Below are 118,772 nucleotides of genomic sequence, written 5' to 3'. Positions count from 1 at the left end.
CACCCCTACCGCTTGGATATTGGCGGAGGGGCACGCCCTTTCTTGCTCCCATTGGTCCAGTAAGCTGTCTCTTTTACATGCCTCGCTCCGCCCCCTGCGCAGTCCTCGGGGCGGAGGCTGCTGCGCTCGGGCAGGCCCCGCCCTCTCCCGTTCTGAAGGGGCGGGGCTATGCGCCAAGCCGCGGGAAGGGGGCGTGTTCCCAGCTGAGCGACGGAGCCGCCTGGTTGGCTAGGCCGCCCGTCGCTCTTGTCTAAAGCTCTCCGCCGATTGGACGCGCCGCTGTGGGGGGGCGGGCACGGCGGCGGGCCGGTGAGGGGGACCGGGCGGCGGGCGCCAGCGGCCGGAGGACGCCCGGCTGCGGGAGGCGGCTCCGCAGCGCCCAGGTAATCGCCCCGCCCGGCCGCGGGCTCCCCTCCCCGCCTCCGCCAGCTCGCCGGCAGGCCCCGCCGCCTCCTTTCCCCCCACCCCGCTCCCTCAGCCGCCCCTCAGCGCGGCCCTAAGGCGGGGCGCGGGGCCGCGTCCCTCAGCCCCGTTCCCCCCCCACCCCCCCGCCCCGGGACCCCCCCACGCTTCCTCTCCCCGCCGCCCTCATTGTTCTTCCCGGGCGGGATGCGGATCCGGCGGGTGCCGTGTTTACTTATTTCTTCCTCCCGGCCGCGCATCTTCCGCGGGGGCTGCAGCCTCGCCCCCTCCCTGCCCCGCCGAGGGGAAGAAGGGGGGGGAATAGGGGGGAAGGGACCGTGACTTGGGAAGGGGCGAGGCGGGAGGAAAGTTGCGTCCCCTGCGGGCAGGTTCCCGGCCGCCTCGCCACACGCCGGGCTGCTCCGGCGGGGCTCTGCCCCCGTACTCCGAGGGGCGGAGGGGGGGAAACCCCAAATACCCCCTTTCCCCGCCCCCCTCCGCCACCCTTCCCAAAAATCCTCCAACCCCGAACCCTTCTCCCCCCAAAACCCGCCGGAGGAGAAGCTGCGGCTGGAGCCGCCCCGGCGGGGACGGGCTGTGCTGCGGCTGCACCGGGGAGCTGCCGGGCTCGTCCTCCGGCTCCCGCCGCTGCGGGGCTGGGGCGGTTTTCCAGCGGGAGATGCTGCAGCTCGGCCGGGCTCTGGCTGCTCGTCCCCCGCATCGCTGCTCGTTTGAAGAAGCGCTTTCTCTCCGCGGGGGCTGGTTCCCCTCCCTTCTCTCCCCCGGGGGACCCCTCTTCCCAAACGAGCCCCTTCTCCCCCCGCTTCTCCCCCGGGGGCTGGCTGCTGTGCAGGCGTTTTCCCGCGGCTACCTGGCCGCGCTGCCTTCCCAGCCTCACGCTGCTGCTGCTGCTGCCAAAGGGGCGATTGGCAATGTCAGGGCAGCTGTGCTTTGAACCGGGGGTTTTGGCTGCTCGTCTTGTGACCGCTGGCTGCGGGCTGCGATTTTAAAAATACGCTTATTTATTTATTATCGTCGTTATCGCTATATTTTTTTGTCTCTTTTTCTCATCCGCAGGCAAGAGAGAACCAAGGAAAATCCGCCTCTTGTCCCCCCCCGCCCCCCCGGCTCTGCTATCGTTGGGGATTTGAGCTGCATCGCCTCTGAGCCCTTTTTTTTCCCCCCCTTAAATAATAAAAAGGCGAACCAAACCCACACAGAACCATGTTGTGCGGAAGGACTTCCACTCCCTGGCTGTGCTGTTAAACGTTAGCAATCAGGAAGAGCCTTTTGGGGGCTGCAGGATCTGGCTTAGTCTGATGCTGCTGCGAAAGGGTTTTGGTGCAGGGAGACAAAACTGCTGCCTCTTCCCTCCGCTCATCGCTCAACATCTGCATTTCCCTGCTGCTGCGCTCCCTATCACACCCTCTCTCCATGGACTGAGTTAATTTTTTTGGGTTTTTTTTTTTTTTGGGGGGGGGGGTTATTTTTCTGGGGAGGGTGGGGGGGGGGAAAAAGGACAAGAGGAAAATCAAGGCATTGCACTGAGAGGAGAGACACTGCGTTTCCAGCTCGCCTTCTGGTGGATCTGGTTTGGAGGTTTAAATCTGGGGGTCTTTTTTTTGGGGGGGGAAAGAAAACATGACGTCGCCAGCAAAATTCAAAAAGGATAAGGAGATCATCGCCGAATATGACACTCAAGTTAAAGGTAGGGCTGGTTTTATTTTCATCTCCCTTTGCTGCTGCAGCCCCGGCTTGGCGATGGCAGGAGTTTGCAGTGGATGTTTGGGTGGGGAAGGGGGAAATCATTTGCAGATTGCCTGGAATTTGCAGGGCTTTTTCATGATGCAGTGCTGGATCGGGCTTGCAGTGCTTTTTTTCTCATCCCCCTGGGGTAGGTTCCTACTACAGTGTTGCCATTTTAAGGTAGGGTGGTAAAGGCTTTTTATTTTTTTTTAATGGAATGTAACAAATCTTTTGAGTTCTGAGAGGTCTGTATTCTTCTGCCTGCTGCTCGAAAATATGGCTTTGCATTTGAAATATGAGAGCCAGATAATTGCTTTTTAATCCTTCTCCTGTCAAGGGAATCTGCTAAAAATCTGTGTAGTGTCAGAAGAGCATATTTCCACTGGCAGTAACAGGGACTGTGCCGAGGGTCCCTGTTAAGCTGTTTGTGCTAGAAAGTTCCATTATTCAGGATTTTTGCTCGTGGTGAGTCCATAATATTCCAGCCTGCTTTTCCTGAACCATGCTCTTGAGTGTTGGACCCTAAGCTTGCAGGCTGTGTATGCACACACATATATATGCATACGTAGAGAAATGAATAAAACCAAGGCATCGATGGTATTCCCATCATCCTAAGGAAGGCAATAAAGACTCACAGGCATATTTGCAATGGTTGTGTGAGTCTTCTGCAGAATTCAGTTGGCTGGGTTTCAGGCTATCATGTGCCTTAGGTAAAAAAAAAAAACACAAACCCAGAAAGATGATGAAATGTCTGCTTAGCTGCTTATTTTTGCAAAGTTTTCGAGATAATGCTGCTTTAAAAAATAGCTCTGGCTTGCTGCATCGCTGGTAGGAAGTTGGGAGATTCAGTGATTTATCTAATTGGTTGAAACTTGCTTGGTATGCTCATGGCGTGCTGGAAAGATGGCCTTGGGGCAGGGTTGATTGAGTTAAATCAATGCCATTTAAAAAAAAATAGTAGTGATTTAAATCTGAGTAGGAAACCTAGATTAAACCTGACAATTAAAATATTGTTTGGCAATTATGTGCTTAGTTATTTTTCCTACGGGGGGGGGGATGGGGGCTGCTCCCTGGTTTCAAATCATTAAAACTTGTTGTCCTGCAAGACTCATGCCCTATGCTGACCCTAGTGCTCTGTACCTAGAAGGTGGTGCTGACATTGATGTTCCAAATGCTTATCTGCACAACTACAAAGTTGGGTAGGAGTTTTTTCTGATTAATTTTTAAAAATTATTACAATTTTCTGTTTCTTTAAAGTTAGAAATGGAGAAGAGCGTGTTTCTTTTTGATTGGGTTAGTTTCTATTCCTGTTTTCTAGCTGTCTGATGGAAGTGGGAATTGAAGTCAGTGTAAAATTAGAGGCTGGCATGTTCTCTCATTACTTACCCCATCAGAACGGGATGGATACAAGCTGGTAGCCACAACGTATACGAATTGGATGAAATACTAAGGATCAAGTCTTTGGAGTGGGTGAAGTGTATCTCCTCACCTCTCAGGTGTTTTTCATGCATTAGAGAAGGAATCATTCTCTTTGAAAAAGACACCAACAAGATGGATAAGGCTGCAGTGAGCCTTCCCTGGGCGCAGAGAGTGGTGCTGCCAAAACTCTGTTCATCTCTGGAGGTGCTTATGCACCGACCTGTCAGTTCAGCTGGTAAATGTGGTACCAGAAGTGAACTGTGGTCTTAGCATAAAGGTTTCTTTGCTTTGTAAACTGTTCCCGTCTTACATATGTGAGGTTACAGCTGTGTACATGGATTGTGAGGAGTGGGAGAGGGGGGTTTGTCTATGAGTTTGTCTCGGGGTATTAATCCTTCTGGGAATTAAGCTTTCCCTGTGCAGAGGACAAGGAGTGGGTGAGGAAGGTGCTAAGCCATCTCCCTTGAGAGGGAGGTGCAGGTGAGCCAACCAGCTCTAAACCACACAGGGTGGTACAGTGACAGTCTGCGTCCCCATCACCTCCTTTGTTCCAGAGGACAGCCAGGACCTTCCCTTCTCTGCTGTCCACAGCCCTTCACAAGCTGCTTGATAATTGAGGATTGTCATCCCTCTGCTTTTTGGTACCTAGTGTGGGGGGACACTTTGGAGTTAAATTCCCCTCCTAAAAATTCAGGAAACGTGCTGTTCATCTCCTAGATACCTGAGTTGGACAGTGATTTCACTCCATGGGGAAGCTCTCAGGAGCAGCAAGACCTCTTGCCTCTCTAATTCCAGAGATGTGTTGGTCTCTTTAACCCAGCAGAAGATGAGATGGTCCTTATGACACACTTAAAGTGTGGTGCTGCCTGGTCATTAAACATACCGTGGTCCTTACATAAAAGTTCTGGTGTCCTGACCCAATCCTGACTTTCATTGTGGGAATGGGGTAGAAGCAGCGTTAACTCTGGTTGTGGGTCGTTTGGTATCTTTTGAGTTGTGAGATGCTGCCATGAAGCAGTTGCTGTGGGAGGGAGATGAATCAGGTGCTGGCATGCCACACGAGCTGTAAGGTGTCATCTGCTTCTCGGATGAGAAAACTCTGGTATTTTTTTTACTGACATTTAGAAACCTAATGCTTCTCTTTTTCCCTCCTGTGTGTTGGAAACCCTGTTTAGAGGCTTCATTTAAAACCCTTAATCCACAAACACCTACTTAAGCACTTTAAATTATTACTAATGGAATGATTGAGCTTTGTTTAAAAACTTAATCATCTTAATAAAAAACTACTTAAAGACTACTTTGGTGATGGTTAATAGATCATAATAGTTTTTCTTTTCTGTTGCTGGCTGAGTTTTTTCCTTGTAAAAGGTGTTTAGGGGTGATGATGAGTTAGTGTTCTCCCATGGCCATGAGCTATAGGTACAGCCAGCTCTTTGCTGCTTTTGGGTTGGAGTTTGCTCTTCCTGTGGTCTGTGTGTGCAGCTCAAGGGAGGGGAGATGAGCTGTAGGATGGAGTGAATTTCTGAAGGTGAAGATTATTTACCTCTTGCACATCAAACTTGTGATCGGGAGACGTGGAGGCTCTGATGTTTTTCTTAATTACTGGTGCAGTGTGGTTGAGGACAAGCTTTGCAGTCTGTGCAGGGTGTCCAGGCTTGGAGGTTGTGGGAACCAGACTGGAATTACTGGGTCTGCCCTTACAGCTGACCACCGGAGCCTGGGCTGGATAACCTCCTGAGCTCCCTCCCAACCTGACCTACCCAGTGTTCCCATGGTCTCCCGTACCTGGAGGTTCGATTACAAACTCTGTCTTCTGCAGAAGAGCCTGCTGAGGTGTCCAGCCAGGGTGGCTTTTCCTCCCCAACTGCATTGACCTTGAGTCCTGTGCCTCTAGGTGCTGCGAGCCAAGCCTGCATTGCGTTTGGCTGCATGGCTGCGCTCTCTGCACTTGAATGCTGCAGGCTGTTGGAGAGGAGAGCTTGCAGTGTTAGCAGGCTCTCCTTCCAAGCCCTGGAGAGTGCTTCTCCCTCAGAGGAAAGGCTGAAATGGCTGCGTGTCATGCGGTGGGAATTCTCCCAACAAGATGACATGGGGTCTGCAGGGGAGGGAAGTGCCGCTTTGATACGTCCCTGTACCATGTGCTCGCAAAGATTGCGAGTTCTGTGAAGCTGGAAAGTGAGATTCTGTGGTCTCCATATGGAGCCTTTGATATCTCAAGCTCATCCCCTTGTCTGGATTGTCTCTCCCAATTCCTTTGTGCAAGTTGCGGTAAAGCAGAGCTAATTAATTTATGCTGTGCAGCGTGTTCCATGTGGGATTAGGATGCTGCCTATCGAGGCCCAACCAAGGACTGTCAGACTGTTTTTTTGGTTTAATGTTTTAAATTGGAGTGTACATTTGCTGAGGAAAGTGATTTATCTCTTAATTCTTCTTTTCTTTCTCCTCGTGTCCCACGAGAGCCTTATATTTAATTAGTTTGTAGAAAGCTTGGGTAAATAGCTTCATGGTTTGGGCGACGGAAATTTAATACCGAAATCTCTTACGCAGCAAAGGGTTCAGAAGCCTCTCCTGTCCTTGAGTACTCCCTAGCAGAGGTTAAAGCACATCCCTTGCAGATCTTGTGGCGCAGCCCGGGAAGCAATAGGCGTATGAAAAATAGATGAGGCTGGTTCTGACTGGAGTGGGCACGGCACAGAGGCGGCTGCATCGTTATTTCACTCAGCATCCTGAAGTAAGCAAAGGTGCCCTGCAGAAGAAATTCAGGCAAGCCTCCCAGCTGCCACTGGATTCAGGCCACTGTAGTGTCTAAATCTTTTTAGTTGCCCAAAAATTGCTGATAAACTTCAGCTAAAGTCCCTTTTGTCTTCCCTTGGTTGAACAGCTGATGGTTTATTTCCCCTGTGATCTTTTTACCTTTAAGTGCTGCTTAAAAACACCTTAAATGCCCCGTGCACATCTTGGTTTTATGCTCTATCTTCTAAGCACCTTGAGTGGGTTTTAATACTGGCAAACTCTGAAGAGCAGTACAGACCTTCCCTGCGTGAAAGATCACCAACCACAGCGGCCGTGACTCGGGTCAGCAGCTGTGATTTTGGGTAGAGGGAGTGTGAGGCTTTTGGTGGCGACTGGAAACAAAATTGGGATTTCTCCCAACTGTGGAAAGTTTTCTTGGTACTGCTGTACCTGCAGCACTTGTCTAGAAAGCAGCTGTTTGTAAACTGTCTTTTAGATCAATAAACACAAATCACTGTCATTTACTTCCTTCCTAAACCCGTGCTCCTGGGGGTTTTCAGGTCTGCTGATGTTAGGCCTGGATGCTGATTTCCCTTCTGTGTATGTCTTCTGCTGGGGTCACCTCTGTGTGTTGGCGATATGAGCACCACGTGTGTGTGTGCGTTGCTTTGGCAGTGCCTATTTAATACCCCCCTGTAAACAGCCTTTTCAGCTGTGCACCCCAGTGGGGTGCAATAGTTGTGAATTTTGACATTTTGAGTTCATCTATATTGGATTACCATCTAGGTTTAAAATGTGAAACTACCTTTTAAGGGGGTTTTACAGTTCATCGTTACTCTGTGCGTGTAAGTGATTCCCTTTGTTTGCAACAATGACTTGCTCCAAACTCCAGCTATGGAATTGCTGGAGGATCATCTGGTTTTCTGCAGTTCTTGATAGTGCTAATCCCTTGAGTTTTGGAGCGGGATTGGGCCAACCAAGCAGCCTGCTGCCAGAAAGGGGGGGAAGGGGCTGTTGGCTGGCTGGTTTGATGTTACAGCAATTGTTTTGTATTTCTTTGTGTCCTGTGTACGGTCCCTACTAATGGATTATTAACGGGGATGGGAGGAGGTGGAAGAATGCAGAACCTTCCTTCTTTCCATCTCCAAAATCCCTCTGTCGCAGATCCATCACGTATTGCAAGGCTGGAGACCAAGGCTGACCGAAAGACCTCTGTCTGCTTAGGTGTTGCTTTTCCTTCCCAAAGCAGAAGGAACTGCCAGCATGACTCCAGTTGGGTTTCTATTAAAGCTTTACTGGTGACAGCCAGCTTTCCCTAACTCCCAGCTACAGGAGCCCCGCTGCGTTTCTCCTTGGCTCTAGAGGATTTCCTTTGGTGGTAAGGGTACGCATTAATATCTCTTCCTTTTGCTGTTATTTAAAAGGCTTGACTTCTTTTAATGTCTTACTGATTTTTGCCTATTTAGGGAATTTACTTGGAAGGTCCTATCTGGTCAGCTTTTTCAGCTGTCTCTGTGAAGAGTGAAAACTCCAGACCTTTGTTGAGCTGGAAAGTATGTTGAAACACATGTTCTTTTGAATAGCTTTCGCTCTGCCACGCACAGTTGACATTCATTACTTAGGACTTTATTTAGTTCATTTTTTGTATGACTTTTGCAGATTTCATGCTTGCTTGTTGAGAATTTCTACAACATCATGGGAGTCCTGCTCGCTGGATGTTGGCAGTGTTTTGTAGGCAACGGAAGCAAGTAGAGTTACGATTTGATATGCTGAGGGATAAGAAGTATGGGAGAAAACAGGAGAAAGGATCTTGGCTTCACTGTAATTCCGTCTTCAGAGACCATTCTTTATTCTCACTTATTTTAAACCAGGACCTTCTTTTTGTGGAGCATCCTGATGAAACTCTTGGTGTGAGTGTGTAAAGTCAGGAAACACAAGTGGATGTGGAGTAGCTGTGTCAAGGAAGCTCCGCTGGTATTTTTCCAAGTCAGTGCTGCAAATGGGTTTGAACCATTTAAAAAACTATTTTCACTATCAAAGTCACTGTTTACTGTTAAACTCTAAAGCTTCTGACCCAGGCATTCTCCTTTCGCTCCATATGGTGAGAGTTCATCATTGCTTGGGAAAAAAGTATGGGGATGGGAATTAAAGACAAGTTACATCCTTAGCAGTTATTACTGTAAAAGGATCGTGTGTTTACTAGAGCTGGAGTTATTTGGGAGTGCTGCTGGCAGTCCAGAGAGGTGTGAGCATGGTGTTGGGATGGCAGCGTGCAGCCAGTGGTGGGTCTGGAAGTGACAGGCAGTGTTGCGAGGATGTGCGTCTTGGGAGAGGCTGTGTTTGCTGTTCCGAAGCGAAGCAGCAGAAATGGAAGCAACTGGAAATGCAGATGTGAGCTGTGCCTGGGTGTCAATCTCAGCTGATAGGCCTGGCACAGCCGTGGGCTGTACTCGGTGTGCACGCTGGGGTATGCTGCAGCATGCTGCATGGAGTAGTGTGGTAAATCCTTGGCGTAAACCACGAGCAGCAAATTCTCAAGGTGGTTCACGAGGTTCCTCCCTCTCCTTTAACGCCTGCTTGCTCTCCAGCTTTTTCTCTCAAGGTGTGGTGCCTGCATGTGGTGTGCAAATTCTTAGCTCTTCAAGTGTTTCCGGGGTGCCACAGGAGCAACTTCTGCTTCACGTTTACTTCTGTGAAACGAGCTGAGTTGGGCCGGGAGCTGCCTCATCCTGTGGCACATAAGCAGCTTTTTGACTCTTGAGAAGGAGCCAAATAAACAGATTAACTCTAAACCAAGAGTGGATTTTAATCTGCAGTCACTAAGTGCTGCAAGCAGGGTGATTTGGTCAGCCCTTCTAATTTTGAAGTTTGTTTTTTTGTCGTAGGACTTTCCAGGAAGAGCCTTTTGGCTTCCCTTCCCTTCCCTTAAGTAGGGACGGGATTTCTGGTTTGTTTATGTACCGCTGCCATTGGACAATGCCTTTCACGCAGAGAGTGAGCCATGGAGCTGGGCACTTTGTAGATGGGCAGTGTGTGCAAATTGAATCAAGCTAAAATAATGACAGTTATTGCCTGGGAATTAGTCCCTGGCGCTTTGGATGGACAGCAGTCCGGTCCCGCTGCTCTGGTGGCCCTGTGAGGAAGTGGGGTTTTGTTCCTTTACAGGCTTGTAGCTGCCAGAATTGCTGAACTGCTTGCTCTGAACAAGTGGATCGATTGTTTTCTAACCAAAGATCCTACAGCTCAGTCAATCAAAACAGTTCTGTCATCGGTGGCTTTCATAAGGCAGGCTGGCAGGGTGCTGAATGTGGTTTTCTTGCTGGAGCTTTTCTGTGCTACCAGGAAAGGGAGAGGATGATTAGCAGCACAAACTAGCCCTTATTCTAGGAATGAGATTGTCTAGAAAGGTATTTTTCCTTTTGCCTTTGGTGTTCAGCCTCAGTGCTGCATGCCCACGGGGCGAGGGAAGGCTGGGGAGAGGCGTTTGTTGGGTGCTGCTCACACCATCCTTGATCCCTGCGGTGGGGTGCAGGGCTTTAAGCTATTGAAACACGGAGGGGCTTTTTCTCCCTGTTGCATTCGCAGCTGGAGACTCAGTAATGATGGATGGGGTGCAGTTCTGTTTCTCATTTCTCACCCTCCCAATTTCCCATCCATCCCCATCCACCACATCCAGACGTAGTGAGGATGGTGCTGCAGATAACGTGGTGGATGCTGATGTTTTAATCACCAGCCTGTTCAATTTTGTTCCGAGCGTGTCTGGATATTGCAGTAATAAAACACAGTGCTGTGGGCTGCTGCTGGAGGCTTAGTGGTGAGGAGTCTTAAAGGGGAACCCCAGCTTGTGCTCGTCCTCTGCAGGAGTTGCTCTTGGTTGCTTTAGTGGTCTGAACAAAATGAGGTGGGGATTGTCGTTTCCCTGCATCAACCATTATATTCAGGACTTAATTGATCCCCTCCTTCCCCTTCTCAGCTGGGAGTGATCCGTGCAGGGCAGGAGGAAACCAAATTGAGATGGTTTGAAGGAACTTTCTGGGCCACGGCACGTTACGTATGATTATGCCTTTATTTGGGGAATATTTAAGATGCCTGTTAGATGAGGTTTAAATATAGTGGGATAAATTACTCTTGTGTCTTTGAGGATGCTCCTGCTCATTAGCACTTAATTTGCAAAGTGAGGTGTTAGGGGAAATTCCACAAAATCCTTGATGGGGGTTAATGCTGGGGCAGTGCTCGTGCTGTTCTGCTGCTAAGGCTGCCTGCTATCCAAAACTAGAAAGACTAACTGCCATCCAAAACACATTTGATGTGATGTTCTTGAAAAGGAAGAGAAAAAAGAATTATTCACGTGTTTCATTAGCACTATTTGTTATTAAAATGTGAAGAATTCTACATAGGGACAGTATTACAGCTCCAATAAGCTTCTGCTCGGCTCCCAGATGTAGTTACCCAGCTCAGGCAGTACTCTGGCAGCCACAGACAGATGGTAGCTGCTGTGTGCTCACCAGCATACGGCATTTCTCCTTCCTCCATCCAATTCATCTGGGGAGGGCTGTCTGTAGTGTTTTACTCAGAAATCACAGCTATGACGAGTTAACTTCTCCTAAGGCTGTTGATGGCACAACGAATAACCATCCAGGCAGTTGTGAGGAGTGATCAGTAAGGAAGCTTTCTACAACACTGATGCTCTTCCACCTTCCTGAAAGCCTGCAGCTGCTTCACGTGCCTGGACAGCAGAATTTGGGCACGGAGCACAACGGTGAGGTGGAGGGAATGGATGCTGCCATGCCTGCCCCCTGGAAGGGTTGCTTCCCTGAGTGCAGCACTTGGTTCTTTCATTTACTTATTTCAGTCTGTTTTGTCATCAGTAGGTGTGAAGTCAGCTGTTTGGATCACAAAGTGGGTATATTGCAGGTGTGTTTTGAGGCATGTTGGGTGAACTCAAAGTGCTCTGAAAGCTCAGGACAGAAAATGTACATAAGAAGCAGCTGATATTACTGTGGAAAAAACTGGTCCCCATTTTTGTTATGATGTGCAGTGGGAGTATTAGTGAATGGTAATGGCAAACCACAGCCTGTGAAGTGTTTTACAGACTCTAGAAGAACAGCTCTGAGCAGGCCTGAGGAGGTTTTTCTGCTCTGTTTGATAACCAGTTATTAAGAAATCTAATAAATTAATATCTCTGTGAAGTGGCTTCGGAAAGGAGCCTGGTTTTGCTTTGGTCTCTTTAATGAGAGTTACTCTTCATAAGTTTCTATGTTCTCTCCATCCATTGCTGAAGGAAGCCTGCTTCATCCCATTTACCCTTTAAAACAGCAAAAAAAAAGGTTACCCACTAAGATTTCTGCTGTGTAGTGGGCTGCTTGTACCCCCCTGCATCCCAGTTCAACAGGGTGGACTCCAGTACTGCAGGAAGATGCTGAGATATGAACAGAAGCCTTTGCCAGTAAAGGACTGCAAAGTGTGCAGCTGGAAAAGGGAGGGGGAAAGGGTTTCTGGGCTCTGTGGAGGGAGGAACAACTGCAACACTACAAAGGTCACAGGATACAGCAATGATGTTTGGATGGAAACTTAACTTGCTATGAATGAAATTGTGCTTTGTGTTTTCCCCCTGGAGCTGAATGTCTAAAAACTCTGGATACTTCTTGTTCTGTTTTGGTTTTGATTTGTTTTTTTTTTCCCTTTTCTTTTTTTGGCTCTGGTGTGCTTCCATGGGTTGTGCTATAGAAATGAAACAAAATGGAAAGACAGCAGACAGGCAGCACCCACACACGTGTTGGGAGAGGCTTAAATACCCCAATCTCTGGGTTAACCAGAGCTGTGACATGAATAGTTTCTGGTTAATTGAGTACAGTGTTCTCAAGTCAAAGTTTGGTCTGTGCTGAACAAGCAGGGAAGGTTTCTTAGCCTGGAATTTACCTTACCAAAGGTGTGGGTGCTGCTGAGTAGGGTTGGATGAACTCAGAACTTATTTCCCCCATCCCCATCGGGTCAGGAGGCAGATATAAAGGGCTCCTTGCATCCATTATTTCCCACCTCTCACTCTTTCTCTCCAGAAATCTTGGCTAAAAATGCCCCCTGCTTCCCCCAGCATGTCCTTGGGGTTCAGGTTGTAGGTGTGCTTCAGAGTTAAAGCAAGGGAGCAAATTCTGGTGTTGGCCTCTCTGGAAAATCCCTGTAGGTAGAGTCATCTTTCATGTCTTGAAAGCAGCGACAGCTGTTGCCAGCAGGTGAGAGAGTTTTGCTTTGGGTTTTGTTTTATTTTGGTCTGAAGCTTCAAGCTATCTTCTGGTTCGCTGCTCTAACAGTTGGTCATCCTTGCTGTGTTTTGTAAATTTGCTTGACTGCTCCTGATTAATTTCTAGCCTGAGCTCTGTGGTAGGAGTAGGACGGTACTACAGAAGGCTCCACCAGTGTTTTGGGCAGGAGTTTGCAGTTGCTGGACCAAAGCAGATGAGTCCATCATTCCTCTACCGCTTCCCCCAGCGAGCAGCATCTGCAGCTTCTGAAGTTCCATAATAAATACTTGCTGTAGGCTGAAAGATCAGCTGTAATTTTCTCCCTACTCTGTTGCCTTTTCCAGCTCCCTCGTGTTGTTTCAGTGGTTTTTATGATGAGGCTTCATGCGAATAGTTCCCATTCATGCCCCACCCTTGGCCAAGCCCTGAGCCCCACGGCCAGCTGCTCTGGTTGGGATGGAAGCACTCCCCACTTACTGCTACCTGGAGCTTGGGGACCTTGTGAAAGGTTTGCTGTGGCCCTTACTGTAAGAAGTTATTTGTGTTGGCTATCTAAACAGATTTCTCAGCTCTAAAAGAGCCTTGCCTCTCCTTTCAAGGCGGAGGTTGCTCCGGAGGGAAGGCGTGTGCAGGGGATGTTCCCTTAGGGAAGAGTGAGTTGGGTTTGTTGTTTGGGAAGCGATCAGTATTGAGCCAGCCTTGCTTGGGTTGTGTGTTGTGGAAAGGCTTACGCTGTGCTTACAGAGCTACGTTCAGTCTTTGACAGCAATAGCAAGGTTAAATTAGACTCCCTGCACCAAGGGCTCTCTGATGTACAGGGAAACCAGGTTCCTTTGCTTTCCCCACCACCTCTTCTCAGCCAGGATCCCCTGATGCCTCACTGTGTGTGCTTTTAGCTCATTCAAATCTGTTGTCCAGAGCCCAGGTGTTCTCATTTAACATTTCTTTTACATTCAGTGGTTTTATCAACTATTTGGAAAGCTATTTTTAGGTTTTTTATCGTTCAATCTTTCTTTACTTGGGAGAGGTGAGTTTGGGTTCAAATAAGAAAATGCCTGTCCTGTTCAGCGTGCCAGCACTGGTCAGCTGTGAGAGTCCCTTACAGTCCACGCTCTGTTACTACATCACTTTCTAAACTCCTGTTTCACTTAACATCTTAAATCTGGTTTCAGTCTGTGTGGTGACCCCCTCTCCTGTCAGCAAAAGTGAGGATGTTAATGCATCATACGTAATATTTATAATTGAGAACTCTTTTAATATCAGAGAAGCAAGCAAAACCTGCCCAAAAGCCAGTTATCTTTTGTTAAATCCTCTGATTCTGAAACTCCCTGTAGCGTATTTTAGGCAATATAGATGTTATTCCTTGTCTACTTTGAAAATCAGATGATTCCTGGGTATAACTATGGGCATATTGTATGAGTTTATAACATGCACATAGCACCAGTTTACTTCCCTCTTCAAAATTCTACCTGTTTTCCTTTCCAATAGCTTGATGTGTTTAATGATCATCGAAAGAACAGCCCATCTAAATTAACATCTCTGCTGGTCTGATGGTGTCAGAGCTTTGCTGGTGCTGTTTTCCCCCCGGGTGAGGACAGCATCCTCCTGCTGCTGATTCCCATCTGTTTGGAGGAGCCTGTGCTCCTTGGGTTGCTGAATGAGGTCTTTCAACCGGTCTCACCCAGTTGAATGGCATTGTGTTCCAAGCAGACCAAAAGTAGGTAAAAAGATTAAAGGGTAGCAAGTTACTCAAAATGACCTAAATCGAGGTCTCCAGTGAGATTTATGGGATTCGGTTACAGATCTTTAAGCATGTTGAGAGAACACTGAATTATTTTCTCTTTGGCATCGCAGCCTGTGTGGCTGGAGAGGATGTGCTGCCTCTTCTTCAGAGAAGGTCCTCTGACAGAGCAGATAATTGCACCTGGGGGCTGCGTGTGCATTGCATTTATTACTTTTTTGGTGGTTTTTTGGAGGTGATGGAGTGACAAACCCCCCAGCAATATTTAGAATGAGACTGCTGGCACGAGGTGCTCGCTGGTTCAGGTTGGGAACTGGGAGCAGGGTACTGCAGCTCATCACTCAAATAAAACTCCGTGGCATTTACTGCATGGCACAGTCAAACCCGATTCCATGAATGAGTCTGGGTTTGTACAACCTTGAGTTGGACTATCAGGCAGCCAAACTGTGTCTGCAGGTATCCCCTCTGTTGAGTCCCATCTCCCTTCCCTTCTGCCATTGGGGAACAGTTTGGGCAATAAGTAGGAAATAAACACCCCCCCTGAAATTCCTTAACACAAATAAACAGGTTTGCTATTTTTAAGGGCTGGGGTTTTTATGATTCTCCCAAAGTTCTCTTTTGCTCCGCTGGGATTGGGTCTTGAATGAATGTTTTCTCTAAGATTTATTTTTAGGAGTTAAAGCTTATGTGAACTTTAGCGCTGGCAAAGATACTCCATTGCCAGGCACAGCATCTAATTTATATCTTAGTGTCTTTAAACCCTTGAGCTGCCAAGAAGAGAGGCCAGTTAAGAGCTCTGAAGGGGGGATGCTCATTTTGCTGCCTCCTGTGCTGTGGGTTTGTTGGTTCTTTCCTAAGGCTGTGAGAAACCTTCGCTGTCCCGACTGGACACCTCTGTGAAGAGGTTCGGCTTAAATAGGATCATAGGATGGTCTGGGTTGGAAGGGACCCCAAGGATCACAGAGCTCCAACCCCCCTGCCACAGGCAGGGACACCAACCTCCAGGCCTGGAGCTACACAAGGTTGCCCAGGGCCCCATCCAACCTGGCCTTGAACACCCCCAGGGATGGGGCACCCACCTCTTCTCTGGGCAGCCTGTTCCAGCCCCTCACTACTCTCTCTGTAAAAAGCTTCCCCCTAAATTGAAGGAAGTTTGTGACTATTAAATATTTCTCTTGGTGGTAGAACACACAGGAAACTCTTGTTATGATGCCCTGGCCTCTTCCTGTGCATAAAATACTCTGATTCCTCGGGGTGGGCTCGTTTGGTCCTAGGGGATTTGGCAAAGAGGGGTTGTGCCAGAGCAAACACAAGAGTTCCAGAGACCTTCTCCTTGGTCACAAGGCACAGTGCTGGGAATTGCCTCTTGCTTTCTGACCAGTTTATTTTGTCCAGTGAGAGATGGGTGAGCAGAGCTGCTTTTTTAGGATGCTTTCTCCATGCTCCCAAATGCTGTGATACGCTGATGATGATGATGCTGCTCATGCTTTGCTTCTTGTCAGGTGGGACTAGACTAGACAAGGAGACACAAAGCAATCAGGCAGGTTTGAGGAAGGGAAAGAGTTGGCAAGAGCAAAGAAAAATCCACTTTGCCTTGTCAGTGATCAGCGTGGACTTAAAATTTCAGCAAGTGCCTGGCTCCCTGGTGATCTCATTTCGTACATGCCTGCGCGTGGTTTGAGGTTGGGCTCTTCATAGCAGCATCCGGAGCGGCTGCTCTCTGCGTGGTGGTGACAGTGGGTATGTCTGTTATTGCTGATGGCAAATTGGTTAATAGTGTGGTTAAGTCTAAATAAACCAACAGTGCAGACCGTGTTTCTTTCATTGCCTGAGTTAATATTTTTATACACCTACTATTAGCTCTCTGGTGTGCGTGTGTGGGGGGGTGTTTTTTTGGTTTAGTTTTAGTTCTTTTGCTCAGCTGGATGAAGCTTTTCTGTGCTGCATCCAGCTGAGCAACCAGTAACCATCCACTCAGGCTGGTTTTCACAGCCAGTGGTGATTCCTCTCTAGAAAGGCTAAAAAATGCCATTGAATGCTCCAAGCTCAGGACTTGAACTCATTTTTATCAAGCCAAGCAACTTATTAATGGCTTAATTGACGTCATTCTGTTCTGGGTAGAGGTTAGAGTCTATTTTCTCCTCTTGGCACGGTTGTAGATGAAGTGAGAAGTCCAGTGAGCACACCAGTGAGATGAGCTGGGTATCAGTGAGTTGATTTTGGAAGCTGTTTTTTTTCTTTGCTTCCTAAAGGGATCCCCAGTTATCTGCTCTTTAATAGAGTGTTCTCATGCAGCGATCTGCAAATTAGAAATAAGTAAAATCTATTTTAATGAGTGAGAAGTCAGTGTGGATGACTCAAGCTCCATCCTTTTTAGATCCTAATTCAAATTAATTCCCTGTTTGGAGCAGTCGAAATGTCACCAAATGTTCACACTGTCGGAAGGGTTGGGAGTGGCTCCTCTCTTGGATGGATTGCACCGTGCTGCCAAAGGTGGTGGGCTCCGACTCCTGGCAGCTCCGGCAGAGAAGCAGGAGCCTGGATGGAGAGTGGGAGGATGAATCACTTACTTCTCCACTCCTCTGGACCCAGATTGGAGCTGGGAGGAGCTTTTGGCTCTGATTGGCAGCAGAAGAGACTCTGCCTTGGGTTTCTGCGGATGTATGATGAGCCCTGAGGAGGTGATGGGGCTCCTGGGGCTTAAGTAACATGGTTTTTTTACAGGCTGATATTTCTGTGGCGATTACAAATCAAAAAACTATTAATGTTTATAGAAATAACCCCAGTACATTGCTTTATTTTGTGAATGGAGTGTCACTTCATAAATAATTACGGAGTCGTGCTGAGATGTGTGCAGTATCCCTAGGCAATGGTATTCATTCCCAGTATGTGCCTACTGGTTTTGATATATTTTGACTTCCTTAGAAATAAATGATGGAGGTGAGCTAGTGTTCTTGGAAAGCAGAGGCACAGCCGTGGCTTCTGATTTCAGCTGCCATGCTGGATGTGCAGTATGATTTCTGCCTGATTTACTTAGTACCCATCGTCTTCATCAGCACAGTGGTGATGCTGAATGAGAAGGCAGGGAGGGAATTTAAGACCTGTAGAAGAAAAAGTTGTAATTGGGATATATTGAGCACACAGACAGGAGGGGAATCAGCTTGTTGAAAGGATAGACAATGGCAGGACAAGGGGGATGGAATGAAGCTGAAGGAGGGAAGGTTTAAATTAGATATCAGGGGGAAGTTTTTTCCAGAGAGAGTGGTGAGGGGCTGGGACAGGCTGCCCAGAGAGGGGGTGGGTGCCCCATCCCTGGGGATGTTCAAGGCCAGGTTGGATGGGGCCCTGGGCAACCTTGTGTAGCTCCAGGCCTGGAGGTTGGTGTCCCTGCCTGTGGCAGGGGGTTGGAGCTCTGTGACCCTTGGGGTCCCTTCCAACCCAGCCCAGTCTGTGATTCTATGATTCTATATTTGCTGTATGAGGGCAATTCTCCATGTGGCCTCCTTTCCCAAGTTCTCTGCCTTTATTTATCACGGATGCTCCTTAAAACCTTTTAGCAGGTTGTGAGCAGCCGTGGCCTGGACGCAGCAGCAACTGGTTCCCCTTGGGAATGCCCTGGCGTACGGGCAGCGTGCTGCCCCGTGCAGCTTTCCAGGCCTGTGCTGCTGCCTCTTAGCACGGTTTTCCTCTGCTCCTATTTCTAAATACAAGATCCACTCTGCACAGCTTAATTCTAATTCATGGGTGGAGTTTTTCTACTGCAGCGATCTCAAAGGCTGCCTGAGCTCAGACTTCCCATACCGGGCTGACGTTCAAAGAGAAACTTGCTTGTTTTACACTTTAAATAGCTCTGGGATGGGGAGGTGGATAGTGAGAGCACACAATGCGGCCGGCGCTGGGCTGGGGGGGCTCTGCAGGGCTATTATTAGAGGACAATAGCCGGAATGAAAAGCCATAGAGGCTGTTGGGTTTGAGCCATTGTATGCGAGCGATATTTTTAATTTGGAGAGCCAGAGGTCTTACAGGATCTCCTTCTCTTACGCTCCTCCTCGTTGGAGACCTCTTGCTGTTGTTCTTTGCTGCTGACAGTGGAGGTTATGAAGGCCAGTGGCTGCTTTTAAAGCGAGCTTGCCAGTGCTGCTTGCACAGGGTCATGTTAAGGTACCCAACCGGCTGGCTGCATTGTGGAAGGTGGCAGTTTTTGCAAAGATGAGTCAACTGAGAGTTCAGCCTATGGCTGTCATGCTCCCTTTGTGTTAATGCTCTCCAAAGGAGGCTCACAGATGCACAAGAAAGGTGATGATCTGATTGCATCACTCCCAGGGCTCTGGAGGAAGCTGATGTAGCTGAACAGAGTTCATCTTGACCTTGGCTGATGTCAGAAATGAAGAGGATTTCGTGGTGCTTTGCTGACTCAGTCCATCACTCTGTTTAGGAGTCATAAAGCCTTAATCTTTAAGAAACGGGGATTTTTTTGTCTGAGCAGGAGTAATTGCTTTGCAAGACATTAGGCGGTTGGTTCATAATCTCTCTGGCACCATTTACCTGAGTTAGGCATCTCTATGGATGTGTCCGTGCAAGACAGAGCCTCAGCTTCAAGGGCATGAAATTTGACAGCTCTATGGGTTGTGGAGAGAGACAGCACTTAAATGTTGGAAATAAAATTTTATTTGAAGTTGTAGATAGGCAACTGCATCATATTTCTCACAATGTGCTGGATGAAATGCCTTCCTCAAGTCTGGTTTCCCTGATGGACCTTTTCCCTTCTTACCTTCTCAAGCATTAGTGGAAAAAAGCTGCACTTTAGATAAAATGAGCAGAGCTTTCTGGCGTTAGGAGGAGAGGAGGTCCTGGAGGACACGTTTTCTGGTTTCACAGTTGATAAAGGCATTTTTCATGTAGGAAGCTGTAGAGCAGAACATGTCCTGAGCACCTGGGAGACAATCTCAACCATCCCACAGCTCCAGACTGAATTCTGTGTCTGAATATAACTTTAATAGCTTTTTACCTGAATTGATGAGAGTGGAATCTTGGTCTGATCTCCATCAGCACTGTGTATCCTCTGCAGTTTTGGCCTGCAGTTTTGTATGGTTAATTGATCTTTGACCTTCAGTAAGTAAGTTGAGCCTCAAAGAGTCATTGTTGAGTGTCTGCCTTTGGAGATGTGAATTGTCAGGCAGGGAACAGCCTTGTCATAAGTTGTTGACACAGTTTTTGGAAGGGGGGAACTGAAACCTCTTGAGGGAAGAATTTTCTGTTCGTTCTATTTTGAGTATATTGTGAAATCAAGGAAAGTACAAGCCGATATTAAAGCGGACATTTCGATAAGTGTGTATGCTGCAGTAAGAATCAGCTTAGGGTGAAGCGTGTGGTGATGAGGGGGATGTATCCATGGGGCAGCCTGGCACTGACAGCCCGTCAGTCGTGCTGCAGGGAAGGTTTTGAACTGAGCCACCAAGCAGAGAAGCGATGGGTTAAACCATAACGGTGTTCAGAGCGATCTGTGGTGGTGGGGATTTGCTCAGAATCTCTCCTCTTGGAGCATCGTCACCTAAAACCCTCCCCACAGGGTATGGGAGGGAGAAGTAGTTTCTCTTACAACTTCATGTTGAAGTGTGGGGGTTTTTCTGAGAGAGCTGCTGCTTCCAGTAGCTGCTGTGGGGGAAGCAGCTGCTGTCACCAGGCGCCTTGACTTCTTCCTCAGCTGGCTCTTGAATTTGAGGAAGATGATTTGCATTGCTGAGGGTGTTGCTGATGCAAGCTGCAAATGTGGAGCTGTTCGTTTCAGTCCAGTCCTTCTGGACATGGTCTGTGAGGATGCAGGGGAGTGCTGCTGTGTGTCACCGTGGCTAACAATGAAGTCTGTTGGGTGAGGTGGAAAGCCAGAACGTGTCAGGCAGTCTTCAGATTGATTGGCTTGACTTCCTTCCCATGCGGTGGTTTCTTAGCTATACTTTAGGAGATTAAAAGCTGGACATCCTGTTCTTGAGGAGGTTTTGCACTTCTGGCTTGCAGCATAGGTTACTTGGAAGTGGAAAGGCGGCAGCGATTGATGCCTGCCGTATGCTTATCTCATTAGTGGGATGGTATTCCCAGTCCAGCGCAGAGTGAACTTCCAGCCGTGCGATGGGACAGCCAAACGCAACGTCAGCAGCCATGCTAACACAGGGCTGCTAAATACAGGGGCTTTCTTACCTTTCTTCTTAATCTGCCCTGTCTGCAGACCTGGGGGGAAGCTCAAGGGAGACTGCAGGGTTAGGGACGGGCACCTTTGCTGCCATACTCCCTAAATAAAGGACCAAAGGGCAGGTGTTTGTCCTGCTGTGACAGGCTCAAGCCATGCTGGTGCTCACAGAGCTTCACGCTTGTGTTCTTCCTTTGCAGTGACTTTGTGGTATCGCTGCTTGTCCTTCACTGCTTTTTTTTAGTGTCTGGTTTTCCTTTTGAAATGATGCTGGAGGTTTAATAGTAAAAATAGGCTTTGATGTAGCCTTTGTGTCTTTTTGGTTTGCTTTCAGATGTCATCCTTCTGCCTCCCCCTGAGCTTAGCCTCAACTTCCCCCTAGAAGTAATTTACCGGCAAACTGCTGAAAGTTAGCAAACAAAAAGCCTGGGGTTCTTAAAAACCAATGGAAAACTTTAAAAAAAACCCCAAAACCCCAAACCTACCCACTTTTTCTCATAAGCTTCATTTTTTTGGAAAGAAGGTAGTGTGTGTAATTTAAAGTTTGCTGACTGACTACTCGCTTCTGCCGAAGAGCATCCGTGCTTGCTACGTAATCAGTGTTCTTCAGGGGAATAAGCTGATGGGGACCAGGCTTTGTTTGTTGGTTTGTTTTTTAACAGAATTTTAGTCCTTTTTAATTGCAGCATCCTCTGCAGATGTTGGAGTGTCATAGAAATGAAATGTGGAAACAAAGGCGAAGTTGTCGTGGCTTGCTCCCAATCTGAGCCAGTAATTAAGCTGTCAGTAGTGGAGAGTTCGGCTGACTTGGTCTTTTGGCAAATGATGTATGGATTCATTAATGGGAAAGGCAAACGTAAAATGAGCGATATTCAGTGGTTTATATGTATCAGTGCATCTGCTTTGGCAGATAAAGGATGAAAACTTAATATCTGGGGGTTATTTAGTAGCTGGAGCCGTTGCTGATCGCTGTCAGGGTAGAAACGAGCAGGAATACCAGGACTCTGTGGATTTCTGCTCTTCTGCTTGCATAGAAGAAACAGTGGCACAGCATTCGTGGTGGGAGGTTGCCAGTATCGCTTAGGGAAGCAGGTGATGGAGATGGGCTAGCAGGTCCAGGATTGCTTCTTCATGGCAGTGACTTACGGGGTTGGGGACTGGTCTTTATGATAAACAGCGATCTGATCCTTGAATGTCTCTTACACTGTAGGACATGGCTCCCTACAGACCCCAGTGTGTTACCTGCTCTTGGGTTTTACATCTGAAACTGCTGAAATGCAAAAAAAGCTACCTTGTAAGTGGCTCCTGAAAGGATTCGTGTTTCCTACCCTCTGCCTACACTCACAGACTTTTCTGGATGTCTCTAACACGTCCGACAGATCATTTGGTGTAATCCTGTCTGGCAGTTTGCTTCAAGATGTTGGGCTTGGGTTGGTTTTTCTTTTAAAGCTCTCATCTAAATGTTTTGTCCAGATGGTCTCGGTGTGAGTCAGACTGTAAGGTAGAGCATCTTGCTTTGATAAGGTTACTCGCTGTGTTCGGAGAGCTGATGGCTCTGTAGCAGTGAAAGAACAGACCTCTCATGTTAATGGGAAATTACCCTTCATTCTCTTGAAGACAGAAATAGGACTAGAGTGTCTGAAGCTTTCACTGCTCACTTCCCACTGCAAGTTATTCTCATGTTCCTGTGAAAGTGTTGGATTTTAAATGGTGATAACAAACCCATCTGTCCTGGCTCTTCGCAGGAATGTCTCTTGATAGTAATGGTCTGCCACTATGAGGATGTACAAACGGCAGCCACGGCTCCGTGGCATTAATGACTTATACCTGTAATGAGCAGTGAAAGAAAATGAAATGTTTTGTATTGATAACTCATAATTCAGAGTTGTCAATCACGGGATTTTAGAAGTGATCTGAGGTGGTGTCAGCATGTACATCACGTGTCTGGAAGTATGAAAGTTACAGCTGTAATGTTATCTATGGAGATTTTACTACAGCATTTGTTTTCTTACTCCTTATCAAGAAGACAGTATTGTTCATAGCCCTTCCTGGCCTCTGCTTTTCAGTATGTCTCTTTCCAAAAGAACCCAAAACCACACACACAGCCCCCAACCCAAACAACATGCTCCACCATCGTCAGCGTTTTAATGAGGCTGAGACACTCGGGTATTCCTGGGCTGCTTAAATCTCTGGATAAACTAGAATGCCACAGAGCCAGGTTTCCTTTTGCTAATTCAAAGGGCTTCTTTCCCAAAGGGGGATGGAGAGATGTCTTGAGGAACCCTGAACCCGGACTCACCCTGAAACTGCCAGTGACTGGCCCATAAAACAGTTGGTGCTCAAAAGCCTCCCAGCTATTTCTAATATTTCTGGGCTGCTTGGTTGGTTTATTTGGGTGTGTTTAAGTCACTGGTAAATGAACCAACATCAACACTGCTGGGTTGAGGCTGGCGGAAGAGCTGCAGCTGAAGGCTTCGCTCCCGGCTCCCGTGTTGACTTTGGCCGGTGCTGCACCGTGCTGGCTCAGGGGCTCCTCCTGGCACGTTGCTGAGCTTCAAATGCTGAGGGCAAATAAGTCACACCCGGCATCTGAATTGCGATGCTGAATGGGTTACGTGTGCTCTGGTTTCCTTCTGCCCCAGTGGCTTTAATAAATCTTTGTGAGAAATGAAGTGAGGTGCTGATCAGGGCTCAGGTGGAGCTTGAGCTGTATGGAGGAGGAGGAGGAGGAGGAGGAAGAGGAAGAAGAGGAGGAGGGAGAAGGAAGAGGAGGAAGCACCTGCCCTGTGTGGAAAATAAAAACGTCTGAGCTCTGTGTTGTCTCTTAGGGGTCTGGGGGGAAAAAAAAAGTCATAGTGCAGATCTTTAGGAGTTTTAAACCACTGAAGATAAACTGGTAGGGTCAAATATTGAGGGACTGGAAGCAGAAGCACCTGGCCAGGCATGGAAACTACTGAGATGTAGTGTGGAGATCAGGAGAGGTTTCTGTGCTCACAGATGTGAGGGTAAGGAGGCTGTTATGTAGCCGAGTGGTTTCTTCCTGTGAAATACTCCAGCCGAGCTGCAACTCATGGTCATGCCCTTCTGCTTCCCAGGGTGATACCCAGAGGTCCTTTCCATCCCCTACCACTCTGTGTGCATCGCCAGCAGGAGCTAAACTGCACCTGGCAGGGTGCGGAAGGTACAGTGCCAGGCTGCAGGCTCCTCTCACACTGAGGATGCCGAAGCAGAGCTCCCTCCCCTCCTCATCCATGGGGACAGAGGGGACACCTGCACTTCTCACCCATTTCTATGCAAAAGGGTGTTTGGTTCCTGCCTCTTGCTCTGGTTCTTGCTGAGAGGGAAGAGCTTTCTGGTGTTGCTGGGCACTGAAGGACTTGTGGTTTCCTAATGCTTTGGGGGTTTCTTTAAATAGTGGCAGTTTTTGACATCCAGGGCTGAACTTTTCCAGAAACATCAAGCCCTACACGGCTTTACTGAGGTTTTCCCCCTGATTTTACCCCATTTTTTTGAATGCTCTGGAAGAGCAGGATGATCTCCTTCCCTCTCTCCCTGCTCCCACCTGTTTGAAGTTGGCTTCTTTTGACCCCTCAGAAGCAGAGGGGACCGGTGCTGGATGTGCTCTGCTTTTCAGTGAGCACGTGCTGTCTGCTGTGTGGGATGCTCGAGTTCAGGGAATACTTCATTGGTTCTATTACCTAATCAGGACTGGGAACCCTGATTAGTTCCTGGTTTTGTGTCTCATACTCTGGCTTCTAAGTATGTTTAAACGTTTTTCTTTTGGAGTATTAGTCATCTTTCTCCATGATAATCTTAATGAAGGGCTGTGGTTTGTGTGGTGCCTTACCTCTGTGTTTCTTGGGAAAAAGCTTTTTCTGGGTGGCTCTTCCTGGAGGAAACCTGGTGGGAGGGGGAGCAGAAGGGAAGGAAACTTCCAGATGAAGTTTGAATTTTCATTTTATGGCAGAAGCTGCCTCCTGTGCAAACCTAGACAGAACCTGAGACGTTTCCAAACGGTGTACATGGTATGGTTTGCTTTTATTGAACTTTGAGTAATTTAAACTTGAGCCACACAAATCACTTTTGCATGCAAAGGAGGACCTGAGTTTTAATGTCAGTTTTCTGACAAAGGCACAGAAAAAAATCAGCGTCTCCTTCTTCCTGGTCTGGCCTAAGCTGTGCTGATTAATGGGCGTTGCTGGAGCTGACAAAGAACTGATAGAAAAATGATGATTCACATCATTTGAGCTTTGCAGGCTCTGTCAAATATTCATTCCCCTTTTTACAAGAGGTACTGTAGGGTAAAATGTACATTTGTTTCCAGACAGCAGTCCTGAATCTTCATTCATTCACAGCTGAATATTCATAAGGAAAGGAATGACTTCTGTGTTTCCTACGATTGATGGGAGAAGCCTGCTTGGGCTACCTTGGCTTTCATTGAGTATTCCCAGAGTAAACTCCTTAGGAATGTGAACAAAGACCGAGACACAAAGCACCAGGGAGCCTGGGATGAGATTTATTTCAGGTTTTTACATAAACTATTTTTGTGGTTTTGAATGAGGCTGGTTTCTAGGTGTGCTGTGTAGGAACTAACAACAATGCTGCAATCTGATTTCATACAGTAAACAGTTCAGACTGATCTATGGTAAGCTCCTGTGCCAGTTTAGAGGCATTACTTTGATTTTATGTGATGGGTTTTGCCTAATGGGAGGTGTTAGTTATTACAGAGGGGAAAATGAGAGGCTGCTCTAAGGAAACCAGCTCTGTCATCAGCATCCGCTGGTACCGCGGGCAAATAACTTGGACCTTTTTTGATCTTGCTGAAGTCATCTGTGAAATGTCTGTAATGATGCTTATTATTCAGCTCTCCTGGAATGTTTATGGTTAATTAATAGTTGTCAAAGCCTCCCAGAAACACTCACGGCAGTGTCCCTGCCGGGACTGACAGGGAGGCAGTGACGACTTGATCAGGCTGCTGAAATATATGTGACTCGCCTTGTTGGCTTCTTGGGACAGTCATCTTCCTTCTTGATGGACTGAGAGCCTTGCCTGGAGTTCAGCAGGGAGGGAACCATCACCATCGGGAGGAAGGCTGCAGAGATCCTCCATGGTTCACCTGTACAAGTCTCCGGGCTGCTGGCCTGCAGCGGGCTTGGGCGCTCGCTGGGTTATTCGTGACCGACCAGGTGGGTCCATCCCTGCTGTGATGTGATGTGATGGTCAGGAGGGACCTGAGCACCCTTTGCTGCAGGAGCAACCCAAGGAGGGAAATGAGGAAGGAGAGTTAAATGGGTGTAGACAAAACCTGCAGCAGTAATTCTCATTAATGGGATGATTCTTGTGATTTCTGTAGTATGAGAATGGGACAGAAAGAGAAAGTATAAAGATGGTCCAGATTAGCAGTACATTAACTCCAACATCTGCTGACATAAGAAGTCCTTCAGCTGACTTCTTGGGCTGTTCAAAGGAAGGATGGATGAGGTACTTGGGGACTTGGGTTAGTAAGTAGTAGAGGTGGTAGCGGGGCGGTTGGGCTAGAGGATCTTGGAGATCTTTTCCAACCTTAATGGTTCTGTGATTCGGGAGGTGTGCAGCTTCAGGGCTGATGTCTGCTTTCAGCACCTCCCAAGTGCAGTTTATCTAAATGATGCTGAGGACGGGGAGAGGAAGGTGTTAGTGGTACCAGGGAAAGGTGCTCGTTTCCATGGCAACTGCGGGATGCCTCTGGAAGGGTGGGACTAACCCGAGATTGTCTTTCCCTGTTACATCCTTAGGGATTTTAAAATGAAGCCTCACCCTGTTTGCCTTCTTTTTGGTATCTTTAGGAAATACTCCAGGTAAACTGATGCTGGTTCTTTAAAATGTCAGCTTAAGCACAAAGCAAGGATGGAAATCATTGATGCAATTAAAAAAGCCAACCCTGCATTTCTCTGTCTTTCAGCTAGCTGCTGAAGACAGCCCTGGATGCTGGCAGTCTGCTGGAAGGGATTTTTGAAATGTAGTTTACTGTGCTGTGCTTGAGAAGTGTTTACATGGCCCTTTCTGTTCCTCTTCATTTATTTCTCGATCATTTATGCATGTTAACGTGTTGGTTACCAAAGAGGAGAGGGAGGAGGAGGAATCCTGAGGTGAAATTAAATTAGAAACCAGCATTAATCATTCTGTTTGTATCTCTAAATACACGACACGCTTCACCAAAGGATTTTCCTTTCGTTGCAGAGATTAAAACACACAAGTTGGAAATTGCCACTTTTGTTCTAGCAGTTTCACTGATTTGAAGAATACACTTGATGTTGATTTGCATTAAATACTTGTGTCTAAGAGTGTAACTCTTGGGTCTTATGAGTTGGGAAGTAATAACCTTCCATATTAATACTGCTTCTGGGTTCGGGAGTCCCAGTATCTTCCAGCGCTTCCAAACCTGACTTAACCTGTGGAGCATCCTTGGCAGATAGAGAAAGGGAAAATTATAATGTCAAATGAACTGAGCTTTTGCAGTAGGACCAAAGATGGGTGGGGCAGTTGGGTCTGAGGAAGTTGGCCCATCCCTGGGCTGTTTCCCAATGAAACAGTGCTGTGGAGGATTTTACATCTCTGTGTGTAGGGATGCTGCTTTCTGACCTCGAGATGTGTCTGTCTGCACGTTGGACATCAAGTGATATACAGCATATAGTGCTTTAATTTGGGATTCCCAAAATGAGTGGAGGCAGTAAGAACATATGGTAAATGCCAGAAATAACCTTTGTATTACATGTTTCTGATGAATAGTTCAGTTCAGCTTAGCACTGGCCCACTATTCGAAGGAACCCCTTATGGTACCTGACAGGATGCAGATGAAACACTTGAAGAACAAGTCGGGGAAGGTGAAAGAAGCAGTTGTTTTGCTTCTGTTTGATTGCCTGTCCCACAGCCCTCATCTTGCTGGGACGTTTCCAGAGCACAGGGTGAGAGCCGGTGTGTCCCATGGTAGTGGAGCTCAGCAGCATCTTAACTCTGCCTCTGTCCTTCAGACCTGTTCTCTTGCCTCTTCCTGATGGATTTCCATCCGAGAATAAACAGACGTTTCTGTTGAAAGCAAGTGCCAGCCTCTCCCTTTGCAGAGGCATTTAACTTCCTCTGTGCAGTGAAACTCTGCAGTACAGCATTCTTCATTCAAATCGCCTCCTGTTTTGAAATGAAGAGCCCTCAGTGCCTGCTCCTCTCCCTCCCTCTCTCTCTCACACCCAGGCTCATTGCACCTGAATTACCATGGTTTCTGATGGGTGTTTCGGTCTGTTTCCCACACTGTTTTGGTCAGTCCCATGGATTCTCATGCTGTGATGCTCCTTGGGGAAGCCCAGCACCATCACTGCTCATGAGCCTTCTCCAGACTTGGTCTTCCTTAGCATTTCATGTGGTAGTTAAAACATTAAATAATGATGTCTGGTGTGCTGGACAGGACAGCCGTGTTGGGGGTGGAGGGTGGTCAGGCAGGATGGGTGATCCTGGGGCTGGTGGGGGGGAGCAGGAGTTAAACTTCTCCCCCTCTTCCAGACCGTGAGCACCTTGTGCAATACCCTGGGAAATCTCCTCTCCTGTCTTCTCACCCAGAAAGGATCCAGAAACTTCTATTTTAGTGGTAGAGTGGTTTGGGGAGAAATTTGGAGAAATAAAGCATGTCCTGAGCTTTATTCCTTACTGCATTTATTCCCTGCTGTTTGGAGAGCATATTATTCAGGTTGCTTAATGGGCCCAAAGCGATCTCTGCCTCCCAGAGCCTGCTTGGGATGCTCGTTACTGGAGGCGATGCAGAGTTCGTCAGCACGAGCTGTTTCATGAGCACCAAAAGCACAATCCAGGGGGGGTGTGTTCCTTTTGGTTGTGCTAACAGTCTGCGTGTCAAATTAATTACCTCAATCCATGCTCCAAAGTAGAGTGATAAAAGGCAGCTCTGCTACTAGCCCGTAGTACCTTACCCAGCATTCAGAAAGTGAGGAAGCACAAGGGAAGGTTTGTCTGAGGGTTTTTTTGGCTGGCTGTCATCTGGGGGAAACCTGTAACTGAGCACAGACAAGCCTAAAATAGCCGTGGAACTTCCTGAAGGCAGAAGCAGCTGTAACGCTCCTGCTAGCTCGCTTGTAGGCTTTGGGTTTTCACTCCTTCAGAATGTATTGACAAACTCCTACCTGTTTTGAATAAACAGTTGTAGAGCCTGAAAGAAAATAGAATACTGCCTGACGTGCTCGGACGTGTTGCCTTTATCAGGGCTGCTATGCACAGGACGGATTAGTTACAGAGAGGAGGACTTTGCTATTGCAGGAGGAGTTACCCACGCTCTGCTGTTGGAATTAGGGCAGTGCATCCCTGCACAGGGTAATTTAATCTGGGTTCTGTTGTTAAACATCCTCCCTGAAAAGTCAACAGCGTGGACTGTGTTTTGATAATAGCAGAGGAGACTTTCATGGCTATTTCATTAGATTTAAAAAAAAAAAAAACCCAACCAAACCCACCCCAATCTAAATATTGAATCTGAATTCTGTGGGGATTAAATGCCTTGGCAACTTTGTCAACACGTTTAATTGCATAATTTTGAGCATTTGCTTAAAAGCTTTGCAGATCTGAAGCCTCACATCAGTTTGCAGCCTGTGAATTGCAGATGAGTGTTTGGGGTTTTTTTGTGTGGGTATGGAAAGCCAGTGCCTAGGCTTGCTGCCTTCAATGCCATCCTACTTGAAGGATGCTTAAAGGTAGGAAACTTCCGAGGTACCAGTTGGGATGGAGGCGTTCTGCAGCCGTGAGGAGGGCAGGGACCATCGGCTGTCTGGCTGCTTGAAGTGATGCTTTTGTTGTGCCTAGAAAAGCCGGTAGACCCAAGTAGTTAGGGATGCAAATACATTACAATGTAGGTATGAAAATAAAAGGTGAGTGTCCTCAGTACTTCACCAAGACCAGCCTTAATCTTTGCTTTCAACCATGTCTCGCATCCTCTGGCTCATCTGCACCTTGAAACTGTTTCAGTGAACTGTGTTAGAAAGAACTTCAGATGTCAACTCCTACAATTCCATTTATAACTGTGAAGGGGTTCCTGGCCATGTGCATTACCCAATGCCAGGATTTCTCAAAGGGGTAAGGAGTATTCTGGTTTTTAAAGGAAAATTTACCTTTTTCAGGGCATGTTGCTTCTGACAGGATTATGAACTTGAACCTGAATCTCTGGTCTTAAACAAAAGACTCTGTTTCCTCTTATATCATTTTCACTTCAAAGCCTGGTTTTTAAATTACCAATGAGACTTTTTAAAGCTGTGATGATCAACGACTTTGATCTAGCAACATGTGTTCCCTGAGATTCTCACTGTTAGTGTAGAAAGGTGTTTTGACATCGCTAACCTCCCAGCCCTGGTCAGGGTTGTTGAGCTGTTGCCTGTCGGTTGTCACAGCCCAATTTGCAGCCCTGTACAAAGCATTGAGGCTGTTTTCACACACCTGTGAAGTGTTTCACTGTTGGAGTGCAGCCTTTCTTAGGCTTTCTTAGGCACTTTGGTTGGGGAAATGGGGAGAATTTGGAGCCATTTGTCACTTCTTCCAACTTATTTAGCTGTTTAAACGGGTTTAACTTCTACTTGAAACTCTAGTGTTGGATATTTCCAACTTTCTGAAACTGGATGGAGTGATGACTTTAATCTAAACTGTGATCTTAACTGAAACCCCAGCCTGGCCAAGGGGGGCAGATGGATGCTGCGAGTGGGTGCTGGCAGCTTCCAGGAGACTGGGGCCGAAGAAACTCATCATAGAGGAGATCCAAAGCCACCACTCCAGTCTCCTGTGTGGAGCAGAGGTTTTGTTTGCTTTGGGCTGCATTGTCTCTTGCATGCTGCCGGGTAGCCCGAGTGATAAGATGGTGTTAGCAATTAAATAAGATGGTGTGTGCAATTAAATGCTTGGTGGCTTCCAGTCTTGCGGTGTCATTGCTTCTGAGGTGCTGGGTAGGGGCCCTCCAAGGTCAGGGGTAACTGAGCAGCACTTGAAGGTGATTTCCACCTTCCCATCCATGGTTTGATTCTGCTTTGCTTTGATTTCCATGTGCCTCCTGCTTGTATCGAGCTGCCCTGGCACTAAGATGGGAGGAGGGCTGCTCTTCACACAGCAGCCACATGGGACCACTGAGGCCGGGCGGGAGCACGGAAGGTTTTGGAGTTGAGCTCTGGCAGTTGGTGTGGGTCTGTGTGGGAGAGAGGATTGCTCTTTAATCCGGGCGGGAGCTGGGGGTTGGTGGTTCTGTTTTGGTTGCCGTCCCACTCCTTTCCCAAGCTTGTCATCTTTTATACAGCGTGGCATTGGGGATAGGGGTGGGAACATCTTGAGAAAGCTACAATGCAGATACACAGAGGTGCAGCTAGATAGTGAAAAGCAGCTCAGGCTGCTCGTGCCTTCCCCTGGTACTCTCTGCTGTGCAAGCTGTGATTCACCGTGCTGCTATTCAGTTATAGCAGTTAAAGCTGATCGCAGGGAAGAGTTTAAACCCTGCCTAGAGAGATGATGCTGCTTGGAGCAAGGATGTTCTTCAGTCTCAGAGTGCATGAGATGACTGGGCAAAGAGGTCTCCAGGGTTTGAGTTCATCCTTCTAGCTCTGTACTGGAGAATGAACCAGTTGGTACAGAAATGTCTTTGCTTCTGTGCTTCCAGCTGCAGTTTATCAAGATGCTGTAACAAATAATAATAATAATTTTGGTAAGTTCCTTTTTTAGGAGCTGAGCATTTGCACTCTGTAGAAGAGCAAAGTGTAGTTCCAGGCAGAAGTGTGTATATCCAACTGCTCTGGGTGTGATTGTTTTATGAAAGCTCAAGTTCTTGCCAGGAGCTCTGTGGAAAACCTTTCCTGTGTGGTGTAGTTTCAGAATCCCAAACTATTCTGTAGATGTCCATAATTGCATCACAATTCCTATATTCTGATTAAGTGTTAAAACCCCCACCCAAATCTATAATTTCTTTAAAATTAAGGCTAATCTACTGTTTATTTTGCTTACTGGATCCTTCCCAAGATGGTAAGGTGGGAGTCTGGGGATTTGTCATGTAACAAGCCCCAGAGATGCTCATCTGCTTCAAACCGGTGTGGCTCTTTCAAGCAGGACCAATCAATCCATTATGATCATCTGGACTTTTTAAAGATGTGGCTGGCCCTGGTGGCATCTTAAAATGTAGTGTGTCTCTTAACGTACCTATGATGGAGACAACTGCTGGTGACCTTTCCATGGGAGTATTAGAGGCACTTAAATGCCAGCACTTTATTTAGGGACAATGACCTTTGTGATAGTGCAGCATCATTTGTGCCTATCAATACTTCATATGCTTAAAAGTTTAAAAGGGATAAAAAATTAGACTGTAAATGTTGAGAATGATAAATGTGACTAAAATACAGAAGGTAGAAGATCCTTCCTTACCCTTGGAGTTCATTAATAGCCAGACATGCCTGCTGTGTGCTTCAGGGAATGTTGAAAAGGTAGTTGTAGAAAGGATAGAAGTAAAATTATGCAGCTCTCTCGCATTCTACAGTGCTCTGTCCCTCTGTGCCCTAGGTGACTTTACAATCTGGTGATGGCAGTGAATGAATGGCTTGTTTTAAACGGATGGAAAACTTTCTGCTTGCTCCTAGGGACGTTGTAATTATGTAGTTGTCAGCCACGTGAGCTTGAAGTGCAGCAGAAAGGGTTCTGCAACACAGGGCAAGGCTTAGTGGGAGAATTAGTACCTGGTGTTTAGTCCTAATTCGACTACTGGCATCTTGACCTTGATTAAACATGCTTATTCACCTTCAGGCACTTGAAGCACTGTCAGCAGGAGGAGAGTCCTCAGGATGCTGTTCCTTGGCATCGGTGATCACAGTGGGTGGGATCTGAGGTCTACAAGTTGTAGAAAAGGCGAGGAGGTGGAAGGCTTTTCTTTGTGTTTAAAGTGGCTGTTAACCTAATAACCCGTGTAAATTAAAAGGCTCAGAAGCAGCGAATTCAAAACGAAAAGAGGTGGCTGGGACTTGCAGGCACAAAAAGGTCCTGTGTGATACAGTGACCCCCAGGTTAGAGCGTGCCCAGCCTGCGACTCTGCCGTGCTGTGTTCCTGGAGTGAGCCTGAGAAAACATCATCTGCTTGTGTAAGCAATGGGAAAACAAGCAGATACTTCATACTCCAGTAAGCCTCAGGAAATTCCTGCATTCTTGATTTTATTTTGTGGCGAAGTTACTGTGTGGTTGTGTTTCTGAAAGATGAGCAAGGTTTGCCCTTCTCCAGCCCAGCGCCGCAGACTCGATAAGCGGCCGCTGAATAGCTTATTGTTCCCTTGCGGGCAGCCCCATCAGCTGTCGCTGTTCCCCTCCAAAAACACTGAGTTTATTTATAAAGGAAAAGTGCTGATACTGCGTTCCTTACTGAAGGAAAAAGGTTACTACTTCTTGCTGCTGCGGGTGAAGTGTCCCACCTTCAGAGCCAAGAGCTTCGTTGTGATTGTGCTGTGAACACACGTGTGCTCTGCTGATCTTCTGGGCCTTGGGAACTACTTGTTTTTTGGAAGTGGTGACTTCTGCATCTTGTTCTTCATCTGCTTAGGAGAAGATGCCAGTATTCTCTTCTGGTCTCTGGCCCCAAGCTGTGCCAGGGCAGGTCCGGATTAGACATGAGGAAAAAGCCCTTCCCTGAAAGGGTTATCGGGTGCTACAACAGGCTGCCCAGGGAGGGGGTTGAGTCTCCGACCCTGGGTGTATTTAACAGATGGGGAGATGAGATGCTCAGGGCTGTGGTTCAGAAAAGGACGGGAACAGTTGGACTCAAAGATCTTCAGATGAAAATGCGTGTTTTGCTATTTTTGTGGTGAGTTTATGGCCAGCAGAAAAGCCTGATACCCTCTGCCAGCCACGGTGCTGAACGTTTCTGCGTTTTTAGACCAAGTGACACATTTCTGCTGTTTTCTTGCCATGTTTGAGAGCAAGTCACCTCTGCCCCTCAAATTTAGTATCGGTAAGACAAGGTGAACACCACCCTGGCTTAAAGGGGCGAAGTGAGAAGCTTCTGTGTTTGTAAAATGTTTGAAAGCTGTGAAAGAATCGTGTTAATACAAATAGATATCCTCAGTAATAATTGAGCACAATAATAATATTATTAAGAGTTTTGTGGGTCTCTGAGTTTTATGGGTCCTTTAGACACAGCTCTGTTACTTGCAGATGTTTTAGAAAGAAAAGTAGTCTTTGTGGAGCTAATCCCCTGATGGGAAGTGCTCTCGTGTTGGCTCTCCGAAGGGGTGTCTTTATCTCTTTCAGTGGTTTGGTTTATAATGAGATGTGAGCAGCTGGAGACTCAGTGACTAACTGAATAATCTGAAATCGGTGCCTTTGGGGAGCACCCCAGTGTGTGGAACGGCATTTCTGCATCAGGAGCAGCCTGCAAAGGAATTGGACAGAAATTCCCCAAAGTCACTTTCTGAGCTGGCGTGTGGGGTATTGCAGCATGCAGTCCTTTTTTCCACACTGAGATTCAGTACATTTTTAGGCAGTGACCACTTCTCCTTGATGCCAAAAATGCACTTGATGCTTGTAATTGATGCTCTCTTCAGCGGTTCAGCTTTGCTTCCACATCTGTAGATGCAGAATTGCAGGTTATGGGGATGGTTCTCCTGCAACTGATGCATCTGAGATGCACTCACACTCATTTCCTGCCTGCAGATACACAGTTAATTGTAACAGAGCTTTGCTGACATGTTACTAATGAGAGAACATGTTTTTAATTGTATTTTACTGGAGAATTTTTATGGTGTTTTCTCTAATGGGATTTTGTTTAATTTTTAGTGCTTTTATTTGTTACAGAGATCCGTGCCCAATTGGTAGAGCAGCTGAAATGCCTTGACCAGCAGTGTGAGCTTCGGGTCCAGTTACTGCAGGACTTGCAGGATTTCTTCCGCAAGAAGGCAGAGATTGAGATGGATTACTCAAGGAATTTGGAGAAGTTGGCTGAGAGATTCCTGGCTAAAACTAGGAGCACCAAAGACCAGCAATTCAAGTAGAGTATTTGCCTTTTGTTTTTTGCCCTTTTCTTCCCTTGTAGACGTGGTTGCAAGGATAGCAATGCCACAAAGAGGGGTGATGCAGTGAATGCAGGTCCCAGCACTTGGTGAATGTCAGAATGTTACCCAAGCTTGTTTTGACCACAGAACCCATTTCATGTTTCTGCATAGCCTGGTTGCTGCTAGCTTCATGTCAGTAATTCTGGGTCAGTCATATGTTGTCAGTAGGGAATGGAACAGTTAAAAACTGACACATATAAAAGGAGTCATTTCCTTGGGAAGGGGGCAAAGCTGTACACCAGATTCGATGGCCAAAGCCAGGGTTTCCTTCAATGTCAGTGGGTTTTGTGTGTTTCTTTTTTCTAAGAGTAACTGTTCTAACCTGTTATGTGCTGTGATTTGCCACTGCAGCTCCCTTTTGATACCCTATGTATACTCAGAGTAGGATTTAACTCTTATATCTCTCCTATTGTCACTTCAAGGCAGTAGAGGAATAATGCCAATAGGACTTAGAGCAGAGCTGTGCCTCTGGGTAGCGTCCCTAGACACTAAGCTCATTTAAAATTTAAAGCTGTCCTGGTAGACAGATCAATTGTCTCACCTGCTTTTGACACATTATTTATAGGTAGGTCTGGTGATCAATAGTCTCACCTGCTTGGCACATTATTTATGGGTAGGTCTGACCATACTGCTTTGGCTGTTCCTTGCTTAGCTGGATGTCAGGATGACTAACATGTTCTGAATGTGGTTTTGTGGATCCACAGCCCTCTGATTTCCTACTGACTCCTGCCTGGAGATAGGGACAAGGGCGCTTTCCCCAGGAAGGGGGATGCAGGAGAGGACCTGGGGGTGCAGAAGGCTGCGTGGCACAGACATTAGCCCAGCAAGAGTAGGTGGCCAGCACAGAGCCACGGCCACGGGTCTCCTGTAGCAGACATCTGGGCAGTGCAGGAGCTTGTGGGGTTTTGTTGTCAGGGTAGCAGCTGGGGAAAACACCGAGCAACAGCAGCTTTGGGATGTGAATCATTTCTGCTTTGCACAGAGAGAGCTGAGAAGATCCATCTGGATCTGCCTCCGCCCAAAGTGCCACGGTCACTCTGAGCATTGTTTGGGTCGGGCCATTGTGTTGTGTTTTGGTCATCGCTGTGCTTGGAGGAATATGGGGATATATCAGCTTCCCCTTCCCACTAGAAGCTCTTCTTGTGAAAGCCATTAAGAAGGCACCGCTTTAGTTTCCTTTCTGTAGGGCTTTGATGTCATTTATTTTCATTCTCATTGTGCTGGGAACTCAGGACTCCCAAGCATCACAATTTGACAGGCTGGAGGAGTTATTCTGCCTATCTACATAGCTGTAATTGCCTTAAGTATTTTCCCCTGTATCTTCACAGTGGAAGTGTTCTTACTGTTACAAGCTGCTCATACTCTGCACATGCTTTAAGGTGCCACTTAAGAAATGATGTCACAAACTATAATTTCCCACTGCATTATGACTGGTCGTTTTCAGTTTAATTTGTTATTGTTCCTGGTGAAAATTGAGGTGACTTCCTTTATGTTCCCTGATATGAAACATCCCATCAGAAACGCTTCTCTATTCAGCTTTCAGTGCTGGGAAAATTGCATCTGTCTGTCTTCCTATTTTGAGATTTAGAGTCAAATTTTTAATGCAGAAGGTTCTGCTGTGGTTGAAGAGAATCCTGTGTGGTGTCATGCTTTCTGTGAACTGAAAAGCTGACTCTGGTACCACAGGGGGTTAATTTTTTATTTTGTTCTAATGCATTTTCCTCCCTGACCCCTGCCCTTGGTTTCTGTGCTGTTTCTGCTTTGGATGGGCTTCATAAACCTGTGCCTGGACAAAATTGACCTCAGATATCCTAGCTATTGAGTGCAGCCTGGATTGGGCAGGTGATTTTTATCAGCACATCAAACCCTCAGTTGAATTTCTGAATTGAACATCCGTGCTTTTCTGGTGAAGTCCTGGGCATTGCCTGAAATACTCTGAAACCTGGTGCTGAGCATCCCTTTCTCTTTGCAGAGAGAGGGCTCGTGCTGCTTAGCCCCTGATTTCTCTGGCATGAGCAGCAGACAGCTCCTGACAGGAAAGCATCTTCTCCTAGAACACGTTACCCCTGCAAGGTTTGAGTCCCAAATGCATGAGTAGTTAATTTGGTCAAGAGTTCGAATGAGGGGAGAAAAATAACTCCTAACCCTGGATTAACTGGGTCTGTGGGCAGTGTGTATCACAGCAGTGACCCTCAGCTTTAAAGCTGTCCTGGGTAGCTCCATCTATTACTACTTTGGCCATTTCTGCGTGCTGGCTGTGACACTCAGAACCATGTCAGAATACCACAGGGATTGCTGAGGGAGCAATTCCAGTTATAATTACCCATCCCCAGCACTGCTCTGTCTGCACAGCGAAGAGTAACTCGGCTGGTACCTGTTCTGTAGGCACTGAAGCTGGGAGCTCATTTGGAAGCCCCCAGAAGACCATTTGATCAAAGCCAACCATCAGATCTCTCCTCCTAAGGAGCTGTATGACACGGCTGGGGCTGTGCACGGGCGGGTGGCTACTCTGTAATTGCCTGGCTGTGACCCTATAAATACACAGTAATAGCATGTTCTTTCCATAAGGTGATAATTACGTCCAAGGTACCGTATCATTCAGGGACTGCTTACCATGTCACTTGCCGTTTTTAGATCTCATAACACACTGTCAAGGAGGAAATCTGTCAGGCAGTAACCCTGTAATTTGCATGTGCTTTCATACTCAATAGCTATCATGTAATTGCCGACTTGCTCCCACTGTGTTCATTTAAGGGAATGCTGTCAAGGGCAGGAGGCTTCGGTCTGACCCGCGGAATGGGCTCGGGTGGTTTCCTCCACCATCCATCCCCAAGCTGGGAAAAGCACATGCTTGAAGGAGAGAGGTGCAGGCTCGTGTTGGGCTTCCAACAAATGCCTTGCGTGGGGTTTATTCTTCTCAGATGTGGCTGCACGAGGGGGGTGGGCTGGTGAGGTGGCTACATTCTCCATATGGGTTTTGAAGGGTAGATGGTTGGGTCTTGACAGTAGACAGTATATATAGCCAGTGATGGACTTGAGGGGCGCTTCCACATGGCGCAGTTTGAAGCTAGCTGCACTGGAGCATCTTAAAGTGATTCACAGAGGTAGGTGTATGTTGTTCTCATTTTCTGTCTCTGAAGAAGGGGAACAGATTGGTGTAGCCAAGGTGACACATGAGTTGATGACAGTTGGATGTATCCCAGGTTTTACTTGCTTTTAACTGCTCTACCATGGCTGTTAGACCTCACTTTGCCTATTCTCTTTTAAAAACGTTTTTTTTTCAATGAGGCTACTAAAGAGACCAGTCACATATCTATATCTGTGTATATATATATATATATATCTGCATTTCTGTAGTACCTATTGGTGGATATCCTTGCACAAGATGTAAGGGCTGGGGCAGGGGAACAATTAATTTCACAACTCCCATTGTTACAAGAGCTTGTTGGCCACAAGTTTGGTGTAGTCATCACTCCTTAAAGATCTGCCTAAGCTAAAGGCCTCTTGCATAGCAGTTAAATCACAGCATCCATCTCAGCAGGTGTCTGTCTTGCCTCTGGGGTTTGGGGGTCCCTGCAGGCAGCAGCTCTGGCTCTGACATCCATCCTCAGATGCAGTGAAATCCTGCGACCTTTAACTCGAGCTCTCAGTTCTCTAATTTCATGTGATTTCGTTCTACAGGCGTTTGACTCCCCATATAATCAGTTAACGGTATAAAAACCTGTGTGGCAAACCTTGAGCGATGCCTTTCAAGGGAGAAAGCAGGGAAAGAAAAATAAATGCAAAGGCAGTGCTATTTTAAGGCCATGTTTTAAATCAGATTAATCTTTGGAAGTAGGATACCGAGTAGCAATTGTCAGCTGGAGAGCTGAATGTCCAGGATATCCCAGCATGAAATTCAGATGGCTTTCTGGCAAGCCTTTGCCTTGAAGTAGAAGATGCAGAATAAGTCTGGCAACCTTCAGGCTCAGCACTTGTAAACAACAGATGTTCATAACTGGAATCTTTTGGAAGAGGAGGGCAGGGAGCAGCGTGTATGTCCATGCTTGTAATTCTCCAAATTCGCAGATCCTGCTGAGCTGTGTCAGGAGGGCTTTAAGGAGGAATCAAACCTTGATTTGCAAAGAGCTCAGCCGCAGCTTTCTCAAAAGCAAACTGATTTCTTTAAAGCAGAGATGAGGCAGGCTGAGAGAGGGGTGTTGCCAAAAGCATTTGAGTCAGGTGGATTTCAGTTACATCATCCTCATTAATATTTTAATTGACAAATGCTGTCATAGGCTGTTTTGACCTGTGATTCTTTTTGATGGAGCTGAGTCCAGAACGCTTATTCCAAGTCTTTCAAATAATGACATTTGGAAGACTTTTCTAAGCATGAAGCATTCATTTATCCCCTGCCCTCATTGAGTCTAGAGAGCTAGGGATGCATCACCAGCGAGACCGTACATAAAACCCCAGGATGGGTAGGATTATAGCAGCTCTGCAGAGCACGCTGCAGAGGACAGAATTCAACCAGGTCTGAAAAAACGAGTAAGGAAACAATTACATCTCCAGATTTTTCAGGGGTAATTAACACTTGATCTGTCACTGGCTCTCGTGGTTTGCAGGGTGGGCTTGAAAATTGCACGGATGTGAAAAGAACTTCTTTCTACCCCCCCCTTCCTCCTCCTGTCTGACTTCAGCAGGTGGTTCAGGTGAGCTGGCTGTGAGGTACCTGAGCCCATGGGTTCCTGCTGGGAGGGGAAAGGAAGTGGGAAATAAATGAACTTGGTTTCCAGGATCCTGATGATTGTTTTTGGGAGGTACCGGCTCTGGAAATGGCTGTTGCACAGCTCTGGGAAGCAGATCCTAAATATTTTTGGGGGCTAGGAAGGTGGGACAGAAAACTTCAGGGTCTGCAGTACCACCTGGAGACTTGCTTCAAAGCCCCTTGGTTCTGAGGAAGGATGGTCAGAGAAATCTGTTCACATGGATGATGTGATGTGCCTGTGTTGAGATGTTTCCCTTGTTCTAATTAGTGTTATTTCATGCTCATCTGACTTACTCCTTCATCTTAGGTTCCTTATGGAAACCCAATATTCCTATTCCCAGGTTGTGGATATGGGTTTTGTTTGGTTTTTAGAGTTTTTAAGATGTAGCATGGGGGGAGGAGGTTGTCATTGAAGATCATTTTTCTGCTGTCTTGCTCCCTGGGGCTCCCTTGCAGTGCCCAGCTCTCCCCTGCTTGCCTTCAAGCAGATAAATCTTGGACTGTCGGGGAGTTCCTTGTACGAATGAGTAATTTAATTAAGACAGTTCAGATCCTTGGGACTCAAATCTTCCCTTCTGATCTTTGAGAACTGGCTGAAACCTTTGAAGTGGAAGCTGCAGAGGACCCGATCAAGATATAACACCCAAGAAAACCACAGAGCTTCATACTTTGTGGTTCCTTAAAAAATCTCTGCACAACTTCCTCTTCCTGCTCCCGAGCAGCCCGGCTGCTGTGAGCTGGTGTAATTTAGGCTAACCTAAATAAACCAGCCAGGCTCACTATCATCACACCATCTTGAAATGAGGATAAAGAGAGCTTGAAATAAACCTGGATCTTGGCGTTTTCTTCTTCTTCCTCCTCCTCATGGGGGGGGAAGTTTGAGTCAAATAGTTGTTGTGAATGTGGAATCGCCAGCGCTTTGGGCAAGTTCCTGTGCAGAGCCTGAAGTTTTGGGTTGAGCTCATCACTTTGAGTTCTTAAGGGCGAAAAGTGACTCCAGTGATTCCTCAGGATGCGCGGCCACCGAGTTCGCTCTCAGTGATACCCAGCGGTCCCTTATCACCTATTTCTCTTCCCTTTTTCATCCCTTCCCTGTGGTGACAGGAGCCTGGAAGCTGGATGTACTTGCCAGCTCCTTTGAGGATGGCAATGGTTAATGAAAATAGCAATTTGCTTCCCTGCCATCTGCTTGTGGTTAGGATAGAAGAGGGTCTGTTGTAAACAGTTGTATAACTTCTGCTCTGTGTTGTGAAAACTGTTGCCGTGTTCCACCCCAGAAAAACGCTGCGTTTTTAGAGGTGCTTCACCACTTAATGTGGTGCATCGTTCCAAAGGCTACTTGGAAGGTTTGAAGCAAGTAAACTGCCTCTTCCCTTTTCTGTTTCTTTTCTGTCTTGAGGCTTGCCTTTATCTGCTCTTTGCCAGCACTAGGAAACTTGTCTCTAGCAAATAATGGAGAGCTTTTTGTCTTGCTTCCTGGAAAAACCTTGCTGGGAAAACACTGAACCAGTGCAAAAAGCCAGACAGGGTGTTGTAACAAGGGACCGAAGGGGTGAGTGAAACCAACAGGCACCAAGAAATACAGGAATTCAAGTGAAAAAAACCCCCTCTCTCAGCGTGCAGAGCTGTGCTTGCATGAGGCTGAGCTCAGGGTGCGGCTGTGCTGCGCAGACCCGAAGGTGACGATCCCGGTGGTGGGTTGGGAGCATGTGGGGCTGTGATTATTCCTTCCTGCGGGATGGCCTTTCATGTCTAACCACACGGAGTGTGTCAACAACCCATCTGGCGCCATTAGACACCAGCAATTTTACTCACCATGCTTTTCATGGGCTCTTGGTATTCGTGCTATGTGCTGCCTTAGAATAGCTCCGGGTGTTGTGGTAGGGCAGCCTGGACAGCTGGGAATTGTCCAGTTAACTATTGCATCTCTTCTGGTTCCCATTTGGTGCTTGGCTTTTCTTTGGAAAGCCATGCATGTATCCTTGTCTATGGTCATAGAATCACAGAACGCTTTGGGTTGGAAGGGACCTCAAAGATCACCTAGTTCCAACCCCATGCCATAGGCAGGGACACCCTCACTAGCCTAGGCTGCCCAAAGCCCCATCCTTAAACCCTGCCAGGGATCCAGGGGCTTCCACAGCCTCTCTGGGCATCCTGTGCCAGAGCCTCCCCACCCTCAGAGTAAAGACTTTCTTCCTAACATACCCTAACCCTGCCTTCCTTCAGCTTGAAGCCATCGCCCCTTGGCTTGTCCCTGCACTCCCTTTCCTGTAGGACCCCTTGAAGTGACCTTGCCCCAGGTTCCTCACAGCTCTTCCAGGCTGCTCACAGTGGGCTTGTACTGATACCTGAGCAGGGGCATCCACGAACAGCCAGATGCTCTTAGTAGGCTGACAGCAACAATCGTAACAAGACAGAAAATGCGATGGGAGATACTAAGGACTGAAACATCCGAGCGGTTTGGGGTTGGCAGCTCCTGCAGATGAGTGGTACAGAGCCAAAGAAGGGCAGGTAGCAGGCTGCACACAGCTGCACAGCTTCTGGCTGCTCAGTGGAGATCTGTGGCTGCACCACTCTTAGGAAAGGAGTGAAGCAGCAGAGGAAGGACGAACAGGCTGTTAGGGGTTTTGAAGCAGGGTTTCAAACAGCTAGGACAAGATCAGCTGATGGAGAGACTGAGCTTGTTTTATTCTGAAGTTTCAGTCCCAAAGTTCTTATGGCTGTGGATTAACTTTCACTTGCTGTAGCTCTTCCAGCTTTGGAGAGCAAATGCAACGTCAGCGTGTAAAGTACTTTTTGATCATTGGTGCAAAGGAGCAAACCAACCAACTTCCAACATCTCTTAACACTGTCCTTCATCAGCTTCTCCTTACCACCATCCACAATCCTATATGATTTAATTATTTAGCATATTAATATTTAGTTTATTTAGCTTCCTGCCTTCTACCTGGACCATGATTTGCCTGTTAGAGATGGTGAGTACTCTTCCGACCCAGCGCTGTTCCTTGGAGGAGCCCTTCCTAGCGACTCCCCCTCTCCTCCTGCCCTCTTTTTATTGGAAGTAACTTGGTGGTTGTTTCTCATTTCACTTAAGCTTCAAAAAAACCAAACACAAGCAACCCCTCCATGTGTACATTGCTGTCCCTGGCAGCTTTCATCTGTTTCAGCAGGAGTCAGAGTGCTCAGATCCCCATCTGCATGTGTGTCCTTCCAGGGATGGCTGCACCATGGTCCATGCCCATAGATTCCCACTTCTGTTAGTTGAGTCTCACAGTTACTAATTAGCTCTCTGGCACATTAACAAAACAAACAGTATGCTGCAAACACCCGTTGCAGGAGATCTAGGGGCAGCTATTTGATTTATATAGCCTCACATCTGGCAGCTTCAACCTTGCGCAGCGCTGCATTTTGATCATTCCATCTGGTTCCTGCACATCAGTGGGATCTGCAGTACAGGACAGGAGAGTACAAAGGCAAATAGTGTCTCTGAAGAAAATCTCTGCCTTCTTACATTTTCTTTTCTTTTCTTTTTTTTTTTTTTAATTCAAAAAACCTGGGATCCTTTTTGTAACCCATCCCAGTACACACACACACACACACAAGTGTGTGGGCTCTCCGAGCCTCAGAGCTGCAAGAGGAGCTGCAACCAGATCCCAGGCTGCAGTCATTTCCTGAGCGTTCCAGGGTTTTTAAGGAAAAGAAACAAAGCATCAGGATCAGCTGTTCTGATGCTGCTTTTCTCTATCTAAAACTATCCATATCACACTACAGATCCAACCACTACTCTCATGAGAAAGGGTAATGAAAGTCTGCCATGGCTTAGTTGTCACACTTTCATGCTGTCAGGCATTTCTTGCAGCAGAGGTTGCTGTCCTTTTAAGTGCAGAATTGTCCCTTTTTCTGTGGAAATCAAACAGTTTTCTTTTAGCAGAAAAGAAATCTGATAGTTGCACAGAATAATCAGGGAGAGCTTTGGCTTTCAGCTAGAGAGCTGGCTTACTCTTTTCTAAATAAATACTGTTGTACTGTAAACAAACGATTAAACACATCCAGAGGGGAGTAAATGATGTAGTTAAGGCTGCACCTAGACCTGCCAGTGCCAAGCTCTGCTGCGGGGCTGCTGGAGGACCATGCAAAATTGCTGCCAACGTCCTTGCTTTCATCTAGTATGAAATGGTGCCTTAAGAAATGACTCCTTTCAGTAGATGAGATGTTGATCCAAATGAACAGGTTCCTCTCATCTCCCCCTTTTGCATCGCTTATTTGCTGGGTGGGGAGGGAATCAGCCTTAATAAGGTGGAGAAAGTTCAAAGATGGGAAAACAAAGCTTGGTGTATGAGTGCTGCTTTCTCTGTAGCTCAGGACAGATACAGATCCTTGCATGTCGTTGTGTGTGGACAGGAGACGTAACGTTTGTTTCCTGTCTGGATGGTGTTTAACTAACTTGATGCTTCAAGTCTTTTTATCGTGGTTAAGTTGCAAACCCCTGAGACAGCTGTGAAACCTATTGGCAGAGACTGGAGCCATTGCTCTTCCTCCTGCGCTGCAATTTATGCCCAATTTCTCGGATTCAGCAGGAAGAATGAGAGCCTACGTTTGGCAGACTGTAGCTTGCACTTGCCTGACCTGTTTGAGCAGAGGTCCTGTAGCTGGGCTCCTGGCCTCCATGGACATAGAGCATCGCTAATAGAATCGCTTTTCCCACTTCAGGCAGCCCTATCCAATTCTCATCTCTCTTTTGTGTCCTTTATAGGAAGGATCAGAACGTGCTATCACCTGTCAATTGCTGGAATCTCCTGCTAAATCAAGTGAAGCGGGAGAGCAGGGATCACACCACCTTAAGCGACATCTATCTCAACAACATCATCCCGCGCTTTGTCCAGGTCAGCGAAGATTCGGGGCGCCTGTTCAAGAAGGTAACTGAGTGCTGTGGTGCATGTCTTTTTCTTTCTCCAGCCCTTCTGAAATACAGTTTTAGCTGTTTCTTCAGGTGGATTGATTTATTATTGACCCTGCCTGACGCTTGTTGGGGTGTTTTTCACAGAATCACTAGGTTGGAAAAGAGCTGTCTGGGTAACTGTGCTTGACTTACCTCTTGTTCCTGCAGTTATTTTCTTGTTTTAATGTTTTTGGCTTTTCCTGAAAGTGATAGATTGAGGCTCACTGATGTATATTCAGGCCATGGGTTGTTGGGTTTTTTCCCCTCTTCACCTGCCTGCAGTTGGTATGCATTTTGAAAGTTGAAAATAAGCAGAAAGCTTCCAGATCTTCAACTCTGAATATAATCAAGGACAGCTCTCTGAAGACAAACATATACCTGCTGCAGAGGAGAAACTGCAGTTAGGGAGAATTCCTACTACACCAGATATTCAAAGGATGTATTGTCCTTCTCTGGAAAAAGAGACAATGCAGCCTTGGCAGTAGTTGGAAGCCTCGTTTGACAGACTTCTGAATGTCTTGAGGGGCAAGTGTTTGGCTCTTCTTTGACATCTCTATATTGCTTTGACTGATAAGCAGCATCCAAAGATTCTGTAGACCACAGACTGCCAGAAAACAACCAGAGCTCAATATCACGTGTGTCATTTCATGTTCAGATGTGCTGAAAGGAGCAGCATCTTGTGTGTTACCTGCAGAGAGCAGGGTGCATTTGCTCTCTTACAGCAGGTATCTGTACGTGTTGGCAGCTCATCTCCACAGGAGAACGAAGGTCCCTGGGAGCACACGGTTGTGTCCTGTGTCCCCTGCCTATTTCTTGAGTTTTTAATGGGTAGCAACAGAGCATGAAAAATATATTCAAGTGTTGCATTTGGTTTCTCTTCTACTTCTGTTTTTGAGGCACTGCCCAAGCAGATGAGGAACCTTCTCTCTTCCAAGTAACATCACACTAAGGCCTTTCTGACCTTTTAAAACTTTCTGGTAATTACATTACGGTTGATTAGATACTTACATGGGATTATTGAATGGGAGTTCCTCTTCAAGTCCTCTAATCCTTACAGAGGATAACTAATCTCCCTACTGAATTTCAACAAGGGCTTGTGCTTGAGCAAGGTGGCTGAGAAAATGCCTCAGTGAGGAAGTACATGGAAATCGATACCCTCCCAGCTTGGCTGGAAACTGGCATCTTAATTTCCAGCCCCTTGCATAAGCATATAAGCATGGGCTTGCCCAGTTTTGTTTGGTTTCAGGCAGCAGGCCCTTGATAAAAACAAATAAATAATCAACTAACAACGAAACCTCCTCTGGTTTCTTTCTCACAGACCAAATACAAACCCCACTTGATTTGTGCAAACAAAAAGGCGCTTGTTACTCAGTACCAACTACTTGTTGTCTGAGTGTTTGCCAGGCACACCACGTTGGCTGAAGGCCAGGCAGGTATCAGGTTAGGGTTCTGCTTGTGCTGGGCGGTTAAAAACAAAAATTGCATCCTGTCTTATCTGGAGAGGCACATAGTTGGGTAAGAGAGCAGCTGATAGAGAGAGAAACTTGGCCAGACTTGGATCTGTGGCTGCTCGTACTTTTTCCTTAGGGTCTCTTGCCTTCCTGAGCTGTGAGAAGCAGGATAAATTGGTACCAAAGCTGCTGTAGATGAGGAGACGCTGCAAATCAGGTTTATATTTCATGGATTTGACAATGGCTGTTTGTGAAAATCTGTATCTAGCACTCAGTGTATCCTGAGAGAGGTACGACCAAGCTGCAGAGTGTCTCGGGACCGTAAGCAGCCAACGGGCACCTGGTCCTGGGTATGAAAAGACCAGGGACAAGTGGATGAAGTTGTTTACCCAGAGTTGCTCCACAAGCAGCTGGCAAAGGCAGGATGGTGTTCTTGGGTGGCTTGGTAAGATATTTAGGAGCAGCATGTGTTTTGTGCCTCTGACTGGAAGTTAGAAATGATGGAAATGGAACTTAGTCCTGTTGATGAGAAAATCTAGAAGAACTTTGCGTCCCCCTCTGTCCTTAGCTTCTCCTGTTCTCCTGTAAACCTGAGACATCCTTTCCCATGTTTTAATGGAGAAGAACTCCCCTAGTATGTGACAACTGAGGGCTTTCTAGCAGTCTTAAGCAAACCGGAGATCCCAGTCAAAACCCAACTGCTCTGAGCAGCACAGCTGAATTAGTGTGGTGCTGGATCTCAGGCTTCTGTGGCTGCTCCACAGACCTGATCAGCCAGGCTATGACAGGGAAGTAACAGGCTGTATTCCTTCTGAGACCTGAGTTTCCTGCCCCTCTCATGCTGTGCAGTCATTCCAGCTCATACATGGGCTGTACACTGTCGCTGTCACACTTAGGATAGTCAAGCTAAAGCACCCTGCAGTCTCACGAATTGCAGCCTTCAGGAAGAAGAGCCTTGGATGAGGTGCTGTTAGGCCACTCAGGTTTGTCTTAACACAAAAACTGGGGTTTCACTGGTTTCCAGTGGGAATTGGAGGTGTTGGAGTCGTGCTGCCAATCTTGATTTGGGAGCTCTCTGTCCTTGTTTCACACTACACAGAGAATCTGTGTTAAAAACAAGGACACCTTGCTGTTTGACAGTCTGAGGAGCATTATTTTTCACACTTGTTTAGAAAATACCTTCTAAAAACAGTTATGCATGTGTCTGATTGCAGGTCTCCTAGTAACTTACTGGGCTGTGAATAACGCTCTGAAATATGGATAGGATAGAGATGCAGAGATCCTCATTCAATATGGAGAAGGTAGTGATGCAGAGATCCTCATTCAGTGAAGACAGTTGAAATAAAATCCCAAGGCATGAGATCCCTTTCTTGGGCCATTTATAATTTAAGGCTTTCTCTAATCAGGGCTTTGTATCATGCTGGGATTGAGCAGGTGAGCTAGGAAGGACAGGCAGTGTAAAAAGGATGTACTTAAGGTCCCTTTTGCTGCTGAACTCTTGAGTTGCTGTACTTTGTACTGTCACAAGTGGTGAGCTTTTTCAAACGAGAGATCTAAGTACAGCATGCAGCTGTGATCCAGCCTTAAGGCTACGGGGGCCTGGGTGGGTGTGATAAGGTCTGTGCTGGGAAGGAGATGCATCCTCAGGGGAAGCGGGGTTGGGGGCTGGCTGTCGTGGCTGGAGCATCACTGAGTCTGAGGTGAGTAAACGGGGGGTATCTCTGTCTGAGGGAGCAGTGGTGGTGGTGGCAATGTGGGGTTTGGCTCTGCAGTGACTGTGGGGGAGAATCCTTAGGCTGGGACAGATGATTGTGTGTTCACTCTTGGACCCCTCGGATCAGTCACACGATGGGCACAGCAGTGCTGATGGTTGAGCTCAGACGGGTCTGTCTCAAAGCCAGAGCAGTTCTGGAGTGCCAGCAGCAGTGCCTGCGTTGCACCAGAGGGATGTGCTTGCAGGGCCAGCGTTCACAGTGCCCTGGGAAGCCCACGTGCTCTGTAGCTTTGTCTGATCCCAGTTTTCTGCCTGTGCCTTTTGATGAGAGATCCCTCTCCGGGGCCGTGTTACGATGTGGAGGGTCCTACTTGTCTGAGTGTGAGATGGAAGCTTGCCAGCCACTTCAAAGGTATCTTTGCTGATAAGAGACGCTGCGTTTGCTGCCAAAGCCAGCGCTGAAGTGGTGCTGGATGTGCAGTGTGTGTCAGCCCCGTGCCTTCCTGCCTCTCAGATTTGTTTACTTCCTTGGGTAGCTCTCCCCCAGAAACCTTTATGTGTCTCAGCACTGGGCTGTTTGCACCAAACCTGGTGTTTTACCTTGCTGGGAATTGCACCCAGGGGTGTGGGGCTGCTTTGACCACTGTTCTCTTTCCACGTGCTTCGTTTTGGTTTCTCCAGAGGAAACATGAACTTCATCCTTTACTGAAACATGGAGACAAGGGGCTTGTCTGTGAGACTGTTACAGCAACGATTCCTGTTCCTATCAGGGCCTGGGAGGGGGAGGATCTGGCATTCTGCTTTGGCAGTGCTGCTGGCCCCAGGAGCTGTGTCAGGGCGATTCCACGCTGCTGCAAAGGGGAAAGGAAGATAAATGGTGAAATAAAGAACCACGCTCTCAAGCAAATAAAACTGGGGGGGAACTGGTGGAAGTGTCCTAATAACAAATTGTTACAGCCTGGGAAGGAGGTAATATTTGCTTATTTGTCCAACAGTTAATGATTTAGCCCTGGGTTTTGTGCAAGGCTGAAGCTTAAAGCCTGCATGCCACCCAGCGTTGCTGTGCTGAGCACCAGTGCTGGGCCTGGAAGACCCCTCTCCTGCACCCCCCCCACTGTGTCTCCCTGGAAGACCCCTCCCCTACACCCCTCCTGCATCCTGCCATCCACCTCTGTCGAGAGCACTCTCATTTCTTTCTGCTTATCCTCCTTCAGCATGGACCACTTAGACATTTAAATACTTACAGGTTTTTTTATATCTATATCTTATTCTTCCATTTGAGCCCGTTTTTGCTGCCCCTTTTCTCCTTTCCACTCTGTCCCCATCACCCTGTTCTTTAACATGGCCCTTGGTTTCTCTAGAGAGTTCAACCTTCTGCCTCTGTAATGATCCCATTTTCTTGCCTATGGACATGTCCTTTCAGTGGGGTCCCTTGGTATTATATACACATGTAGCCCTTTGAGAAGCAGTCTCTTTAGTGTCTTTAATCACTCTCTCTGTTGTCTCTCTGAGCTTCTCCTATAAGCAGGCCACTAGCTCTTGTTCAAATTTAATAGGAAAAAAAAAAGACACCTTTTAAAAAGAATGGGCTGTGGAAGCCTTGGTGACTTGGAGCAGTTTCTGAACAAGGTGATTATTTTTTAACTTGATAGATTTTTATGTACCAAAATTGGGAAGTGTTGATGGGCAGAAAGGCAGATTTGCTTTCTCTTTGTGTACATTCCTGTGTCAGGACTGGTGGGGGCCATGAGCATCTGCTTTCTGGACCCTGATGCCTTCTCAGCACCCACCTGTCTTGCTGTTACATGTACCCTTCACCCAGCATCCACCCCTTGTTTAAACATGTATTCTGCCCTGCTTTTAACTGGGGGGCTGCTTCCTGAGTGGGAAGCTCCCAGGAGTTGCTGGGAGCAGTAAGCTGGTCCTGCTCTCTGGCTCCTTCAGGTGGACACATCCTCTCCTGGGGATGGGGTGGCAGGTAGTTGTTCCACACATCTTGCTTTGTGAGCGTAGCATTCCTTTACATTAACATTTCATGTTCAGTTACGATATTTCTGGGGAGAAAAATATCTTTCTGGGGAGAAAGCCCTGTAAGAGGGAACGAACAACCCCCAGGATTTGAAATTCGTTTCCTGTTTATACCTTTGATCATGGAAAAAACCCAGTTTATCTACCAGTGTGCTGCACAGTGTTTGATGTGAAATGAAAAATTTGCAACGAGTTGGTTAAAAGCCCTGCAGTAATCAAGGCAGAAGGATGATTAATTCTCTTAAGGGGTCCACACTTCAGATGACCTACTTTACAGCTGCAGCATCGTGCTGCCATGCTGGTACCAGCGTGTGAGACATCTTAAAGTACACCACGCCTGGAAAAGCCATGTGTGTGCAAGAACTGCACTGGCTGTTTGTAAAGATATTTCTCCACAGCAGCATAAAGGTACAAATGTTGTAAGTGAAAGTGCCACCAAGGTGCAGGGTTGGTAGGTGTGTGATGTATCCCTGCTCACAGCCCAGCATCCTCACCCGCAGCATCCTCCTCTGCCCTGGGAAACGGTGATGCTGGGGAAAACAGTAAGAACCTGATGTTACTTGCACAAGGGTCTCTCAAGCAGTGGTACTGTCTGCTTTCTCACTGGGGGAATGAAATGTCCTGGGTTTCCTACCTGCTGCTGTTTAGGACAAGGGGAATGGGGAAGGGAGGGGCAGTGAAAGAATTTGTGTGCTGCTCTTATCTGAGTTAGCAGGATGGAAACCTGCTTCTGAGTTAGAGATGAGATTCCCCCTGCCTGTAATTGAGCAGATGGGCTGTGCTGTGCTGCTGACACTTGGTACCCAGTGAGAATGATGCGGTTTGAGCCCATTGCCCAGGATGATGCACTAAATACCAAAGGCTGCAGCTAGAGTAACCTTACTACAAGTGTTATAGGCTAGAAGTGTCACCTCTGCGTGCAGGCTGAGCAAGGAATATGATGCATCTGGCCCTTTTTAATGTGTGAAAGCAGTCTGTTTTACTGTGTTTTGTTTCTGATTTCCTGGATGCTTTTGTTGTTGGTCGCTACACCAGGACACTCATCTTTACTTGCTGCAGTGTGAATTCAGGTCAGCCAGGAGCAAGGTACCAGCGCTGCCACGCTCCAGGTTGCTCATCCAACTCTGGTTCCTCCAGGCAGATTTTCCTGGAGATACATCCCAGCAGTTTGCAAAAGGGTATTGGGGGGAGTTGTAGCACGAAGCTGTCAGGCAGAGCATTAAAACTGTGAGCTGACATACACGACACTACTACCAGTGTCTCAGAGGACTTCACCACTTGCTGATAGGCTTCAGAAGGTGGAGAGACCTGTTTCACTTATGGCTCATTCAATGAGGATGAAGGTAGCTGGCTTTGCAAGGCAGATGAATGCTCTCAGCCCTAAAATTGCTTGGTTTGTTGGGATTCAGTGTGTGAAGCCCCAGATTCAATAGCATCAGCCCAGAATTGTGCAACAAAAAAAGATGAGAAGGGGGTGGGGGGTAGTGCAGAAGTGCCTCTTTCAGCTCGGAATGGGAGGCTGTGGTGTGACGTGGCTTCATGTCGGGATGGCTGTTGGAGCACAGTATTCCCCTGTAATAAGGGAAATTCCTTGTTACTGACATAGTGGTGAGACAAATTGTGGGTGAAATGGTGGAGAAAACGAGATAATACAACAGTCATTTAAATAGGACTGACCAAAGTAGAATGGGTCGTTAAACTGGGAGCTGGTGATCTGCCACCCGAAATATGCATTTATAGTGTATGATGCAGATTTTGTTTTCCTGGCTTCTCTGTAAATTCTGGAGGGTTTGGAGCTTTAGAAGAAGCTTTACAGAATTCCTGTCTGCGGGGCTGGGTGATAACAGCTGAGCACTTTCTCTGTAGCAGTTGTGGGAGAAGCTCACATAACACTTGCTGGGGTAGGTTGTGGGCTCTGTTGAGCCTCATCCCTGTGAAGTGAGGGGTGAATGGCTTGGACTGAGGGTGCTAGTGGAAGGCAGTGTGGGCATGCAGTGCAACTGGTTGATTGTTTAGATGAAAATGTGAAAGGAGGGTGTAGAGGGGTGGGGGTTGGTCCCTTTACTCAAGGGACAGGTGATGGGATGAGGGGGAATGGGCTCAAGCTGCACCAGGGCAGGGTTGGATCAGATGGGAGGGAAAAGCTCTTCCCTGCAAGAGTTGTGGGGCTGTGACACAGGCTGCCCAGGGAGGGGGCTGAGTCCCCACCCCTGGGTGTGTTTAACGGATGGGTAGAGAGGTGCTCAGGGATGTGGGTTAGTAGAGGATGGGTACATTTGGACTTGATCTCAAAGGTCTTTTCCAACCTGGTGGTTCTGTGTGATTCCATGAAGGTGGAAAATGGCTGTGAGTGAATTACAGGCAGCAGGCCTCTTAAGAAAAGGACCAGAAATGCCATTATCAAGGAGCTACTCAGAAAGGATTCTAAGCTTTAATTAGCAAATTGTATTTAAGTGCTACATGCATGGTCTTAGACAATTTTCCTTGTTAAAGCCTTCTCTTTAACAAACTTCATAAGTAGACATTAACTAATGCATAATAAATGCCCTGCATTGTAATCTTGATTTACACAGGAGTGAAAAGGATCTCTGACTTGGGCAGGGTTGATCACTGGTCTGGACAAGAGCTGAATCCATTTACCCCCCTCAGCTCCCACTGCTGGCTTAAAAACCATTAGAACACTTCATGTTTGTTTGCTCCCTATCTATATTTAATGACTCCTTTTAAAAGACGCTGAGGAAAGGTCTTGCCAGGGGGGTGGTTTCCCGAATCAGCAGATTTGGGCTCCAATTCCAACCCTGTCATTGACTGACACAATTCCAGGCAGCGGATCAGGGAGAAATCTCCTATCTCATCATGTTACACGCTCACCCACTGATGGTTCCCGAGCGCTTCCTCCCTGTCGTTGAGTTTATACAGAAAACATCTCGTGAACTTCACGCTGTGTTTGTTTTGAAGCTGTACCATCTCTCTATCAGATCTGGAACTGCCTTGCTGAGGCTCCAGACCCGGGGCACAAAATGTTGACAGCATTCCTCAGCTCTCATATTTATTATCCCTGCTTTCCCCCCCCCCCCCAAATATTTTGAAGCTGAAGTCGTTAATGTTGGGTGGAATGCGGAACAGCCCAGCCAGTGCTGCAGTAGATCCCAAAAACATCTTGATTAAATTAGAGGGGAGGTGGAGGGGAGGAGGGCTTGGAACAAAGAGGCTGTTGAGAAGCTGGCACGGCGTGCTGGGAATTTATGTTCCAGCGAGGGGTGGCAGCAACCTACAGCCCTGCACATGGTGCATATACACCCGGTTGTAACAAAGGAGTATGTGTGCATGTGTGAGCGTGTATGTCGGTGCGTGTGCACGCACGCTCAGCGCAGCTTCTTCTGCTTTGCTGTTGGAGGCCAAAGAAAAGGCTTGGAAAGAGCAGTGGTGAGAAGAATGCTGAGGCTGGAAGTTAGTGCTGTTCCTGGTGTCGCTGCTCTGAAATGACTCTCTTGTCCTCTTGGGTGCTGCTGGTAATTTTCCTGATTCCCAGAGGGAAGGAAGCTGGTGTTTGTCCCCAAAAGGTGTAGGTACCTTTGCACAGCACAGGGGAGGTGATGCTGGCATCCTGCAGCCCCCCCCATCACCAGCCTGGGGTGCTGGGTGGGCTCCCATGCTGTGCCATGGACCTGTAATGATGCTTATCAAACTAGATAATCTCCCAGATCTAGAGAACAAGTGTTTGGCCCTGATGGGATAAGGAAGGGACGGGGTTTGCAGGGACACCCCCTCCCCACGTGTGCCCACAGTCTGGTGTTGCAGCTGGTTAGAGAAGATTTGCCTACACAAGCCCATCCTCCAGCTCTTTAAGGGATGCACAGATACACTCCTTCCAGGTACAGCTGGGAATAGGGAATAATAACACTTATCATGTGTACTTTTGCTTTTAATCACTGCTTTCTCCTGGAAGAGGGTTCACAAACTGAACCATTCTAAATTCTGCCTGCCTTTGAAAGACACAACATAGGAGTTGATATGGGCACAGAAGATGATACCTGGAGATGTTTGCAACACAGAGACTGTGTGTTGTTTCTCCTTGGCCTGCATTTTAGTTGTAATTCCATGCCATGTTCTGGTATGGTCTTGAAATCTCAATTCCTGTGTGGCAATGGTTAAAATCAGCTGCCTTTGATCTTGGACACACTTTGAACTCCATGGGACCTCAGAGAAGTTCTCTGTGCATCAGGTCCACCCTTGCCAGCACTCAAGCCACGATTCTGCTAACATCCAAGGCATTTTCTTTAACTTTCCCCAGCTGATAGCTCTGCTTCCTCCAACATATTCTCAATCATCAGGCTCAGCGAGCTCACCTTTTTTCTCCTAAACCTTTTATTTTGGTCTGTGTTTGGAATCAGTCGTGGGAGCAGTATTAAATTAACCACCTTCATTGCTTAGCTCTTGTTTTCCTGACACCTATGATCTATCTTTCCTTCATCTTAATGTAAGGGTTTTTTTTTTTTTCCAGTCCAGCAATCTGGTGGTTTCTTTCTTGAGAGCTCATTTGGAAGCACAAAGAGTTTTGTGTTTTGACAATTTGGCACTTAGACTTCTTCTTTTCTTCTTCAACCTGAATATGCATTAAAATATTCATTTTAATCTATTTCGCATAATTGATGCTTCAGCAGTTTGTACAGTGAATGAGCAGTTTGATGCAAGGGGGGGGAGGGAAAGGCAAATGGGCTGAAAAGAGCTGGGTGAAAGGCAGATGATGGGTCCAGTCCAGGCAGTTTAACCAGCACAGCGAAGCGTGCTGCTGAAAAGCTCCTTCTGTGTGAAGAGTTCAGTGCTCAGGGCATTTAAAACAGACCCAGCCAGTCACTTCCATTAATCATCTCCCATGCTGAGAACAAGGCAGCTGGAGCATCTTTGCACCCCGTATCACTGTGGGGATGAGCAGCAGCTTCAGCCTGTTTTCTGCTTTGGGAGATGCAAGAACTCTGGGGCTCGTTCCTGCAAAAACCCTCTTGGAGGTGGGGAATTGCCAACCTCATTCTTATTAAAGATTCCTCAGGAAAAGCAGGACAATCCCCTTTGTCAGTGTTTGTCAGACGGACGTTTTTCCAGTAGCTTTTCCATCTGGGGAGCAGGTTTGGGAACATGGGACTGCAGAGTATGGAAACACAAAGCTCCCACCCTTGGATGCTTCTGCTCGTACGGCTGGCTGTGATGCCAGGCTGCTCTGAACAGGCCACACCACACCTAAACAGGCTGTAATAAAACATCTGTCATCTCAGAAATGCAGTAAACTGGGTGGTATTCAAAAAAGGATGACTTAAAACCATCATCTCTTTGCTTTTTATCCATGTGTTTGGCTTTTTTTTCCCTCTTGGCTTAAAGCTGCCTTGACAATTTAGGCAGAAACTCTGGATTCAGTGTGGGTTTGACTGGGTTACCTCTTTATTTATTCTTTTCCTGAAGTTTATAGGCATGAACCACCTTGAACCTATCAAATTTGCTCCACACAGTAGAGATTACACACTTGTAATGGGCATGAAAGCCCCATCCAGTATGTAGTGAATGAGTAAAGTCTATAAACCGACTGACGTTGCTGTCTTTCTAATTAGGGAGAACATGTGGGGAAACTGTAGTTATTAGATTAAGAGTGTTTAACCCTGCTTGGTTTTTTGTGGATAGGAGTGTGGTGTAGAGAGACAAGATGCCTGCTCCCCTCCTTAGCTTCTCCAGTTCCTCACCAGGATGTCTTTTATTACTAAAACCTCAGGAAAAGTGGCAGCTTGCAGTGTGTGTGGTTGAGGGACCAGGAATAAGGACCAGAGGGATGGGCAGAGCCAAGGGGCTTGTGAACACAAAGTCAAGGGGAAGAGAAAGGGAAGAGCAGCAGTGCTGCCCACAGAGGTGGGAGTGTGAAGGGCTCTCATCGCTGGCTTCATCGAGGAGGTACCTTACGTCAGCAAAGCTGAGGTATTGCCTGGTTTGTGATGTGATGTTTGGTACAGGGAAGTCATTCTTGTTGGCTTTATGTTCCTGCATTTCATACCAAGCTGCCCTGTGTTCATTGTCTTGCTCAATCCTGCTAAAACAGGAAAATCTCTTCCCAGGCCTGTGGTGTTGAAAGTCGCACGCTCTCTGGAAGCTTCCCTGCTGCCGTGCTGTGAGGCCTTTCTGCCTGTGCACACATAACATTTCAGTTTATTAATACTGTTTGTGCAATTTGACCATAAGTGGCTCTGGGCTGAGCAGTTACTGGATTCGCTAGCATAAATAGCAGCGCTTAATTGAGCCTTAATTATTTGTAGCTGCGGAGCACGCTCGCTTCCTCCGCCTTTCTACCATCTTCCCCAATTAACTTTCATTTCTCTGTTTTGTTGCAGAGCAAGGAAGTGGGATTGCAGCTCCAGGAAGACTTGATGAAGGTCTTGAATGAACTCTACACGGTAAATCACACTGACTTCTTGGCATCTTTTCAGGCAGAAGGAAGAAGTGTTTGACTTCTCCCAGCCTGCTGTTACAGCAGAGACTAAGCACCATGGCTGATAAATGGCTGCAGTCTTTGCAGTTTGAGGCAGCTTGTGTTCACCAGCCTGTAGAGCTCCATAAATCTCCTGTTTTCACTCTATTCTTACATTGTTTCAGCTCTGTGAGAGCTGGCTCTGCTTCTCAAAGGTCTCACCTTAATGTACACCTGCTACTAGCTGCAGCCTTGGTTTTATAAGGAGGAAGAGATGTCAGAATCCTCTCCAAATACACTAAGAACCTTCAGCCTGTGGTTTTGTGTGGTCTGAGTGTACAGCAGCTTCAGTGGGGAGATCCACTGTGTTTACTTCTTCCTCAGCTCTTTCAGCAAAGCAGCTCCCATTGGAGTAATTGTCTCCCATCCGTGCTCCTTGGTGTGTCCTTTGGAGACCCCAAGGAAGAGGCGCTGCCTCGGGAGGGAGAGGGAATGTGTCAGTGAAAGTTCAGATGCTGCTTGGGGATTGTTCTGTTCCCGCAGATGAATAGAAGAGCCTGTTGTTTGATGACACTTTTGGTTTCTGCAGCTGTTACTGGGCTAGTTCTCCTTTAAAAGCAGAACCTACACATGGTTGTGTTGCTCAAAATGTCTTTTCTTTCGTCATTCCTTAACGGTCCATCGGGTCACTACACTGAGGTATGTGTTCTTCCCTTCCTTCTTTCAAGAAGTCATCCAGGGATGTTTCTCAAGCCTTGGCACATCAGCTTCTTGATGAAATTCAGCATTAATATCAACACTAGAGTGTTAGGGACCTTCCCCAGCGTTTCCTGTATCAACAGAATGTACAGAAGGGGATTGTTTCCTTAGAGCATCAAAACTCAATATTGAGGCTAATCTTTTATGCAAGAAGGGAGCTCAGGAATAGGGAAGAACATTCTTGCTGCTGAAATGGCAGCTGGAGGTGAGACTGTGGATCCAGCTGATGATTTTCCTCCTTTCCTGTGTTGGTGTTTGGCATCAGAGTCAGTTCTGTGGGTAAAGAGGGTTCGTGTTCCTTGACGGGAGAGCTGAGACCGAGTGGTACAGTGGAAGCTGGTGGCACGTTGACGCTGACCTGCGGCCCCACATCCTGTGGCTGTAGTTAGTGCAGCCTTGGCTTAGGATGCTGTGAGCAATCTGTGCTGCACTGGTGTTCCTGAGAGGTAGCCCATTTCCTTTGGGTGTGGAGGGGTTTGTGAACGTACCAGTGCTGCCTACTCGAGAAGTTATTCTTTATTTGAGGGCACAGTCTGATTCAGTGTTGAGTCATGCTCTTGGATGGGCTCCTGAGGGAGAACAGAGATCTGACTCTAAACACAGGCTTTTAGGAACTGAGATGTAGTTTGAATCCACATTCACATGGCACTTAGGAAGTTAAGGTGTTTACGGAGGCTTGTGCCATGTCATCGTTTCAGGCTCTGACGGGTCATTGAGCCAGATACCGAGTCCTGCAATTTCTCTGTCACTGGAGGGAAGACCTTCCAGAATCCAGCCTTGCTTACAAAGCAGTGCAGGGTATTAACTTCTTTAATGTCAGTGCTTGGAACTTGAAATCTGTGTATTCATTCCCTCTGTTTTAAAATATTTAATTGCTCCTTCACCAGCAAGTTCCTTTTCCTCTGAAAAAGCCGCTTTGGCTGATGCTATTAAAAGATATTTCTCACTGGGCTCAATGGAATCACTGGTGGGATTGCTTTTATTGGCACTTGGAGAGATGATTCCACCTCTTGGCTATCCAGAGGGTTGGCAGAATCCCTGTTTTCAGGCAAAACAGGTCTGCATGAAGCCTTTAGCTTCTCAGGACTGTTAAAACCCACGAGCTGTGGTCCCAGTTTGTCCTGTGCCATTGGTCCTTGATGGTGCCGTTGCCCTCAGCAGCACCCATGGGTCATCACCCATCACCAGACATGGGGCAGAGCTCGTGCTTGCCCATGTGGCACCATCAGCAGGATAAGAATCATTAAAATTATCATTTCTTTTTCTGCTTCTCTTGCTTTCTGCCAGTTCCACTTTCAGGGATGGAGGAAAAGAAACTACTTTGCATCTATTATTATAAACGCCTGCTTTACAGTCTGAGCATACACAGGAGCAGAAAGTGCGTGTGTGTGTGTAAATTATTCAGCAAGTCTCCCTTTAATACTGGCTGCATTCACATTCTCTTTCATGTTTAAATACAACATCTCTTTGTATCTGAGATCCTTTGCTGATGGCTGCAGAAAAACAGAGCTTGCGTCCTACTTACGTAGAACGCTGGTGTGGTTCAGTCTGAGGTGAAATAGGTGTTATCTGGGTTCTCACCTGAATTAAATTATTTGCAAGCGGGGTCTTTATTAGTGCTGGAAAGACTATTGGGGTGTCTTTATGCCACTGTGTGGTTTTTTTTGGTCTCATGTCAAAGTTATATCATCATAGTGTTTGCTTTGGGATGTGAATTGAGTTGCTTTGCATCTGTTGAGTTGATGTGCTCTGTCTTCTGGCTGCTTGGTTTAGTATTCCTAACACAAAGGTAGACGTGAATATCCTCTGAAATAAGGGGGGAGGTGGGTGACTTTGGGGGATATTTATCTATACTTAGAAAAAACGTGCTCTAATAAAAGTCATCCATATAGCCCAGGTCTAACTGAGCAAAAGCATCACAGTCTTTTGTTAATATTTTTATTACATAAGGTGAGCAGAAGTACTTTTACATATCAAAGGGATTTAAACTCCTGGAACCTGAGTTGCTTTTGCAGCCATTGTGTGCAGACTGGGGATTTGCATACAGCTCCTGGAGACTGTGTGATGTTTAAAGGACTGATTCATCCAGATGAAGGGCTGATAGGCATCCCTCTTGAAACCTTACCTGCTGATGAAAAGCTATCATTTTCCAACGTTGGCATGTAATTTCCTTTGAATAGTAAGGAGAATGGCTTTAGTCTGTATCTTTTTTGGGGGTTTGTGACTCCTTTATTGGATTGTACAAGAAGGAGCATGCCAAAGTTAAACAAAGAAGCAGCTGCAAAACAATCCACTTTGATTTCAGATTCATTTTGAGCCACGCTTTCATTCGCACATCTTCTCTCATGCCTTGTTTTTTCTGTTGTTTGTTTTTTTGAGATCTGAAATTGCCCTGAGTATTTTTGCCAGTTTAGATATTTCTAATTCATAACTCCCAACCGGATCTGGCTTGCTGGTCACTGTCCAAATGCCTTTGCTTAGCTACTACGATATCTGGTATTTAGTATCAGTGTGATGGGCAGCTATTATTAAATAGCTGTGTTGAATAAACTTACTGTTTTGGCGAGTGCATTGACCAAATTTAAACCAAAAAAAAAGTTTCAGCCTGTGATTTATTTTTTAAATGATTCTTTTTCCTCCCTCCTGTTATATAGCTGTTCCCCCTGAGACCTGGCAATGGAGAACACTAAGACGAACCGTCTGTATGCCTGGTTTGATGGTTGGGTGAACCTGTTTCTTCCTCAGCAAATCTAAACTGTGGTGCTCTCTGATTCCCTGGGTGTCGTTCTCTGCAGGTCATGAAAACCTACCACATGTACAACGCTGACAGCATTAGCGCTCAGAGCAAGCTGAAGGAGGCAGAGAAGCAGGAGGAAAAGCAGATCGGGAAGTCGGTGAAACAAGAAGACAAGCAGACACCCCGCTCCCCTGACTCCACTGCCAACGTCAAGTTTGAGGAAAAACACGTTCGACGAAGCTCTGTCAAAAAAATAGAGAAAATGAAGGAGAAGGTACGTCCCAGGGGTGCTGCTGCTCACGCAGGGGGCTTGAGGAGGGACCCTTGCTGTAGCTCAGCATAGAAGTGCACTGAGCTACTGAGTTCCCTCCTCTGGGTCACTCAAATGCAAGTGTCTGCTTTTGGACACATCCTCAGTGTTCAGATTGAGGAAGGGAGAAAGCTAGCCCTGGGTTTCTTTTAGGGGAGTTGGGTTTTGGATTATCCCAGGTTGTACAGGCAGCACACAGCGAGCTACAGCAAGGCTGAGTGTGACAGTAACAACCACCTCCTTGGTGGGGTCATGGCTAATGGGGATTTTTCCCCTTGTACATTGTACAGGGTGGTTGTCTACCAAGCTGTTGTGCCAGCTTGAGACGTGACTGGTACTAGAGGGAGACCTGCAACCCCAAAACTGACTTCATGGGCAAAATAGGTTGCTTTTAGCAATTGGTCAGCCAGTTCAGTACTAAGATTCAAGCCAGTAGAAGGTCAGGATTTATTTTTGGGTTGATTTAGGCTCTGAAAGCACCGTGTTTAGGTCGCACTTCTGCAGGAAAAGGTGGAGTGCCTGCTGCAGTCCTCAGAATACCTGTGGGCTCTTTATGGTTTATGGAGCCACAGCTTGTGGCTGCCTTGTTCCTTCATTCCTCCCTTAATCTTTCCCAACTCATGTTCTAAGAGATGACTTTAAAAGCTCTCTGCTATATTAATCCTTAAAAACTTCTAAATATTTAATCCAAAATGTAATTATTTGTGTACTGATAAAACCAGAATCCAAAGGAACACAATCTGCTGCCCCCCTGTTTAAAACACGTCCTGCTTTTGCTTTCTCTTTCAGCGCCAAGCCAAGTACACAGAGAATAGACTGAAGGCTATAAAGGCAAGAAACGAGTATCTGCTGGCCCTGGAAGCCACCAATGCCTCTGTATTCAAGTATTACATTCACGACCTGTCTGATCTCATTGATGTAAGTGCTGCTGCTTGGGTGCCTGCGATGAATATCATTGCCATTAACCCTCACACGTTCCTCTCCTTCAGCATCCTCTGCACCAGCAGCATCTGGTAACCCCTGTACAGCTGTGGAATGATGGTTTTGGGCAGGGTAACAACAGGCATGATAATTGGTCGTTAAGCTGTTAAAATGAGCTTTTTGTAGGTGGTTAGCTGGGAGTTTGAGAGAGAGAAGCTTGCGTGTGAAACCTGGCAGTGAAACCTGGCAGTGAAACGTGGAGAAGGAGGAGTTGCTCAGTTAAAATTAAACTCAGCTTCAGTATCGGGCTGTTGGTTGACATTTTCTATTTACTATTTTGAGCAAACCCACAAGTTTGTAGCTCAGAAGCACGTTTAAAAAAAGCCAGTTAGCTGTAGAGACAGAAAAGCAGTCGGTAAAAGGAGATTGAGGACAAGCAGATTCTCCACCTGCTTTTAACTCGGTTTGAAAAATTCCATCTATTTCCAGGTTGCTGCTTTCCCTGGCACACTTCACAAGCAGGATGAGCCTCCTGCTTTTTAGGCTTTCTCTGCTGCCCCGACCTGCCAGCTCTGCAGTACTTCAGTGTGCCCCTCCTGTCGCCAGGCCTGCAGAGCACTTTTATCCAGCTCTGAGAGGTGTCAGGGGAGTGTCAGTGAGGATGGAGGCTCCACTGCTTCCCACTCCACAGCCACTCCATCTACACAAAGAAACAAAGAAATATATTGGCTTTAGAAACCAGTCATAGAATGATAGAATGGTCTGGGTTGGAAGGGACCCCAAGGATCACAGAGCTCCAACCCCCTGCCACAGGCAGGGACACCAACCTCCAGGCCTGGAGCTACACAAGGTTGCCCAGGGCCCCATCCAACCTGGCCTTGAGCACCCCCAAGGATGGGGCACTCACCCCCTCTCTGGGCAGCCTGTTCCAGCCCCTCACCACTCTCTCTGTAACAAACTTCCCCCTGAGATCTCATCTAACCCTTCCAGTCCCCCCTTTCCTTAGGATGCTCTCAGGAAGAACAGCCGCTGCCCTCGCTGCTGGGAACACTCAGCAGTGAAGCCTGAAGGGAGCTTTCTTTGTGGGAGGGGGGGAGTAATGAACACAAGTGTCTCTAGACACAGGCAATAAAGAGCACTTGCATCACTATTAATTAATCAGCTATTAGAGTACCGACCTATATATAATACATTTATTCAGCTGATCATAAGATTACATGAAGTGCACTTCTGCCAGGTATTTATTCAAGCCTGCCCTGTGGAGGTCAGGGTTGTCAGTGCTGGATGGCTTTGGAAAATAAAATCCTGGACTGGTTTGGGGTGGAAGGGACCTTAAAGAGCATCTGCTGTTATTCCAAAACAGCACGTTCTGTGGAGTTGCTCTGTTGAAGAGACACATTTCTACCCACTGCCTGCCTAGGGGACCTTTTTGCTTAACGTTTGTTCAACTTAAATTGTGCTATCTCATTATTTTAATGAATTATAATGATTGGTATAGTATTGGGGTTTTTATATAGACACTGATGTCTGTGGAATTCAACTGTCTTAATTCTTTAACTATTTTTTTAATCTATCCATAATTCCTCCCCCAAACGTGCTTGGTTTGGTTCTCTGCCCCCAGACTTCCTTAGTGCGTTTTCCCAAGCTGTATAAATCCATTTGGATTTCATAAATCTGTAATGCTTTTAAGCCCAGGCTTGAGGTCTTTTCAGTGGCCCATCAGCAGAGGTAGGGCATCCTGCTTGGAAGAAGGTTCCTCTGAGCTGGTCTGGGCTGTCTGGGACACAACACGCTGTGCAGACAGACACATGGCCAAGGTCCTGCAGCACAGGGATCTGTCACTGCTCCAGACAGGAGCCGTGGTGATTCAGGGTGAGTCCTCACCCATGTCAACCCCCCCTTGTGTTCCTCAGAGCGTTCAGTTCGACGCAGCATCACAAGGCTCATAATCTTTAAAGGAAAAGTATTATCTGCTCTGTTTTCAGAAGGCATGGAAAAATGTGGGACTTGCCTGGGAGCACAGGAGATGGAATTCAGTTATCTCATGCTTAAGACACAGGGAATATAGATGTACCAATGCCTTTGATCCTGAAGGACCGAAAATTAACAATTATAAACCAACGATGGTTATCTGAAGCGTCTGACTTAAATAAAAAATGGGATTTTTAAGCCAGGTCTTAATTCTTTCCCTTGATCTAATCACTTGATGACTCTGAATTTTGAAATATAATGTAAAAGCAATCTTCAAAGTTACTTGCCAGCACGCTGTTAGGCCAAGCAGCATTAAACTTGTCATGTTTATACAACACGTTGTCTCTCCCCTCCAGGATAACAGGGAGTTAATTCTTCCTGGAGAGTTCAGAGCCATAAATTGCTCCTGACATGGCCCAGTAGTTTTGAATTTCCTGACTTTGGGGACTGAGGCAGCTCTTTGATGCTAATGAAATATTACAGTAATGGGGAAGTTTGTATTAACTTGTATTCATATGAGGGTCACTAGGACAGGCTTTAAAAAAAGATACACTCTCCTAGGAGTAGGTACGCTACTGCTGCTTACTCCAGGATCTCAGCCTTTCCCTTCCACATGGAAATTGAGGTTTTTTCTCCCTAATTCCTCTATTTTGGGCCAGTTTGAAAGCTGCTAACCAGCAAAGGGTTAACTGGCTGTCGTGTTGGGAAGTGAATTTGAACGAGTTATCATTAAATTCTTATAAAAAATTGATTTCCTGGGAGAATGATTCCATCAAACATTTATATAGCCCAGAAAAGGGCTGGCAAGGCTGATGGGTTTATAAATACAGTACGCTGGACTTCTGAAGGTGGTCAAGTGTGGGAGTGGGCTGAAAAATGTTATCTGTCACCAGCTTTAATAACATAAAGCCCCAAACCTTTGCCACCTGAATGTAGTCCTGCTGCTGAGAGTGGGGGGTGTTCAAATATTACGTCTGATTTGGCTTTCCCAGTCCCACCAGTGAACTCCCCTCGTGCAGCAGCTTGGCTTTTCTCCCACATGTGGGTCTGTGCTGGAGGAGGGTGAGTGCAGGGGGGACAAGCTGGTCTCCCTGGGAGGATGCACAACCCTTGGGCTGCGTTAGGAGGGGATAGGAACCTCTGCTCCTGCTAAACCTGGAGCTCATCCCAATCCTGGCTGCACTTGTTGGCCCAACTTGGCCCAGCTTTCCCCAAACCACTGCAGGGGATGGCAGGGTACTGGGCGTGCAGGAAGCAGTAGCTGGGAGCAGTGCTGATCCAGGATTGCTTCTGCACGTGCGAATTCTCAATCAAGCATCCTTTGGGGTTGGTTTGTGGGGGGTATTTTTGGCTAGTTTTTTGTTCTTTCTGATTGAATGTAATGTCCTTTAATTCCCTGCCTCCAGCCCAACCAGCAACTGCAGCTCTTTTTACAAGGCTCCACACCTGCCACAGCTTGCTGGCACTGGAGCCAGGCATCCAGCAGCACTTGGTGGCAGAAATTCTGTGAAAGCAGGGAATGCTGCAGTAGTTTCTCTCTCTTCTCCCTCCCTCCACCCCTCCTTCCCCCCCTCTTTCTATTTTTCTTTTTTTTTTCTGGCGTTTGCACACAATGACAGTGATGAGCCCCAAATGATGGGTGAGGAGGAGATTTCATGTGAATTTTGCTTACAGAGCAGCACAGCAATCAAGCAGATGGTCTCTTTCTTTCTGGATATTCTCCTAGTGTATGTAATGGTGCTTGCAATTCCAAGAAGGTGGGCTCCTTTCTCGCTCACTTTATTAGATGCCTGAAAAATCCAGCCTGTTTCTGATCAGCTAATGAAAAGCTCCTTTCTCCCTTCTGAAACATTACGACTTGGCTGCAGAGCCATGGTGGGGATGAAGCTGCTTGATTGTCTTCCAGTGACATCATCCTGGTGTCAGCAACAGCCAGGAAATTCTTGACCACGACTGCTTGCTGCTTGAAAGTGGTTGGTTTCTCTTTTTTTTTTTTTTGTTGCTCTTCTGTTTCACCCCAGCAATGAAGTCATCCCAAACCAGTGGCTGCTTTGCTTTTTGGATGCCTCTGTTCTTTATGCGTGTGATGTACAGGTCGTGCTCCTGCTTCCCGAAGTACACACAGAGTTAAGCAGTTTTCTGTATCTTGGGTGGGATGATTTCGATGCAGATTAACCTTGGCAGATGATACAAGTCCTGTGTCTTGTTTCTCCACATAATGCCTTGTTTTCCTCTTACCTTGGTTAATTTTATCTAAGGATTTTGGAGTGTGGTCAGTGGGAATCAGTTCCCTTGGAAGATGGGGGCACAATTTAAGGGACTGTGTTGCTGTGCCACTGGACAGACCCGCTTCTGGGGTGCTTGTTTTTAATGGCATGAGGTGGAGTCTGTCAGGCTCCCTGAGAACTCACATTCTGTTGTGATAGCTTAAGCTGCACTTGTCTTGGCAACTAATTATATCATGGTGTTAAAGTTTGTGTGGGACGATAGGTTGAGAGTTGTATATAGGGCCAGCTTTGAGGACCCTGAATCAGAATGCCTCTGCCATCTGTAAGAGATGCTCTTGGACCCAGAAGATGATAAAATACCCACACCTCCTCATGCACTTGTATAACTCCTGGCTTCAGATAGGTTTCAGTTTCCATTTCAGAGTCTCTTCGCTTATTCATGTCGAGTCGTGTGTCTTTTTCCAGCAGTGTTGTGACCTGGGATACCACGCCAGCCTCAACAGAGCTCTCAGGACATTCCTGTCAGCTGAGCTAAACCTGGAGCAGTCCAAGCACGAGGGTCTGGATGCCATCGAAAACGCCGTGGAGAACCTGGATGCCAACAGTGATAAGCAGCGCCTGATGGAGATGTACAACAACGTCTTCTGCCCGCCCATGAAGTTCGAGTTTCAGCCACACATGGGTGATATGGTCAGTTTATGTTCCTCCTCCAGCTCGAGCTCTGAAAGTGCTTGAGCTTTGCCCGTTTGCTTCCCTTGCCTTTGATAGATAGCCCCACCAAGAGACCACCTGTTCCGCTCTATTTTTGGGAGGTGGAGGGGAGCCATAGGAAGGGGATCTGACAGGAAGATTAAGCAGCAGCTCATGGAACATGTCCAGCTCTCACTTTCTGACCATCAAAGCTTCTGAAGATGAAAATGCTTGGTGTAATGCTAAATTAGGTGTAATACTAAGTGCGTGTAGGAGACGCTCTTTTAAATTCTGATTCAAGCCACCAGTTAACCCCTCCACCCTGAGACAGGCTCTGAAGCTGAAGATTTGAAGTGGCAACAAGATAAGACACTTAAATGCTGTTTTTTGAGACATCTGAGTGTGTGATCTATAGAGCACCGACAGTTCACAGTTGTGTGTTGTGCGTTTTCATTGTGGGATGGGGCAAGTCAGTTCATTTTTGGCATTGAAAAATCTCTCTGGGTTTATCAAGATGTGGTTACTCACCTGGGAACTGTTTAAAGTTGCACAAACTGATTTGCAAATCTACATGGGAACACGTCTACAATGTCCTAATTCGGGTTGGTGGGTTGGATTTCTAGATAATCCTCCTGAACACTGAGGAAAAGCTGTAGGGATGGTCTTTTGCAGCCAGTCACTGGTTGAGAGTCCTCTTTGTCTCTTCCCCCTTAAGGGAAACCCCCAGACTGTAAATGACCTTTCTTGGGGTTTTTTTCTGGGCTTTGGTATTGTCTATGGGAAGAAAAAGAATTACCTGCAGAATGTCATTCATTTATCTTGGTTCCTCTCAAGGCCAAATGAGTGCTTAGGAACGCAGGCTGCTCGTCTTGCTGCACTGGTCCAGCGTGTCCCAGATGAATAGATGATGGGATATGTGCCTGGTAAAGCTCCAGTCCCAATTCCTGTCTTTAACCTCGTTGCAAAAGCAATAGTGTTGAATGGTTTCCTTTTAAAACCCCCCCAAACACCAAACTGCAAGGAAAAGCTGCTTCATGCTGTGGAATAAGACTAGTTCTCACCAGGACAGGAAAGCCCACTCACTGTTCTGCTGTATTCAACAGGTCCCTAACCTGTTCTTTTTAATTTCAACTTCACTGTGGTCATTAAATAGGGAATTGGCTGGTTGCTGTAGCATGTGGGTAACACACAGACCTTTCCCACTGGTTGAAATCCAGGGTACAAAGATTTGAAATGGAGTGTTTTCGAGGACATTTGTTTACAATAATGTTCTTGATCGTGTTTTTTTCCCCAGCCCTCTGAAATGGTGCTGTTTCTTTTCCAGGAGTCACAGCTCTGTGCCCAACAGCCAGTCCAGAGTGAGTTAGTGCAGAGGTGCCAGCAGTTGCAGTCCAGGTTATCTACACTTAAGATTGAAAATGAAGAGGTGAGCTCAACAATCACAATCAACAAACCTTTTACTTCTTGCAGCGGGGAGTGAGGACTAATTAAGGAAGGATCTGGTCTCTGTGATTCCCTTTTATGAAGCCTTGTAGTAAAATTCAAGGATAAGGCAACTGAAGCCAGCAGAATATCAGGATGTGATTTCAGGTGAAAGCTGAGTGCTTTAAAACACCTGCACACACCTCTTTTCCCATCCTGAAGTTAACAGGGCTGGCCATGTTGATGAAGTTGTATTTGGATAGCTAAGAGAAAAGGAGGAATTTCATGTTTTGAAGTGAAGACAATGAATTTGCTTAACCTTAAGGTAAAAAGCCAATTTTAATTTGATTGGTCATCTAAGATGAGAAGATTGAATCAATGGCTTTTGGTCAGAATACTATACTTGCACCTCCATGTTCAAGGATTTTTAATGCTCCTGGGGCAAAACATGTGGCTCCTTTATGGCTGGGAAGGAGATTCCTCCCTTCAGTAAAAATTTACAGTGCCACAAAGTCTTGGTTATAATATCTTAACCCTTGGTGCCCAGCAGATATAGCTACAGAAGACAATTACAAGGTCTTTTTTTCCAGTACTCTTGGCTTTAAGGTTAAATTTCCTTACATCTTCTGATCACAGCCTGCAAGACTACAACTGCTCTACTCCTGGTTCTGTGTGCTGCCAGCCCTTGGTGCACATGGGCTGTGCTGGTAATCAGCAAAACTTGCACCTTAGTTACACACAGGTTGTGAAACCAGTAGTATCTGTTTATTAGCAAAATGCTCCAGGGGACTTACTACCTCTGTTCTTTTCTTTGCCACACAGTGTCTTTGTTTCTTAACTACTCCCCTCCTTGCTGGGCAGGTTAAGAAGACTATGGAAGCCACGCTCCAGACAATCCAGGATATAGTCACCATAGAGGACTTTGATGTCTCTGACTGCTTTCAGTACAGCAACTCCATGGAGTCAGTGAAATCCACTGTGTCAGAGACGTTCATGAGCAAACCCAGCATTGCCAAGAGACGGGCCAACCAGCAGGAGACAGAGCAGTTCTACTTCACAGTAAGGAGTTAATGCTGAGCATGAGTCGGATGGTGTAGTTAGAATTATCCTCCCAAGAGAGTGCAGAGTGAGGCTGTTGTCTTACAGAAGTGCTTCTGTAATTGATTTGGGACAAGCAGAGTAGGGATATTAGGGTTTAAAATTGGGGACTCTGAATTCTTTATCAATATATTGGGATACCTTTGTTGGAAACTTAGTCTGTGGGTAAATCGTGTACAAATTTGATTTCTTCTGTGTCTAAATGGGAGTTATATGAGAGAATTGAATAGCTTGTAAAGATCAGTTTTCAAAAATAATACAAACTAAATGCTTAGCTCCTTTCCTTTCTTGTTATTATCATTGCTATTTCAGCTCATGTCAGCTTTTAATTGTGTTGATGCATTTTTGCAAGATGCTAAAAGCCTTTTAAATTGAATTTCATCCTAGACACTGTGGGTTTTCTTGGGTTTAGATGAGAATATTTCAAAATAGGGGATGAAAATTCTACCTCTTACCTGGGTACTTTGTCATTCCTTTGGACATCTTTTGCTATACTTAATGCCCTTTGCATTCCTCTTCCAAGAATGGTGTTGCTGATGAGAGGTCTGAAGTTTCTGTGTGGATTACACTGCCTGGCAGGATGGTTTCTGTCAGGTTCTGACTTGGGAAAACTAAAAAAGTCATTGTAGAAGGTGAAAGTGGCTGTTGAGCAAAGTGGGTGGAGGACCAGATTCAATTAAGAAGGGATTGACCACCCTGCCCAGGGTTATGAAGCTAGAGAAATGATTTTTAATTGAACTGCAAGCATTCCCTCTCTGGAGAGGGACTATTTGAAGTTCAAATAGGAGACTGAATGCAGGACATTATCTGGATTTAGTATTTATTGTTTTATCGTGTTAGCATCCTGCTGCAGAGCAGCGAGCTCCCAGCAGGACTGTCTCTTCTCCTGAGTGTGACTTTGAGACGGGGAGCTCAGCACCTCCCAGAACCAGATTTATCCTCAAATCCCCACTTCAAATTCTCTGGTTCTTACACTCTTCATGGTTTCTTCTGTCAAAATCGGCTGCAAAAATTTAACTGCTCAAGCAAAACATGTAGTCAGGGCTTGGCAAACAGATTCTCCAGGGGAATTCCAAGAAAATATACAGTGAATTTGGTTTTGCTGCAGTGATGGTGCTTCCTGTTTTCTTCTAAAAACAGCAATAAAACCATCAAAGTCTTGGTATAGGAAGCAGGAAGTGCCGAGACCCCAAAGGGACTTAATTCTTGTGAAATGTTTCAGTGTTGTCAACCAAAGGGACATAAACCCCAGCCTGGGGCAGTTAAATTAAGCCCCAGCCCAGCCCTTCTTGTTATTCATGATGCTACTGCTGAGGACCCCCTGCTGCAAACCTGGGCAGCTACTGGAAGGTTCCACAGTGCTGCCAAATATGTATATATATATATGTCTATACAGCTGCTTGGCTCCTTACAGCATGGATGGAGGCTGCTGTTGTGGGTGGGCAGGGTCCAGGCACTCTCCTTGCTCAAATACTGCTTTTCACCTGGAAGGTTTTCAGTCAATACCAACCCACAACTGGAAGGGAGTGGATAGGACTGGGGAAAGCTGGAGAGACAAGAACTGGAACGTTTCATTATTACATGAGAACCCTTTCTTTGTGTTCATTTTGCTAGCTGGATTTTAAAATACCTTGTAATTCTAAAGAGTGGCCCGTGGTATTTAGAGAGTTGGGTGCTATTTAGGTAGTATTTAAAGAGTTGGGTGCTATTTAATTTAGTTTTGAGTGTAAATGTGCCCTGGCTATCATGTGGACAGCTGACCATCCAGCTGAGTGGTTGATGTGCAGCAGCACCGTGAAGATTAATAACGCTGTTTGGAACTGGGATGTAAAGGATGAGCAAGCTGTGAGGAGGTAGCGTTTGCAGAGCTGTGAAAAATCAGAAGAGTGGGGGGAAAATGATTGTGTGGTTGTGTAATATTTCACCATGAGAACAATTCTGAACTTCAATATCTTTATTTTTGTGCCCCCCCCCCTAACTACCCCACCCCACAACCCAGTGTATCATCCAGCGAGGAGGCAGACGCTCTTATTTGACAAGTAAAGTGGGGTGAGGGAGGTTAAGTGAGAGAATAAGCACAGTAGCAGCCTTTTAGTTTGTTAAAACAGATTGCTCATTCAGCTGCCCGTGACACGCGAGGGAAGCGCGTTTCCATTTCACCCTGTCTGGAGGGGAGAGAGAGGCATGACAGCTCCACAGATGTCTGAAAGATGCCAAACATTCAGCTTGATCCCACACTGAAACAATAGAAATTGCTCTGTGGAGACATATGGACTGAGCTTCAGGTTCATGTAGAGATATGAACCCGGTGTTGGGGGGACTCGGTGCGTCTTCTGCACCATAAATTTCAGTGTGATTCTGCACCTTCAGCCTGGAGAAGAGAAGGCTGTGGGGGGACCTCATTGCAGCCTTTCCAACCCTGAAAAGAGCAGAGAAACAGGAGGGGAATCAACTTTTTAAAAGGGTAGACAGTGGCAGGACAAGGGGGATGGATCAAAGATAAAGGAAGGAAGGTTTAGATTAGATATTAGGGGGAAGCTCTTTCCAGAGAGAGTGGTGAGGGGCTGGAACAGGCTGCCCAGAGAGGGGGTGAGTGCCCCATCCCTGGAGCTGTTCAAGGCCAGGTTGGATGGGGCCCTGGGCAACCTTGTGTAGCTCCAGGCCTGGAGGTTGTTGGCCCTGCCTGTGGCAGGGGGTTGGAGCTCTGTGACCCTTGGGGTCCCTCCCAACCCATGCCATTCTGTGATTCTCAGCAGAACGTTCAGGATGCAGTAACCTAAAAGTGCAAAGAAACTAATCACCCGCTCATGGTCTTGCTTTGCTTTTTCTTTTCACCTTCCCAGAAAATGAAGGAGTATCTGGAAGGCAGGAACCTGATAACCAAGCTCCAAGCCAAACACGACCTTCTTCAGAAGACCCTGGGAGAAAGTGAGTCTGGGACACGCTTGTCACCGCCGTCAGCCAGGCTGCTGCGCTGATTGAATTAGTCGGCCGAGTGGGTCTGCTGGCCGGGGGGTCACTGATGCAAAGTGGCCCTGCTCATGTTTTATGAATTTATTTTCCCTGATCTGCATGATGGAGAAGGCAACTGACCTACATGGCTGCTTGATTAATGGTGAAGGAAAAATGCTTAATGAATCGCTAATGTGCATCACTTAGTTGCTAAAATGAAGCATATGCCTCCTTAGGTCATCCTGTCCTGTTCTCCTGCACGTGTGTGTTCAGCTTCTCTCTTAATCATTCCTGCTGGGGGTAAACCTCACGCTTTCCAGTTCAGAGAGAAGTATTGCCCCGTTAGGCTGGTCAGAAGTTTCATCTCCATGGTAGATTGGGTGCTTCTCACCTCTGTGGGTTCAGTCCTGACCAACTAATGTATGTGAGCACAGCCTTTTATGAGGAGAACAACAAACAAAGTTCAGAGCATGTAAAATATGTTGCCCATCTAGAGGGCATTAGGCAAGGGGCAGCAGCCAGCATATTTGCTGTTAGTGTTGGAACAAAGGGAGATTTCTTTCCCTTCATGGTTCAGGCAAATCCTGTTGGCCAAACAGGCTTAAACTATGCATCCAAGTTTCCATAGAAACCTGCCTGCCTCGGATTTGGAGAGGAGAAGGTTTTAACAGTCTAAATGTCAGGTCGAAGGATGGCTCTGCTCATTCCTGGGTTTATATGCCAGGGCAGGGCTCGTGGGGTTTGTACTAAGTTAACTGGACTCCCTGTGGTTTATGGTGTGTGAGTCCTCTGAATGGAAACTTAAAACAGTATGTGGTCTTTGAAGTGCTTCGCTTTCAGTTTAAAAATGCACTATAAAATTAAAATACTTATTGCTACAGTAATTAAGTGTTTGGTGTTTATCAGACCCAAACCACTGGAAGGTAAGGAGAGGACCTTGTCATCGGTTTGGGCTTCATCGTGCAGAGATGCTTGTCTCTTCAGCTGTCCTGCAAAAAGGCTGGGTGAAGCCAGAAATCTGTGTCCCTAGGGTATTTTTCTCTGCCTCTAAATACCTCCCAAGGACACCCGTGCTGCCCCTGTGACTAATCACATCCCTGGATCACAGCTGACCTCTGCATACCGAGACCTATTTCCTCTTAACCTGCCTGCCCCTTGAACCCATCTCAAGCTGGGCTGGGTTGGGGGTTGGAGGAAATTTAATGTGATTTCTGTATTGCTATGTAGATTTAAAAGCTGCTTCTGTTTGCTTCGGGTTGCTTTGCAAGCTGGAGCTCCCTTAGTCACTCTCTGAAGGGACCCAGTGTGTGGCAGGGCGAGCTCCAGCAGCCTCCAAAAAAAAGGGGAAATACAAATAAAAATCACTCCTGTCATCCCAGAGATCAAAAGGAGCTGAGAGAGGGAGGTAACGTTTTGTCTCCACAACCACGGTAGCAGGTTAATGGTACAAACTGGGGGCTGTGCTCAGGCTTATCCATAAAATATCCCTTAATTGGGAAATGAGCAAATAAAAATTCCTTTCACAAGTCCCTGGAGCATGGTTAGGAGCTGGGCTGAAAAACGGGTGTAGAGCTTCAGGCCCTGGAAAATGCGTGGGCTTGGTACTGGTTTTATTCTTCCTTGCCCCATCCTCAGGTGACGTTTATTAGTCCTCTTGCAAATTACCTTAATCGAAAGATGACAAGTTCCAGTAATAAAAATAGCAGCAAGTCTTCCTATCTGCGAGTAATTATGTCCCTGCCTACTGTACACATTTGTCACCTTAATGTAGGAGCCCCTTGATGTTGTCACAGCCATGTAATTTATATATATGAATATTCTATGATGGAAATGGGACAGATGGCTGGAAATTCTGCTTCAGAATAACATTTTCATGTAAATTATGCACTGTTTTGGCTTTACGTGGGGAGAGGAAAGTGGCTATCGAGATGTGTTCAGCTAATTGTCAGCCATCAGCAATTAGACATTTCCCCTGCTCATTCTTCCATCTCCCCAGGAGCAGGAAGGCAACTGCAGGGAAGGTGGATTTTCAGCTATTGTAAATCAGTGTGGTTTCGCTGATGATGATGATGAGCACGAGCAAAAGGTCTGGCCTGCCCGATTCCCAAAGGCAAATAGTAGTTTTCTGTCCCCCTTACTCCTTGTTTGAGCTGTTTCAGACTGACTCCTGCTGTAGTCGTCAGCTTGGCTGAGTCCTTGCAAAACTCAGTGCGAGTTAATGGCACCTTCTTAGAAATATGTTTTGTGGGAAAGATCAGGAAAATGTCTCTCTCCCAAAATAGCTCAATGCCAGCACGTTCAGTCTGTGGGCTAACAGATCTGTGGATGTTTGCAGCCTTACTAAGTGGCTTCACAGAGTATAATCTCTCGCCCCACCGGTTCCCCTGGGAAGGAGGGGAGGGAGAGGTTGACAAGCCCAGTTTTTTTGGCAGCAGAAGTCAACAATTAAAATGCACGGGGAACTAATTTTCAAAAACAATACTTTTCCAAAGAAAGACTCTTTGGGCAGCCTGGGCTGTTTGTTGTGTTTCCTGGTTGGCTGGCAGAGTGGGCTTTAGGAGGGGGGACACGGACACAGCCCCTCCCGGCTCCCTGTGCTGCCCCCTCCCTCTCCAGTAGGTTTTTGTGTGTTTGTGGGATGTTTTCTTTCCTCCTCTGCCTTCCAAAGCTGGCTTTACAAAGCATTTAAAGGTATTTTTCCATTTCTCTCCTGTAATGTTGTGTTTCTTTGTCTTCTTGACAGGCCAGAGGACTGACTGCTCCCTCGCCAGGTAGGTGCGGCTCAGGGAATCGGTTCTTAAGGAAAACATGATGCAAATCGGTCACAGCCATTCCAGACCAGTTACCAGCCCAGGATATGCATCTGTTAGAAAAATATAGTAATTTAGCTAATGTATAAACAAATTCCTGCTGGTTAATATGCTTTAAATCCCATCACTAGTACCTACATCAGTGTGGGGTGGTGGTGCAGCTCATACACCTGTTGGGTGACCTCTGTTCAGCTGAGTACAGAGTATTTCTCTTGCCACTGCACCTGCTGGAACACCTCTCCTTGCTTGCTGCTGTACAGCACAGTCATGTACAAGCACAGTCCTGGCTGTGCTTGTTGCAACAGGCTGGAGAACCGATTGGTGTTAAAAATAACCCTGGGAGGGGTAAAGAAATGGGTGTGTGGAGGTCTTGGTGCTGCTTCTCCCCCTGGTGCATTTAATCCAGGGGATGGTGAGGGGTAAGAAGCTGTTTAACCTGGCACCCAGAGATGTGTTCTTCAAACTCAGGCTTTTGTAAACACGTTCCTCCCAAAGGGGTGGACCCAGTGACTCTGCAGGGTTTATCCACGTGGTTGGTGTGTGGGGCTGAGCAACGTGCATCAGCGTTGGGATTTACCCTTCATCCCACGGATGCTCCCGTTCCCTGCCATGGAACTGGACTGCAGCAGTACAGAGATCATGGAGAATAAACTTTTCATTTATAATTAGGAGCAATCACAGAGTCATAACTAAGCTTCTCCTGATGGGATTTTCATAAAACATAACAAATCTTCATCCCTGGAGTGATGGATTCAGGGGGCTCTGCTGGGCACAAGGAGCTGGAGTAGGGGCTGTGCATCATCCTGCCTTGGTAACAAAAGGAAGGTGATTACTACCAAGCTGGAGTCATTACTACTTTTCACATTCCTTACAGCAAAGCAAAGCTGACAGGTCCTAATTAAAGCCTGACATCTGTAATAATAAAATATTATTCATCATGAAACAATTTTGAATATCAAAGAATCATTACTGCTAATAGTTTAAAATAGACCTTATTGTCTGTGACAGCCCATGGAATCCGATTGCTTCTCTTTTTTTTTTCCCCCCATTCAGTGTTTTTGATTTTTATAAAAGGAATTTCCCCTGAATTAACACATTGCACAGTCTTTTTAAAAAAAAAAATCACAGTTCTAATCACCTTATTTATAATTCAGCAGCCATCTGCCCTAGCAGGGAATTGGCTCAGAATGATGCATTAGGGTCTCTCTCCTATTATCTCTCGTGCTTTCATTTTTACAAGAAACTATAGGAATTTCAAACCCTGGTGATAAATTTTGAGGGGAACAATCCCTGTGAAGGAAGGCTTTTTCCTGTTTTTCTACAATTAATGCCTACCAACAGAAACGAGACCGTGGTGGTTGATGCTGTAAAGGCTTGGCCTGGCTAACGTGCACTGGTGTTCTGAGGGGGTTGTGTTACTTGTTTATTTGAAGTGGTATCAGAAACTCTTAACAAAGACTCCTCAGAGCTGTTCAGAGCACGGTGGGACCCCAGCTCCTTCAGAGAGCAGCTCTGTGCAGTTCATGGCAAACCTCATCTTGAATGAGGAGCCCCTGTGTTAGACATTTCCATGTGGCTGGAATTAAAATGTCAAGGGTGATGTGTTGTCAAAGCAGTGGGCCCTCCTGTGTCTGTCTGAGGTTTTTAGTGATTTAAAGTCACTTAAAAATCTTTCTGAACTTCCATAAATTGACTGAGACTAAGCCATAATGGTTGACTCCTGTGTCTGGCTCTTCCCCCCCCCCTGCTGCAAAGCACACGTGGTTGGGAATATGAATGAACAAACTGAGGGTTGTAGAGGGTTGTCTTGACTTTTTTCTGTTCTGTTTTTCCCTCCTGCACCCATGGGTGGTTCTGATCTGACCAGTGGCAGGCGCAGCTCCACCGTAAGGAAGCAGGTAATAAGTGTTCCCTTTGGTATGGAGAAGGGATGTGTGTGTGTAGGGGGTGGGATGGGAGGGAGGGAAGGAAAAGGGAGGAAGAAAGGAGAAGGGAGGGAGGAAGGAAGGAAGGAAGTAAGTTAGTTTATCCTTCCCTCCATCTCTTACACTGACCTTTTTGGTCTTGCTCAGCTGGAGCTGGGGTGTGCTCGTTCAGTCACTGGATGCATGGCCTCGGTTCATCCTCTCTGGCAATACTGGAAAATCATTCTGCTCTGTGTTTCGCCAGACCTGGCACCAAAAATGCCCAGCAGCCTCGAGCTGTCTGGGCAGCCGTGGTTTATGGGTCTCATGCTGTTGTTTCTTTGTCCCTTTTCCCTTTATTTCCACTGCTGTCCCACGGCAGTGCTGTCAAACACAACAGGGATGCTTTGTTTCCCTGGCCGTGGTGGATAATATTCAGTATCTGATGGGCTAAAATGTGTTTCTTTGAGATAGAAGGGAAAAAACAGAAGTATTTGTTGATCCTGTAAAGACAAAATTTGGCTTAGAGTTTCATTCCATACAGTGTGTCTTGGGGTGCTGCTTGGTAGCTTTTAGGATCTCTGTGTGTTGGAAATGAAGCGAGTTGTGGGTTTAGTGTGCAGAGTCAAAACTTTCTCGTTGTCTGAGCTTGATGGTTGTTCCATTATGGTCTAAAACTGGTCCTTCCCTGTGCTGGAAATGAGTATGTGTGAGCCTTGACTGCCACTTTCACGAGTAGCATGACTGCTCTGGGAGTTCTCTCTCTGCTGGGGACCCAGACTCTGTGCTTCCCCTTGCGTTCCTCCTGTCACACTCAGAAATAAGTCTGGGGGAGGGATTATGATGCTGTCTGGATGACTATTAATAAAGCATGTCCTCAGGGGCCAGTCGGGCAGCAGGATGCCTTCTGAAGTGTTCATAATTGGGGGTGGCCCATACAGCATAGAGACAACTCGATCTAACTGGCTGTGGCTAATTAGTAGAGAAATTATTGTCGCTGTGTGACCAAGTTCTGACACATCAATAAACAAAACCCACCATTAAACCTAAGCAACTTAGGAAAAGGGTTTAACTCTTTAATATACTTATATATATGTATATGTTATATACATATATACATACATACATATATATGAGCAGAGGACTGGCATCTTTTTGATCTGATTGCAATGTGATGCGATAGCATCCAAACAAGAGAGCATTTTGATAGAAATTAGAGGTGTTGCTTGTTAGGTACAGCCATAGAAGAGGCTATACATAAACAGCAACTTGGTAGTTTTATTTCCATGGTAATTTTAATCTCTGGCATCTGACCTTAAGGAAACAGCAGCACTTGTGTTGCTTAGTTGCTGTTCCCCAAAATGGGAGGAGTAACTGCAGACGCTGCAGAAATTGGGCTGTCACAGTAATGTGTGATCCTGTGAAGCAGAGAGTAGGGAAGTGGAAAATGTTTCCCTGTTGAAAATCTCAATTAATGCTGTTCAAGCTGGAAACTGGCAATCTAAAAGGTTTTACTGGGTTTAGGGCCTTGGGCTGGTGACTGCACGGCGCCTTCTCACCTTATTGACTGGGTTGTGACCGTAGGGAACTGATGTGCTATTTACTGAGCACATCTGGAACCACATGGACGTGGAGTGTGGCAGATGAGAACAGCTTTGCTTCCCATGCTTTTGCTTTATTTAGTGTGTATGTCCCCTTCTCTGCATTCTGACTGCTCCTTGTTTGAATGTCTCTGTGCAGGATTCCTCCCAAGCCATCCCCCTGGTCGTGGAGAGCTGCATACGGTTCATTAGCAGGCACGGTGAGTTTCTGGACACAAGGTACCCTCTGATATTTCTATGAAATGCAGAAGCCTTCTGGAAAATCACTCAGAGTAGCTCAGGATGCAGTGCTTGTGCAGAGCAATCCAAGAAACCGTGATACAAAGTGACTGCAGTGACTTTTTGACTGGCTGTATTGTTGGTGTGATTGATTTCTGAATTACTGACCTTGCAGATGATGCTCTTCCAACAAGATCCCTTTGTTTCTTCTAAAATAACATTCCCATCCTTAGCTACCACTCATGCCTCACCTCCACCCACCTTGCTTTCAGCCCTGAAGTGTGGCCTTCACCAACAATACTCATGTCCTCCCTAGAAGAGGGGGAATACTCTGAAGTATTTGAATACTGGAGGTCAAGTAGTGAATTAATTGTTTCTTGCTGGGATGAGACGATTCCTACCTGTTTCAAAGGTTAAATTCACAGCCTGGTGTGCTGTGAAAGGTTTTTTTATGTTTATTGTAATTTGTTTTCATTTTTAATCGATATCATTTGTTGGCAGCACGTGAAGCAGCTGCTAATTAACATGTGCAGAAAGGGGTTGAATTTATCTTCATTAACCAAGATGCTGGTCCCGTTTCATTTTCCTTGTTTAATTACCACTGTAGAAATGATAATCTGGAGGCCCATTCTCATCATCACTTGGAAGAACCCAGTGCTGTGATCCTTCACTAGGGCCAAACTCAGGCATTTCCTGGAAAACCCCTGGAAAGCACATCACAACCTGACCCAAATCAGGGCCCTTGGGAGACCTTATTTTTTTAGACTTATATCCCTGGGTTTGCCTCCTCTCCAGAAGGATTTTCCAACAGCCTCAACTGATTTTGACTCTGAACCTGGCAGGTGCAGTGTGTCATTAGGAGGAGCGTGGTTTTCCCCAGCAAACCCACTTTTAGGGAGCAGGAATCCTAAACCTCCCTGTCTGACGTGCTCGGTGTTGCAGGGCTGAGTTTTGTCAGGGGGAGCCTGACGTTTCTGAGGGCTTTGCTGGGGATGGCATTGGGATAGGGATGGCCTTGGGATGAATGTTGTGGGATGACTGGCGTGTTCTCTTTCGCTTCCCTGCACTCAGGGTTGTTTCTTTCCACTGCTCGCAGCTCTGTGTGTCACAGCTACCAGCCACAGCCATGTCCCACAAAGGCTTCATTCCCTTGTCTTACATGGAATTAAAGAAGCCACAGATCCAGGAGAGTTTATTAGTTTGTAGCCATTGTTGTAAGTCAAGCAATCCTGGTTTCAGAAACTCCATGGTGAAAGGCTTTGGATGAACGGGAGTTGATTTCCCTACGCTGTTCCTTAGTTGCTTTGTAACAGCTCTTGCTCATCTTAGGTGTACCAACGACGTTGTTACGATGCAGTAGTCTATTGGAACATGAGAGAGTGGTGAGGGGCTGGAACAGGCTGCCCAGAGAGGGGTGGGTGCCCCATCCCTGGGGGTGTTCAAGGCCAGGTTGGCTGGGGCCCTGGGCAACCTTGTGTAGCTCCAGGCCTGGAGGTTGGTGTCCCTGCCTGTGGCAGGGGGTTGGAACTCTGTGATCCTTGGGGTCCCTTCCAACCCATGCCAGTCTATGATTCTGTGATCTCATCTACTCAATAATTTGCTTTAATGACCTTGCAAAGGCTTACTTTTCAGCAGGAATGTCTTCAGGACCCTCCTCAACCCCAGCTAGCAGGTGGTGCTGGGGTAATGAAATGCTTCCTTTGGAGTTGGCTGATTTGCTCAGGGCCTTTGCAGTATCACTCTTGCTAAATAAGCTGCTTCCTCCTGGAATTTGCTGTGTGTCACTGCTGGCTGAGCCACCGCTAGTTTATGACTTTCTCTGGGCTGTAAAATCCTTTGGGGATCCTTGGGCATAGAAGATAACACACGTGGCTGATAGAACCCACTTAGGCTTTCAGAGGGGTTAATATTCCTTTCTTCTCTGTGGTTCTGAGTTTTGTTGTTGTTCTGGATGTGCCTGGACGTGGAAGGGAAGGACAGCATTTCACACAGCTTACTCCTGCCCGTGTTGCCTGTTTCCCTTATCATATGTGCTGTAGCTGATGAAGGTGCCAGCTTATCTTATCTCACCACTCCTGACATCTCTTCTTGTCTTACAGGTTTGCAGCACGAGGGGATATTCAGAGTGTCTGGGTCACAGGTTGAAGTGAATGACATAAAAAACGCGTTTGAGAGAGGTAAGGAGGATCTCTGCAACTCTTGCCAATGTGTTTGATTCCGTGGTGTGTTCTGCATGCACCTGGCTGTGTTTTCCTTTGATTTTTGGGGGTTTTCTCAGCAATTCTAGCCCAAATGCTTTTCTAGTGCTCATTAACCTTGAACACTCAGTCCCTCGGCTTTATGCTTTATACCTTGTGGAGTCTCTGTATAATAAATACTCTGAGTCCAATCTCCCCTCATGTCTGATAGTTTATTGATTGTTTGTAACACTAAAGGATAGAGAGAATTTCATTAGTGGGTGTAACTGCATTTTCCTACCCTCTCCCCCAGCTGTCTGGGAATAGGCTGGCTGCTCAAGGATGAAATCCCATGTTCCCCATGTCTCAGGGCACAGCTTGGCTGTGTTTATCTATCCTGAGTCTCAGCAAGGGAGAGAGTAACTTTCAAGACGCTGTTAACTTGACGTAGGTTTTAAGAGGGTTGATTTTCTATGTGAAGAACCATTCCATACAAAGGCAAAGGGTGGCTGGAGCCTCCTGACTCATCACCTCCCCAGCAGAGCAGGTTCAGGGGAGCTTGTCCTTCAGGCAGTCCTTGCAGCCCATCTCCCTGGTCTTGCTTGGGTGACTGAAGACAACAGGGTTCCTGCTAATTCCCTGAGTACATCACTCCAAAGGAATATAGATATTGTGTTTCTATGTGTGTTGCTGGAAGATACCAGCAGTTACTGAAGCACAGCAAGGTTATTTTGCTTTTGGGAAGAGTTTCATGCACATGCATGAAATGTGGTACCTAATTTCATCTGTCTTCACCACCATCCACCAAGAATTAAAACCCTCAGGAATAGAGGAAGCAGAAACATGTATCATAGGCTGCAGGTGAAGGCTTGACATTAGAATGAAAGAACTTTTATTTTTTTTAAATAAAAGGAAATCCCAGTTGTCTTGGGAGAGCAGCCAGTTGTTCCAGCACTAATATGCAGAAATAAAAAAGAGATTTATTTTTTTCCTTCATCTCACTTGTCTCTGTACAGCACGTGATACACAGAACTGACAAAGTTAACAATAATGTCTCTGCAGTTTATTACTTCATCCAGAACCCTTGGTGGCAGTTAATATCAAGGATAATGCTCTGGTTTGTAGTGGGCCATTTATTATCCTGTGTGTTATTAAGATAATAGGCAAGCTTTGGTAATTTCAGTCACATAATGGATATATATGGCTTCAATTTAAGGATTGCCCCATCATTAAATCTAATTATATCTGATAGGGAGTTTTCCCTAGGGAGCAACTCCTTAAGCAGCCCTCTCTCCTTTCATAAGGCAGCCAAACTGTGTGTGGGTCTCTGCAGTGACGAGCTGCCTGTCCCAGACACACTCCCTCCCCACACCAGCTCTACAGCAGGTACTGGCATCCTGCTGTGCCAAGCATGTGATGCTCGGTGCCCTGTCCCCTGGGTACCGAATCCACCTGCTCTCCAGCCGTCAGTGTGCAGACAGACCTGCTCCTGTGATGCTCACCTCTCTGGTGGATCTGTGAGGGTCACACCTATACTGGAGAGCAGAGCCTGGTAGTGTTACTACTGCTGGAGGAGCAACACCACCTCTGTGGGTGTGAGCCAGGTGCCCCGGTGACAGGCTGGAGTCTGCCTGATGGAAAGCTGCCCCAGGTTCTGCTTTTCAGTGGTTCCCTGGGACAGGACAACAGGTGATGGGCACAAACTTGTCCACAGAAAGTTCCACCTAACCATGAGGAGGAACTTCTTTACTGGAAGGGTGGCAGAGCTCTGGGCCAGGCTGCCCAGAGAGGTTGGGGAGTCTCCTTCTCTGAACACATTCAAACCCTGTGATCCTGGACGTTGTCCTGTGCAGCCTGCTCGAGGGAATCCTGCTCTGGCAGGGCTTGGACTGAGTGATCTCCAGAGGTCCCTGCCAACCCCACCAGTCTGTGATTCTGTCCCTGGGGATGGCTCCAGAGGCGTCCCTTCTCGACTGCAATGCACAGGAGAGCTCTCTCCCTGCCTCACGCTGGTAGTAGTGCAGTTGGAGTAGGTGGGATTAACTTGTGCCACAGAAATCCTTTGCTCCAGCTGAGGAACATCCTTCAGGCTGATATTTTTCACCAGTATTCTGATTTTTCTTGCCTGTTTTTCTTTGCTTGTCACAAAGGAGAAGATCCATTGGCTGGAGACCAGAATGACCACGACATGGATTCGATAGCAGGAGTTCTAAAGCTCTATTTTCGAGGGCTGGAGCACCCTCTCTTCCCCAAGGATATCTTCCATGATCTGATTGCCTGTGTCAGTAAGTATATGAAGATCTGAATAGAAACATGATTAATTGTTCTAATGTCCCACTTTCCTCTTCTCCCTCTTTTTCCTGACTCCGAAACTGGCATCTTTGGGGTCACTTCAGTTGGGTTTATATTGCACTGGTGTCCTTGTCTCTTAGCTGAAGCTCGGGCACTTCCCTGGTCACAGCCATCCCGTGTGTGTGATTTTTTTAATGAATGAACAAGGAGATAGAAATAAGTAGATTTTAAGGGCTGTGTCCTGGAGTTTTCTGGGACAGGGCTTCGTGACAGGAGGCTTTTAAAGCAGAATAAAACAACCCCCTCTGCTCCTGAAAAATGATCTTTAAGGCCTCTCATGAGAAGGTGTCCCAGTGCCCTCTGAAGCAGGGATTGCCAGTGGTGTTTCATGCACCATGTGCTGTCCCCAGCATGGATACACACACGGTGCATCCCTGCTGCCAGGCTGCTGGCTGGCAGGGCAGTAGCCATAGACCTGTCAACGTCGCTGTCAGAGGCACTCTGTTGCCCCCTGTTAAGAGGCATCAATCCCCACGGTGGTCACAGTCGAGTCCTTAACATTTCTGATGGTTTTGAACACTGGCTCTGGTGGGCAGAGGGTTGTTTGTGGGGTTTTGTCTGTGAACAACCTCATTTTAAACAGCCTGACCACTGCTGCATCTGTTGGAGGCGCAGAAGGATTCTGTTGTCCCAGCAGCGACAGGGCCTTTGCAGTGCAGCCTTTGAAGTGAAGATAACAGCTTCCGAAACAGCTCATGGATTTCTCCTCCTGATAAATGCCTTTACAGGGCTGAATTCACGTCATATGAAAAGGAAATCTCTTCCCAAAATCAGTTCTCCCTTCCGAGATGATTTATGCTGCCCACTTGTTTCTCAGCAGGCTGCTGCTCACAGAGCTTTTTGCCTCACCCTGTAACTATGTTAATTTTCCTCTGAGTGTTATACGATTTCTTCTTCAGCCACCCACCTTTCCAAGCTAACTTGAATGAGCTATTGTGCCAGAGCTATTGAAACAGATGACATCCAGTGCACCCACGCTAGGAAGGAGCTCGCAGCGCGGGTTCACGTGTTCAGGAACCTTCATTGTCAAAGCCTTTTGCCTGCAGGTTGTGCAGCCTTTGCCATCCCATGCTGGGCAGTGCTGGAGGAGCCAGGAAATGGGCAGACCCCCTCCTCCCTCCTCCTACTCTGCTGCCCTTCTTAACAGTTTGCGTAGGAACCTCGTAGTATCCTGGTTGTGAGTTTTGGTGCTGGGCTGGGCTGACCCTGTGGTGTTGTTCTTCCTTTCAGCGATGGATAATTTGCAAGAGAGAGCCCTCCACATCCGGAAAGTGCTTCTCAACCTGCCCAAAACCACTCTGATTGTAATGAGATACCTCTTTGCATTCCTCAATCAGTGAGTATCCTTGAGAGCCCCCTGGCCCTGCTGTGGGACTTGGTGTAAACACACTGACTGGTACCTGAAAGGCTTAAATTTGGGGCAAAATGTACTGAGATAAAAATTGTGGTTTAAAAAATGGCACCATGTAGAAACAATAAGAGTCAGTTTTGTTGGGAAATCCTGAGGAAGGGTTCCAAAACAAGCCCCCCTTGAGAAAGTCCTGGGCCTGGGAGGAAGGATGTAACACCTGCATGCTTGCTCACATGCACTTGGGCAGAGAGCACCTGGTATAACTCTGGTGTTCAGTGCTGGACTGCAAGTGGGCTGTGAACAGCAGTAATACAGAAGAATTAAAGGCAAGAATTAGTGTCCTCCCCTTGTAAAGTCAGCACCCACTCCTTCTGCAGTTTCTATTTCATTTCTCTGGGCAATGCCACCAGTATCTCACTTTTCACACAGCCCCAGAACGTGGATGGCCCAGCCCATCAGTGTTCAGCCACAGAAAGCCCAAAGCAAACCTTTTGAGCTCAGCTGTGTGTTCTCTAGCAGATGATGGTGATAATGATGATGCTGATGCTGGTTTCTGCTGTTAACCCTCCTCCCCACTTCTGTCTTTCGCAGTTTATCTCAGTTCAGTGAAGAGAACATGATGGATCCCTACAATTTAGCCATCTGCTTTGGGCCAACGCTGATGTCTGTGCCTGAAGGTCATGATCAAGTCTCTTGCCAAGCTCATGTCAACGAGTTGATCAAAACCATCATCATCCAACATGAGAACATCTTCCCAGGACCGAGGGAGCTGGAGGGCCCAGTCTATAGCAGAGGTGGAAACACAGAGGATTACTGGTATGATGGATACCTCTGAGGAGACTATGAAGGGGGGATAATTATTCACAGATTAGCATGCTGCAGTCAAGCATTCTGTGCTGCCTAATTCTGGATTGGAGCATCAGGCCCAGCCTTCCAAAAATCTGTTATGGAAGAGAAGATGGCTCTGGTATCCCTGCAGAGTCATCACCTTAAAAGACATAAGCTGATGGTAGAAAGTAGCTTGTTGGGATGCCAAACCTTACCTTGAAGGGCCAGGTTGTGTTGTGTGGGGATTTTCCTGGCTGTTCTGGCATGGTTGCTGCCAAAACCAATCTCCTTTTTTGTTGTTATCTTTTTTTTTCCTCTCCTTTTGCTTTTTTTCCTGCAGTGTCCTCAGCCTTTGCTTCAGACACAGGGGTCACTCGCAGCTGAACCTAGAAAGCTGTGGCAGGGTTTAATTTTCAGGGCAGCGCTGGTGGTGGGGGAGGGAAGAGGGAGGAATGCAAAATCACCGTTTCCATCCAGCTTTAAAGCTCCAGAGGCCTGACCGCCTGTTCAGTCTGCAAGCCACATCTGGAAGCAATTCAGCCCGAGCGGCTCCTGTCATCTGGGGTGGAAGGTTGGGGAGTGGGGGAAGGAAAGGAGGTGTTTTCTTTCCTACCGGCCAAGCTGATCTTTCCCTCTGAAAATGAGGAATCTTAAATCGTGTCCTGCTTCTCCCCCCTCCCCATCCTTCCCTCCTCCAGTGTCCCAGGAATGCAAATGATTATTTTCATACACTAAAGTCAATACTTCTCTTTTAATGAAGTCACTCTGGTGACAGAGCTACCCTTGTTTTGGGGTAGCTTTAACTATCAGCTCACTCCATGTATATGTGGTGAGGAGAGGCTCCTCCGTAGTTACTACTCCATAGTAACTACTCTGTGCAGGAGACTTGCCAGAGCCTCTTTTGGAAATTCTGTTAGTCTTACCCTTCACTCTGATGTTTTTAGCTGATGTTACACGTGAGGGACTTGTAGAGAAAAAATCTTCACAGAATTTTTATTGACTTTAAGGAAACACACGAACTTTGACCAGAGGTTTTGTGCCATAAGGAGAAGGGAATAAAAACGTGTTGGTGACGCTACACGTGAGTGTGTAGGAGGCAGAAAGGGTAGTACCAGTTTTCTGGAGGCATTTAGTTTTTCTGGTCACCCTTCCAAACCACCCAGACCTGAGGAGGGTAGAAGGAAGCAAGGGAGAGTGCTTAAAGTTGGGAAGGAGCATCTGGTTCCCATCCAGCCTGTCTCATGGCCCCGGTATGCAGAGAGCCGTTAGGTGCTGCCCGTAGGGCTCCGTGTGCGAGCGGCAGAGCCAGTCCTGGCCCCTGAGCTGGTTCACCAGGGAACGGAGCTTGAAATCACCCACTGCCACCTCGCTGGGCTGAGTCTTTGTGCTGGGAACTCACAGGCAGTGCTTGGGTCTGGAGCCTGCCTGGGCTCAGCGCCACAGCTCCTGGGCTCAGCACCACAGCTCCTGTGCCCAGCGCCTCTGCTCCCACTGCTCCCTTTGGGTCAGCGGCTGCCCAGGAGCTGTGGAACAGGTTGCCTCGGGCAGAGGAGGGCAGGGCAAGGTTCAGACTTAATGACAAACTCAGGGCTGTGCTGCATCTGCAGTCTCAATTGAAACACAGCCTTTGAGTCAAGCCCAGGACGCTGCCGCATCTGTCTGTCCATCTGAGCCAGCATGGGGAGAGTCCAGGGGTGCTGCGTACCAGCCAGCAAGACCATCAGCATCACAGGGAAGAAAACAGCTTAGAGATGCTCAGCTTGCATTGCCTTCCTCCAGTGGTATCTATTGCCTGTGCTTTCAGAGCCCTCAGGGTGGAACCCAGCACTACCCACTGCAGCATCCTGGGGCTCACACAACAGAGACTGAGCCTGCAGCCAGGACAGGTTTTGGGGTGGAAAGTCTGCTGGAGGCAGGGATAGGAAGAGGCACGTGGCCTCTGCAGCCGGTGGCTCCCAGTGCTGGCTGTACCCGACATTACTTCACAGTCTGGGTGAAACTTTAGCCCTCAGTGCTGCGTTCCTCAGGGACCTCCTTTGGCTTCAAATCCTTCCGTAAACTTTATGAAGTAGCGTAAAGGCTTTGCTGAGGCTGGGAAAGGTTGATTCCTGAGGTACTGACTGGGAAGGTGGCTTTGTCGTGTGGATTAAGCATAATGAGATCCTAGAATTACCCACACTTTTTGCCCCTTCTTTTTCTTTCTTTCTCCTATTTAAAAGAGTACAGGAGGTGGGGTACCCAAGCGGGAGCACTCTGCATCCGTGCTCACTCACTTTAACCATTGCAAGGCCAAAACAAGGGATGGAGTTCTCTGTGAAGAGGATTAAAGGTCACCTTGTCTTTAGCAAAGAGGGAGGAGGAGTTGGTTGGAGGAGTGTTGGTTTCTTCCCTGCTCAGACAGGCGGGCAGGGCAGGGCAGGCAGCGCTGCCAGCTGGCAGCAGCTCTGCATGGGAGACGCAATGGATCCTCTTCCAGTTTCCTTTCTGCTCCTTTCCTGGGGGAGCTGCTCGCTGTAGCTTCTTAGAAAAACATAACCTTTGGTTGCCACTTGTTGCCTGTTGATCTTTTCCAAGCTTTTCTTCGTGCAGAGCAGCAGTGAGCACTCTTGGTGGCTTAAGCACTCTGTAAAACAAAGACTCCAGGGGCTTGGTCTGGCTACGGGCGTCGCTCGGCGAAATCAATGGGACAATTTAGGAGAGTGATAAAAGGGAAGGAGGGAGATGACAAAGTCAGACCTGGAAACATCGTTATGAGCTGAGAAATAATTTCCCCCAGGAAGTGGCAGCTATCTCATCAGTCACCTAATGAGCTAATTAAAGCACTGAAGAATATAGCTGAGGGACTAATTCTGGCACGGCAGAGAGGAGCGAGGCTCAATGTGTGCCACTGCTACCTGACTTCTGAACATCTCCAGAGGCCTGGGCTGTAGGATCTGAGGCTGGACTTTCCTGATAGTGTGGAGAACATGAACAAAGAAGTTCAGTTTGCTGGGTGAAATAACATTTAGTGAGTGTGTCTGAAAATCAAGCTTAAAGTATGTGCAAATACGTCTGCCACGTGTCTTGTCCCAGTGGAACCTAGATCCTGACTTCTGATATGGATGTACCAAATGAGTTACCTGAGACTGAATGAGGAAACTCGAGTTTCACCAGTATAAAGCTCTGACTGTGTTTCCTTCTGTTGTAGTGAAAGTCCTCACGGAGAGAGAGCGTCAACAGAAGACTCTGTTCAGGACGTGACAGCTGAGCACCACACCAGCGACGATGGTACGCCAAGTCTGTTAACTCCTGGGGTAACTGGTGTGAGCGGCTGTGGGGGAGGCAGAGGAGATGGTGCCTTGTAATTTAACTTCAAAGTTAGATCCAAAGTGGAGTTTAAATCACAACAGTTGCTCGAAGCATCACCTACAGCATCTGATGCCAAAAGAAGTAAAAACATTTGGGGTCAGCAGGGATCTTTAGAAGTTATATGAGTGGCTTTAAAGTCTCCCCTGTTCCGAGCAGGTGGAGGGTGCCCAGGCCTGCGGCTGAGACAGTTTGAGCTGCAATCTTGAGGTGTTGGTTGTTGATACTTCAATAGCAGAAGGCAGCAGCATTCCCTTAAAATTAGGTGGCATCTTTTTTGTGCCAGTCTTTAGGAATTTGCTCAATAGTCCTGCCATGTGCTTTTTGCCCTCTTTGCTAACAAACCTTCCCTGTGACATCACCGGGCTCCTGCTGGCTTCGTGGTGTGCACAAGCCAGTACCAGAGTGAACAGTGTTGAGCAGGGCTAGAAATACTGGGGGAAGAAAAATCAGTTCTCTCTCACCAAGGTCAAGCACTGTCACAGCGACTCCTCACCAAGGTTGTTGGAAGGAAGCACAAAGCATAGGGAAATGAAACACGAGTTCATTGTCTGTCTTGAACAGAGTGTTCTTTCTGAATAGTGGTAGCTGCTTAAAAATGCATGAAAACCTGTCCCTTTTGAGCTCCTACCTAAAGAAGGAGCAATTTCATTGCTGCAGAGAAGGAAAGGCTAACACAGCCCACATCCACAGAGCCCGGGGCTGGAGCCTGCAGGCTGATGCACTGTGGGGTGTGCTTGCATTGTTCCTGTGTGCGGTTTTTAGCTCGCTTTTGTGGCTGAAAGGCTACGATGATGAGAAAATAAGCAGTTAAGAGATTAGAGAAGGACAAGGTTTTACAGCCTCTGGAACTAGATTTGCGTGGGGCCCCTGAGCAAGGTAACGTTTGGAGGCGTTTTGGATGGAGTTCTGCAACCTACACGGAATATTCCATAGGAAGCGCTCGGGAGGGAGCGTTTGGCACCGAAGCAGAGGAGGGAGCTGGGCCTCTATCTCTTTGAGGGACCAGCAAGGTCTGCTGAGGGGAGGAGTCTCACATCCTCCTAATTGAGCTGTGCAGCGTCACGCCTCGGGCGCAGCTCTGCAGCTCAGTGGGATGGGTGTTCTTAGGGTTTTCTCACTCCTTCAGTCTTCAGATGTGCCCAGGCTCTTCCATGAGGCTGGTGCTGGTCCTCATCCTCCCAAAGTTAAACTGTCAGCCCAGCAGCCTTTGCCAAAGGAGGGAATTGCTTTTGGAGTAAGGGGAGAGGTGTTGCTTTGCAGAGCATCCGTGCTGCTGATGTTCAGCCTCGCTGTGCGAGCAAGGGGATGCTCTGGTTTGAGACAGACCTAAGAGGTCAAAATATGTAGGGGTGGAGAGATTTTAAGCTGAACATCCCTGCCCAGGCTGTCTGATGGGCAGGGATGTTCAGCTTCACCTTACTGCTCTTCATTCTTTTAGCTTCCTTCTCTGAGCATGAGTGTAGTAGGAAAAAGCTACTGGAAATTAGTCTAAAATCACTTCTCTGGACAAAAGCCAGAGTCCTAAAAAGCAAATTGGAAACATAAGAAACCTGAGTGCTGCACTCGCTTGGAACAATAAACGCTTCCTAATGAAGCAGATGGAGTTGACAGAACCACACTGCTGTCCCCTTTGTGAATGGATGGGGACACCCAAACCCAGCAGTGACATTTCTTCAGTGTCCCAAAGAAGCTGGCTCCAGGGGTGGAACAAGCCAGAGGATGAAGGAGCCAAACCCCATAACTATGTGCCTTGGGGTGTCTGGAGCAAGCGCCCGTCACAACCTGCAAACCTGGGCCAGGCTCTTCTCACCCTTGCAGATACCTCACTGGGTGCTGAGGGCTGTAAGGGCTTTGGAGTGAGGATGCTCACAGACTTACCTGAGACATGGGGTTTGACTGAATTACAGAATCAGAATCAGAGCTGGGGGTTGGAAGGGACCTCCAGAGATCGGGTCCAACCCCCTGGCAAAGCAGGGTCCCTGGGACCGGTCGCACAGGTCGGTGTCCAGATGGATCTTGAGTATCTCCAGAATTACGAGCGGTCTGGTTTAGTAATGGAGCAGGTAATAGTTGGGGGGGGGGTGTCAGTCTAGCAGGTCTTGTGGCTGATGGCCCTCAGCACTCGGTCATTTCAGGCTTTGAAAGTACAGATGCTGATGGGGCTCTTTGGGGGATGCTTTTCATGGGTCTCTCAGACCAGCTGATGAGATGTGTGCTGCACCATCAGCTCATGCAGAGGGATTTACACTTTATATGTATTTTCCCAAGCCCGATTGCTACCTCACCTGCCTGTGGTCTGCCTTGGAGACCTGACTCTGGAGCATGTGCTCTTCCAAGCAGTTGTAAAAGCTGTGGTTCATGTTTGGCCTTTGAGCCCTTTCTGGCTGGCTCATGTGCTGGAGAAGTTTCCTGTGGTGTTGAGCACATCTCAGTATGAAATGGCATCTCTTTCCTTGTCCTGGAAGAGGAACCGCAGATCTCCTTCTCCAGAAAGGACTCAATTTCTATGGTCCTCTTGGCTGTGTTAAAGCTCCTTTAAAGTAATTAGAGGCTGAAGCCTGCTGGGGCTGTGTGGCTGAGCTCATCCCCATTCCCCTGATTCCTGCCCAGAATCAGGAGCTGGCTTAATATATATTTAGGCTCAACCAATGGCAGGTTTTCCTAAGTCTTAAAGATAATCCCTGTGAATTTCATGCTGGTTTTCCTGAGGGTCTAAATGCCCGTTTTGTCCCTCTGTATAATATCAGAGCCCTTCAGGGACCGGGATTAGTGGCTGGCTGCGGACACAGCACGGCTATAGATCTTCTGGGAGCTCTTCAGGTAGGAGCAGGCAGATGTGGAGCACGTTGTGGAGCTCTGAGTGCAGCTGTACGGAGCCCGGGGGAGCCGCCTGCTCTCCTGATGGCTGCACAAGGCACTGAATGTTTTCGTTAGCTCTGTGACAGCTCGATGAATAGCCCAGCCTCCCACAGCGCCAGAATCCGCTCTCCTGGGTCAGGTGAACCTCACAGGCAGCAGGAATTTCCTTCTGAATAGACGCTTTATTCCTGAAGCCGCTTGGAATCAGAGGGTGTTTCCCTCCCGAAATGCCCCGAACGGCCCCAGCCTGCCCAGGGGTTCACTCGAGCTGCCTTTAGGAAGGAGTCCCACCAGCAGATTTCTGCCTGGAACACACCCCAGCACGACCCAGCTTTGAAATCTCATCTATTTTGCCGAGTTACTAATTTTGCCGTTGCCACTCTCATCTGTGCACGCTTGAATTGCTGTGAGTGAGCTGATGACTTGGAAAACGTGACCGTGTCCACCATGTAGAGACTTTAATTAATGCTGAAATTGCAACACCCTCATGTTATAGGGGTTCCCCTCTGCATCTCATGCTCTAAGAACCAATGCTTTACCCTCCTCCACGCTCCCGTCACAGCCTGGTTTATGGTAGGTTTGAACTGTTGGAATACTTACCCGAGGCCAAGTGTTTAGTGAATTGTTGTTTATTCCCTTCTCTCTCCTAGAGTGTGAGCCCATAGAAGCGATAGCGAAGTTCGACTACATGGGCAGGACGGCACGAGAGCTGTCCTTTAAGAAAGGAGCTTCTCTCTTACTCTACCAGCGGGCCTCAGATGACTGGTGGGAGGGACGCCACAATGGAATCGACGGCCTTATTCCTCATCAGTATATCGTCGTTCAAGACACGTATGTTATGCTTTAAGCCCAGCTCTGAGATGGGTTTGCTTAAAAAAAAAAGCCCCAAACCCCTCAGGTGTGGAATGGAATGTTTGTGTCAGGGTGGGGAGGAGTTCATCCTTGGAGCTTCCTCGCAAGAAGGGCATCTTCTTGAAGCAAGCAGAGCTCCACAGAGGCAGCGGGGTGTCCTCTGTGGGTCTGGAGGTGTGATGTAAGGATGGGTCTGGTGCTGCCAGCCTGGTAAAAGACACAGAGCTGGGGTGTCCAGGTTGCTCACGGGAATTAGGTGCTCCCATTTGAAAAATACATAATGATCCTTGAAAAAACCCCAAAAGGATGCTAGCACGGTGCTGTTACCCTGTGCCTGTGCTTGCATACACAGTCCTGTGCTTGAAATTCAGTGCTGTTGGTCCTGCTTTGGTTGTGATTTCCTTCCCTCCTCCTTCCTAGTGAGGATGGTGTCTCTGAAAGATCCAGCCCGAAGTCCGAAATAGAAATAAACTCTGAGCCACCGGAAGAGAAGGTGACAGCTCGAGCTGGTGCCAGCTGCCCCAGTGGGGGTCACGTCGCAGATATTTACCTTGCAAACATCAACAAGTAAGAACAGCCTTGCATTATTTCTCTTAACTGTAAAGGTCTTGGTGATGAGTCCAGTACAATATTCCCCTCCCTGAAAACGGTTAACTGAGGAGCGCTGCCACCATTCCTGGCTGCTTCCCCCTCTTCTCGCTCGCTCACACTTTGCAGTCCTCTCCCTCTGTCACCTGTGTGGCCAATGCTCATTTAAAATCCCACTGGCTTGTCTTCCCTATCCCCAGGGCACCATCTGTTCCCCTTTACCGAAATATGTCCTGGTTCAGAAGCTGAGCACCCAGAGAAAGGGAGGGGGATGGCCGGGCGAGTTCCCTTAGTCCTGTGTTCCTCGTTCCTTGTTCCCTCCTGTGATCTGTTCCGTCTCGTTTACGTTGAATGTGGTTTGTTTTAGGGGTGGGGGACAGTTCCTTCCAAAGCTAGAGTCACACCTTGTGCTAAACAACCTACCTCAGGTCCCACCATCTGGCGTTGCCCGTAACGTTCTTCCGCTTCCCACCTCAGGTTACTAACCATATGCTTGCAGCACACACCACCCCATTGCTCTAACTCTACCTCCTCAACCAGCAATTGTTACTTTAGCCAGCACTCAGTATGATAAAAAACCTGGGAAATTAAGCTTAGGAGCAGATTAAACCTCCTGATCTGTTGGTTAATTATTCTAGAGCAGACGGATCCCCCTATATTTCTGATCTGTTAAATATCCCTGGGTCTCCCTGGGTGGTGAAGGATTAATATGGTAACTACAGTTTTATGGGAGTGGATATTTTTAACCTTCAGTTAGCTGAAACAGAATGTAGCTTATAAAGGTGTTAACAGAAATGCATCCTCAGAGGTTTGGACCTGCTAATGTCCTACATGGAGCCTGGCCCTTAGCTTGTGGGACCAGAGAGAGCTCCTCTGACAGCAGTGATGCTGTGTTGTGTCCATCTGCATCGGCTTGGGATCCAGGCTTTCTTTTGTGCTACTAGTCTGAGCCATCGTGCCAGTTACAGAAAGATTTGTGTAATGAACAAGAGCTTCACCGTCTGCTGGTTTAGGTGGGCTTGTGTGTACTGTTTGAAAGAAGCCAGGGTAATGTCCACTCCACTTTGATTTCTTTCTCCCTTTCGTAGGGAAGCTGATACTTAGCAATAGTAGCATAAGACTCATTTTGTTGTTTTTTCTTTAGGAATGAATCTTCTGACCTATGTGTGAACAGACTTGGGCAAAATTAAATCAGATGGTTTCGCAATGACAGTTGTGCCACCCACTGAATTATTATTTGGATGCCAAAATCCTACTGGAGTTAACACTTTCTTGCAGTTATTCATGGGGCTGGTGCTATATATATAAATGGATCCTTCCCTGTATAATGGATGCCAAGCTTCAGACCTATGGCATAAAGTATTCTGCTGCATTGGCCTTCACATGATTTGAAAGGAGTCGTGCTGTCAGACCACATGGTGCTGGGGTAGAAACTAAATTGTTTGGCCCGGCTCAGCCATTTGACATCATCCTTTGGTGTATCTGTAGCCCTACACAGATAAAGCCTCATGAAAGCAATGAAAAAGAAACCTCTGTTACCACCAGCAAGTACTGGAAATGATCATTAACCCCAAACTTGAGGTTCTTTGCTTGCCAATCTCGGAAAAATAACAACTTGATGCCTTGGGCCAGGAGCTTAGTAGACTTATACTGTGTCCTCCAGTCAAAACTTGTAGCTCTGCTCTTCTAATGTAATAAAAACACATCATCAAAACCTGTCGATGGCACAGAGGGTTGTTTTTTTTTGGTTCAAATATAAATTCTTTTCTTCATGACCAACTTAATTACCTTCCATCCCAGTTCTCTGTGGTGGCTGCGAATGTGCACAGCTGCCAGAAACTCGTTAGAAGTGTTAAACTGGAATGACTTCTCATTTCACTGTCTCAGCCATGATGCCTAAAATCCTGGGTGCCTTTGTAATCTGGGTATCTTTATGTCTCCTTCCCCTTGTCCTCTGTGTTTGGTTTGGGGGGGGTGTCTTCAAATTGCAGCCCGTTACGTGTACCTGCTTGTATTGACTTGTTTTGCTTTTGTGACTGAAGGCAAAGAAAGAAACCAGAGTCAGGCAGCATCAGAAGAGCCTTCCGTCAAAGTGACAGCCACGGACTAGGTAGTTCAATGGCAGAACCAGCCTCCCCAGGAGCCATAGCCAGTTCCAGACCCTCATCTCAGCCCATTCTGAGCCAAAGTCTTCCCAAGGAGGTTCCAGATAAATGCTCCGTCAGTGGCCACGGCAGCCTCAATTCTATCAGCCGACACTCGTCCCTGAAGAACAGGATAGACAGCCCTCAGATCCGGAAAACTGTGACAGCAGGGAGGTCCAAGAGCTTCAACAACCACCGGCCCATGGACCCTGAGGTTATTGCACAGGTAAATGGGAGGGGTTTTGCCTTAAGGGGTTGGTTTGGAAACTTAAAGGATGTTGTGGACAATCATAGAATCACAGGGGTTGGAAGGGACCTGGAGAGCTCATGGGGTCCAACCCCCTGCCAAAGCAGCTCCCCAGCTCATATTGCACAGGTCAGTGTCCAGACGGGGCTGGAATCTCTCCAGAGATGGAGACTCCACATCCCCCCTGGGCAGCCTGTCCCAGGGCTCCCTCACCCTCACTGGGGAAAAGTTCTTCCCCATGTTGGTGTGGAACTCCCTGTGCTCCAGCTTGCAGCCATTGCCCCTTGTCCTGTCCCCACAGACACTGAAAAGGGACTGGCCATTCCCCCCTGCATCCCATACTTAAGATATTGATAAATATTAATAAGGTCCCCCCTTAATGACATGGTTTAATGTGGGCTGATTTAATCTGTGTCCCTTCCCTTCTCTCAGCACGGTGTTAGCTTACAGCTCAGCTTGAGTCTAGGCTTTCAGCCTGGCTTTGTGTAAGTCACTGAGGCTGCTTTCATGAGAGAAGATAAACAGGTCCAGTCCTTCCTCCTGAAAAACTTGGCCCTCCTCATTATTCAGAATTCAGTTTCACTAGTAAAAACGTCCTTTTTAGAAGGCTACACAGATTCCAGAGCTCTGTCAGCGTAAAATGAAATAATCATGCCTTCAGGACATGAGGAAAGCAAAGTATTTGGTGTCAACGTAAGGTTCTCCTGTCAGCTGGGCAGACTTGCCTGTGGTTAGATATTGGAAGCACATGGAGCAGCGCAGTCAAAATAAAAGCAGACTGCTGGCTTGTGCAGGGCTCACAGTGGCATCTTTATGTGCTGGCAGGGTTTGGTGTGCGCTCACGGAACCAGCTTTGAGCAGAACACCCCTGGTGTTCCTTAGCTCGTTGTTTAGACAAGTGCCTGAGCTGAGAGCAGGCTCTGCAGAGAGCTCAGCTGCTTTTGGGACTGGCTCCACACGCTGACCAGGCAGGGAAACACCTTCCCAAAGTCCTTCTGGGCAGCTTGCAGGGAAAGGTGGTGGTTCCTGTTTTTCCTCATCGTTGCAAATGTTGCCACGGTGTGTTACGGGCTCTCTGTGCCTGTTCTCCACATCCCTCTCCGCGGAGATTGGTCCCACATCCCTGAAGCTGCCACAGCAGGGACACATGGCTCTTCACAACGCCCACTGTGCCTTCACATCCCTGAATCTGTGGTTTCACAAGTGAAACTGGAAACAATTGAATGTCAGGCTCAGGCGTGAGGGAGTGACAGCTCCTAGTGCAGGAAACGTTGCAGATCGATCTTCCCTTTCCCTTTCCCCCCTCCGAGCTGTGAGATGTGCCTGCACACGTATCTTGCCTGTACCAACTGTGCTCAGCCTGCCATGGATGGATCTACCTAAAGCCAAGGAATGCTTGGCTCTCAGATTACAAAGCCAGCCCTGAGAGACCTGACTTCTCTGCCTCGTTCAGGGGTCTGTAGGTTTCTAAAGGCTGGGGGAAGATACATGGGAAAAAGAAAACCCCACAACCCAAACCCATTTGTGTTGACAAACCAGCACTAATAAATAAGACCCAAATCAAAATGAGACACATACTCTGGTGGCAAGTTGTATTATGCTGTTAGGAGCATCTTTAGCCCATTTATCCCAGTGGAATCACAATACATGGTTCTTTGTCTCCATATTTCACTGTCCTTCCAAGACTTGGGTTGACATAAATCACTCACTTTGTTTTTCCAATTAAGCTCTAACTGAAGTTGTTCTGTCTCCTCTTCCTGCCAGAATGCTAACTGCATTGTTTGCACTGGAGAAGAGTCTGGGGAGAGAAAGAAAAGAGGGGAGAGAAAGAAAGGGAGGACAAAAAGCTGTGTTAGATAGTGTTTTGTTGCCCTTTAGTGTCTGCTCAAACGCCGCCTCGGGATCACCCTGCGCTTCCCATCTTCTCCCTGACTTCCCAAGTACAATCTGCCTGGCCTGAGACACCCGGAGGTGTCAGGTTTCTGTCTCTGGCTTCTCCCACCGTTCCTTGACTGATTTACTTTCCCCACCCCCCCAAAAACCCTCTGAGGAAGCTCAGTAGCCCAAGCCAAGCGTGACTCACAGGAAGGCTGAGCTCTCCTGCGCTCCCTGCACCCGCGGCTGCGCAGCAGCACCGGCAGGAGAACTGCCTCTTAATCCCCAAGTTCTCTTTTGTGTTTATTTGTTGATAACTGGTGTTTTATACGAGGAAGGAGAAGTGCCAGCTCAAACTTCTCTCTGTGTTTCTGCTGTCCTCAGTGTTTTCTAAAGCACGAAGATTTTGAGTCCCATGTGAGACCCCCTGGGGAAGGGAAGGCAACTTGGGCAGCAGGAGAACTGGTGGTGCAGTGAGAGCACACCAGGATTTCGGCTTCTGCTCTGTGGCCCATCAGCCAGCATCAAAATCACTGGTCCTCTCCTTGAGAATTAACCTTCCCAAATCTCACATGCCAAATCAAGTAGGAGGGTGGGTTGTAAGACTGGGAAGCACTTGCTTCTCTGGTCGTTGCTGTGTTCTGGGGTCGTACTCCTCTCCGAAGTCCAGGCAGCGTCAGGACCAGTCAAGGGCCAGACTGGTGTGGTAGACTTGCTCCCTGTTGATGGAAAATATTACCAGTTGTTGGTGTGCTGTGTGGTCTGGCGTGGGGTTTGCTTTGACACCCAAAGGTCCTTCACCCACCGGTTGATGTGAGTGTTGGTGTTTACAGGCTGAAAACGAACACAGAGTGCTCAGAGTGACTTCCACCTGTGTGCTTATGTGTCTGCCTTCTGTTACCCACCCAGCTTCTCTTTTTGTGCTTGCAGGACATTGAAGCTACTATGAACTCTGCCCTGAACGAGCTGCGGGAGCTGGAAAGGCAAAGCAGCGTAAAGCACACGCCAGATGTTGTCCTGGACACCCTGGAGCCTTTGAAGACGTCTCCAGTGGTGGCCCCCACCTCTGAACCTTCCAGCCCCCTGCACACTCAGATCCTCAAGGACACTGAGCCACCTTTCCAGCGCAGCGCCAGCACAGCCGGCGACATTCCCTGCACCTTCAGGCCAGTGAAGTCGGTGAAAATGGCCACCCAGGTGAAGCCTCCAGCAACCCGGCCAAAGCCTACGGTTTTCCCCAAAACAAACGCCACGAGCCCTGGCGTTGCCTCCTCTGCATCTCAGCAGCCTGCTGACAAGTCCTGTACTGTCTGATCAAACTCGGTGCTGCTCTGTGGATATAACTGTGTTGTTTCAGATGAAGAGACTCCTTTAAAGACGTTAAAAATTCCTATTTAACTAATTTTTTTTAAAAGATTTTTGGTGAACTTCTGCTGAAGGTTAGTTGTGAACTGCTCCTCACTGCCAGGAGCGCTTCCTGGGAGTAAACTTCAGTGGTAACGACCTCGTCCCACGTACCTGCATCAGTGATGCTCTCAAGGTGAAACAGCTCACTTTAGGGAATCCAGCATCGGGTCACTGTGAAGCTGAGGAGGAAAACACCCACACAGCGATGAGCTGGATCTTGGTTTCTAGTTGATGCCTTGTCCAAGTGTTCAGCCACAGGAAGGAGTCTTTAGTGGCATCCCGTTTGGAATACTGGTGGTAGTGACTTGTATATTCCGTGTTCTCATTTATCACAGGGAAACAATAGGATAGATTTTAGTCTATTGCATGTTTTGGTGCCACTGGTTACGTGGAGCTTGGACATGCCTGTTTCTTGTGCATTATTATTACTATTAACGTCGCCCGCTGGTGCCACGGTGGTTAAGGGTCTGTCTCGACTTCCATCACATCCCCTGGTTCTGTTTGCTCCTCTTCCCCCTCCCCTCCAAGGCCAGAGCTCTTGGCCATCCAACCTCATCCTTTAGTCAACACTTGTCATGGAAAATAGTTTCCTCTGGAACGCTCTTAGAATTTTGTGGAGTTAATGAATACGTGATATGTGTCTGTGCAAATAGAAACAAAGGTGTTCCTGAGGTTTAGGAGCATAAGAAAGAGCCTGGTTGTTGCTTATGGACAATCTAGCTGGTTCCCCCTCCCCTTTGCTCTCCCGTATTTAAGAACAGCTTCCTTGTTTCTCGGTGTAGTTTTCAGCCTGTAGGCTGGTGTGGTGTGTGTGGTCTCAGGAGACCGAATGTAAAAGTAAGTTGACTTCTGCAAACTCAGCGTACTCTGATGGGAGCTCATTGACTAACGCACACATTCCTGCCTCCATCGGACGCCAGGATGGATCCTTACCAAAACCCCAGTTCCAAGCACTGTAAAAACTTCTTCGCTGGGAAGTTCTCAAGCTTTGTGTCTTCTCCCTCTTCCTGGTCGCTCAACGCTTTCTGGCGGTGGCTGTGACCTCTGTGAGCTGCTTTAGGGATCTCTGCTCTTATAGAGCAGTGTAGGAGACGCTGCTGGGGACGGGGAGGTGACAGCATGCAGCTTCTGGAGTGGCTTCCTTGCGTGTTCCGTGGGAGCTTGGCATGGCCTCCCTAGGACTCTGCAGACACGTGAATGAGTTCTTAGTATTCGTATTTATATGGCAGGCAGCAAATGCTTCAGCTGCTAGTGGGCTGCATGAACTCTTTTGTACTCTGCTGAGAATTCTCCACGATCCCAAGGTTTATTTTAAATATATTTAAACCCAAAAGAAAACAACAAAAGACAAAAAAAGGCACGTGCCACTCGCAAGGGGAAAGAAGATCTCACAGCCCCATAAGAGAGGAGAATCTGGCTGACCCTCCCTTCACCTTGTTCCCAAACTTAGCTGGGATTTATTAAAAAAAAAAATCAACCCACAAGCTGTTTTCATCAAATTCAGGCAAGGACAAGATAAGAAAAGGAATTTTCCTCTCCTGTTTAGCTGAGTTTCTTTTAAATTTGGGGGTTTCTCCCCCGGGTGAACTGCAGTGTCGTTTTAATTGGCGCTTAGTGATTAGAACAGAAGAATCAAAGCTCAACGTTTCTAAGGACAATGTACTTTCCTGATGCATTTAGGATGTTACTCAGATACTGAGCAGGGTTTTACAGCCTCCCTGTCCATCCCCACACGCACACCCTGTCTCTGCAGATGTGATCAATCCGGATTAACAGTGGCTCTTTAAAAAGACCCGTCTCTCCCCGTGCTCTGAACTAAGAACACGTGAGAAGTGGGGAACGCAGCGCGATGCCAGCGAGGATGCTCCTGATACTGGCTTTTCCTTAGCTGATCTGTAGCAGCAGCTCCCTTGGGAAGCACCACAGCATGTGTGACTGTCGCTGGACCTTACCCTGCCCCTCTCTTAGGGGGGAAGATCCCCAGCAGTGCAACCAGCGACCTTTGCTCTCAGGTTCTGATGGACTCTCCTACCACCAAGGAATCGCTTGTTCTTTTGGGGAAAACAAAAACCCCACAAACAACCCAACAAAACAAACAAAACTAGAATTAAACTTGTAATTTTTTTGCTCAGGCAGAACTTTCTGGCATTTACTTTCCTTAGGGAGTTTCTGGGTTTGGTTTCTTTTTGGTCACAAACGACCACAGTTAATCTGTGTCAGGAGCAGGATCTCTGTACATTTACTTCCAACTCGTTTGTAATGCCTTATTTTCTTTATATTTTTATGCCTAGCCTTCATGTTTCTAAGAATTCAGTGGGCAGCCACGCACAGCACATCTGGAGGAGATGTTCTTTTCTCTCTTTGAGGTCTGAAGTATGAATAGAAATTAGACAAAAAAAGACTTCAGGTTACTGTAACAGCAACTGTCTGTATATGAATTACTGTGCTTCTCTCTAGCATCCACAGCTCTGGGACAATCCTACTGTCAAAGGGAATCCGCTTTGCAGGATAACCTGTGCATTGAGCAACTCAACTGGAATTTTTGGTGTGCACTGTGATTGACACTTCCACTTACAGCAAGCAATACGCCAGGCTGAAGGTCATCCTTCCTCTTCCACGTGCTCTGGGTCTGGCCAGCCAGGAGATGCTTCACACCTGTGGCTGTGGGAGAAGAAAAAGGTGTTAAAAATAAAAAGAGAAGAAGAAAATAAGAAGGGCAGGTTTAGCTTGGCTGCTTCCCCCTGTGAGCACACGAGGCTGAGAACCTTTGTTTGCCATGGGTGCTTTGGGAGTGGGCATTGCAGGAGGGGTGGGAAGGAGGAACTGGATATGTCAGCACCCCTCCCAGCAAAACCAGTGGGCGTCGTGGAGAAGGGAGTGACGCAGAGTGGACGAGCACAACGCAGTGGTTGGCTTGGGGGAGGCACCGGCGTTACTTCATATCTTCACATTCAGAAGAAATATCAGCTCTTCCATGGAAATTCATGACTTTTATGTAATGTTTGTGTCAGATATAAAGACAAGAAGGTGTTTGATAACTGGAATAACGTCTGTCTGTTTGATAGTGCTTTGTATGAACAAAGGGTCCTTGTTCATCAGGTGTTGGATTGAAATAATCCAAAGCAAAACTTTTTAAAATAAAAACACGGTTTTAGGTGATTAATCTTAATAGTTTCTGAAGCTCCAACCTCTTATGTTTTATTTCCCAAGCTGGGAATTGAGCAGTGTGCTTTGAACGAGTGCTGAAGTTCTGCCTCTCCAAGGTAATCCAAAGGCTCCTGGTTTATCTCTTGCACCATCCCTTCTTCGTGTCAAAGCAGCAGGACGTGACCAAACTCTCTGACTTTATCTGTGCTGGATATTCTGTTGCAATGGAAGTCATTAATTAATGAAGAGTGCACTGTGACAGCAGAGAAAAAAACACACAGAAAATCGTCGTGTATGTATGTATTTTGATACCTGTTGGAGAAGAGTCTTTGGGTTTCCTGTGATGAATACCTCATGTGTTGGGTTTGGGGAGTTTTCGTTGAGTTTTCGTTGAGTTTTGTTTCATTTTCTTTAAGGCAAGATTGTTCTTGCACAAAAGTAGGTTAAGATAACCGAGTTCTCGTAAATTTATTTGCTGAATCAAAATGCTTTGGAGCTTGGCAAGAAATTCCATCTGTCACAGATCCCCCACCACCCCTTGGGCTTGGTACACGGTGAGTGGTCGCTTGGCCCTTCGCTGTGGAAGAGCTCCAGCAATATTGAGAGGAAAGAGGTTGTTGCAGATGGAGTTTGCTGCCTTATTTCTCTTCTGTGTGTCAAAGCCTCACATTCAGTTGAACGTTGATTAGGTTTGGGGGTTCGTTAAGCCTTTGAGAGATGTTCTTCCATAGAAATTCCATGTCTCTAGGTAGCACTTTGGGATCCTTTAGGACTGGAGCACTCAGTCGCCTGATGAGGTATGTGGTGAGGGGATGCTTGAAGGAGATAATGCTCTGGGTGGGGCATGGTTTGATGGGAAGGCAATGGTAACAATGGAGAAACACCCAGTGAGATGGTCTGGTGGCTCTGGCCAGGGCTCAGTGCCCCTCGCCCCTCCACATCCCAGCCCCTGGGGTTGCCTGTACTTGGCCACCAAAAGCCCAACTAGACAGATGTGCTACAAAGTGTAAACATGTTTATTCACTGGCCTGTGGCCCCCAAGCTACACTCCCCCCCCAAAAAATCCCAAACTGAAAGGAAAGCAGCAGTGTTTGGCCATTCCCATCACTTAACGAGCCTGTACAGAACAGAGAATGAGTTTAACATGTTGGGGATTTACTTTCTGAGGGGTTTTTTTTTCATTTTCACAAAATTAATGAGCCTTGGCCACCGTCCCTTGAAGGCGGTTACAGACACCAGCCTGTTCCTTGAGCAGCCTGGCAGCACCTGAGGCCTTTGCAGAGGGGGGGAGCGATGTTCTCACATGGGTGAGGTGGTTCCTTGCAGGATGCTCCCAGCCCGTGGGTCTGGTTAAAAGGCTGAGCTCTTCCTGGTGCCCTGGGCTGAACTTTAGGGTTTGAACTCACATAGAATCATATGATTCTATGATTCTGTATCCCTTTCCAAGATAATCCTCTCTCCGGATCAGCTTTCTGCTTGTGTCTCTCTGTGTGTTTGTGACAGCCTGGTACTTGAAAAAAGAATATGTATATTAAAAAAAAATACTTGACCCACTGCCTTGTGCCTGCCCGGGCTCCGAGGGGGCTGGGATGCTCTGGTGGCTGCATCACGCACAAGCGGCGGCGGCAGGGACAGTTGGCATCGCCCACCTCTGCCTCCCCTGCCCGCCCCGCCAGAAGGCAGGTGAATTCTTTTTCCAGGCTCAGCTCTAGGAATCTGTTTTGGTGGCTCTAAAGATGCTAAAACAGCCATCAGAGGCCTGGGAAATGTCAGATTTGGGGTTGGGTTTTGGGTTTTCCTGTTCTATTTCGTGCTTCCTATAACGTGGTTTGAGCCAGGAGAGAGGCAGCGTTCAGCAGCGGGGCAGAGAGGTGAGGGCAGAGAGGGAGGGCAGCTCCCTGCTGGGCTGATACTTGATCTCCCGAGCTTCGTACAGGGTAAGCAGGGTGTGGGGGGCAGCCAGCAGGGACCCTCCTTCCTGGGCACTGCAGCGACCTTCCTGCCCAGGGGCTCCAGCAGCCCTGCTCTGCAGGCAGAGTGCTGGGCTTTGGGTAGCCAAGGTCCCATGGGGGGGGACTCTGGAGCGTGCCAAACTGCTGGAGCAATACTCCTGAGCCACGGGTTCTTCTACAGACCAGCTCAATGTAGCCAAAAAAACCAGGGGGGTGATTGCTGAAAACCATCTCTTGACATGTTTTAGAGGGTCTGCAGTGATGATGTCATGGGCTTGCTGTGAGGTCATAGGCCTGCAGTGATGATGTCATGGGCCTGCTGTGATGTCATGGGTCTGCTGTGATGTAGGAAAGTTCAGTCACCAAGTCTGGAACTCTCTGTTCTCTCTGGTCTGACCCCTCAGTCCCACAGCAGCGGGCTCGGGTGGCACGCTGGGGGTTGGGTTTTTAATTGACAGCGGGTGTTTAATGGTGGGATGGAATGTTCTTGCTAAAGCAGTTTCCATTGTTCCATGTCTTCTACACCAATATATATACGGTGTATATATCAAACTGTGTAAAGTTGTACTTTGTATATATAACTCTGTACAATATGGAGGTACAGCCTTTCCCCCCACCCCCCACCCCCCCCTTTTGGTACAGTATTGTACAGTACTAGGAGTACGTGTGTTGGAAATGATGTTAAATCCGTACTGGGGCAACGAAGTGTATCCATTGTCATTAGCAATAGTTTTTGGAGAAATAAATGTTTTGGGTATGGTGGAAATACTGACCTACAGCTGCCAGCACGTTGATGTACGGTGTGAGCGCGTCCGCGGTGAGCGCCGGTGGTTGGTGGGGTTGTGAGGGAGGGTGAGCATCACCCGTGGGTTCCTTCCTCAGCAGGTGACTCCGGATTCTGGGGAACCCTGGGGAGTTTCCTTTCCATAGCAACTGGCCCTGGTAAGTAGGTGAGGGAGAACCATGGGATGCAGGAATACACAGCGGTGTTCCTGGGCGCTGGGATGCTCGGTGGGTGCGGGGATGGAGCATCATCTGTAGCATGGTGCTGATGGGGGGCTCTGAAGCCCCATGTGGCCCCCAGCTTGCAGGTTCCTACCCATAACCACAGGGTTTGGTAGAGCCAAAACTTCCCTTGCCACGACCTGATTTAAAAATGCTTAATCTTCCCTCATTTTCCTGGAGAGGACGGGCCTCCAGCTGCCTAGGGAAGAGGATTTAAGATTGAGATTATGGGTTGGATGATCATTTTTATTACAGGCTTTCCCTACCTCGGATTTTCAGTATGTCTTTTTCAGAGCAAACAGTGTGGGGGGTTTGTCCCTTGGATTTCCCTTTGTCCCTCTGGATTCTCTCTAAACAGGGAGAACCTAAACAGGTTTTGGGGAATGAATTCTTCACGGTGAGGTGTGATGTTGAATGTGCCATGCTGGGGACAGCCGACCCCCCTGTCCCTGGGGTGAGCTCCGGGGGGGGGGACACAGAGCATCCCTGCGCTCTGTGGGAACCAGGGCAAGGAGGGGGCTTGGGTCACCACTCCCCCTGTGCTGGTGATGTCCCAGCTGCTGTTGGGGTTCAGGGGCTGGGAAGCCAGGATGCTTTCAGTAGCAGCCTTAAAGCAGGCTGGGCACCCATAGCAGGCAGAGCAGCACCTGCCCTGTGCTGTCTCCTCTCCCCTCTCCGATCTCTGCTGCACAAGCTTGTTTTGCTGAAAAATCCCCCCAGTTTTCTTCTTCGCAGCCGGGTAGGACAGACCTGTGCCTGTCCCATGCAAAGGGAGAGATGCCTGGTTCGGAGACAGCAGTTTGGGGGTGTTATTGTCTTGCCTTTGTGGACCTGCCTTTGCCACCCCGGTGCCGGTGTCTCAACTCCGGCCATACAGGGTCTTCCCTGGTACCCGCGTCAATCCGAAACGGAGCATCCTTCGGGGGTGGTGCTGGCGTGACCCCAGCGCTGCCGGCCGGGGCTCTGTCCCCTGCGCCGGGCAAAGGGGCCGGGTGAGCTGGAGAATCCTGAGCTGGAGAAGCTCCACCCCCCCCCCACCCCCCCCCCCCACTCTCCCCCCCCTTCCCCGCAAGTCAGAGCAGAGCAGAGCGCTCAGCCTTCATTTTTTTAGGCTTTGCTGCCCCCAGCTGGAATTATTTGTCTCACAAACCTGGATTCCAGCCCCCGGGTCTGTTCTCCCAGCCTGGGCCGGGCACTCGCATCGCGTGGGGTTCATCCCCCCGCGGGCCCATCCCGGCCCTGGGGGTCTCGCAGCGTGTTTGGTGCTGAGTGGAGTTCGCTGGTTCCTGACTGCTGGCGTGACCTGAGCAGGGCAGATGGGACCTGGGCACCGGCTCTGAGAGTCAGTTCTGCTGTTGGGATGACACAGGGCAAGGAAACGAGCTCTGGAGTGGATAGCAAAGGGCTGAGGGGGTCTGGATGGAGCTGGGCTCCCTTACAGGGCAACGTGCAGGTTCTTGGGCTTGGACTGGGATCTCCCACCATGGCTGGACCTGACAGTGCAAGCAGGCAGGACAGCTGCTGGGATAACTGGGATGTGCTGGAGGCCCTGGGCTCTGGGATCTAGCACCATCCTGGTGTCGAGGAACATCGGTTTCCCTTTCAGGGATGCCTGTGAAAAGACTTGCAGCACAACCTGAAAACACGGGGTGCTATAAAGCATGTTAATGATTTCCTTCCTGTCTGGCTTTACCCCTCCCCGGCACAAGTCTCCTCACCCCACAGTGAAAGCTGAAGGTACACAGGTTAGAACTGAATGTGTCAGGTCAGAAATCTCAGGAAATCCTTCAAGTGGGTTTTTGACCTTTAAAATCCTTTGTTTCGATTTTGTTTCACAGCACAGAGCTCACTCACTCCAGGGGTCCCTTTCCTCTCCCACCGCCCTGGGCAGGCTTCCAGGGCTCCTGCACAGGAGCAGAATTTGCAGAGCCTGGTGGGTGCAAGGGGTTGTGTGTGCTGTGGGATGCACCATCCCACCCACAGAGAATCCTTCCCTTGGGGCAGCTCTAGAAGAAACTCAACTGGAATTTCCCTCTGGAGGTTTTATTCCACCTCTTCCTCGCGTTAACCGCTCTTACCTGCAACCTCAGCAGTGCCCTGAGAGGAGAAATGGGCTGTATTTTATGGGGGAAAGGGCCCCGAGCACCCCCAGCTCAAAGCAGCGATGGTTTTGGGCTGGTGAGTGAAGGACATCACAGAATGGTGCTGATACCCAGTGCCCACTCAGCCTGTGCCCGCATCCCGGCACCGTGGGGCTACATCGGTGGGTCCCGTTCGTGGGGAACCAGCCCAGGCAGCAGGATGCAGGTACCAGACGCATCAAAAACAAGGCTGGAAATGACTTCAAGAAGCCACCCTGTCCCTTTCTCTTCCTGTTAGCTGAGCTGCAGCAGAATTGCTTGAATCAAAGCGCTTGAAAGTCTCGCTGGGGTTAGACGCGTCACTGCGCTTCCGCAGCTGCCGCCTGAACCCTGCTGCCCGAGGTGCCCCTGAGATAAGCTCAGGGCAAGGGCCACCCCCTGCCCCGTGGTTGTGGGGCTCAGCAGCTCTCTGACAGGTTTCTCAAGCAGACTCACTCGTGGCAGAGAAATGAAGCTCAGTGGTAAGTAGGAAGCTGGTTAAGGACAGAGCTGTGTGCAGCCTGGTGAAGCTGGAGTGACTTTTGGATGCACCACGTGCTGATGCACTCGCATTCCCTTGCAGGCTCCACTTTGTGAGGACAGGTCCTTCTGCCACACGTCCACACCAGCCCCAAGTAATTCCTGCCAGTGAGACACAGCTGCTGGTGCTGAGGCTGGATGAGAGGTGGGTGTCTCTGAGCCAGAAAGGGAGCAGAAAGCGCAAGCAGACCTGCTCTGCCCTGCATCCCACATCCCAACCAGCCCCTGCTCTGCACCCTGCATCCCACACAACACCTGGCAGGGCAGGGTGCCGAGGGTTTGGGGCTGAACCCCCTCTGTGTTCACGCAGGGAGCAGCAATGCTCAGCCCCAATACGGCCACCTTGGCTTTTTCTTGCTGAGATAAGAAGTCCTTGATCACCTTGAAACATTGTGTGATCCCAGTGGGAGTGACTCTGGCCATGGGGCTCAGGGGCAGCCGTGTCTGGAGCCAGGGAGTGCCCTGAAATCTGCCCTCTGCCCATCTCTGAAACCCTCTGGAAGCATTTACAAGTGCTGGAGCCAGGCTGGACCCACCGCTGCAGGCTCAGGGGCTGGGTTTGTGGCTGGGGGAAGGATCGGGGTGTTTACACCTGCTTCCTCTGACTTCACCTCCCATCCCCAGTGCTCAGAGTCCGTCCCAGCCCCAGCCCCGGCTGCTGAGCCAGCGGAGTGGCTGGGGCGCCCAGCACCGAGCCCAGCACACCCAGGGACAGCTGCAACTCTGGGAATTTTTTTTCTTCAGCAGGAAGCTGAAGCATTTCCTCCTCCAGCCGCAGCTGATGCTTGCAGAGCGGGTTTTGCAATCCCATAGGTTTCTGTTCTCGGGGTGGGGAGGTGCCTCTCTCGCCACCTTGCAGCTCCGCGGCTGTTTGCTTGGCTGGCTTCTGGGGTTGGGTTGGTTGGGTTTTTTTTCCCCCCCCCTCTGCATCTGTCAGTGTTTCTCTGCCAGCCCCGGCGGGTCCCAGCGACAGGGTGGATTATTTTGGCAGCGCCACCAGCTCCGTCCATGCGCAGCCCTTCACGTCCTGCTGCCCGCTCGGCGCTGGCGAGGTAGGAGGCTGGTGGCTGCCCGCCAAGGGTTATGTCCCACAGCATCGCCGGGAGAGGACGGATCAACACCCCGGGGTTTGGTGACGGGGCTGGCAGAGGCCAGCGGTCCCCAGGGTGACCCGTGTCCTTCCCCCCCCTCCCCTCCCCGCAGCGGCACTGCTGGAGATGCAGAGTACCCCCAACTACCTCTGGAGCACCGAGGACCTCCTGGGCCAGGGCGCTACGGCCTGCGTCTACAAAGCTCGCAACAAGGTGAGCGGGGCAGCGAGGGGGTGGGGGACGCCATCCCAAAGTCACCAGGACCCCCTGTGCCCCCCCTCCCCCCCCCCCATCCCTCCCACCCCATGGGGCAGGGATGCCCGAGCTTCCCTCCACTCACCCTCCCCAGAGCTCCCTGCGAGTCCAGAGGCCACCGGCAGTACAGGGGAGGGATTTAGGGTTTATTTTCATTTTTCATTTGGCTCCTTCCCCCCCCCCCCCCAACCCCATGACCCTCCCCTGGGGGCACCAGCTCGGGCTCTGCAGGCCGAGGGCAGCTTTCGTGCTGCTCGTGGCCGGGTCCTGCTCGCTGGCTGCCGGCGTTCCCGTGCCTTGCGGCGGGAGGAAGCTGGTTTTTGGGGGAATGCCCAGAGGTTTTGAAAACCCCGTCCGGGGCGATTTGCATATTGCATGCAAACACTTGCCGGGGGTTGGAACAGCCTCTGCGCCTCGCTGGCCTTTGAAGTCTGTGGAGCTGTCCCTGCGCGGGGCAGGGCTGGAGAGGCGGCTTCGGGGATGCTTTGAGGAGAGCCCTGTCCCGCGGGGAGCGGGGGCCTGCCCGTCCCAAACTCGCTATGAAGCCGGACGGGTGCCGTGTGGCATGCAGGCTGTGGGGACAGGAAGCACGGGGAGGTGAATAACGGCGGTTTGCTTCTGCAGCCGAGGAGACAAAGGTTGTGGGATGCCTGCTCGGAACACACGATGCGCTCTCAGCACCGTTTGCATCCCGAGAGGGGTGCAGGAGCGGTGATGGAGCCGATGGAGCCGCTCTTGGGATGTGGATGCTGCTGCCTCCCATTTCCTTTGTCTCATTTTCCTCTTTTCCCAGAAATCAGGGGAGCTGGTTGCCGTGAAGGTCTTTAACAATGCCAGCTACCTCCGGCCCCAGGAAGTCCAAGTGAGAGAGTTTGAGATGCTGAGGAAGCTGAACCATAAAAACATTGTGAAATTATTCGCCGTGGAGGAGACGGTAAGTGGGACCTCAGCTGGTGCGACCTGCTGTGCTGATGGGACCAGTAACCCAGGGAAACTGGTCTGAGCTCTCGGGGTGTGGGGAATCGGTGGTCTGCCTTCTCCTCCCACCTCCCCGCAGCTCCACACCAAGCCTCAGCCCAGCCCCTCAGCACTGGTGGCACTGGAGCATGGACATGACCTGCTCTTGTCCCCTGGCCAGGCACATGGCACAAAGGGGACGTTCTCTGATGCTGGTTTCTCTGAGCAGGAAAATCTCAGGGACCCACCAACCAGGACCTGGGGGGAGGTGGGGGGGACAGGGACTGGCTGGGACACAGCTGATGGGGCCAGCCCAGCCCTCATGGCTGCTCCCTGTCACAGGGCAGCAGCAAGCAGAAGGTGCTGGTGATGGAGTACTGCTCGAGTGGCAGCCTGCTGAACGTGCTGGAAGACCCAGCAAACGCCTTTGGCTTGGCCGAGTCCGAGTTCCTCATCGTGCTGCAATGTGTGGGTGAGTGTGGGGGTCCCTGTTCCCCCCCCCAAGGATGGGCAGCTGCCTGCTGCCATGAGAAGCTCTGGGCTGGGGACTCTGGGTGCTGGTGGGACCCAGTGGGTTTGTGAGCCCGATGGTCTCTCTGTGCAGACCTGGGAGTTGGCTGTGCTGCATGATGTGGGGGGCACAGGGACAATGTCCTGCCATGTGCTCACATCCTCTCCATCCCCCCAGTCACATTGGTCCCCACTTAAGTTCAACCAGCCCCGGGCCATGGCCCTCCTCCAGCCCTTCTCACCTTCCTAGTTTAAACAAAACCTGTTGGAGCGATGTGCTCCAGCCCCACACTGGAGCCCCATGCTATGTCTCTCCCCTCCTCCTCTCCCCATGCCCAGTGGCAGGGATGAACCACCTCCGGGAGAACGGCGTGGTCCACAGAGACATCAAACCCGGCAACATCATGCGCCTGATGGGGGAAGATGGGCAGAGCATCTATAAGCTGACGGATTTTGGGGCCGCCCGAGAGCTGGATGATGATGAGAAGTTTGTGTCTGTCTATGGGACAGAGGAGTATCTCGTGAGTATGGTGCACTGCCAGCCCAGTAACCTCGGGATCCCTGGGGGATGCCGGTCCCCATCCCTCCACCCAGCAGCTGGGCAACGTGCAGAGAGCAGCAGCGACTCGAGAGCCCCGTTTCCCAGAGGATACATTTCTTTATTTGAAGAGAGGGGGGAGCTCAGCATCTTTGCTGTAGAGTTACAGGTGACCTTGTGCCTGGAGGATCCAGCAGTAGGAGAAGAGGCCAAATCCAAGCAGTCACTTTGTCCATCCCAGCACCCCAGGCACCCGCTGCAAACCCACCAGTGGCCTCGTCAGCAGCGCTGCTCTCTGCTTCATCCCTGCAGCACCCGGACATGTACGAGCGCGCGGTCCTGCGCAAGCCGCAGCAGAAGGTGTACGGCGTCACCGTCGACCTCTGGAGCATCGGTGTCACCTTCTACCATGCTGCCACCGGCAGCCTCCCCTTTGTCCCCTTCGGGGGACCTCGCAGGAACAAGGAGGTCATGTAGGTACCACAGTGGGCTGGGAGGGCTGGGGGCTGCTGCATGGGGAGGTGGGACTAGTGGGGGATGCAGCTTGGTGTGTGCCAGCAGCACTGTGGCACTATGGTTTACTGCTCAATTAATCCCAGGCAGCCTAGAGAGCCCTACAGCAGGCCCTGTGGTTGATTCCTGCACCATTGAGAGCATGCATGGCAAAGGATCTGTACCCTATTTATGATGCCTGCCCTCAGAATGCAGCCTTGGGGCTTTGTGGCTCAGCAGGAGGCAGGGTTCCCGTTCGCTCAAAGCTTTCTGAGTGGTTCTTGAAGGGTTTTCCCTCTGTGCATCTTCCTCCTTCCTGTGAAGCCTGTCTTCCCCGCCCCATCCACGGCTTTCTGCCCTTCTGCCTTTGCTGAACCCAAAGGATACAGTGCCCGAGCAGAGGTCTCTTGGCTTGACTCCCCTGCAAGCTGCTTCCTGCCCACAGGTATAAAATCACCACTGAGAAGCCCCCTGGAGCCATTGCAGGGGTCCAGAGGCAGGAGAACGGGAGCATCGAGTGGAGCTACGAGCTGCCCATCACCTGTCAGCTCTCTGTGTGAGTGTCCCTGGTCCCACTGTGGGTCTGGGAAAAAGGGGGAGTGGAAACCACCAGCAGCTCCATCCGTACAGGAGCTCAGCCACAGCAGAGGGGTGCATCTCCCTGGGCCCACGGGTCAACATGTGTAGGGCTCAGGGTTATGCCAGTCCATGCAAACATCTCTCCTCCTCCTCCTCCTCTTGGTGCTGCAGCGGGCTGAAGGACCAGCTGATACCCATCTTGGCCAACATCCTGGAGGTGGATCAGGAGAAATGCTGGGGATTCGACCAGTTTTTTGCAGAAACCAACGACATTCTGCACAGGATCGTGGTTGATGTCTTCTCCCTGCAGCAGGCTTCCTCACATCGCATCTACATCCACCCCTACAACACGTAAGGATGCCCCTACAAACAGTGGCTTTGGGACCTGAGCTCCAGAGCCTCAGCCCCTTGTTTGAGTAGACGAACCTGGGAAGGGGAGAAGGGCTGGGAGGGGGAAGTGCCTGTTCCCTTTGCACCACAATTAAACCAGGTTCAGCCAAACCAAGCTTGGCTGGGAGTGCACTGAACAGGAGCCATCGGCTCTGAGGGGCTCCACTGACCTCATGGGATGTTTTGCTACGAGAAGAGGGTGACAGGCTGCCCAAGTGATGGGAACCAGAGCAGTCGCCTCCTGGTTCATTCCCTATCCTCTTGTTTCTCTCTCGTTTCAGTACTGCCAAGTTTTTAGATGCTGTCTTCAAGCAGACGAATATAGTCCCTCACCACCAAGAGTATTTTTTTGAAGGTCATCTGTACGAGTTGGATCCTAATCTGCAAGCTCATAATTTCTGCAAAACCACGCGGCACAACCCTCTGACCCTGCTGAGCTCTGCAGAACAAGCAGAAGATGTGGTAGGAGTGAGATACAGAGACCGTGAGTACTGCTGGCTCGGGGACACATCAGGGCACGCTTCATCTGGGGGTGGGGTGGGAGATTTGCTGACGTTATCGTCCTAATAGACAATGCAGAGCAGGAGGTGGGAGGTGGGGGTATGGTGCTGGGGCAGGATTTGGGTTGGTTTTCCCCTCTGTGTGCTGTTGTGCTGTGGCTGCTCACCACACTGAGCTTTGCAGATGGTTCATGGCTTCATCCACATTTCTAAAGTATCTTGGAGAGCTGCACTAAGCCCCCAGCATCACACCCTGAGCGGTGCAGGGCTCGCTTTGGTGGCTGTGAGATGTCCCCCTGGGTCTGCAGCTGTGGCTCGGGGGCTCCGGGCTGGCTCCCTGAAGCGCCGTGACCCCGCGCTCTGTCTTTCCAGCGGCACTTGAGTTCCCAAAGTTTGTCCCCAAGGTGGACGTGGTGGCCGACTGCAGCGCAGCCAAGGTAGGCAGGGGGGGTGTCCACACAGCCTGGGGCAGCCCCGGCCGTGGCTGCCCAGCCGCCCTCAGAGCCCGTTGCTTTGCAGAGCGCGGTGGGCGCCGTGCACCAGACGCTGCGGATCGCCCAGGCCCTGCGGCACTGCCGGGAGCTGCTGGCCAGGGGTCTCCACTGGGTGATGTGAGTGCCGGAGCTGCTGCGGTCATGGGTGGTGTTGGGGGGGGGGGAACCTGTCCTTTGCCACCATTGTGTTAGGAGTTAAACTCCTCCAGTAGTGAGGGACCACCGGGCATCCTCACCGGGTACCCGGATGGGGCACGGGGGCACTATGGGGGACACGTGTGCTGGGTGATGAGGGGCTGTAGGAAAATACCAGTCAGTGTTTGAGGATGCTCCCATCCCTGTTTGTTACTCCTGAGTCACCTCTTTGAGCTTAGGAGATGCTGAGGAACTCAGCATCATCGTTAATCTTAGTACTGCTAATGTCACCGTGCGTTTCCACTGCCCTCCCTGTTTCCTTGGGGCAGGAGCTTCTTGTGCAGCATCAGGACAGTGCCTGGTGGCTGAGACCCCCCCTTCCCAGGAGCTGCACCTAGATTTACACTCATCTAGCCCTCCGTTTTCTCATGAGCAGACAGAGAGGAGCCACCAGCTCCATCCTACCCCCCTTCACACACACCCCACGCACACGTTGCTGGCCCTGGGATGGAGATCGCGCTGCGGGGGGGGTGTGTGTTGGACAGACTGATTTCTCTCTTGGCAGTGGGAACCTGAAAATGGAGTGCTCCAGGATTTTGGAGCAGAAGAGAGGGGCTCATTCGGTGCTCTCCTGCCTGCAGCTCACTGAGGTGAAGACCTGCGTGCTGTAAGTGTGGCTTTGCAGCCACGGGGACGCAGGCGCTGGGCTGCAGCGGGCACTGGCTGTGCCCTCGGGCTGCTGCAGATAAGATATGGGACTCTCTAAGGTGCCTGAATAATCAGAAATAAGTAGAATTCCAGGAATAAACTGGTTGCTGGAAGGTAAGAGGCTTTCTCACTGCGTGTGGAGCCTGTGGGGAATTAGCCACCCTGGCTGTTTCTCCATCTTCTCTTTGGTTTCCAATCATCAGTCCCGGGTTTCACGGGAGCCCAGAATTAGTCTCCTCGGGCTCCTGCTCCAGGGTTTTCACTCTTACACACAGAGTGGGTGTGAGGAGGAGGAGGCAGCTTCCAAGTGCCCTCAGCCCCCTCCCTGGTATCGCTGACCCTGCTCCCTGCAAAGTGGAGAGCCGAGCACAGGGCAGTGCTGGGGAGGGCAGCCAGCAGCCCACCACACTGCGTCCCCACTGAGCCAGCATCCCACCTGGCCACAGAGCCTGTGCTGAGAGGTCTCAGGAGGCTCTGTGAATGGAGCAGTTATGGGACGAACCCTGGGCTCTCCTTGACATGTCCCATTCCCACCCACACTGCCCTGGGGTACACTGACACCCTGTTATCAGAAGTCACCCACAGTTCCTTTGCTTTTACCTTTTGCTGCTGTTGCTGTAGAGGAAGATTCTTTGCTGCTGGGTCACTGTTCTTTTGCTCTTTTCAATTTAGCAAGCCTCTGCATCTCCATTTCATCTGGCAGGGTAGGGACACACGCTTCCCGGTGCCTTCAGCGGCACCATCACAGGGCTGGAGTGCTGAGAGCACTAATGCTGTGGTGGGATGCTGCTGGCTTACCCATCCCTTCCAACACTGTCTGGATCAGGCAGTATCTCAGCTGACTCCCACAGCATCACACCATGCCAGCTGCAGGGAGCCTGGCACCATCCAGCCTGGTGGGAAGCCGATGGGTATGAACCTATAAACCGGATACAGGGCGAGTTTTTACCACATCAGCACTTTGCATCTCGTGGCTCAGATCCTGTACCCCCAACGCAGAGTTAGTGCTGGAGCAAACCACAGCCCACCCCTCGCCCCTGGGACACTGACCTGCCTCCGCCACAGGATGGATTTTCTTTGCCCAGGTGTTGGAGGCCTCTGCCTCATGTTCTGCTTCAGGAATATTGATTTTCTGACTCTCCTCAGGTACGAGGCCATTCCTGCAGGCAGCAGGGCTCTGGCTCTGAAGGATGTGGCCATGGTGAAGACAAGGCTGCAGAGGGTGAGTCCCCCCAGGCGGCCCCATGAAGGGTTGGGGAAGCATCCACCAGCACAGGCAGCACTGGGAGCAGCCAGCCCCAACCTCTCCTCCCCATCCACAGGTCTCTGAGGAGCTCTCTCAGTGCTCCCACAACATCTTTGACTGTCAAAGGGCGCTGGATGGTCTTTTGGCCGAGCTGGTGGAGCACGGGCAGCAAGTGCATGAAGACAAAAGGTTTGTAACTCCAGCTCTACCCAGATCCTGGCCAACGCTCTGCTGGTCTCAGCTCAGTCCAGCAGCCATCACTCCCAACAGCCACCCATAGCCCCTCACTGCAGCTGTTAACAGCCCTGTGTGCACACGTCATGGTGCAGCGTGTCCCCACACACAGCCATGGGGGGCAGCAGTGTCCCCTAATCACAGGGGTCTCGCCCCAAAGTGGCACTTCCACCCCAGCCTTGTCCCCTGCCTCTTGTGAGGCCTCACCACCTCCTTCCCTCTCCCTGTTTCAGCATCCGGCAGATCGAGTGCTGCCTGGAGAAGATGCAGCTGATCTACAAGCAGTTCAAGAAGGCCAGGACGTGCCTGCGTAAGTGACAGGGACAGCAGCCCCGGGGACAGGAGGTGTGGGGGTGCAGCAGGAACATCCCTGCACTGACCCAGGGGGAAATTGCCCATTTATTGGGTCGGGGGCAGGAAAACGCCTGGTGACCTGTGTCTTTCCTCCCCAGGGCTGGGCTACAACGAGGAACAAATACACAAGCTGGATAAGTAAGTCCCAAGCCCGTCCCTTCCCTAGGACCCATCCTGGGTCACTAACGTTGAGAGGGGCCATCCATCCACACGTGGCTCCCGTGATGGCTCTCGGATGTGGGACTTTTCCCAGTGAACTTTCCCAAGCCAGGAGCTAGTTCAGATGAAGATGTGGGAAAACATCTGCAGATCTGGGGACAGGGAGTTGCCATTGGGCCAGATCCCTGTGGGAATGAGCACCTTTCCGGCTGTTGCTCCCACTAACTCACTTTGTGGCCAGTTATCCATGGAGATGCTGCTCTAGGTAGTGTCTGTGCTTTCATACCTGCCTGATTTTCAGTGGGAGTGAAGTGTCCAGTGGCTTTTGTACCTTTAAAAATTCTCCTTTCAGTCCTCACTGAAACCAGGAGCATTTAACAGGGGCAGGAAATCAAGCACATGCTTCAGCACCGAGCAGGGATGGCGAAATTTAACACGCAGCTCCTCCACCTCACTTCATCTTCAGCCTAACCCTGGCCACAGGCCTTGAACTCCAGGTCAAAGACTTCTCAGAAGTGCCTGGGAGGGGGGATGACAGCCTGGCTTGGTGTCCCTGCCTGGGTCCCAAACCCTCCCTCTCTTCTCCATCATAATTTGAATCTGTTTTCTTTATAACACTGATGAAGAATTAATTACCCTGCATCTGGTGCCCCTTTCTCGAGTCAGGAGCCAGCTTTAGGTCTCCTGAGATGTGAACTGAGATGTTCATTTTAATCCATTTATGGAAATAGTTCTCTTTTTTTTTTTAATTATCTTTTTTTTCCCCTCCTGGTTTTAGGGTGAATTTAGGGTATCTGGCCAGGAAGGTGCTGCTGATTTTCCAGGAGGACTGTGTCCAGCGGTACCAGGAGGCCCTGACCCTGCACGGCAGCAGGATGAGGTACCAGCCCCTGTCCACTCCTCTCTGGGGCTCTGACCCCGGTTTCAGAGCCAGGCAGGGATGGGAGAAGGGACTTTCCAGTAACACACCAATGACTGAGCCCTCTGGATGCTTTCCACTATTGATCCAGTGCTGAGATGCAGATGGAGATGATGATGTTGGTAACTGGTGCTGAGCGGCTCTTAAAGGGGCCCTAAGACCTTAAAGCAGCGAATAGGGTGGAGGGGGGGCTGGGGGGTTCTGGGGGGTGGGGGGACTCTGGGGGGGAGAGGCTCTGGGGAGGGGGACCCTTCAGGAAAGAGGATGTTGCAGAAATGGGATATTTTAGGCAAGGTTGGGTTTAGGGAGGAGCATCCATCACCCTGGGCTGGTGGGGTGGGTGGGGAAAGGGTTTTCTATAAAGCCAAGGAATTAAATGTGACTTTTCACCAGGGTGAGGTGGAGTAGCGCTGCGTGGGGTTTACTATGCAGGGGAATTTTAGGCTGGAGGTTTGTCTCAGGTGCTTGGGAATGCCCCAGGAGCAGCGGGAAGTGCCTGCCTGTCCCTGCCTGTCCCTCCCTGTCCCCTTTCCAGCCTCAGCTTGTGCAGCCCGGGGCTTTCCACACTGCAAACCCTCACCCACAGACAGGTTTCACTTTGGGGACAGGCACTGCTGCCTCCAGTCTCCTCCCAGCACATCCCATGGCAGGATGCTGAAACATCCCCTTGGAGTTTTGTCTCAGGGTGGGATTCTGTCCTGGCTGCAGAGGACCAGCAGATCCTGCAGCGCAGGAGCCTGTCTGCACCACAGCAGAGCTTCACCTCTGCTCACAGGGAGGGGAGAAAAGGCATCTTTGTGTTTTTGATGGAGTATTTTGGTACCTGTTTTTCTGTCCTGAGGAGTGAGTCATAGCTGGATGTTTTAAATTTATCGTTACCTCAGTTTTAATTGTGCTGGTTTGGGTTTCTTCCAGGCTTTGTGGTGGGCTGGCTGTTTTTCTGGGGACTGGAGGTGGACTGGTCATCTTAAATATTCTTTCTCTTTTTTTTTTTAAAAACCCAAACCAAACCTATATTTACCCAGCACCCAGCACGCCTGCTGCATGTGTGGCAGCTCCACCCCAGCAGGAACAGGGCACTTGGACCCCCAAAAGGCTGGGGCAGAGCAGAGGGGGTCACTGGCCCCCATGGCAGAGCCCCCCAAAACACTGCCTGTTCAGGGCTTTGGTATCTGTAATGGGTCCTGCAGAGAGACTGGCCCAAGGACAAGCTCCAGGAAGGACTTTTCTGGTCTTCACATGCCTCAGGTGTGAAAGGAGAGCTTGCAAACAGAAACCCAAACCCAAGGAGCCTTTTCAGGTGGATGCTCAGTCCTCTCTGGGCACAGAGGACCAGCCTGTGCATCACCCATGGCACCAGTGATGGGCTTGAGCTCGTACAGGCAACGCTTTCCCTAATTAATTTGCTATTAGTCTTGTTTGGATAACCTGGCCTGAAGTGGCCATTAGCAGAGCTGCAGCTTTAATTACGACACCCGTGTGACTCATTTACTTTCCATCAGGATTTTAACTTGGGTCCAGGAAGCTGTGCAGTGAGCAGCGTGGAATTAAACCACCCAGACCAGTAACGATCTGGACACTGACTGGGAGCTTCACTGTGGGGTTTTTTCCTTCTAGGAAAGTTTGTGAGATGAAGAAGCACCTGAAGAGGCTCAGCAACCGCATCAGCACCTGCAGCGTGGAGATGGTGCAGTGCCAGGACTGCCTGCAGAGTGTGAGTGTCCAGGGATGCTGCTGCTCACCCCCTCCTGCCTTCCAGGGAACGCTGCTGCTCCCCTCTCCCAGCATCCACCGTGTGTGGGTTAAGCAGGGGAACACCAGGGTGGGTTTAAACACCTTGCTGCAGTTCTTTGTGGGTGATCCACGCTGGAGGTCTTGCTTTGCAGCACTGCATGAGCAAGGAGTGGGTAAACCTTTAGTAGTGGCACTCCTAGTCCCAGGGACTGCTTGGCCTGGGGGAATCTGCACCCAGTAAGCAGGAGCTGCAGTTGTAGGAAAGAGGATGCTTCTCCAGCTCTCACAATGGGCCACCTGGTACCTGCCCTGGTGCTTCAGTTGGGTTATTTTGGTTGTCCCGAAGAAGTGATGTGCTGGGTGTGAGTATGTAGCATCGTTGCCCCAAGGGTTTTGTCCTGGGGTAGGCACAGCAAGCTGGCAGGGCTGGGGGTGGGGGGTGCCCAGGCACTGCAGCACCCGGGGTCAGCCCAGCACAGAGAGCTCGCTGCCAGCGGGGCTGACAGGTCTCTGTCTCTGCAGGCTCTGGACAGGTTTCTCCAGACAGAGAAATGGAGTTTGGCCCTGGTTCCTCCCACACCTTCACCCGTCCATCCCAGCCAGGCACACCAGGAGATGGCTTTCCAGTGAGTCTTTGGGAAGAGGGTTCTGGGGACAGCCCAATTCCCCAGGGAGAAAGGGGGACGTCCCACCACTCATCCTCTGTGAGATCCACAGCTGGGGCCAGGGCTGGGTGTCTGCAGGGCTGGGACAGGCTGTGCTAAGCCCTTCACCTGCTCAGTGAGCCGTGGGACAGCCCTGCCAGCCCTTCTGCAGGTGATGCTCCTGCAGGGAGCCAGGAGGTGGAGCAGCATGGGGGTAAGGGGGTGGTTGTGTCCCCTGGCAGGATGCAGGAGCTGCTGGAGCAGATGAGGGCAGTAACTTGTGACCTCCGGTTCAACAACAGCCTCATCGAGCGGTGAGTAGGAGCACCCAGAGACGCTGCTGCTCCGAGCAGTGATTCCCACCGGGCTGCCCTGGGGAGGGGTGCTGGCTCTGGGTGGGCTCCCTGGGTGCCTGTGAGTGGGGAACCATCCCAGTGCTGAGCACAACCACAGCTGCTCATGGGGTGGTGCACGTGGACTTTTAAGCACCGAGTTTACATCATGACCTGGCAGAAGAGAGTTCATCCTTCTGAGAAGCTGAAGC

The 118,772-nt window shown here is 48.6% G+C and overlaps 2 protein-coding genes across 4 annotated transcripts in view; both read left to right on the top strand.

Annotated features, from left to right (window-relative positions):
- Positions 1 to 1,925: 1,925 nt before the first annotated feature.
- SRGAP2 (SLIT-ROBO Rho GTPase activating protein 2) lies at positions 1,926 to 97,432 on the top strand (the record flags this gene model as incomplete). 3 transcript variants are annotated; one of them, XM_084275791.1, is made up of 22 exons in its annotated part: positions 1,926 to 2,110; positions 34,292 to 34,484; positions 44,049 to 44,211; positions 55,799 to 55,861; positions 59,430 to 59,645; positions 60,471 to 60,599; positions 65,270 to 65,491; positions 66,816 to 66,917; positions 67,775 to 67,972; positions 70,855 to 70,939; positions 73,707 to 73,734; positions 75,647 to 75,671; positions 77,418 to 77,478; positions 79,597 to 79,674; positions 81,825 to 81,959; positions 83,257 to 83,362; positions 83,969 to 84,193; positions 87,393 to 87,472; positions 91,063 to 91,243; positions 91,685 to 91,831; positions 93,895 to 94,222; positions 97,049 to 97,432. In XM_084275791.1, exons 1-22 carry the CDS (start codon positions 2,044 to 2,046, stop codon positions 97,430 to 97,432), a joined length of 3,216 nt encoding a protein of 1,071 aa, XP_084131917.1. In that variant the 5' UTR covers positions 1,926 to 2,043. The 3 variants fall into 3 exon arrangements, with proteins under 3 accessions (XP_084131917.1, XP_084131916.1, XP_084131915.1); XM_084275790.1 differs by having other exon boundaries at positions 65,267 to 65,491; XM_084275789.1 differs by having other exon boundaries at positions 65,267 to 65,491; positions 75,641 to 75,671.
- Positions 97,433 to 107,506: 10,074 nt separating this feature from the next.
- The window catches only part of IKBKE (inhibitor of nuclear factor kappa B kinase subunit epsilon), a gene marked incomplete at its 5' end in the record, with an annotated part of 12,392 nt that continues 1,126 nt past the window's right edge, over positions 107,507 to 118,772 (top strand). The window contains 19 exons of the mRNA XM_084275949.1: positions 107,507 to 107,593; positions 108,429 to 108,569; positions 108,935 to 109,064; positions 109,442 to 109,623; positions 109,953 to 110,113; positions 110,578 to 110,688; positions 110,883 to 111,062; positions 111,383 to 111,585; positions 111,974 to 112,038; positions 112,121 to 112,212; positions 112,796 to 112,897; positions 114,085 to 114,160; positions 114,261 to 114,373; positions 114,652 to 114,728; positions 114,871 to 114,910; positions 115,710 to 115,811; positions 117,468 to 117,564; positions 118,107 to 118,210; positions 118,471 to 118,542. Coding sequence (XP_084132075.1) covers positions 107,507 to 107,593; positions 108,429 to 108,569; positions 108,935 to 109,064; positions 109,442 to 109,623; positions 109,953 to 110,113; positions 110,578 to 110,688; positions 110,883 to 111,062; positions 111,383 to 111,585; positions 111,974 to 112,038; positions 112,121 to 112,212; positions 112,796 to 112,897; positions 114,085 to 114,160; positions 114,261 to 114,373; positions 114,652 to 114,728; positions 114,871 to 114,910; positions 115,710 to 115,811; positions 117,468 to 117,564; positions 118,107 to 118,210; positions 118,471 to 118,542 — 2,135 coding nt within the window. The remainder of the gene's footprint in view (positions 107,594 to 108,428; positions 108,570 to 108,934; positions 109,065 to 109,441; positions 109,624 to 109,952; positions 110,114 to 110,577; positions 110,689 to 110,882; positions 111,063 to 111,382; positions 111,586 to 111,973; positions 112,039 to 112,120; positions 112,213 to 112,795; positions 112,898 to 114,084; positions 114,161 to 114,260; positions 114,374 to 114,651; positions 114,729 to 114,870; positions 114,911 to 115,709; positions 115,812 to 117,467; positions 117,565 to 118,106; positions 118,211 to 118,470; positions 118,543 to 118,772) is intronic.

Source organism: Gallinula chloropus, assembly GCF_964237585.1.
Source record: "Gallinula chloropus genome assembly, chromosome: 27".
NCBI classification, from domain to species: domain Eukaryota; kingdom Metazoa; phylum Chordata; class Aves; order Gruiformes; family Rallidae; genus Gallinula; species Gallinula chloropus.
The sequence above is the reverse complement of the archived record's forward strand: the minus strand, read 5'-3'. Positions and strand labels throughout refer to the sequence as shown.